Consider the following 144,179-nt stretch of genomic DNA (forward strand, 5'->3'; position numbering starts at 1 on the left):
TTGATCTGCTCAGGTAATCTGCCAAAATATTTTGAGGACCTGGTAGATATACTGCCTTTAATCCCTGAAGATGATTCTGTGCCAGAGACATAAGAGGAGTTAGTTCCCTCAACAGAAGCTTGCTCCGAGTACCACCTTGGTGGTTCACGTATGACGCCACTGCCCTGTTGTCTGTCTGTATCATAATCCAAGCATCTTGTATTAAGGGAAGGAACCCTTGAAGGGCCTTGAGAATAGCTCTCAACTCTTTTAAGTTTGAATGCATTTTTCTCTCCGTGTTGGACCACCTTCCCTGTTTCCAAAGAGACCCCAGATGAGCTCCCCATCCTTGTAAGCTTGCGTTCGTAGTAACTATTAACCAGTTCGGTTTCTCCAACGGAAACCCCTGACTCAGATTCTTCTTGTTCTTCCACCACTTCAGCTGATTCTTTGCATACTTCATAAGAACAATTTTTTGATCCCAGTTTGGATTGTGCTTGTTGAACTGCCGTAGAAACCCCATCTGGATAGGTCGAATTTCCCAATGGGCCCATCTTACCAGCCCTATCGTGGATGTCAGGGACCCCAAGAGGCTCATATAGCTTCTGGCAGAAAGGGACTGACGGTCTTGAATATCCGTAATCTTCTCGCAAATCTTTGTCATTCTTTCTGGCAAAAGAGAGAGTGTTGCTACAGCAGTATCTATTTTTGCCCCCAGGAAAATAATCTTTTGGGATGGTATCAGAGAGCTCTTCCCTAAATTCAGCATCCATCCGTGAGCCTGTAGACAGTGAATAGTAGTTTGAGTGTGAAGTAACACTTCCTGGGCTGAGGAACCCACAATAAGAATATTGTCGAGGTAATGGAATATCTCTATCCTCTGCAACCTTAGAAAGGCAATCAGTGTAATGAGAACTTTCGAGAACGTCCTTGGAGCTAGACTGAGCCCAAAGGGAAGTCGCCTGAATTGGTAATGCTTCCACCATATGTAAAAGCGCAGAAACTTTACATGCAATGGGTGAATGGGAATGTGATAATATGCGTCCTTGAGGTCTATAGACGTCATCCAACTTCCCTCCTTTATGTTGCCGACAATACTGGAAATGGACTCCATCCTGAATGACTTAGTCTGTAGGTAGGAGTTTAAGACCTTTAGGTCCAGAATCAGTCTCCATTTGCCTAAAAGGCTTTGGAGCCAGAAACACGGTTAAATAGTGGCCTTTGAACTTTTCTGCCTTGGGAAACTCCACAATAACCTCTTGTAGGGCTAGTTCCTTGATACAAGCTATCATAGCTACTTCCTTTATCCCTCTTGCCACGCGAGATTGCTTGAAGGTAGGTGGTGGAATACTTGAAAATTCTGAGGTATCCTTCTTTTATAATTGACAGTACCCATGAATCAGAGACGTTTTTGATCCAGACGGGGAAGAACTTTAGGAGACGACCTCCTATCCCTGGCTGGACCTGCGCACCTTCAGAATCCCTTATTAGCAGGTCTGGAACCTCTACCTCTGGGGAACCTTGAGGAAGAAGAAGATGGCTGATTTGTTCTCCAATTTGAGTATCTAGTGTACTCTCTGCCTGGACGATATGTCTTGGAGTCACGAAAGGAACGATCCTTAAATTTTTTATTCTTCCACATACTGGATAAGGGATGCCTTTTGTCCTGAGGAAGAAAGGCTCTTCTACCATCAGCTGCCTTATGGATGGCCTCCTCCAGAACTTTGCCGAAAAGTAGATCCCCTTGAAAGGGAAGAGCACATAAAGATGCTTTTGATGCATAGTCCGCACCCCAAGCGTGTAGCCACAACGCCCTTCTGGATGCTACCGTCAGAGCCATGCTCTTAGCCACCATCTTGGTAATATCAAGAGAGGCCTCTGAGCAAAATTCTGATGCCAAGTGGAAATCTTTCAGACTTTCAATCAGATGCTCTCTGCGAACCCCCGCTGCTATATCTTCCTCCAAATTCTGTAGCCAAACCTTTAAGGCTCTAGAAAGTGTCGTCAATGCCACTGCTGGAAGTAAAGCAGACCCCAGAGCCAGGTATGCCTTAATTAAATCCGCATCCAACCGTTTTTCCATGGGTTCGCGTAAATAAGCCATTGAGTCTACTGGAAGAGTAGTCTTTTTGGCCATATGGATAACAGCCGCATCAATCTTAGGAATGGACATCCAAGTTTTAGAATCCACCTGAGACTATGGATATACCCTAGAAGCTTTACTCTTCAGAGTAGCTTTCTTCTCTGGCCTACTCCATTCTGAGAGATGACTTCTTTGATAGCTGCATGAACCGGAAAGGTAGGTCTATTTGACTTAAAGCGGCACTGTCATGCCGAATTCCGTTTTTTTTTAACCCCCCTCCCGCCTCAACTACATCCAATCGACCCCCTGGTCACCCCAAATGCCTCTATGCCCCCCACATTACCTATTTTTTATTCTTTATTTTCTGCCCCGATCTATATTGAGGGCGCCGCCATCTTTGTGTGGGTAGGTGAAGTCCCTGAGGGACACGTCATCTACCCACACTAGATAGCCCTGAGATTCCCGCACATGCCCAGTGAAACATCTGGACATGCGAACGGGAATTTCACCTATTCATTCATTCATCAGACAGACGAATGAATGAATAGAAAAAATCAGACGAACAAACTAACACTGTGTATCAGTGTTCGTTTGTTTGTTCGGTTTATTACACGGAGGGAGCTACCGGCGTGCAGCTCCCTCCTTGCAATATGTAAAGACAGAAGCGGCAGGGAGCAGTGCTCCCCACCACTTCATAAGCCCCCCAGGTCCCCTCCTCACTCTATGGGGGTCAATATGACCCCCATAATAGCACAAGGGAGATTAAAATCTCCCCAATGCCCCTACTCGCTATACCGCGAGTAGGGGCATGTCCACTAAACAGTGAGCAGCCTGTGGCTGCTAACTGTAAAAAAAAAAAAAAAAGGGTAATAAGGGGGGGACGGGGGACCTACTGTCCTCCCCCGCCGGCCCCCACCCCTGGACGGCGGGAGGGGGCCATAATGGGAATGAGGGGGGACCTACTGTCCTCCCCTCAGGCCCCCACCCCTGGGCGGCGGGTGGGGGCCATAATAGTAATAAGGGGGGGGGGACCTACTGTCCTCCACCCCCTGGCCCCCACCCCTGGGCGGCGGGTGGGGGCCATAATAGTAATAAGGGGGGGGACCTACTGTCCTCCAGCCCCCGGCCCCCACCCCTGGGCGGCGGGTGGGGGCCATAATAGTAATAGGGGGGACCTACTGTCCTCCCCCCCGGCCCCCACCCCTGGGCGGCGGGTGGGGGCCATAATAGTAATAGGGGGGACCTACTGTCCTCCCCCCCGGCCCCCACCCCTGGGCGGCGGGTGGGGGCCATAATAGTAATAAGGGGGGGGGACCTACTGTCCTCCAGCCCCCGGCCCCCACCCCTGGGCGGCGGGTGGGGGCCCTAATGGTAAAAGGGGGGGGGACCTACTGTCCTCCCCCCCGGCCCCCACCCCTGGGCGGCGGGTGGGGGCCATAACGATAATGGGGGGGGGACCTACTGTCCTCCCCCCGCCCCCACCCCTGGGCGGCGGGTGGGGGCACTAAGTAAATCCCCCCCCCATCAAGGTAACTAGGGGTGCCCAAGCCCCTAGTCACCCACCCCCCACCCAAATAAAAAATGCCCCTACCTACCCCCCTCACCCTAAAAAATAGTAAGGGGGGAATAAAATTGCTAACCTGTAAAGTAAAATTAAACTTACCATTCGACGTCTTCTTTTTTCTAAAATCTTCATTTTCAGCCCCAAAAAAGGCCAAATAAAAAACCATCATAGCTGTCGAACTAAAAATAAAATAAAAAACCCGAGCGCAAAAAAAAAAACCAGACGAAAAAGAAAAAACCCGAGCGCACAAAAAAATAATCCATCTTCACCCATGGAGGGCTCTGCGCAGACTGAGCTCCGCAGGGCGGGGCAAGGCTTATAAAGCCTTGCCCCGCCCTGCAATTAGCCTAAGAACACTCTGATTGGTGGGTTTAAGCCAATCAGAGTGCTCTTTGTCATTTTACAAGCGTGGGAAAGTTCTTTGGAATTTTCCCACGCTTGTAAAATGACACAGAGCACTGTGATTGGATGGCTTGAAATCCATCCAATCACAGTGCTCTGTGTCATTTTACAAGCGTGGGAAAGTTCTTTGGAATTTTCCCACGCTTGTAAAATGACACAGAGCACTGTGATTGGATGGATTTCAAGCCAACCAATCACAGTGCTCTGTGTCATTTTACAAGCGTGGGAAAATTCCAAAGAACTTTCCCACGCTTGTAAAATGACACAGAGCACTGTGATTGGATGGCTTGAAATCCATCCAATCACAGTGCTCTGTGTCATTTTACAAGCGTGGGAAAGTTCTAGGAATAATTCCTTCTTTTTTTTTTGTATAAATAATTTTTATTATTTCCTTATGGAATAATTCCTTCTTGACCTTTGCCCCATCTCAAGTTTCCAAGCCAGATATACTTCCTAGTTAATTCTTGGTCGACTTCATTTAGATGTTGAGTAAGCTACAAGAGGGATTTTGACGATAAGGGCAATGCTTGTACTTGTTTGTTGAAAAGGCACACATCAAGAAACTCCATTTCAAATCATACTGTTTTATGTGTTTGGGACTTTGGGCTAGGACTAGAAATAGATGTTTGGTGGCAATAATCTAAATTCATTGAGTGATATTGTAGGTCACTGTTTGCACTCCTCTGGCGTTTCTCTGTTGCTGGTCGGTGGTGTATACATGAACTATATGCTAAAGGTAATTAATTAATTTTAGGTGGTGGCTTTGGGCTAGAGAAACCCTTGCCACCTGAGTCAGGGCGGACCATGCCACTGATTGGAAGGGTGGGCATGTCCTCCTGTCTTGTATAATTACTTAGAGCACTCACCTGCCATCCATGGATGGGGTCTTGGAGAGGGTAAACTAAGTCCTCCCCTTGAGCATTATTAATAGAGCGCCCAACCACCACCAACGATTGGGAGCTAGGCTAGGGACATTAGGTTTTTTGCAGAATATTATAATAACCCCCACCTGCTGACCACTGGTGGGGGCAAGGTAGACATTTAAATGTACCCTCCATGCATTTTGTCTTCTTTAATACTTTACACCTGCTGTGCCTTCTGGGCAGGGGGTAGACAGTGATCTGTCTACCTACCATTATTTCATGTAAAGTTCTCCACCAGATGCCCACTGGTGGGGGCATGTGGGGGACTATTTTACAGGACCATTTGGAACTTGAATTGCAAAATAAGCTTGCAGTCCTAATGCCCCTGTATATAGCCAGATGGTTTTGCCCTGTTTTGTATGGGGCCATTCAGACCCTGTGTGTGTGCACTGTACAGTGAGACAAAGTCCACATCATCACACACTCACTGATCCATCCAAACACAGAAAGCGGAAGATTAAGACTAACAGAGAAGAGAACTACATATGGAACAGATGCAAGACCTTTCGGTGATCTCACCAACCAGTGGACTACAACAAACCAATCTTGCTGGTGGTGTGTAATAAAGTTTATATATCTATTGTTGGTGTATATTGCTGTGCTGGGAGTGAAGCATGGAAAACCATAGATACTAACTGTTGGATTCAAACAATGTCTGTCCAAAGGTGCAATGTATATGACAGAAGGATCCTGTCATATATTAAAGGTAGGGATACATTTTTCAAATTTTATTTACGTATCCTCCTGGGATCCGAGGAAGAAATTGTCTTCCAATATGCCATCCATTTTTTATGAAAAGGTAGAGGAAGTTCCCAGCACCATAGCCTATCACATGACATATCACTGGAAAGCCCAGGATGTCCTCTTTATAATACAGCAGGGATTGATAGAGTACTTCAAAAGAATAAAAGGAGATGCATGTGAACGAAATGTCCAGTACAAAGGACACAAGTCAGTGGGCTGGGTCTCAGGAGGTTTTATACTTCATCAAAAACATCTATTTCCTTTCAACACTTGATGGGTGGATTATTATATTGAAAATATTTTTCAAAGTAAGTGAGCTTATTATTTTCAGATTTTTTTTATATATATAAATTAAGAGGTTTAACAGGTGGACACTTTATGCAACAATGCACAATTAGATCAAACTTCAAAAATATACACTGCTCAAAAAAATAAAGGGAACACAAAAATAACACATCCTAGATCTGAATGAATTAAATATTCTTCTGAAATACTTTGTTCTTTACATCATTGAATGTGCGGACAACAAAATCACACAAAAATTAAAAAATGGAAATCAAATTTTTCAACCCATGGAGATCTGGATTTGGAGTCACACTCAAAATTAAAGTGGAAAAACACACTACAGGCTGATCCAACTTTGATGTAATGTTCTTAAAACAAGTCAAAATGAGGCTCAGTAGTATGTGTGGCCTCCACGTGCCTGTATGACCTCCCTACAATGCCTGAGCATGCTCTTGATGAGGAGGCGGATGGTCTCCTGAGAGATCTCATCCCAGACCTGGACTAAAGCATCTGCCAACTCCTGGACAGTCTGTGGTGCAACGTGACGTTGGTGGATGGAGCGAGACATGATGTCCCAGATGTGCTCAATTGGATTCAGGTCTGGGGAACTGGCGGGCCAGTTCATAGCATCAATGCCTTCGTCTTGGAGGAACTGCTGACACACTCCAGCTACATGAGGTCTAGCATTGTCTTGCATTAGGAGGAACCCAGGGCCAACCGCACCAGCATATGGTCTCAAAAGGGTTCTGAGGATCTCATCTCGGTACCTAATGGCAGTCAGGCTACCTTTGGCGAGCACATGGAGGGCTGTGCAGCCCCACAAAGAAATGCCACCCCACACCATTACTGACCCACTGCCAAACCGGTCATGCTGGAGGATGTTGCAGGCAGCAGTTCTCCACGGCGTCTCCAGACTCTGTCACGTCTGTCACATGTGCTCAGTGTGAACCTGCTTTCATCTGTGAAGAGCACAGGGCACCAGTGGCGAAATTACCAATCTTGGTGTTCTCTGGCAAATGCCAAACGTCCTGCACGGTGTTGGGCTGTAAGCACAACCCCCACCTGTGGATGTCGGGCCCTCATACCACCCTCATGGAATCTGTTTCTTACCATTTGAGCAGACACATGCACATTTGTTGCCTGCTGGAGGTCATTTTGCAGGGCTCTGGCAGTGCTCCTCCTGTTCCTCCTTGCACAAAGACAGAGGTAGGGGTCCTGTTGATGGGTTGTTGCCCTCCTACGGCCTCCTCCACGTCTCCTAATGTACTGGCCTGTCTCCTGGTAGCGCCTCCATGCTCTGGACACTATGCTGACAAACACAGCAAACCTTCTTGCCACAGCTCGCATTGATGTGCCATCCTGGATGAGCTGCACTACCTTGGAGACTCCGTCTCATGCTACCACTAGAGTGAAAGCACCGCCAGCATTCAAAAGTGACCAAAACATCAGCCAGGAAGCATAGGAACTGAGAAGTGGTCTGTGGTCACCACCTGCAGAACCACTCCTTTATTGGGGGTGTCTTGCGAATTGCCTATAATTTCCACCTGTTGTCTATCCCATTTGCACAACAGCATGTGAAATTGATTGTCACTCAGTGTTGCTTCCTAAGTGGACAGTTTGATTTCACAGAAGTGTGATTGACTTGGAGTTACATTGTGTTGTTTAAGTGTTCCCTTTATTTTGTCATGTCTAATGCTGCGCTTGCTCCATGCTTTCTAAGAAGTGTCCCCTAGCACTTACATGTCAACTTGTCTCCTTACCGTCTTACTAGCAGGCAGAAGCTCCTGGTATACAGTTTGAGAAAGAGAAAAGGTAGATGTAGTGAGTGTAGAAGAAAGGCAACATGCCACAGTGTTAGAGAGACCAAAGTCAGCATTAACTTAATTAATTTCATTTCAGCTAGTCCACACAAGTTTTGTTTCCATATATCCCTCTTACTTTTCCATACTTAAGCAAGAGTATGTGAAGAGTAGTTAGGGTTGCCACCTTTCTTGGAAAAGAAACTAATACATAACTAATTATGTATGCGTGACATCCCATGAAGTAAATCACAAGGAGTGACATAAGAGAAATTCTGTGAAATCACCAAAAAACTACTTACAGTTTGATACTGCTGTATTGATGGATTGCTTCCAGTGTCTCCCTGTTTCCCAGTGTCCCCATGTCTCCCGGTGTCCCCATGTCACCCGGTGTCCCTGTGTCGCCCAGTGTCCCCTAGTGTCTGTGTCTGCATGTCTCACTAGTGGACACTGTGAGACATGGGGACACTGAGACACTTGGGTACACTGGGAGACTTGGGGACACTGGGGGGGGGCACTGAGACTATGTATCACAGTGTCTCCTAGTGTCTGTATCCCCATGTCTCCCAGTGTCCCCATGTCACTAGGGGACACTGAGAGACATGGGGACACTGAGAGACATGGAGACACTGGGAGACATGTGGACACTGAAAGACATGGACACACAGACACTAGGGACACTGGGAGACATGGGGACATTGAGAAACTAGGATACATGGACACACAGACACTAGGGACACTGGGAAACATGGGAACAATGAGACACTAGGGACACTGAGACACAGGGAGACATGGGGACACTGAGACACCAGGGACACTGGCTGGGAGACATGGGGACACTGAGACACTTGGGGACATTGTGTCCCTAGTGTCTCAGTGTCCCCATGTCTCCCAGTGTCCCCAAGCGTCTCAGTGTCCCCATGTCTCAGTGTCTCCATGTGTGTCTTTTTCTCATGTCCCAGTGTCATCATGTTTGCCTGTGTCCCCAAATGTCTGTGTCCTCATGTCTCCCAGCATCCCCTAGTGTCTCAGTGTTCCCAAGTCTCAGTGTCCCCTAGTGTCTCAGTTTCTCTATGTCTCAGTGTCCCCGAGTGTCCTCATGTGTGTCTGTAACCCCATGTCTCAGTGTCCCCATGTGTGTCTGTGTCCCTGTGTCTCCAAGTGTCTCAGCATCCCCAGAGGTCTCCCTGTGTCCCCATGTCTCACAGTGTCCCCATGTCTCCCTGCAGCGTTTACCACATCCCTCACTTCCCTGAGCTGTGTCCTGTCTCTGCAGGCTGGGAACTGCTGTATGGACTCTCTGTGCTGTGTATTTGCTCCCCCGCGGATCAGTGAGTAGAGAGATGCAGGTAAATGCTGTAACTTCCTATCTCTGCCTCTCTCCACACACACAGCAACCCTTACTTGCCGGTGATAGTATTGCAGAGTAATCTCTGTTTATACTGAGAAAAATACTAGCATTTGTATTGCCGGTATTACTGCAATATCGGCACCGGCCAGGCAGCCTCAAATAAATATCGGCCAGGTGGCAACCCTAAGAGTAGTGTGTTTTTGTTTTTGTAATCAATGGGCCTATTCCATGGGCCTGGGCCTGGAGCTGCCTCTCCATCAGCCCCTATGTTAATCCGGCTCTGGGTAAGTGGTGTTTCAAAGTAACACCCACATGAATGCCAGGACCCAAAGTCAGCAGAACATTGTATAGAGCATAACATTGTCTCCACCGGCCTGCCTTCATTTCTGCTATCTCTTTCCCATGTAAACAACGCACATGCACCCAGCCATCCACCTGATCTAAAATAAAAGGTACTTTTGGCAGTGCACAGGGGTCATCGTAGCCACTGTGATCGTTTTGTGGCTACACAGCCCCATACTCAGCAAATTGTGATGCATTGTGTGTTCTGACACCTTCTTTATCATGGTCAGTATTCAATTTTTCAGCAATCTGACCTTCGATATGCTCCCCACATACATCAATGAGCCTTGGTTAACCATGACCCTGACGCCGGTTCACCAGCTGTCCTTGCCTCACTTTTGGTAGGTACTATCCACTTCATATTGGGAACACCTCACAAGACTTTCCATTTTAGAGATGCTCTGAATCAGTTGTCTAGCCAGTGGCAGAACTACCGGTGCCACTCGCAGGGAACCTCAAGGCTGCACCAGACCTCATAAGAAGATCCCACCACCACAGTTGCACAGGGAGAGGGAGACCAGGATGCACAAAAGGAGACTATTTGGAGACTGAGATTCAGAGATGTCACTTCATCGCAGCCCACATGGGGCTCCTCAAGATGAAGCCATGAGTCTCCAGAATCAGGAAGAGCTGAAGCCCATCTGGAAAAGCAGTGCAGTGTTTGGAGCTGTATAGGGGACTAGTTCACTGGCTGTCACCACTGGTGAGTGGGTATTATTCATTAGTGAAGTGGGGTTGGAGGGAGTGAATTAACTCTAGGTTAAAAGTCAGTGAGAGACAAGTGCCTTTGCATTTAATTGCAAACACTACAGACAAATACACCCCTGCATTCAAACACACAGAAACTGCTCACAAACACAACCCTGCAAGGATGTGCAAATGGCCCCCAGCTAGCAAGTTATTGTGGGAGTTGAGGATCTATCTTCTGGCCAACCATGCGTTTGGAGAGCTAAAAAATACTTGCACCAGGACCCTCTCTAAATTCGTTTCACCATCCCAATTTGGCCCTTGCCAAAGTCACTCAGATCTATTCACTTCCAACACATGAAATTCAAGAACTGACTGTTCACTTGCTGTGTAATAAATCCCACACCTTGACAGGTGTTACTGTAATGATATAATCAATGTTATTCACTTCACCTGTCAGTGGTTTTAATGTTGTGGCCGATCAGTGGAGGTTTGGAAAATACATTCCACTGTGCTGTTTTGGACAAAAAAGCTTTATTCGCAGCTTAATCTAGTTTTAGACAAAGAAACATTTTGTTCTGTCTTGTCTAAAGTGTCTTTTTCTAAAACTCCTTAGATGTACATGATAATCCAATTTTGTTTTTAAACCAATGAAACTAACTCAATTTCAAATAATAGGTTTAGTCTTTAAATGTATAAATTGTGACCATCACATGTAGAATATAATTAAATGCAAAACTGAGAACAAATGTTTTTTTTTTGTTTCCATTTTTATTAATAATTTATTCATATTTATTTTGTGTTATGTATGCAAGTATGGTATCAAAAGAAAACCCCATTTCTCCTAGATATATATTTGTATGGGTGCACTTACACAGTAGGAGTTAAATTGTGGTAGAATGACAAAATTGCCAAAAAGACAAATGTGCTTCATCTAAACAGTGCCTTGTTACGTAAGGGATATGTTTTTGTCACCTTTTATCTTGTACTTGTAACAAAGTATTTTTGTCTTTTATTGCACCCCGACATTGAAAATGCCACAGTGGGGCTAAGTCTTCTTACAAAGATGAGTGCTTTTGGTGGGATAGGTGGGTCCTTGGTCTTTTGGCAACCACCTCTTCCTGAACACCTTCAGAACTATTTTTTGATCAGCTGGGGCAATAGCAAAAGGCACCAGCTGGGTATCCGAGCCACTTACCTACTCTTGCCTGTTAAAAGAGAGGAGGAATTATGTGAGCCTTGAATGTTTAAAATGTGGAGATCCTGAAGACTATTTAGCTGTTTATTTGGACTAATGGACTATGGAGAGCAGCAGAGGTAAGTTTGACATGGGGCACCTTGCACACTTACCTCTGCTGCCCTCCTCGCTCCACTACGCATTTTAATAGTGTTTACTGGAATGGTGGTTTAAAGATCTGTACCTACAAGAGAACGAACAGAGTGGCTTGAAGCACCCCAACACTGCTCTTGAGATGGGGATTTTCTTTGGTTACTCTGGAGATTTCTAGTGGGGAAAAAAATGGAAACCTTTGAAAAAATGACAGCAGGACATTCCTATTTTTCTTTATTTATTAGCTCTGTTTCATTAAAGAGTAAATAATTTACTCCTGAAGAGTTACGTTCTGAGAGACATGGAAATACATTTGCTGTCATGTGAGACAAAAGTATAAATTTTTGGCATTAATGTATCGGGAACACGTTCAACATTGCATAAACCCTGGTGTATACGATTTTATATGTGCAGCATGTTGGAAGCAGTGTTTATTATGCTATGGGGATGTTGTCTCTGACATGCATTGAGTGTTTGTCAAGGCAGGGTGGAGAATAAAGAGTGAGAAACTTACACAGTCCCATGGCAAAAATCTGTCAGAAAGGCTTAAAATATGAGAAATAAATTCAGATTTCACCAGTATAGCTACCAAAGACACACTGGAATGACTGGATATAAACTAATTAGTTCAACCCCAGAAAAGATTAGTATTTTTTTTCTGAATTTCCTGGGAGATGACCAGGGAAACAGGGACAATACAACAAGAGAACGCAGAGCTGCCCACCTTATAGTGGGAATGACTACTCTCAATGAAAAATACTTTTTTAAAATAGTTTTTTTTAATTTTTATTTTTTTAGAGAAATACATCATAGTGCAATACAATTCAACATAATACAATACTGACATTGTGCCATTTTCATATTTTGTATTTCACACAACTTACTACCATGCAATAAAACATCTGTAATGTCCCAGTCTGCATTCACCCAACAGCTGCCAGATATTCGAATACTTTGTAACAAGAGTAACAATATCTTCATTCTAATAGGACAGTAATGATATAAGAAACAGTAATAGTAGCTCTCCATTGTAAAATTAAAGCGTCATATACCTTAACCCCTTAAGGACCAAACTTCTGGAATAAAAGGGAATCATGACATATCACAAATGTGATGTGTCCTTAAGGGGTTAAAGGAACACTATAGTCACCTAAATTACTTTAGCTAAATAAAGCAGCTTTAGTGTATAGATCATTCCCCTGCAATTTCACTGCTCAATTCATTGTCATTTAGGAGTTAAATCACTTTGTTTCTGTTTATGCAGCCCTAGCCACACCTCCCCTGGCTATGATTGACAGAGCCTGCATGAAAAAAAAACTGGTTTCACTTTCAAACAGATGTAATTTACCTTAAATAATTGTATCTCAATCTCTAAATTGAACTTTAATCACATACAGGAGGCTCTTGCAGGGTCTAGCAAGCTAGTAACATAGCAGGGGATAAGAAAATCTTAATTAAACAGAACTTGCAATAAAGAAATCCTAAATAGGGCTCTCTTTACAGGAAGTGTTTATGGAAGGCTGTGCAAGTCACATGCAGGGAGGTGTGACTAGGGTTCATAAACAAAGGGATTTAACTCCTAAATGGCAGATGATTGAGCAGTGAGGCTGTAGGGGCATGTGCTATACACCAAAACTGCTTCATTAAGCTAAAGTTGTTCAGGTGACTATAGTGTCCCTTTAAAGGGCATTGAAATAAAAAAGTATTCTTTATTTTAACAGTTATATGAAAATACATGTGCTGTTAATTTGTGAACTGCATGACCCTCATGAACATTATTTGTAGATATGCTCATTGCAGTGGTTATGGTGCCAGGAGTCCCTGGTTATCTGAGCTTTTCAACCAATGAATAATATCCAAGTCCAAAGCTGCACAAAATTAATACCATAATATAGACTTTTGCTTTTGCATATGTAGACGGGAAGGACCTGGTCTAACCGATCTTAAACAATGTTTCTTGTGGGACTCCTGGCAATATGATCATTAACGACCTCTCTGATTATTAGATACCCATTTAACTTCTTGCACTACAATAAACTTGTTTCAGTTTATCCTTGTGCTAAAAATAATATTGTAGTAAATGATTGATATCTCAGAAATGTTTATTGTCAACATTTTGATATGACGATAAAACATAACAAATTGTTTATTGACCTAATTGTCTCTTTTAATAGTTTAAGAATTAACGTGTCTAGCGGCCTATCAAAAATCCAGCAACAATAATAATAAGCATGAAAAAAAAACATAGAAAATGGGAAAATAGCTTATAATGCTATTTATAAGCAATGCTTATGGATTACCTCTACAGTCAATGCATTAGGATTTTGAACACATTGCCCCAGTTGTATTTTTCACAAGATATAAAGTTCCGTCTTCTTAAATTTTATAACATGACAGGAGGCTTCGTATTTGCATAAGTCTCTCTTTACTAGAACTCCACAGCAGCACAGAAAAACAACCAATCAGAAAAAAGTTAGGTACTATAAAACTCCCCTCCCCATGCATCATTTCCTCTTTCTTTGCTGCTCCGCATCAGTACAGGTCAGAGTACCACTGCCTCCTGCTTATAGTGGGTGGCTTTGGGATTTATTTTGATTTATTAGGATTTATACTTGGTATCTTAATAGATTTACTTATTTTGTTATACTGTTCCTAGTTAATATTTAGTATCATATGTTTTCTTCTTCTGTATATTTATCTGTTATATATTTTTTGTGTTTAGTTATATTTCTGATATATATTTACTTCTTCCTGCTTATGTAGGTTAGGTGTATTGTATGTAGAGGTTTTGATTATTTTTGAAACCCTTTCCTTCGATTTGTTGCTTCCCCTGTCTCTTTGGGGAGACCTTTTCCTTTTCTGTAGTGGGTTTGGGGAGTTTCTTGGGGATTCCTTCCAGTATGCCTTCCGCCCCCTCCCCTCACTAACCCACTCTCCTTGTCCCGCCTTTCTTCCGCGGGCTACATGCCTTGTATTGGGGTTTCAGGAGACTAACCTCTGGCTGTCTCCTGATTTCCCCGAACCCCATTGTAATCTACCGGCAGCCGAGGTACTCGCGGTCGGACGCGAGGACCCGGCGACCGCTCCGCTCCCCCACGTGGCCACCCCGCGCGCCACGTGGCCACCGCCGCACTCGGCTCCCTCTCAGAGCCGCGGGCAGCCGACCGGGTGTAGGAGAGTGCGCCTGCTCGCGGCCCCTCCTCCGTTCCACGGTGGTCGGTTCTCTGTTTTTTTTTGTCGCCCTGCTGGCCAGCGGACTGCTCTCAGGTTTGCCTTCGATATGCCTATTAGTTTTTATTTCAGTGTATATAGCTATCAAGTTGGCACCGTCAGCATACAGATTGCACTGACAAATTCTATTCCTATACAACATCTACCACGTGTCTATGCTGATTTGAGCACAGATCAGCTTGAATACTCTCCCCCTATCTGACAGAGTCTACAAACCACACAAGGCATACTATAGTAATGATGGGAAACGTTTTCTGTGACTGTCATTCCACATTATAACTTGTATTTCTATCTTTTATGTTTGGTAACCCACATATTTTATATGCATTGTGTGATCATAAATATATAGATCATCCTTTTATCTATTAGATGGCAGAATACATCTAGACTGCTGTGAGTTTTATTGGCTTTATATTCCTAAAATTGCTGTGAATCTTGCTGACAAGGGTGTATCACAGATTACTGTGGGTTTTTTGCTGACAGTGTCTTTCACAGATTGCTGTTGTTTTACTGACAGTGTATATCACAGGTTTAGTTTCACAGTTTTGCTGTGGGCTTTACTGACAGTGTATGTCACAGATTTAGTTTTACTGCCAGTGTACTTCGAGATTTAATTTTCCTGACAGTGTATATCACAGACTGCTGTGAGATTTACTGACATGTGAGTTTTGCTCTACTGTGCGTTCCCTGTCAGGGTATATCACAGATTTCTGTGAGTTACGGGTTTATGTGGACCTAGTTATACAGGCTCTGTACAGGGTGTATACAGTACCATTTAACTCCAGGATTCATATTCTTCTCAGTATATATTTTTTCTGGTCCTGCTATGAGGCCTCAGATGGGACTACTTTGGTATGAATTCTCTGTCCATGGCGTATATATAAGCTAACAGACCTGGCTCTGACTCAAACTGGTATGGGAGACCAGTCTACGCTGATACTATGCAATTTTATCAGGTTATTGGGGGAATTCATTGAGTTTGCTATGGTTTAACCCTGCTCCTGGAAGAGTCCATGGTTGCGATACCCTTCAGGTGGTATGATGATGGTATCTATATAATGCTAGGAAATTTCAAACAGATCTGTGTGAACATGTGCATACCTATCCACAGTTCAAGGACAGTATCGCTCAGTCTATCTTACATTCATGGACGTGATAGTCACTGGAACGACTTCCGCTTATATCCATTACAGATGGGATACCACTATTTGCCTGCTGGGCATTTAGGGACTGCCAGTCCCGGTTCAAGCTACTCACACAGCATTACGCTGTTAAAAAAGGGTTGATTGGGGGGCGGGGCCGGACCGCCGGCGGGATCAGACGCGTCTGTCTGAGCTCCCGCTTTGGGGCCGGGAAAACGGCGCAAACTGGAGGCAACATCTCCCTAACCACCCGCAACAACATCCACCTTGATCCCCAGAACCAGAGGTACAAGGGGATACCCTTCAAGCTGCCTTCAGTAACCCGACTAAGGCCCGAGGCGTGAGGAGCTTGAGCCGGGACTTGACGGCCGCTCTCCCGGGTCTTCGGCCGGGGTCCGGCATCCCCCCCCCCTCTGGACCGGGGGGGTCATCCCGGTCTGCACACACACGCAGAGACTCATGTCAAGTCACGACAAGCGGCACGACAAGCGGGGCAGAAAACTACTACCCTGCCACAGAAAAATCTCCGTCGGAATTCCCCAAAATGGCCGCCGCACGCCAGCCACATGGGCGCCCTACCGCAGGAGCAACTACCCAGTGCATCGGATACACTCGTGTGGGCAACATCAACCCCCCTCGACATGATAGAGCCAGACAAGACCCGCAGAATGCAACAGAGAACAAGAGATACCTGTCTAGAGAGGCTGGGGGTAACTTTCAGGCGATTCTGGATGCAGCTCCGAAAGCACACGGAGCCCTCTCCACTTACATTCAGAGAGGGTGCACAGAGCGGCAGGATACAAAGGCGCGGGAAAACTGGCGATCTGCCCGGTGGCCTGGAACACGAGGCACTAAGGAGCATAAAACAAAGCAGCGACCCCACCTGAGAAAGCGCGCTTACCAAAAGCAGCACCCAAAGCCACAGAGTCTCCCAAACGGTGGAATATCATGGTCACCGTGAGTGTCAGAGCCAAGGGAATAAAGTGGTCAGTCTGTAAGATCACACTTCATAAAAGCCGTCCTGCAATCATACTGCCAGACAGTCATATAGGAACTCTCCATATGCCGCTCAAGGGAGTCGGATGAATCCTGTGGCAAGGCAAACAAGCGCAGCACCATCTCCTTAACCAAGAACGGACGCATACCTGCCTTTTTTCTTAATATTACTGGTTTGTTATTTTGTGTTCCTTTTCCTCTTGTAATGTACCCGTTTAAAGTATGGTGGCGTTACCCTAAATTCTAAGTTTAGCCCTAGAGGTTTCACGCTATTACCCATCTCGATGGCATGTTATGGAGAAATCCTGTTTTTACCTACCACAAGCCTATACCATGCTGCCAATTGCCAATAGTTTGCCCTCACCCATCTAGTAATGCATTTCCAGTACGTTTATCTACTCCTACGAATTTTCCCCACACAACTGTAAACTTTCATGCTTAGCTGTGACATGTATACTTTGCTTGATCCTTATTACCTTAAAAAATGTTGATAATCCTAAAATAAGCCTGCTTATAATGCCTACACAAATCGTAAACTAGCTTGGTAGCCTAAAAATGTGAACAACTATTCTATTTTTACAACAGAGTGTGAATACATAGCGGAATTTGCATGTTTTAATTACCTACTTCACAATGTTAGTTCTGCCGCTACTTATCTTAGCATGCCTAGCCTGAGATTTCTCTTGAAATTATCGTATTCTATAATTTCAAACGTGCATTTCTTATATCTTACCTAGACTTATATGGCCTGCTCTCTCCCTGTATTCCTTAGCAGCCACGGGGAGACCCAGCATGTGGGTATAAGCAAGGGCTCTAGTATGTTTATTTCCTCAAAAAGCTACGCATATATCACTACTTTACTGCTATCTTGTACATTACATTTACAGTACTATTTTCCTTAATCACTCATGCTATATGTTGTACGTTAGGTTGAGCTTAAAGCTGGTGTCAGTATGCACACTGCGGCGACCTGATTACCTTTACCGAGAATTTAACTACGACCTTTATATGCACAGATCTTTATGATCCAACCCACTGTTATTATGCGGACCTTGTGAAATAAGCTTATGTTTTTAGCCTGTTTCCTTAACATGTTATCCTGTTTCAAAAAAAAATGTGCAACTGTATATTACCACGACTTTGTAAGCATCACTTCACCTGTGCCTGCTGTCGTGGCACCACAGGAATGTCTGTTAATCTTATTTGCACCAAAAATAAAGAATTAAAAAAAAAAAAAAAAGGGTTGATTGTCTAAGGGTACTAGGTCACAAGATGCCCTGTGGATCTACAATTTTTAGGGACCTCTACCCGAACCCAGAGGTCCTCGTTACTCATTAGATACCCACTGTAAAGCGCTACGGAATTGGAAGGCGCTATATAAATACATGTTATTACTAATATTATGGTAATACACAACCCATTGATTGGCCTGCTATGTCTGTGCCCATAAGATTGGCCTGCTATGTCTGTGCCCATAAGATTGGCCTGCTATGTCTGTGCCCATAAGAACGGCCTGCTATGTCTGTGCCCGTAAGAACAGCCCGCTAGGTCTGTGCCCATAAGAACAGCCTACTTGTCTGTGCCCATTATAACGGCCTGCTATGTGTGTGCCCCATATATTGGCCTGCTATGTCTATGCCCCATGGAATAGCCTGCTATGTCGGTGCCTACTTGAATGGCCTGCTAGGTCTGTGACTATTTGCTTGGCTAACCTTTCTGTGTCCATTCGTTTGGCCTGCTGGGCCTGTGCCCTATTGGCAGACCGGCACTATTGGTACCGAACCCCCTTTGGCCTGGGGTAATATCACTGAGGTAAACCCAGTGCCCACCAGTGATATGGAGATAGGCAGGTGTCCAGACAAACACCTTTGCCGTAGTGTTCAAGAGGACACCAGTATCTGGCCATCTGAATATGGTGGGAAGGGTGAAGGCCCTAAACCTCATGCCTGAAGGGCAATGTTTCTTATGTAGACCCGGACACATCCACGGTTTACTCAGCCTTATGCTGACATTACTATTGGTGCGCCCTACAGTTTGGTCACCCTGAATCTCTAGGGACTCTAATTTGCACCACGGGAGGGTGCGGCCCTCCGTCACCTATATCCGAGTATATTTATTTTCATGAACAGAGGGCGAACCCTCTCATACAGTACCGGATACTGATTTGTTATTGGAGGACGCAGCCCCTCACTCGTCCTCAACCAGATACTGGGCTGGATACAGAGGACAGGTTGGGAGGACCCATTCTCATAGAGAGAACCGGTCACGGAGGTAGACTCTGCTGTTGGTTACTGACGGGTACGCTCAGGCTAGCAGCCGGACGCTCTCATGGTATGCGATCACAGTAGTAGAGAGCGCGGCTCTCTCATACACTCAACGCTCTACAGTGCCGGCTGTTTGTTCATCACACAGGCTTGTACCTGTGCAAGACATTGATGGCTACATAGAGGGGCGTCCCTCCTGCATTCAGTTAGAGCTGACATCCACGCTACTGACTTCGTTCTAGAGGACTGCCTGGTCATGCTAGAATTACATGTTTAGACTAGATCCCTCTATTCTATCTCCTGTAATGGATCTAATGGATCCGGACCGCAGTAAAACACGCATGAACTACTCAGAGGTATAACGGGGGGCGTCTACCTTTTATTTACACACACTCCTGGAGGTGGTACGGCTAACGGACTGCCGTCCGGTATTATGAGAGTGCAGTTTTTTTGGCATATTCTGCAACATATAATACGGAGATTGCTTTCTGTTTTAAATATCCAGACCATTACGATCAAACTGAGCAGACAGTTTTTTCCCAGGTCGAGATGTCTGGAGATACGGAGACCTCCGTGGAGCATACGGGCACTGCCTTGCTCGGGTAACAAGATTATGGAAGGCCTTTTACCCGGTCTGAAGGTGAAACCGTACGTATGGATCACGTGGTAAGACTGGAAACCCCGGTTGTCTTGACTTCCCCGGTCATTATGATCTTGGGATAAGATGGCAGGACTGCCCCGTCTCCTCGGAGCGCGTACCTGGTGAACATGGTTTGGAGACATACCCTCCGTCTATGCTCTATTTATCCTTCAAGAGAGCCGTTTTGTTGGATTCGCGCTAACCTATTTTTCAACTACCATCCAGGAGACCTACGAGACTTTAGGGAGGTACCTGGTGTGCCCCGACTCCTACACAGACATCTTTCACTCTTGGACGAGGGCATTTCTGGATGGAAATCTGCGTTCCGGTTTGCTTTCCCGTTCCTTTGAAGATTTCTGGGATTCACTATTCCCAGAGTAGTCGACCACCGTTTCCTCCACACAAGTTCAGTTCGGAACCCTGAATGGACGTCCTTTGGAGTCTTTTCTCTACTGCGTCCGAGGATTACACTGTCCTTTGGAATATTGGTATCACTTAGAATACGGCTGGTTTAGCCACACTCTTGCCTGCATTATGAATTTATCCTTGGATGAGACATCTCACCGGGTGGACAGGGAGGAATGGAAGATCCTGCTCGTTTTTTTCTATTGCGATTTTGGTGGTGGACTTAGGCGCATTCCTTGAGATTGGAGATCTACCTGCAAGGCCGCATCGCCGAATGACCCTGGCACGATCGGAGGAGTCGCCTTGCGGATCATGAGTTGAGACATGGTGACAGTTTCTTCTTGCCACCCTAAGTCCGAGATTGACCTTCGATATTATACGATCACAAGAATATGGCTAATACGTCAGCTTGCCAGCTCATGGACCGACTGCTAGGAAACAGGTCGCAACACCACGTACAATGGATTTACCAGCGGATGGTGCTTTTTTCCGTATTGGAGATGCTTCGTCAGCTGGCATCTTCCTTGATCCGTCTGCTGTCATTTATCATACTTGGAATGTCCAATTAGGATTCCTCTGATATTTCCTGGAAGGAATACCAGCGACACAAACAGCGTTGGATTGGTGAACTGAGCGTTGAAACAGCAAATACGAAGCCTCCTGTCATGTTATAAAATTGTAGATTATGCTAGCTTTAGTGTACCTATAATCTTAATTTTATTAATGACAGGAGGCGAGTATTTCCCACCCATTCTTGTCCCTCCCTTGTTTAATGTTATAGTTTAGATTATCAGGTACGTATGCAACTCTGTTTGTTGTCTCTGCTACCTGTCGCTTGTTCCTTATGCAAGGTTAATTTTGGTTAATTCAAGGTTAATTCAAGGTTAATTTTGGTTGCTACATTGGGTACCTGCATGTTTATTCAGAGTACATTTCATTGGATAATCAACCTGTACGATTCAGTTTTTCTCTCATTTCAGTTTACAGTCCATCAACACTATCTAGTTTGACGGTTACTCTCGGATGGTGGACATCGTTATATTCATCGTATCTAGGACTTCGTTTCTTCCCCATGATGTTCTCTGCCTTTTTATTCTGTTTTTGTCGCAGCTTGAAAGAGGAAATGATGCATGGGGAGGGGAGTTTTATAGTACCTAACTTTTTTCTGATTGGTTGTTTTTCTGTGCTGCTGTGGAGTTCTAGTAAAGAGAGACTTATGCAAATACTCGCCTCCTGTCATTAATAAAATTAAAATTATAGGTACACTAAAGCTAGCATAATCTACAATTTATTACAAACACGTTCAGACTAGTAAGTTTTACAACTGTTAAAATGTTAACATGTAATATTAACAAGAAAATCAATAAGTGAAAAAACACCTTTTATTACATTTTTCCAAATTGATATCCAATCTTTAGAAATACTCAACAAAAACAGTAATGTTTTACTGCTAGTATGGGGAAAATGAAAAAATGAAGTCCCTCAGTATAAACATAATTTTATGGGGGAAAAGAAAATTAAGTGCAATATTTGGGAGGAAGAGTAAATTATTAGAGATGATATGTTATACCTGATCTTGAAATTCCTCAGATCAGAAAATTTAGCATGGACAGGTAAGAAGAAGCTTTAAAATAGATAGTAGGAAGGAGTCTAATACGTAAATTAAAACGTTAAAATATTCTGCTCTTGATTACGTCTAACTCTTCTGAAGTTTGCTGGAAATGCACAATCTCGAAATGCAACCAGAATGTAAAAATAATTCCTACGTTTGGACATAATGCCTTCACACAGCAAACAGTTGCCTGGCTAAAACCTGGCATCTATATTTCACTGGGCAAGGCACACGGATATCGAAGAATGTACAAGCAGTATTCCCTGCAATAACTTTTTCCAATATAGCTATTTTGGCATAACATTTGTAAAACGTCTAAAAAAGTTTTTCACAACCCTCAGCTTACTGAATAAATCCTGTCATTTCTTTTTCAAGTAAGTGAAAGAAGATGGCAACACATTGGTCTTACAGCACAACAAAGCATACACAGGGAAACTGTCACTTCTTAGGATTTTAATATTATGTTTACTTATCGTCTGTATTTACTAAATATTTATTTGTAAGGCATAGGAATAAAATTAAAGGTAGAACTCAACACCTATTTACCCTGCAATGGGGCGTCTCTATACTGTCTCAGTGTCAATCATTGTTATAGGCTCTGTCATTAAGCAATATTTCTATGTCTCCTAATTTACATCATGTGCTCTGGCTGTGCCTGGAAAGAACTGGATTGTAATGTAAATTGTTAAATCTTTAATACAATCATATGAATACAGAGGTTATGGGTGATTTTCAATGTTTTATTCAAAGGTTTAATTTCCATAAAGGTGTTCGGGGTCCTATGTAACCAACAAGCATAAATACATTACTGTGTAAGGTTAATGAATCTGTAGGGTAATTAATATTACAGAAATCTTGGAGTATTATTTTCATATATTACTCAGTATCACTGGAAAGGAAGCTTAATTTATTATTATTTCCAGAGTGTATAGTTCAATTTAGAAAGGTTTTTCACAGATATCAAGTATGTAATACTATTTTTTAAATAGTCAAATTAAATATTGTTTAAAACTAACCATTGGGAGTTGGTGTACAAAAACATGACATTTTATGTAATGATTTCAGCAGAAACAAATTTGCAAAACAGTATAAACCCAACAATCAATTCACAACGATCATCTAGCTATCTATACATGTCGGCCCTTCAAGCTCATATGGGGAGCACAGAAAGTTCCATTTTAAAAGAAACACTTTTGTGTTAGGGATACAGAGATGTATTCCTAACACTAATGTATTCTTCAGCCCTGCACCCCACCTCAATGTTGTAAAGGGTTAAATAACCCTTTATTCGCTCACCCGATACCAGCGCCAAGGTCCCTCGGAACTGAGCTGCGCTCTGCCTCCTCCGATATCATCCGATAAGTGACCTGATGCACATGCGTGGCAAATGTTGCGCACGGATGAGGCCTTTCAACTTGAAACAACTTGAAACTCCAGGAAGTACCTCTAGAGGCAGTCTTAGTACTGCAATGCAAACATTGCAGTTTCTCTAAAACTGCAATGTGTTACATTGCAGGACTAAGGGGGACAAGGATACTGCACCCAGATAACTTCAATGAGGTGAAGAGGTCTGGGTGCCTATAATATCTCTTTAAGTTAGAAATGTAAATTATGACAGATGCCACTAAATGGCCAAATTCAAAATTGTATGTAAAAAGTGGTTGATATTCTTGAAATCAAACCAGCCCAGGAGGAAAATTGGTAGTATACCTCCACTATTTATAAAGCAAAAAACTAAACAAAACAAAAAAAACTCATTAAGAACTGATGACATTCTATGCTGTCGTAACAATTATGTTTTTAAAGACTCTTCTTATATCCGATAGGCTGGATATAGCAGTTGTTGGTAAAGAAACAATGCATTGGATTACAGCATATGGTCTTCGCTGGCCTATTGTCATGATGGCATGGATTGGCAGTGGTTCTTAATCATAATGAAGCTGAACTTGAGAATAAAATGTTACCTTCAATATCTAACAACTTTAGCATATTTTACTGGATTAAAGCAAAAATAAAAATGATTTAATTATATGGATATCTATATATTTCTATATACTGCTTGTTTTGTCTGTATTCTTATAGCTTATAGCATATTTATACATCTTTTCCACATTCAGGACACAGAATGTCATCCCTCTCTGTAAGAAAGCCACGGCCCACCAAGGAAATCGCACACTTCTTACAATTAAAACAGTCGCTGTGCCACTGACGTTCCTCAAATGAGATATACTTGGTTCCACCAAGACCTGGAGATAAAACAGGAATAATTCTTATCAAGATTAAAACATTACATGAATTGTCACATAACAATCTAGAGTTCTTTAATTCATCCCTGAGTTAACTTAAAGATATCTACAGAGTTCTATTTAAATCAATGTGGACTTTGTGTATTAACAAACAACATGGCTTTGAGCAACTCAGTCAATAGTGACATTAAAGATACAGATTGCTATAATTATTATTGTAACGGATCCCCTATACTCCGGCTGAGTATATCCGTTAGCAGTCTCCCGAATCCCAAATGCTGCAGTGATTATAGCTCTCCTGTTTCCAGCAGAGTAGTGATTAGAGCTCTCCAATCCCCCAAACATGAGCCTAGACTTCATGAAGGGGTAAAACGAATGTGTTTAATGAGAGCCCCAAAACACATGAAAACCCCATCTGATGATAGCCCCGATCTGGATGATCAACATATCCAAAAATCACCTAGATCGGTTTAGGGGTTCAGGAATTTCATGTAAGTCACATTTTTGACTGACCGTGCACATGGTCCTATGCCCAAAACAGTTCCATGAAATCAGGGTTAATGGTCGGTCTAGTTCGGTAGGTTTAATATCGAATGGGAGGCAAGTAAAATACAAAGTGTATAAGAGGTTCCTGGACTGGGGATGAGCACAGCACAAGGAAGAAAAATAGGGGTTTTGCCACAATTATATATTAATATTCACATTTATATAATGCCAGCATAATACGCAGCGCAATAATATACAATTACAAAATGTTACCGGAAGAACAGGTTGCTGAGGACCCTGCTCAAACAAGCTTACAATTTAGCTATAGTAGGGACTGATGGTATTGTATTTTGTACTGCACGTTGGATGTGAACCTCCTGTGCTGAACTGCAATTTTGTACAAACACTATTGTTGTTTCTGCAATAAAGCATTTATTCCAATTTTTGGGCCAAGTTATCAATCATTCCAAAAGTAGTTCTAAGACACCCGAACCTCTGGGCTTTCATCAGGACTGAATTGCTTTACGGATCCCCTAGTCTTAAGTTTGAGTTTGGCTAGTAACATGCAATTAGCTCAATAAACCAACTGTTCAGTCTGTCCTATGCTCTCATGTGCATCATAATCTTTCTCTCTGTTGATGGTTTTATCTCCATTTGCACATAATACTCTTCTTTTCTGTTTCTTTAGTAAAGATGAACCAGATCAGAGAGTACATACCACTTATGGGACTGCTGCAGCCGGCGCATTTCTTGGCATAGAGGTTGCAGAAACAGTTCAAGCAATAGGCAAACTCATCCCGAGAAGTGAAGCGTTGACCAGATAAAGGCTTTTTGCAGCCTGTACATATAAAGCACTCCTTGTGCCAGGGCTGATCTCGGTAGGTGACACCACCAGTAGTAATCGCCTGTAAGACAATACAGTAGAGATTGGCAAATGTACAACTAGCTGCTGTAACTCCATTAATCCTGAAATTGTTACCAATTCTGTAGCTAGCACGAACAGGCAACATTGTTAACTCCAACAGCTTCAGAAGTAAAATAGCTATCGTTTTCAGCTGGTCTTTAGGATTTGCAGCCATTAACACCAAGAATGGATTGTCTCTTCCTATTAACTATGTTCCACAAGTGTTTGTATTATTAATTTAACTATCCTTGGTACCCACCTTCTTGCACTGAACGCAGTGCATTGCAAATTGCTTCTCATAACACGGCACACAGAAATTCTGATTATCTTTGGGGATGAAGCTTTTCGTTCCTATTGGCTGTTGGCAGCGGAAGCAGCTGAAGCAAGTCTCATGCCAGCTGTTTCCTTTATACTCCATCTTGCGCGTCCCTGCATTAGAATTAAAACGTAATAATTAGAATTAAAACACAATAATTAGAATTAAAACACAATAATTAGAGGCTTTTAAAGAGACTGTCCCGCCTAGTATTAAATCCAATTACAAAATGATGTATAATGCACGGTAATTAAATGTTTCAAATTCCCCAAATTTTTAGACTCCATAATTTTTAGACCATCATAAAGTACTACAGAATCAATTGGAACAATATAAATGAGTGTGATTAGTAAGAGCTGACACAAAAAAAAATGGCAATTTCCATTAGACTGATGATTTCATTTTTTCCCCTCGCAATCTCCTAAAAAAAACCCTCTTTTTTGCAACTGGGTTATATTCAGAAAATGTTCTTTCTGGATCAGCCAAACACTTGAATAATTGTTGGTCTTTAAACATTTTTTTTTTTTTTAAATCCCTAATTAATCTAGTCAACCTCTCCCTAACTATTTCTTCTCTCCCCCTTGTGTTTATTGCTATACTGGTTAATAAAACCCTGTATTGAAAAAAGGACACTACCACCAGAACATCAATGCAAAAATGTATTATTTATAAAATATAAATAAATCTTGGGCCAAAATTATGTTCTTCTAGGCTAAATCAAAGAAAAAGATTTCAAATCAGGCACAGTGCTAAGAAGAAAGGGATCAAAGAATAAAAGAACAGTCATTGACTGTAGATGCACATGTCGGCAGCTCAGCTCACATTGATCTCTCATTGGCTGAGCTGTACTGCATACCATCCAATCAGGAAAACATTTTATGAAAAATTGCTGGTAAGAGAGAGGGGGTGGAGGCAGCAAAACCTTTCTTTCTTTTGTAAACAAAACAAAAGAAATTTGAATTTTGAGACAATCACAGCATGAATATAAGGCCACAAGTTTGTTGTGTTGGTACCACTAATCTTGCACTTTTATTAAAGAAGCAAAAGATAGGAAAGCAATGAAAAATATATAATTTTAATAATCAGTGTTATTCTTTAAGCCTCTTATACCGGGATACACTAAACACCAGAAAGAAACATTGGAAACTACACATTTTGCAAATTCCTGACGCACACAATAGCTTTTCTTTTTCACCATACAGAGAAGTCAAACCTGTCAGGAATATAAATAAGACACACACAATGTAAATGCACAAACCCAATGCAATCTGAGAATGTGGGAAGAGGATTCTTTGGGAACTGCTTGACACTTACAGACATTCCACAGGGAGAATTGTGTATTTTAGCTGATGTCTCTGTCCATACAGAGCATGGGCCTTACAATTTGAAAGTTATTTCATGATGCAAGTATAGATATTGAAATTTGTTTCACTTTTACTAGAGCCACAATACAAAATACTTCCGTCTGTAAAGATGTTTTGTCAAGAACATGTCACGTCTAACTGCTAATTCCATAATAATGTCCATAGTTTATACAGTTGTTCTCAAAAGTTTGCATACCCTGGTAGAAATTTTGAAAATATGACTGATCATGCAAAAAAAAATCTTTTATTGAAGGATAGTAAATCATATGAAGCCATTTATTATCACAGTTGTTTGGCTCCTTTTTATATCATAATTATAACAGAAATCACCCAAGGGGCCCTGATCAAGAGTTTACATACCCATGAATGTTTGCCCTTGTTACAGACACATAAGGTGAAACACACAGGTTAAAATGGCAAATAAAGGTTAATTTCCCAAAGCTGTGGCTTTTTAAATTGCAATTAGTGTCTGTGTATAAATAGTCAATGAGTTTGTTAGTTCTCATGTGGATGCACTGAGCAGGCTAGATACTGAGCCATGGGGAGCAGAAAAGAACTGGCAAAAGACCTGCGTAACAAGGTAATGGAACTTTATAAAGATGGAAACGATATAAAAACATGTCCAAAGCCTTGAAAATTGCAGTCAGTACTGTTAAATCACTTATTAAGAAGTTGAAAATTCAGGGATCTCTTGATATGAATTCAAGTTCAGGTAGACCAAGAAAGATTTCAACCAAAACTGCCAGAAGAATTGTTCGGGATACAAAGAAAAAGCCACAGGAAACCTCAGGAGAAATACAGGCTGCTCTGGAAAGAGACAGTCTGGTTGTTTCAAGCACAATACGACGATGCTTGCACAAAAATGAACTGCATGGTCGAGTTGCCAGAAAAAAGCCCAGTTACAATATGCCCGACAACAGCTTGATACCTTACAGCTTCTGGCACACTGTAATTTGAAGTGATGAGACCAAAATAGAGCTTTATGGTCACAACCATAACCACTATGTTTGGAGAGGGGTCCCAATACCATTCCCACTGTGAAGCATGGTGGTGGCTCACTGATAATCTGGTGTTGTGTGAGCTCAAGGAATCTTGTGAAAATTGATGAATGCAGCATCTTATCAGAAAATACCGGCAGACAATTTGCATTCTTCTGTACGAAGACTGCACATGGGACGCTCTTGGACTTTCCAGCATGACAATGACCCTAAGCACAAGGCTCCAGTGGTTACAGCAGAAAAAGGTGAAGGTTCTGGAGTGGCCATCACAGTTTCCTAACCTTAATATCATGGAGCCACTCTGGGGAGATCGCAAACGTGCAGTTCATGCAACACGACCAAAGACTTTGCATGACCTGGAGGCATTTTGCCAAGATGAATGGGCAGCTTTACCACCAGGAAGAATAAGGGGCCTCATAGACTATTACAAAAGACTGCACACTGTCATTGATGCTAAAGGGGGCGATACACAGTATTAAGAACTAAGGATATGCAGGCTTTTGAACAGTGGTCATTTCATTTTTTTCTGTTGCCATGTTTTGTTTTATGATTGTGATATTCTGTTATAACCTACAATTGTAATATGAATCCCATAAGAAATAAAAGAAATGTGTTTGCCTTTTTACTCATGTTTTTTTTTTTTTTTTTTAAATGGTATTATTATTTTATTATTTATATAGCGCCATCAGATTCCGTAGCGCTGTACAATGGGTGGACTTACAGACATGTAATTGAAACCAGACAACTGGACGTACAGGAACAGAGAGGTGGAGGGCCCTGCTACATATATAACCAATTCTCCAAGGGTATGCAAACTTTTGAGCACAACTGTAACTATCACATGTTCTGGTCTCTGCAGCCAGATTAAACACCCTATGTACTATTGGGTTCCAACTAGAACAAAAAAAAAAAAAAAAAGGCTTTGTGGACATATTAGAATGAGAAATAAAAAATTAAAATGTTTGATAAAACCTATTTGGAATGTAAAATAAATAGGGTATGGGCAAAAATAAGTCAGTCATGAGTAGACCTGGATAAAAGTTACTGAATGATCTGTACAACATGCAGTCTTTATTAAATGCTCGTGAGAACAATGGGATGTGAAGAATTCTTGTCAGGATTTGAAGACCAATATAACATCAAAAATGGTCAATACCATGCACCATAAACTAGTTCTGAACAATGGATTGATGAGTACACTTCAAAGGTCTAGAATAGATTATAGTAAAGTTTTGTTGTACTGGGAGCCCATATTTTTACATCTTATTTTAATGGTTATGGTGCAAGAAGTCAAGCAATGGCAACAGCTGGGGGATTGATACTTCTATGTAGCGGTAGCTCCGCCCGGTGTCTAGCAGTGTCTCCGACTCAGGAGTAGGAAGAATACTGAGACAAACTAGTCTCTACTTAATATATCTTTTGACTGCATCAGAATTTCAATTAAATACTTACATGGTCAATAGGAGTATTTCATAAATATTTTATCTTTATGGAATGCTCATTTTGCGGGGTGGGGGTGACAATGCTCTGCCCATTGTCCAGTTTTGTTAACTTGACAGATACATAAGGAAACGCTTCACCACAATTCTTAATGCATTTCCTAAAAACTAGAGCACTTGTAAAAACATTAAGAGAGATTCAGGCCTCAATATAAAAGCAGATTAGGTATACAAGGTTATTCACTAAAGTAAGAATTCAAGGTGAATTCAAAGTGAATTTCAAATATAATTTCAAAATTACAAATCTGGAAAAATTCTCAAGTCAGCAATGCTTGATAAGTTTGATTTATTTCATTTATTAAATGCAGATACTTGAGTGGCTACACAGGGATGGGGTGGCTCCCAAACTGGATGTAAGAGGGTAGGTGATGGAATTTAGGCACCTGAAATTTCATTGACAGCTGAGGAATTAAAGTGGCTCTAACACCGAAAAGAAACTATCAGGGTTATTCAATAAAGTGAAAATGCTAAGTGAGTTTCAAATTTAAGGCCGAAATTGCCGAAACTGGAAGCACAGCTGTTTTGAAGACTTTTTCCAGTTTGGCAATTTTGACCTTATATTTGAAAACATTGTTAATTACATCTAACTTACTTCTCAATATTGGAAGGTAAGCAGGCGAGATGGGAGGTGATGCCCATAATGAGCAGGTCCACCTGGAAAATGGGTTTCAGCCCATTGATGTGGCATGACAGCCTGTTTGGCCGGCCTCTTACTGACGGAACCATTCAGTAAGGACTGCTAAAGCTCCTTCCTAATGGTCTTAGTGCCTGCTGTGCTCACGCTGTGCTACCCAGGAACAGTTCTAACTATAGCAGAATGGTGGGACAGTGGGAAAAGGACTCCAAAATCAGGATTGTCCCACTGAAAGCGGGGTATTTGGGAGGCATGCATCAAATATAACATGCACAGCATATCAATCTATCTAGTGTATGTAATGAAATACTTTATATATGAAACATGGTACATTATTTTATATCTCATTCATTTATTATCTTCATACCTAATACAATAGCTTAAATATATTACAAAAGCTTTATTCAATTCTATGTTGGCCTAAAATGTGAAATTCACGTTAAACTCATGTTTAAATCAAGACAATTCCCCATAGTTATTTTTAGAGTAATTTTGCTGATAAATGTAAAAAAACATTAGACCACAAAAAATGTGTACTTCGCACCACATGGCATCTGCTTACCTGGCATAATGGTTTTCTTGCACTCGGTGCACTTGGATGAATACTCATTGGAATAGCACTCAGTACAGATTAGGTGTTCATCTTTAGCAGCAAAGGGCTTGTCCACCAGAGAGCGATTGCACTGGAAACAGTGGAAGCAGGACTCATGCCAGTGCCGATCCTTATAGGAAAGATCCTAAAACAAGAATTGCCCACTATTAGCCAGAAACTATATTCTGCTAAAAACTACAGTATCTCATTTCCAAATGTAAAGAAATAAGTTTTTCGTATATGTTTCTGATAGAATGAGGGAACACAAGATGTGTATTATTTAATTTAGAAGCAGGTGGATGGCATCATCAGAGGAAACATTTGCATAATATAGTAAAGTAATGTGTTGACTTCGAGATCATTTAAATCAAATGCTCATTTTTTTAAATGGACCTTATTTTTGTACTTACACCTAAGAAAAAAAGGGACCACTTTTTATGGGAAGAGTGTTCTTTGGGATTTGTTGGCAATAAAGTTCCATTTTAGTTGCTTCCCTAATTTACCCATAGTCCATCAGTCAAAAGAATTCCAAAGAGGGATAAACTGCAGATATGGACAGAGGAGGACAAAATGGAGGCACCCAGGTACTGAGAATCGGGGAAGGAAAGTATTCTTAATAGATATGATATTTGGTGACTTTTTAGTTTTTTTTGTTCATTATTAATAATTGGAGGGTACATTTTGGTTTTCCTTAGATACCAATGTTATCTTACATAACTTATGGTTCATGAATAACGGGACACACCACTGCCCATATACACAATAAAAAAAAATTAAATCATTATTTTGTAGCTGTTTTTAAAAGCTGCAGGTCTCTTGTCTACAGCCTTTGCAATCCCTCCGCTTTTTCTCCAGTCTAGATTTGCTGTGACTGTCCCAATGCAACTCAATACTAAGTCTTAGCAAGGCAGGTGTTTTTGAGCAATTGCCTAACTCTTGAGTTTAGCTCTGAGCTAAAGAACCAAGAAATAACATGATCTTTTGTATTGACAGCCAAAGGAGTGTAACCATGTTATTTTATAAAAGTGCCAATTTCTATTGAAATCTGCACTTTTTTTTGTAAAATGAAAAACAAGTATTTTAGGGGTCTGGAGTGTCACTTTAAGTTTCACTTGGGAGATAAAATGCAACAGACAACATGTTTCAATATTTTTGTTGATTTTAACTGATGCTGAAAGAAAGAATGGATTTTTAAACTGGCAGTAGAGCTTGGGATGACTCTAGTGTCAGCTAATCTTTTTTTTTGCTTTATTCTGGATGCATTTCCAGCATCAGGGCTAGCACCCAGACTGGTATAAATACAGCAGCCAAGGGTAACTCGATCAGGGATCAATCCTGATGTCTCACTGAGCGTTTCTGTAGCTCTGTAGAACAATACTAAGGCCTTAAACTTTGGGTCATCTCACCAAAAATTACATTATTAAATATCCATCACTTTAACAACATTCCCCAAAACTATAACGGTTGATTTTCTATTTTATTTATTTTTTCTGCTGACTGTGCTAACTCAATCCCAGCAATGTTTATCTTGAAAAATATCTTGTGATTATATTACAGGAAGTTGAATAGCAAGCTACTGATTTAGAGCAACAATATAATGTGGATTAAACAAACAGAGAGAGAGGACATTCGACCATATTAATAAATATGCAAAGAGTTTTATTGTATGTTTGTTACGCAGATGAAACTTATATTAAATAGTTTTCATGTTGTTTATTTAACTGGTATCTGTTTGTAAACTATGTCTACTCACAGCCTTTGTAATTGGAGTATGTTTTCCTTGCATGATTCGACCAAGAATGCAAGTTCAGATGATTTCGATAAATCTGTCACATTATCTAAGGCAGTGTGCAGAATACTTGGCAGCATCTTTAAAGCAGTGTGCCAGCAGGCAGATTGTATGTCTGTCTGTCCAGAGGGGAATATGAACAATCTGGTCTAATATATATATTTACCATCACTGTAACTCACAACATTATTAAAGGTATTCAAGATGAAATAACAAGTCGAACTGACTTACATAATAAAACATGAATCCCATAGGATCATATTAAAGTGACACTCTAGGATCTAAACCCACTAGATCTGGTTAAGCAGTCATGTTACTATCTAGGCAGGGTCTTTGCATGATTTGCAAAGACCCTCGACGATGACTGACCAACTGGCAATGCGGTGGCTGAGGGGTGCAGGGAAACGTGAGTTATACCTATCTGGATCTGTTCCTCAAGTCTACCGCCATCTTCATAATGGTTGTCAGATTCCATTCCATTAGAGGTACTGACTCCCTAAGATCTTTGAAGGTTTTCACATTCGCTAATGCTTCTCAGAGAAATTTCTGGAGTCTGGTGATTGCCATTCAAGTAGGTCTATAAAGCTTCTCTATGAGTAGCACTGGATTAGACCAGAGCTCATCAATCCCCGTGATCTCATTATGAGAAGAGTGGCTGCACAGAGGAAACTGTACTGTCACTGGATTACAAATAAGTTTAAGGAGATTTTAAAAAAAAAATAAAAAAAATTAACAAGTGGGGAGAACCTGAATCTATAATGAAAAAGCAACATTCTTACATAAATATATATATTTAATATATATATTTAACTTTAACATTATAATACTTAATGAGATTCTTTACCCTTTAAATGAATGTAATATCATTTAGGAGCTGGAGTCCATGGGTGCTATCTTAGCTTAAGGATTTAAACCGTTTTGAAATGGCTTAACACCCAAGATGCCTCCCAGTGTCATCTACATTATTTTTTTCCATTCTCTACTGAGCAGAAAAGGGGAGGATGGTGTAGCGGTGATTGGATGAGAGCATCAGATGATGGTTCCAGCCTATCACTGGTCAAACATTGTGAGTATAAATACGTACAGTACTCATAATTGACGTCCAGTGACAGGCTGTTGTTCTGTAACAATCAACGTCACCCAGTGCTGATCAATGCTTACGTTCTCTGCTCTGTTTGGTGACTATTTTCAAACAGTCTAACACCTTAAGGTAAGACAGCATTTTATAATAACTTTATTGAGATGAATTTGTTTTGAGGGAAGACAGACCCTTTAAATATAAAAATTCATATCACTGTAGCTAACTATATCCTGGAACTGAGCACACCCATCTTGGCTCCATGTTAATCATTGTTATAAAAAGCACACTCGGTGGTCGATCTAATGAACAGATAAGTTACTGATTCCTGCAGTATTAAAAAAAATATGGATTTTAGAAAGCATTGTAAGTTTAGAGCTTGAACTATATATTTTCCATTAAAGGATCACTATAGTGTCAGGAAAACAAACCAGTTTTCCTGACACTATATAATCCTTAGGACCCCTCGTACCCTAAGGGTCCCCCTCCCGTGGCGCTGAAGGGGTTAAAACCCCTTCAGCAGCTTACCTTTATCCAGCGCCGGGCTCCCTTACCTTTATCCAGCGCCGACATCAGCTCCCGAATGGAGTGGAATGCGTATGTGCGACAAGTGCCGCGCGCGCATTCAAACTGTCTATAGGAAAGCATTTCTCAATGCTTTCATATGGATGCTCTGCACGCTGGATGCGAATTTCGCATCCAGCGGCGCAGATGCACCTCTAGCGGCTGTCAGGAAGACAGCCACTAGAGGTTGGATTAACCCAAAATGTAAACATAGCAATTTCTTGGAAACTGCTATGTTTACATGTGAAGGGTTAAAACCTGAGGGACATTGCACCCAGACCCCTTCATTGAGCTGAAGTAGTCTGGGTGACTATAGTGTCCCTTTAAGATTTAAAATCCAGCCCCATCATTCAATTACCGAGTTCAGTTCTATTATGAATTAGGAAATGCTGGAATATTAATATTCATGAAAAGTAATTACATTTGTTTTAATGTATGTCAGGACAGAGCCACACTTACATCTTCCTAAATCTGCTATCTCTCGTATATTTCACCTACCAACAGAGTACCATTCTGTACTCGTGGGTTAGCTTATTCTAGTTGTGTGCATTTATATATAACTAGCTTTCCGTTACATATGACCTAAGTGAATTAACTCATTATTTACCGTAATGCTAGTAAGAATTCAATGAATTACATTTTTGTATGCTTCTAAAATGAATAGGTTTAAATGATCTGATCATCGTGTCTTTGAGTAACTCTTACTGTATTTATTATTAGTGCATATTCATTTAAAGGGACACTATAGTCACCTGAACAACTTTAGCTTAATGAAACAGTTTTGGTGTATAGAACATGCCCCTGCAGCCTCACTGCTCAATCCTCTGCCATTTAGGAGTTAAATCTCTTTGTTAATGAACCCTAGTCACACCTCCCTGCATGTGACTTGCACAGCCTTCCATAAACACTTCCTGTAAAGAGAGCCCTATTTAGGCTTTCTTTATTGCAAGTTCTGTTTAATTAAGATTTTCTTATCCCCTGCTATGTTAATAGCTTGCTAGAGCCTACAAGAGCCTCCTGTATGTGATGAAAGTTCAATTTAGAGATTGAGATACAATTATTTAAGGTAAATTACATCTGTTTGAAAGTGAAACCAGTTTTTTTTTCATGCAGGCTCTGTCAATCATAGCCAGGGGAGGTGTGGCTAGGGCTGCATAAACAGAAACAAGGTGATTTAACTCCTAAATGACAGTGAATTGAGCAGTGAAATTGCAGGGGAATGATCTATACACTAAAACTGCTTTATTTAGCTAAAGTAATTTAGGTGACTATAGTGTTCCTTTAAAGTGTGGCTATGAATAAGGGTGGTACAGGCTGAATAGGTATAGTAAAGATGAAATTTTTGGGACAGCCTTGTGCATGGGTTAATCTATGCTCATTTTATAAGGGGTTAATACAAAAAAAATGATAAATATTGTCCCATTAGATCCTCAAAAAGAAAGTAAAAGATACATAAGATACATAAAAGATAGAAAACAAAGTAAAACATGCACGTTTTAGCCACTGTTCCCTGACCAGTGGGTGAGAATAATATTTAGTCTTCAACTCAAACAAATAAAGTGAAATTCTTGAATACTTTTACTTAATGCTTGAAAACGTATTCTGAAATGCAAGTTTATATAGTGTGTGCTTTCACCAAATCTTAATAAATATTATCTAAACCCATGGTTTATAAAGCTGACATCTGCAACTATGTGTGCTATCTTAATGCCAAAAAATGTCACGAAATGAAAAAGTGTTTATATTTTATGGAGTGGATATATCTCTCTGTGTATGCGTTAATCCATACATTCTGATGTGGACTGCACACAAATTCCAGGAGCAAGACCATTGTAGAAGGTTGTCATGGGAATCTATTTGAAACTTAATTTAGTTAAGAACATCTAATTATTCTCACATTATAAAGCAAGCATGAGTAAAATAAATGTTAGATGTTGCCATTGGACTAAGATACCAATAAACACCTAATATATCAACAAAAATAATTCTTTCTTGAAAGGAATGGAAGATTCTTACTCCCAAATGGACACAGGATAATGGAGGATTAATTACAAAGTATGCAAAAATTAATTTACTTCTTTTTTTTATTCTTTATTTTTGCAACGGTATTGAGTAGACAATGTGAAAGGTTTGGCTCGTGCAAGAGCCCATTGGCTTTCCAGATGATGAAGTTAATATACAAATATGCCAAAATACATGTTTTAGATTCGTTTAATAAGGACATCATTGCTACTTTCATCTGTTGTCATTTTTGCAAACAAATAGTAAAAATGTGAACAACAATTTAGTACAGAAGAAAGGAAAGAAAGAAAAAGAAGAAAAACATAAAAAAAAAAAAAATAACTGGACTGCGGGCCAGGATACCAGTCGTCTCAGCCCAAGGGTGGTGGTTGGGGTGGTTGGGGTGGGAAGTGGGGGGGGGTTAAGGAGGGGTAGGGGTAAGGGGGTCATACTTCAGTCATTTGTTTGTATTTGCGTCTCCTGTCGGCTACCTTGCCCTTATCGGTCACTGTAGGTTTCCCAGAGTTCCCAAGTCTTGGTGAAAGCCTTGGTGGAGCCTCGTACTTGGGCCGTGAGTTTGTCCATGAGATGGCATTCTTTGATCTTATTGATCACTATTGATACTGGGGGGGTGTCTGGTTGTAGCCAGGTTTGGGCTACTGTTCTTCTGGCCGCTAGAGTTATTTTATTAAGCAGTTGTTGGTTTGGTTTGGGCCAATCTGCTTGGGGTCTGGCTAGCAGGAATGTCCATGGGTTTAGTGGGAGTAAAGGAGGGATATCATGCCTAGGCATGTTTTTTCAAAGAATGTCAGTTTAGTTTTGGCAGCTATTTTAACAGACTCTTGGTTGGCATAGTTTCTTAGCTGGAGGTACCTGAAAAAATCTGCGGGGGTCAGGGTTGTTCTAGTTTGTAATTCCGTGAAAGGAATTATTTCGTCGCCTGTGTAGAGTTGGTGGACTCGTTGGAGGTCGGCCCTTTCTAGGCCTTTGAAATCTCTAGGTCTCATGCCTGGGGTAAATGCCCTGTTTCAGTATATGGGAGTAAGGGGGGAGGTCGCTGCTGTTAGTTCGTATTTTATGGCGTATTTGTCCCATATATGGATCGAGTTTGTGATGGCTGGGCAAGTGGTCCTCAGGAGTGCTCTATGATAAAATTACTTCTTAAAGGAACCCACATGTATTCTTGACCTTATAGTGTTAAAAAACACATGTAGGGTCCCTGGCCCTCCTTTGCCCCTAAATAAGTAACTGTTTTTTCTCTGCTGTTCTGCCTGAGCTGGCCCCTCCCCAGTCCGCCTCATTGGCTAGACATCATCAGCAGATCACAATGCTTTCTCACAGGAAAGCATTGGATTGTCTAAGATTGTCAATTCTGATTATCTCATCCAATGAGGCAGGGCAGAGGCGACGCCAAACACTGCCCTTACCAATCAGCATCTGTCACGGCAAGGGTGTATAATTTATTATTACACTATTGAATATCATCCTTTAATGTATGTGTGTAGTAAATGGCACAAATTACAGAGATGCTATTGCTGAGGTCAACAGGGGTTACATCTTTTGAAGCTGGCCCCCCCACAGAGGTCAGATGACAGAAGGGGTAGTATGAATAGCATAGGAATGTGAAAAGGATTTTACTATATGGATGTGAAGTAATCAAGGCTCTGCAAGGTGTGAGGTTCTACACTTGGAAAAAGTCTGAATGTCTCTTCATCCATTTGGCATGTACCTTGTAAAGGATAGTTCAATCCTTTGATATGGTAACAGGATTAGTTTCATGAAGATCCTTGTGTTCCAGTATCTTATCCAAGTGAAACATTAATACTTACCCACAGGTTAATAATTAAGCCTCATTTTTTATTATATTTGGAGTGGGACAAGCCCAAGCTCTTAATTAAGCCTAAACATGAGTTGCACAACTTAAACCGTGTGGCAGGAGTTGTGATGTCTGTCCTAATGGATCGTGGGCGGGGAGTGCAACATGTCTATCAAATGGAAAAACAAAAACAAATTCATAAAGGCAATTATTATTTCTGTGGCAAGTACAGTAGAGGAGATAAAACCAAAAGTTTATATTTGGCTTGTTGTTTTCTGGAACAAAGGAGGTGGTCACTTAGTATCTCTATAGGTACGCCTTGGCTCCACCCCTGGGTGAGGCGTGGTAATTCACAGGGTATATCTCCTGTGACCCTGAAGGGTGCTAGTGTACTTGCTTGGGGCCAAGATCTAATTTTGAGTGAGTCACCATCTTTCCTTGCCAGAGACCCCCTGGACAGAAGTTGTACTTTGAAAAACCTAAGTGACTTCTGTATTTTATCCTTTTTGTTGGTGGTGTAAATAATTTGTTTATCATATATTTTTATATGCACTGTGACCATTTTTTGCTCCTATGAAACATTATTTTTTTAAGTTCATCCTTTGTCTGGTTAAGAATCACGTTACCTGAAGAGACTAGTTAGTATTTTTGTAATTCCTTAAATATTGTAGTAAGTAATTTTTGGTGGGTTTTATTGTTGATTTACCTGGGGGACCAAGACACCCCAATTATAAATTGTCTTGATGGTGGCAGCATTAAAATAGTAATAGTTATATTATTATGTTTAAGTGTGGGTGGTGTTAAAAAGGGGGATTTTGTCATTCCGGTCTAGTGCAGACAAATAGTGTACTTTAACCCTTTCACCACCACAACTACGTCACGCACACTCTTGGAGTAGGGTGCGTTCGTGACAGCATCTCCTAATTCAATTAATCTCTATGGGGAAAGTTCAGCATCACCATACACTGCGTGGAGACGCTAAACGTCAGTGTTGCACACTGTGCAGCACTGCCCCAGGAAGCATATTTAGTGACTGTCAGAGAAGTGGCCTCTAGAGGTATTCCTAGGGTGTAATGTAAACTCTTTTCTCTGAACATTAAGCTGTAGTTGTTCTGGTGACTATAATGTCCCTTTAAATATAATGTTTAAAATAAAAATAATAAAAAGAAGAAGCAAAAACAATGTCATTAACAAATAAGCAACTTGTAGGTGTGAAACATATCTAGCATTGTAAATGTGTTTTCCCCATAACATATTTGTGTTCCAAAGTCTGTTTGTCATACACAGTGGCGTACATAGCGTGGTCGCAGGGGTCGCAGCTGCGACTGGGCCTGTCACCCCAGGGGTCCCAGCCGTCCTGCGGACCCCTGCGACCGGGTACCCGCCGCCATGTTCTGCAGCCCCGGCCCATGCGGCAAACCGCCGGGGCCGCCGTCCAAGTGGTCCATCAGGTGGCCCATGCTGTTAGGGCCACCCGATGGAGATGGATTGTCAGGTGGCCAGGTCAGTGCTGGGCGCTTTAACAGTGCGACCGGGCCCCCTGTGATTACATCACATGCTGGGAGGAAGTGACTGCACGTCACTCCTCCCAGCTAACTCACACAGAGCCTGCGTTTACGGTCTCAAAGGCAACATAACCAATTTGGCAAATTTCAATGAAAAAAATTAAATGGGCAAGCCTTATATTTGACCCTGTAACTTTCAAAAACACTATAAATCCAGTACATGGGTGGTACTGTTATACTTGGGGGACTTCGCTGAACACAAATATGAGTGTTTCAAAGTAGAACGTATTACATCAATGATATTGTCAGTGAAAGTGCAGTTTTTGTTTAAAAAAACTGCAAAAAACAAATAAAAACGCTAACTTTGGCCAGCGTTCGTGACTAAGTGGGTACTACAAAAGACTGGACATACTCCATTTTGAATACACTGGGTTGTCTACATTTGTAAATGGTAAGCCATGATGGGGTTAATTCTTATTCCTGGGCTATAATGCGGTCTCAAAGGCGTCATAACCAATTTGGCAAATTTCAATGAAAAAAGTGAAATTGGCAATCCTTATTTTTGACCCTGTAACTTTCAAAAACACTATAAAACTAGTATAGGGGGGGGGGAAGGGGGGGGTTTGACCATCATGGCGGAGAGTCGTGTTTTCCACGAGCTCCCACAAAATCCTGACAAAACAAGCAAAACTCGGCTCACCCAAGCGACACACACAGCATTTCCGGCCGACGCCGGAAGACTCCACGAACATGCGATTCCTCCACAAGAAAGAAGATCAAAGGAGTCAGGGCACTGGCTACTGGGGCGACCTGGGCTGGAAGTGGCATGCGTGCAGGGAAAAAGGGACTTGCATCACAAGCCAAGCAAAGCACCGAGAAGCGCCGGGGACGTTCCCTGCCTCGCTACAACCTCCTTAAGGTACAGGGGACTGCTCTGGGGCACGATTATATCCACACACTGCCACCCATACTGAGATCCCGCAAGCAGACTCTTTGGGCTGCCTGAAAGCAGTCCCCACCAGCACCACCTGGCTCAAGAGCGAAGTCGGCCTCACGAAGAGGAATTGGCTGAGTACATCATTCCGTATGGGGCCCCTCACCCTGGCAGCTGTACCTGGAAATACCACGTTAAACATAGCGCACTGATGTCCCTACCACTGATTAATTGCCTGAGCTAAATCCTAGTTTAGACACATTTAATGTTTATCTCTGCCTATCATCTGGTTTATATTAAGTTTTGTGATAAAACCCGTTGTTACTTAAGAGACAAAATTTTTTAAAATGTCACAGAGACTTCCCTAGCTGCAAATCAGCCCTGTCACTTCAGGGAGTTGGCTGACTCTGGCCTCTTGCCTTTGGTCCCACCTACCTGCCATCAGCAGATATCACATACTAGCTCTCTCTGCAGAGTATACAGTGGCTATCACCTATACCAATGCTTAAATATTATTTTGTTTTATTTTGTTTTTCTTTACTCTTTCCGCTTTATATGTGCAACTAGTGTAGTACAGTGATCTGGCAGGGTTGCCGGGCCCAGTGGCTTTATCAGCTACGAGTCATCACTTTTTATCTTCCTGGGATTTATTGGTCCTATCCCAAGCAGATTACTCTAGCATGTTAACATAATTTATAATTCGTAAGTTGTTAGTTTTAGTACTTAAAGCTTAGCCTGATACAGTCAGATATGAGACAGAATCAGCTGTTAGACCATCTACTGTTAATTACCTAAACTATCTCTAAATATAAAAATTGTGCTTTATTTTGCATGTACCTATATGTTTCAAATGTCGTTTATGCGTTGGAGGAATGCCTTTGGGGTACCTCGCAACATCCTGTTGTCAGCTTATGCACTACAAAAATAAATAATGAAAAAAACCAAACTAGTATATGGGGGAAGTGGCGGACTGGGGGGGGGGGGGGGTGGAGGGGGTAGTCCGCCCCGGGTGCCACCTGGTAGGGGGGTGCCTTGACCCTGGTCTTGGGACTGGAGGGGGTTGTGTGAGCTCTGCCCCATGGCAGCTGGGGTGTCACATAGCTCACACGCTGAAGTGGCCGCACGGAGGGAAGAAGGGGCGGAGCTATGAATATTTAGGGACAGAGCATATCCCTGAGTGGGGGCGGGGCTTAACACGGCCCTTACAAGCTGCTGTAACTGCTGCACATGGATGTGCAGCAAGAAGAAATCCCTGAATCTCCACCTAACAGGCTCCAGGGAAGGACTTCAGGGAATCCACTCCTCCAGCCCACACTGTCTGTAAGTATAAGAGTGTGTGTGTAACTGCCTGTAACTGTGTGTGTGTGTGTGTAACTGTCTGCCTGTAACTGTGTGTGTGTGTGTGTAACTGTCTGCCTGTAACTGTGTGTGTGTGTGTGTGTAACTGCCTGTAATTGTGTGCGTGTGTGTAACTGCCTGTAACTGTGTGTGTGTGTGTGTGTGTGTGTGTGTGTGTGTGTGTGTGTAACTGTCTGCCTGTAACTGTGTGTGTGTGACTGTCTGCCTTTAACTGTGTGTGTATGTGTGTGTGTGACTGTCTGCCTGTAACTGTGTGTGCGTGTGTGTGTGTGTGTGTGTGTGTGACTGTCTGCCTGTAACTGTGTGTGTGTGTGTGTGACTGTCTGTCTTGTGTGTGTGTCTGTAACTGTGTGTGTGTGTATAACTGTCTGCCTGTAAATATGTGTGTGTAACTGTCTGCCTGTAACTGTGTGTGTGTGCGTGTGTGTGTAACTGTCTGCCTGTAACTGTCTACTGGTAACTTTGTGTGTGTGTGTGTAACGGTCTGCCTGTAATTGTATGTGCGTAACGGTCTACCTGTAACTGTGTGTGTGTGTGTGACTGCATGCCTGCAACTGTGTGTGTGTGACTGCCTGTGACTGTGTGTGACAGTCTGCCTGTGACTGTGTGATGCTGCCTGTTACTGTCTGCCAATGACTGTGTGTGTGTGTGTGTGCAGACTGTCTGCGTGTAACTTTGTGCGTGACTGCCTGTAACTGTCTGTGTGTGTAACTGCCTGTAACTGTGTGTGTGGCTGTAACTATGTGTATGACTGTCTACCTGTGACCGTGTGTGTGACTGTATATGTGACTGTCTGCCTGTAACAGTGTGCGTGACTGTGTGTAACTGCTTGTAACTGACTGTGTGTGTGTGTAACTCTCTACCTGTAACTGTGTGTATGACTGCCTGTGACTATATGTGTGACTGTCTGCATGTGACTGTGTGCGTGTGACTATCTGTTTGTAACTGTGTGTGACTGTCTGCCTGTAACTGTGTGTGAGGGGGGGCAGGGGTTTTAAAAAGTTTACAAATTTGTTCAATACATTTTTAAAATTTAGTAGTTTTTTTTTTTTTTTGGAGAGGGGTGGGGGGCGGGGGAGGGGTGCCCCTGTATGGGGGTACTGTTATACTCGGGAGACTTCACTGAACACAAATATGAGTGTTTCAAAACAGTAAAACGTATCACAATAATGATATTGTCTGTGAAATTGCTGTTTGCGTGTGAAAAATTCCCAAAACTTCACTTTTACAGACAATATCATCAATGTGATATGTTTTATGGTTCTGAAACACTAATATTTGTCTTCAGCTAAGTCTCCCGAGTAAAACAATACCGACCATGTACAGGTATTAGGGTGTTTTGGAAGGTTAAAGGTTCAATATAGGGCTTGCCCATTTCAGTTTACCAGATTGGTTTGCTGGGTCTATGTTCCATTTTGAGACCATATGGTAGCCTAGCAATGTGATTTCATCCCCATCATGGCATACTATTTGCAAATGTAGACAACCCAGGGTATTCAAAATGGGGTATGTCCAGTCTTTTGTAGTAGCCAATTAGTCACAAACGCTGGCCAACGTGATCATGGTGATCACATGGCTCTGGAGGGATGGAGAGGACGGAGCTGCAGGGCGACTGCTGGGATCTTGGGCAGTCCCCCTGGATCGGGATCGCCGAAGATCGCCAGTCCAGGTGAGTACCCGGGTCATTTTAGCCGTTTAGTCCAGGGTATGTCCGTGGTCATTAACTGCCGTTTTTTGTACCCTTCAAGTCCGAGGTCGGGAAGAGGTTAAAGCATTTAAATCAGACTAATCAGAGGCATCCTATGTAAGATATAAGGAAGCCAATAATGCTTGCAAAAAGGCAATTAAAGTGACTAAACTAGAAAATGAGAAATTGATAGCCATAAAATGCAAAACCAACCCCAAATTTTGATGGGTCTGTTAGTTAATGAAGCCCAAGAAAAGGCAGACATTTTAAATAACTATTTTTCTTCAGTAAATATTAATGAGGATCCTACGGCAAGAGATATGCAAATGATTGCTGCAAAAAAACTTGCAGATAACTTGTGATTGGATGACTCGAGACAATGTGCTACAGTAGTTAAAGAAAATCAATGTAAATAAAGCTCCGGGGCCTGACGGTATTCACCCATGTGTTCTTAAGGAGCTAAGTGGGGAAATAAGTGAACCTCTGTATTTAATCTTTCAAGATTCTTTTGATTCAGGTATTGTACCAGAGGATTGGAGGAAGGCAGATGTTTTTCCTATATTTAAAAAGGGTTCAAAATCCTTTCCTGGAAATTAAAGACCTGTAAACTTAACTTCTGTGACTGGGAAACTATTTGAAGGGCTATTAAGGGATAATATTGAGGAATTCATTGGGAAGAACTTTGCTATTAGCAATAATCAGCATATAGATCAGGGTATGGCAGTGGATGTGATCTACTTGGATCTTGAAATAGGCATTGAAAGTCATGTTTTAGTGTTTGCAGATGACACAAAACTTTGTAAAGTAATAAAAAGTGAGCAAGCTATTGCTTTGCTGTAGAGGGATTGAGGGACTCGGTTATGCACTTCGGGGTCAAGAATGCACAAGCAACTTACACCCTAAATGATAGCGAATTTTAGGGTTAAGCACACATGAGAAGGATTTGGGAATTCTTATAGACAACAAATTAGGAAGCAATATGCAATGTCAATCTGCAGTTGCTAAGGCCAGTAAGGTTTTGTCATGTATAAATAGAGGCATAAATTCTCGGAATGAAAATATAATTTTGCCTCTTTATAAATCGGTGGTAAGACTACACCTTGAATATGCTTTACAATTTTGGGAATCTGTTCTAAAGAAGGACATCATGGCACTAGAAAAAGTGCAAAGACGAGCTACAAAATTGATAAAAGCAATAGAGCATTTTAGTTACGAAGAAAGGTTAAAAAATGTAAATTGCTTTAGTTTGGAAAAACGGCGCCTCAGAGGGGATATGATAACATTATACAAATATATTCGAGGCCAGTACAAACCATTATCTGCAAATCTATTCTTAAACAGGGCTATACATAGTACACAAGGTCACGCATTTAGGCTGGAAGAAAGGATATTTAAAGGCAAAGAAAAGGTTTTTTTTAATGTAAGAACTATAAGGATATGGAATGCTCTGCCTGAAGAGGTGATTTTATAAGAGTCCATATAGATGTTTAAACAGCAATTGGATAAATACTTTCAAAAACATAATATACAGAGATATAACTTCTAATTAGTGGAGTAATATCTGCTTGATCAAAGGAGATATCTGACTGCCATTTTGGGGCCAAGAAGGAATTTTTTCCTTGTTTGTTGCAAAATTTGAAGCACTTCAGACTGGGTTTTTTGCCTAATTTTGGATCAACAGCAAAAACATATGTGAGGAAGGCTGAACTTGATGTACACAAGTCTCTTTTCAGCCTGTGTAACTATGTAAGTACATGACTGCTTCAATGGCAACAGTACATACATATACACCCCTTATTGCACACACACACTCTATACCAGTGGTTCCCAAACTGGTCTTCATGACACACCAACAGTCCAGGTTTTGGCAGTATCTCCATTGGAAGAAAAAGGGAAATACATGAAGCCTGGACTGTTGGTGGACCATAAGGACTGGTTCGTGAGCCATTGCTCTATACAAAAACATGCTTTTATTGAAACACACAAACACTGCTTACAAATACAACCCTGAAAGGATGGAAAAATGGTAGATCCCCAACTGGCATTGCATTGTAGGAGTTGTATGACAGATGGAAATCTATCTTTTCATGACTCTTGCGCTATAGGGTGGGTACAAAAAATGTCCTGCACCAGTGACCACTCTACATTAGTTCCACCAATGTGCTAAACATAGTAATATAAAGGATGTTCCAATTCAACCCACTATTTAGCTAGTGTTTCCAACCAGGTGTGTCCTTTTAAAATCTCTATAAAGAGACAAAAGAGACAGAATAAAGGCTTGTTGCCAGTTATGCATTAGAACATTTCTTATCTACATTGTACTAGTTGCACTCAAATACATATACACATGTAGCAAAGAAACAATGCTATTAATCTGAATTAGCAGCAATTTAAACCTGTATTTGGCTATCATTTGTGTGTGGGGGTATTCTGTTGTGAGGTCAGTGTTTTGTTGTTTTAGTCTCCAACTCAGTTATTTTCAAATTTGCTATCTTGTTTTCAAATCCCTTTACTTCCTTTTTATGATGGTGGTGTAAACCATAAATTATAGTCTGTGAAGAATGTGAAGAAGAATTTTTACAGGAAAAACACACTTTGTCTTTCTTTGTCTTTGAAGAACTGCATTTAACAAGGCATTTGAATATTTTATGCCCTGGTACTCACAGTCTGGAATAATCTACGGAATTCTTAACACGTTAATAAATATGTGCATTTCTGAGATACTCCAAGAGATCTTTCAGAAAACAGGGGAGACAACTCCATTAGGAGAGAAAGAGGGAGTGTGTGTGTGTGTGTGTGTGTCGGGGGGGAGGGGTAGGTGAGATGTTTGTGGATTACAGGTTTCTTTAAGCACAATTTCTTAGCAAATGCCATTTTTAACCTTGGGGATGTAAAATTGCATAATAAGTCTGAAAGAATATACAAAAAACATGGACTTCTACATTAACTACATTTTTTACTAATTTGTGCCAGATCTTTTAGCCACAAAGCATGCAAGCTTTGTAAACTGCTCACTTCTTTTGCAAACAAAAACTACAGATGATTATATATAACATAGTGGTGTTGTGCCAAATGTATGATTAATACCACATGTAGCTACAATTCACTGGTTTGATTCAGCAAAGAAATGGTTTCTTTGGCCAACAGCCCACTGTGAATTCTTTGACTCATACGCTAACACAGTCCTTGATAAACAGGATCTGCTTCACTTGGACTTTTCCACATTTTATTGAATTACAATTTTAAATCAAAATCCAATGAGAATACTGTCTCTGATCCACACAAAAAATGTATTGTGTAAGCAAATCTATATTACATAACAAATTACATTACAAAAAAATACCCTAAGAGTCTTATTTGCACAAGTGTGCTACCACTTTGCTGTAACTACATAATGCAAACTCTGGTGTACCCACCTGCCTTTAAAAGTCATAAAATGTATATAATATCGTTCACCTGTGTGCAGTTAGTATCACAGGACCTCAATTCTCTCTAGAAGGCCCAAGCATTGGGGATGTATCCTGGCTACCTAGACTTTTAGACTGGATGAGCATCTCGGAACATATACAGGGTTACTTACTAAACACTGGATTTTGGCTGAATTCCAAGTGTAATGGAAATTCTTATATTTACTAAAACCAGTTTCAGTTGGGATACGATCAGGCCAAGTGAATATGCATCAATCAACCAGAAAAAAAAGAGTGCAGCACTAAAAATATACTTATCCTAAACGTCTAAAACTGGAAAAAATGTAGGACAGCAGAAATTGTACATTGCTGCAAAATTTGGCGCTTTATAAATAATAATATTAATAATAAAAAAAATTACAATAGTATAGATCAAAATAGAACTAAATGGACTAAAAGTCACAGACAAGAGGAGAATCACAAGTAAGAGAGCCAATATAGACACTCGGCTCTAATGTGAAGCATAGTTGGACTCTTACTGGGTGTCCTCCCCGCAGTGGCGTACATACAATCCATTAGGCCCCGGTGCAAAACTAATCCATAGGCCCCCACCACCGCCACCCCATACAGGCACATACAGAGATACACACAAACACACATACATACTTACAGACACACATACATACAGACAGACACACACACATACATACAGACACACACACATACATACAGACAGACAGGCACATACATAGACAGACACACATAAATACAGACACACACAGACACATACATACAGACACACACACACAGATACAGACACATACATAGACACTCACACAGACAGACACACATACATACAGACACATATACACAGACTTACAGACACATACAGGCACACACACACACAGAAAGATACATACAGACACATACATAGACACACACACAGACACAAATGCATACAGACACACATACACACACACAGACACACAGAAACATACATACAGACACACACATACATACACACAGATGTATACATAGACACACACAGAGACAGACACACATACATATAGACACACACAGACACAAACACGCATACACTAACACTAACACACACACACATAAACTAACACACACATGCAAAATATTTTAGTCATCCTCCTATTACCTACCTTTTAGGTGCAGGAGGGTGACTTCCCTGGGGTCCAGTGGCTCATGTTGATGGGAGTCAGAGTTCCCACTCTGACTCCCTCTCCTTCCACCCTCTGTCCCTCGCCGCCCGCGGTCTCCCCTGCCCCTACCTGTCAGCGAGCGGCATCCTCTCTGCTCCAGGCGCCGCTCGCGTCCTCCTCCTCGCCTCCCAGCGGCAGCATGTATAACGCTGCACGCTGGGAGCCTGCGCATTTATGCAAACGCCAGGGTCGGTCACGCGACCCGCCGTTAAAGTCACAGTACCATAATCACAGTGGGAGGTGTAAATATCTCCCACGTGTGATTGTTAATTCTGATTGGAAGTTATCCAATCAGAATTAACCATAGGATTTATATACTTACCTTTCCTGTCTCTCAGTGCCCTGTTGTGGTCTTGTGATACCTGTATTGCAGTCTGTTCGTGCGTCTCTCTCTGGTAACCGATTATTTGGCTTGTTATTTTGATTTTCCCGTATTCTCCATTCCTTTGACCTCGACTTGTTTCTCGTTCTCCTGTTTTCTGGCTCCCTTTACTTGGCTTGTCTCCTGACTATTCTTACCCGGCCATTGTAAGGACCGGTATTGCACCCTTTACTTTCTGTGACCTGTTAGCGTGTTGGGTTCCCGAATCGTGACAATTACTGACAGACACACAAACAAACTCACACACTCACTGACACACAGACTCACACAATTTTACTTTTTAAAGGTCCATCCGCGCTGTTTAGTATGCCTGGGCCTGAATTATGTCATATTCTGGCTCCCAACATCACAGAGGGCGGGCTAGGGAGGAGTAAGAGGCTGCAAGAACAGCCTCCGTCGCCGCAAGCCTTCTCCATCCCCCTGTCCTCAGGTCACTGGCATTTGTTGGCAGAGCAGGCACCTGCCATCAAGGTAAGCAGGTGCCTGCTCTGCCTTACCTAGCACTGCTTCGAGGGCACCCTCTTGGCCCCTCTGTGACAGAGCTCCTCTAGGCATCCCCACCTTCGGGTGCCTTGAGGATTGGCCCGGGGTTGGGAACGGCTCGAGAGACGCTCTCCCAGTGCTGCGGCCCCAGACAGGGGCAGGCAGCCCACCAGGAAAAATCCCGTTTGTGCCCAACCATGCCCCAAAGCTTTTTTTTTACTTTATTAATGTGGAGGCTGGCTTGCAGGCACTGACCAGCATTGTTTAGAGATTCGCACTCACCTCAACCCACTAGCCCAAACACCATACCCATTATGGCCAAGAAAAAGGACTTTAAGCCCAGAGGCAAACTCAGTGACAAAAAAAGAGAGGGATTAGAAAGACAATAAACCCCCTCCAATGACAAACCCGGTGGCATTTTTAACCTATCTAATACAATTTTATCTGCCACCCAAGTATCGGGTCTTAACAAAGACCTGAAATTTGCTCCTACTAATTCTTTTAAACCTTTTGAAGCCTTTTTAGATATTAACAAGTTTGTTCGCAAAGCCACTTTAAAGAGATTTTTTTAATAATAATAAAAAAAGAATCAGAACTTTTACCTTCCCCCATCATACAAGATGAACAGCAGACCATCAATACTACTCTTAAAAAGAAATCAAATAAAAAAAATACCGTATTTATCGGCGTATAACACGCACTTTTTCTCCCTGAAAATAGGGGGAAAATCATGGGTGCGTGTTATACGCCGAAATCCCATATTTACTTACCTGTCTTGAAGCGTGGGCCGGCTTCACAGCGCGTACCGCGGTACTGGAACTTAAATTTCAGGTTCCACACTATTGTGTGCACACTTCCTTTCAGTCCCGCCGGAAACCAGAACCTGAAATTTAAGTTCCAGTACCACGGTGCGCGCTGTGAAGCCGGCCCACGCTTCAAGACAGGTAAGTAATTATGGGACAAGAGGGAAAGCTCACTAGGGGACACTATGGGAGGGGGTGGGGGACACTATGGGAGGGGGGGGACACACTATAGGGGGTGGAGAATACTATGGAAAGGGGGGGGACACTATGGGAGGGGGTGGAGAATACTATGGGAGGGGGTGGAGAATACTATGGGAGGGGGGAAGAATACTATGGAAGGGGGGGAACACTATGGGATGAGGGGGGAACACTATGGGGGGGGAGAATACTATGGGAGGGGGGAGAATACTATGGGAGGGGGGGGAGAATACTATGGAAAGGCGGGGGAACACTATGGGATGGGGGGGGAATACTATGGGAGGGGTGGAAATTTCCTGGAATTTCCTTCTGAAAATGAGGTGCGTGTTATACGCCGGGGCGTGTTATACGCCGATAAATACGGTAATAAAAAAATTCTGCACTTTTTATTTTTTTCTCAAAAAAAATAAATGGTGTTTGTTATTTCATACTTTGTATATGTCAGGGTTTACATTATTAAATACCAAATCATAATTTGTTTTATTTTTATCTCTTTTTCTTTTTTGTATATATATCTTCCTATCTCCCAATTTTAATTATCCTGTGTTGCTGCAGTTTTATTTAACAACCAAATATACATACAGACTAACCTACACAGACATTTGTTTTGTTCGCAGTGCGCCCAAAAAAAAAAAAATTTCATGAGGGTCTCGAAGCGGGGGGTAATCTCCTATTTGAAAAGGAATTGTTTGACTAAAAGTGAATACGATAAAAATTTTTACAAATTCACAGTCCAGGGTCTAATTTTTTTATCCATCTATCCCAATAGCTATAATGGTGGCCCTTCTTTGGAGCAAAGTTAGTAATAGCCCATTGCATTTTGCACTGAAAAATACTTTGTGTAACGAGAATGAATATACCCCAACACGCAGGATCCAGCTAAACAGAAGACAACACAGAGGGGAGATACGTCTACCGGTCCTTAGAGTGGCCGGACTCGACGTATATAGGAGAAGTACAGAGTCAGGAACGATCCGAGGTCAAGGGCACGAAGAGACAGCGTAAACTAGGACTAGCCGGGGTCTGGTACACAGTAAACAGCAAGCCGGCAAACAGAACAGATAAGGATAAAGAGTAAACGAAGTCAGAATACAAAGCCAAGGTCAAATACGGAGGAACACAACTGAACACAACAAGCGCTAAAGGGAACTGAAACAGAAACCACGATAGGGCAAGGAACTAAGGGAAAGAGGTAAGTATATATAATTAAACATCTATTTTGATTGGTCCCTGTCATATCCACACCCCCAAAAGGTAATTGTATGGGGAGTGTGGCATGACAGGGACCAATGGGAGGCCTTTTCTAATTTAGGCTTCCACTGTCCCTTTAACCCCTTAAGGACCAAACTTCTGGAATAAAATGGAATAATGACGTGTCACACACGTCATGTGTCCTTAAGGGGTTAAGAGCGCGCCCGAGACTCGCGGCGTGCTCTTAGAGTCAGGTGGGACACGTGACCGCTTCTCGCAGTCACTGCCCGCCTTCCAGTTCCAGCCGTCAGATGAGCCGCGCGCGGCTCGTGTAGCAGCAGAGCCGCGCGCGGCTTGAACAGAGGACCCCGGCCAGCACCTGGAAAGGGTAAGTACCGCTACACTTTGAGAGTGAATCTTGGACCAGCTATCCACCCTGGAAGACTTCCAGTTTCTGGCTACTGACGTTTTAACGGCCATTAAGATGTGAAAAATAATTGGTCTAGATTCTCTATTAATCAACCCCATGTCCATATGTAATAAAGCCATATTTGTAGTCAGTTTCAACTTTGTTTCCAATAAGGTTGGTATATTTAAGCAGTGGCAAGCTTTATATAATGTGTTGAGGGAGTTGTTCCATTCTTTCATAGTTGTATCTATTTTCAAATCATAATTCCATTTAGTAATTGCCAAGGGAATTGATTTAATCTGAACCTTGTAAAGAAGCTTAACTGGTGGTTCCAGAGGATTAAATCTCAAGAATGTTTTTTAAAAAGATATTATATAATTAAACCATTCGGTAGATGGTATACCGTATTCAGTTTGAAGTTGTTCAAAAGATGTTAATGTATTTCCTGTCAGGAGGTAAGATATCTTTTTCATACCCTTAAGGTTCCATATTTCCAGATTTATGTCTGTCATTAAGTTTGATAGTATATTTAAATTTATACCAGGAATTATCTTCATTTTTAGACCTATTTTTTTTTTTTTTATTGAGACCAGGTGGGGAAGATTTGTTGAACTATCAGCGATTTAGAGATTTTCATATATTGATTTGTTTCTTTATCTATGGACCATATGAGGGTTTTATAATCCCTATCTCCCGAAGTCAGGTTCTGTTCTCTTTTATATCAATTCTCATTTATTGAAACGTCCTTATTTGCTGTTAAATTTTATCCCTCCCATTTTAAATCTGCCCCCTTGATTATGTTTGAAAAACTTGTTTTAAATGATTTTGAAAAGATCAATAAAAGTAAATATGACCCACATAATCTTACTCACGCTGAACGCAATGCCCTTAAACAGTTGCAAGAAGACAAAGATATAGTGATAAAACCCGCCGATAAAGGAGGGGGTATTGTAATCTTATCAAGTACTATGTATATAGCAGAAGCTCATAGGCAACTCAAAGATATTAAACATATGTAGAATTACCTGCTGACCCAACCTCAGCAACACAAAGTAATCTATTTTCATTTTTTTAAAAAAAGGTCTAGATGCCGGTATTCTAAACAAGCAAGAATTTAACAATCTTAATGTGAAACACCCCAAAATTCCTATTATATACTTCCTGTCAAAAGTACACAAAAATGAGAATAATCCTGCAGGCTGACCAATTATGTCAGGTATTGGCTCCCTCCTATCTAATCTATCTGAATATATTGATATACACCTCCAACCCTCTGTGAAACTAATGAAATCCTACCTTAAAGATTCTATGACATTATTAAACAATTTTAACTGGCAACCCAATTTTATTTTAGTTACATGTGATGTACAGTCCCTTTAAACTATCATTCCCCATCACATAGGATGTCAGGCAGTAAAAAAAATATTTTAACTAAAGAAAATAGAATCCCAAAAACCCAAATCGATTTTATACTAGAAGGTATCAACATTATTTTAAATAACAACTACTTTTTGTTTCTCAACTCTTTTTATCTCCAAAAGAAAGGGACAACGATGGGGACCAGGTTGGCCCCAAGTTATGCCAACCTATTTATGGATGATTGGGAGTCTGGTGCCATATGGGGTGGGCATGCTTGGCAGGCGAACCTGGTGACCTATGGGAGGGCACAGAAGATACACTTATTTATTTTAAATGACAATATTAGGGGCATTATTTTATCTCACGAATTTAGCAAAACATTAATTTTTTAGACCTAAAGATTTTTATTCAGGACAACCAAATTCATACAAAAAACTTTTTTTTAAAAAGTATGTGTTAACACTGCAATAGAAAAATCTAGCTGTCACTACAAACCGAGGTTAGAAAGCGCTCTGAAGAGTCAATTTCTGCGTTTACATAGAAATTGCTCTCAGTTACAAGATTTTGACAAACAAGCTGAATTCTTAAAAGAAAAATTTATTGAAAAAAATTACCCATCTATCGACCTCCAGTATGTAGGCATGACAACAAGAAGCCTTAAGACCAGATTGAGTGAACACTGTAGAAATATAGGAAAGGGATACTTAAATCACTCAGTCTCAAAACACTTTTGTATACATAATAATGATACAAGATTACTCAAATTATCCCCCTGGAGAGGTGGCAACATCAAAAATATTTTAGGTAAAACAGAGATGGAATGGGTATTTAAAGGACCACTATAGTGCCAGGAAACATAGCCAGGAAACATAGCCAGGAAACAGAGCCAGGAAACTGCTATGTTTACAGCAGAAAGGGTTAATCCTAGGTGGACCTGGCACCCAGACCACTTCATTAAGCTGAAGTGGTCTGGGTGCCTATAGTGGTCCTTTAACCTAAAAACATAAATGTAAACTTCGACTTGTTCAATTTTATATAATTGTATGCATTTTTTTTTTTTTTTATTATTATTATTTATTATTTATTTATACCTGTACTTCTATTCTTGTAATTACTATGTGTTACCACTAGGCTGTTCATTTCATTATTGATATTTTTTACTATGTTCTATTGGATGTATTCATACATCTAAAAATGTGTTTAATATGTATTTTATTATGAGTACCTATATACTTATTTGTAACCTGCCCAATGTCCAACCCAATCCCCCTCTCCTCTTTCCCACTACTCCTATTGTTGCAGGTTGCGGCTACCGTATATACTCGAGTATAAGACAAGTTTTTCAGCACATTTTTTGTGCTGAAAAAACCCAACTCGTCTTATACTCGAGTCAATGTCTGTATTATGGCAATTTACATTGCCATAATACAAACAGGGGGCTGTGTAGGAGGGGGGCTGGCAGGAAGCTGTTACTTACCTCTCCTGCAGCTCCTGTCAGCTCCCTTCTCCTCCACGCCGGTCCGGTCAGCTCCCCTGTCAGCTCACAGTGTAAGTCTCGCGAGAGCCGCGGGGTCATAGTGTGGCTCTCGCGAGACTTGCACTGTGAGCTGACAGGGGAGCTGACCGGACCGGCGCAAAGGAGAAGGGAGCTGCCAGGAGCTGAAGGAGAGGTAAGCGCTCTCTGCCAGCCCCCCTCCACTGAACTGCCAATGCCACTGAACAACCAGGGAGTGAGAGCCCCCCTCCCTGCCATGTATCAAGCAGGGAGGGGGGACGGAAAAAAAAATATATAAATAATAATAAAATAATATTTAAAAAAATAATAATAAAATAAAAATTTATAATAATAAAAAAATATTAATAAAACAAAAAATAATAATTTAACAACAAAAAAATTATTAAAATAATAAAAATAATGCCCACCCCCCACCAAGGCTCTGCAACACACACACAAACACACACTGCATCACACACAAACACACTGTATCACACACACACTGCACTCATACACACACTGCACTCATATACACACACACTGCACTCATATACACACACACTGCACTCATATGCGCACACACACTGCACTCATACACACACACACTACACTCATACACACACTGCATTCATACACACACACTGCATTCATTATATACACACACTGTAAATAAATATTCAATTAATATAATTTTTTTAGGATCTAATTTTATTTAGAAATTTACCAGTAGCTGCTGCATTTCCCACCCTAGTCTTATACTCGAGTCAATACGTTTTCCCAGTTTTTTGGGGGTAAAATTAGGGGCCTCGGCTTATATTTGGGTCGGCTTATACTTGAGTATATACGGTATATGCCGCCAACCACAATATGTCAGTATTCCAGAATGTGTTTGCGGCTATAAGCCGCCAATCACTACATGGCGTTTTGACATTCATCCCCCTGAGCCGGCCGCACATGCTCAGTATGCGGCCGGCAAACATTGTGAACTACACGCAATCAGCTGTACCAGAACTGATCGCGTTTTCACCTTTCCCTTTCAGACAACCGCATAGATTCTCTGTGCGGCCGGCTTGTTAGAATTATGGGTGGACGTTAACCTGTCACGTTACACTACATCACCCATAATTCCTAGGGACTAGTGTGACTCATAGATCACACGTTTTAATCTTATTATACTCTTATATAAACAATGTTTGCCAGGTTGTTTTTACTCCATTTGAAGAAGACACATATGGTGAAACACGTTATGGTTTTTAATTGTGTATTTTAGCAATAAAAGACTTTTGGTTACCTAAGCTGTACCAATTTTCTTTTTATTGTGTTTTATATGCACTTTTTTTTACTCTGCCAATTTTATTTGTTCCTGTACTCAAAGAAATCCTGAAGTGGGGATCATTCCACCAACGCTTTATTAATAGAGCAGTATTTCCTGCTCTACACTTGTAAATATAATTTAATTTATTTTATATCTAATTTTTATCATATTGAGAGCACTATTGTTGTCTTTTCACCATTATTTGGACCCTCGGATACCGAGACTGTATTGACGAACACACCTCTCCTGCATATCCTTTAAGCGTGGATCATACCGCTGGACGCCCTCCACTCCAGAGCTGGTTATAGCTTTTGTAAATGTGAGTGTACTACCTACTTTTGTTATACACTTTATCCCTGGATCTTGGTGTATTGCCTTATTGGTTGTTTTTTATCGCCCTTTTGTCTCTCCACATATACGGATATTTTAACCATCCGGACGGATCAACTCCTGAGGATTGCACCCCTATTTTATCCTGCTTTATTAGTGAGACTCTATTTTATTGGCGCAGCCTTACCTGTTTTTGTACGACATAATTAACCCTTACATTCCCAAGGGTTATTTAAATATTAGCCCCTGGCTGGGGCCTGAATTTCAAAATCCATACAGTGTTAAATAATGTGACCAATGTCCAGATTTTGCAATCCAAATGACCTCTTATAAAGCCAGGTGGTTTTCTGAATAACCATGGCACTTCTGTAATACCTGCGGTGCCAGCACTACCCTAGAGAAAACACCTAATAAAACAGATTAACCCCTTCAAAGTTTTCAAATAAACAAAATGAGATATATCTACATATATTATATCTGTATATAATTTGTATATATATATATATATATATATATGTGTATATATATATATATATATATATATGTGTATATATATATATATATATATTATAAAACTTCATACTAATTGTATTGTTTATTAATATTTACATACATTAATATAAAAATACACTTAGAGTAAAATTACACATATATATATATATATATATATATATATATATATATATAATATATGTAGAAAAAAGGATGCACTCTTGGGTCTTTGAAATAGTAGAAAACTTATTTAATCCATCATAAGGTATACAATTAGATGATCAACGTTTCGACCCATTCGGGTCTCGAATGGGTCGAAACGTCGGTCATCTAATTGTATACCTTATGATGGATTAAATACGTTTTCTACTATTTCAAAGACCCAAGAGTGCATCCTTTTTTCTACATATATCATATATAATCAGCGTGGGAGTGCACCAGGGCATATAATCTAATATTGTGTCATCAGTAAGGGTGAGTGTCATTTCACTTGTATTATATATATAAAACTATATATATTGTATATATGTATATTATAATAAAGAATAAATAATAGGGCTTCCGGTTCCGCCGCTATCTTTGCTGGCCGCGTTTCATCGCACCTCCGCTCAAGAAAAACGGCATCCATCTCCCTCTAGCACTCTTTTACTTTGTGGAGCTGCCTTGGACACAGGATCCGCTCTCCTGCAGTGTTGCCGACCGACCGGAATCCATCTGGGGACCGGAATGGAGGTCTGCTCACCTCCCCTTTACCAAAGAGTGAAGACCTGAAGTCAAGGCCTGTGAGATGGGCCGCCGCCACCTAGCTGCAGCTGCTGGATATCCCTGCTTCCCTGCACGGAGCAGAAACTAACTGAGGGCTCCTGACACCAGCGGTGGAAAGATACCCGCGGTGTATACCGTGTCAGGTACAAAACCCCACAACTAAAGCCGTGCCCCAAACCTACATAGGACATCAGGCTAGCAATATCCCCATACACGGCAGGCTATTTTTTTCTTTCCCTCCTTTTTCTGTTGTTTTTTTTCCTCTACTCCTTCTCACTCCTTCTAGCTGCAATATAAATATAGACCTGCCCACTGGCCCTACTGGAAACCTGTGCTGCAATAAGGAACTACCCTCTCATCAAAAATCAGTGCCTATCAAACTCTACCCTGTCACCACTATCTCTCACCTCATTGCCAAATGACCACAGCTACATAGAGCTGAGATTTGACAGATACTCCTCTCATAAATAGTGATGTCTCCATACCTACAGGCACTCAGACTGTATATACCGTGGTTGACTTTTCTTATCCATTTCTCCAATTGGAAGAGAAGGAGAGGGACGATTTTTTTGTTCTAGATTTTTTTTTTCCTCTCCCCCCACCTGATAGGGGGTGTACACCTGTGGCTGAAAATTATCCCTTGCTGTAGTTAACCAGCAGAACCCCCCCTACCCTGAGTCAGGGCAAGCCCCCAGACACCTCAACGGGTTCTACCTTGCTGTATCTCACCTGTAATCCTCTACTACACCCTGAAACACTGCAAAACCTCAGATACCTTCACCGTGTCCAGTTCCCTTCCAAACTACTAAAATATCTACGTGCTGGGGTCCTCGCATAGCTTCCCCATAGCCACGTCTGGACACAGAGGAGGGGGAAGAGAAAAATCCTATACTGACAGCGCACCAGAAAAGGGGTCCAGCTCACAAGAAGCATCCTTCTCTTTTTCTCTTATTTTATTTTAATTTTTTTAATTTTTAATTTTTTTATTGTTGCTTTTAATCTGCTCTTTGCCACTTACCATAACCTCCCTCCCTCTCCACGTCATGGATACATTTGTTGACAAATCCTCCTCTAAACGACAAAACAGCAAACTGCAAAGACCTGCCAAGAAACATCCAAAGGAAACAACACCCTCACCTACGCCAGCCCTCTCCCCTGCTGGCTCTGACCCAGTTGGGATCCCCCTCCATAGCATCTACTCTCATCTCACAGCAAGATTCAGAAACGGCCCGTGAAGTGTCAAATCTCCTCAAACCAATCTTTGACTCCCAATTCAGGGACATTAAAGAATCTATTGATAATGCAATCCATTTACTCCAATCCCACTCCACCCAAATCACTCTACTAGAAACCAGACAAAGCGCAACTGAAGATGAACTACACCAATTACAATCGACCATACGAAGACAGCACAATACTTTAACAACTCTACAGGACAAATTAGACGATCTCGAAAATCGGAGTAGGAGAAACAATCTAAGGTTTGTGGGCTTCCCTGAATCGCTAACCTCGGCTGACATTATCCCCACTCTTCAAGGCTGGCTAAAGGACACCCTACAGCTCAATACCCCCGCATCCACACCCATCGTTATTGAACGAGCACACAGATAAGAGCCCGATAGGCCCACTGACGCCACTAAATCACGACCAATAATAGCAAAATTTCTCAACTTCAATGATACAGTTCGTATCCTTACAGCCTATAAACAACTGCCCTGACTCACCTATCAAGACAAAAGAATTCTAATCTTCAAAGATTACTCTGTACAAGTCACACAGCGGAGACATGCCTTTACTCCTATCTGCTCAGCATTACACAAGAAAGGCATAAGATTTGCCCTGCTGTACCCTGCCACTCTACGCTTACGTATCACAAATCATACTTTATCTACATCTTCAGTATCAGGGGCCACCACCTTTCTTCAGAATGTTCTCCCGAATTGGGGAGCGCCTTCACCAACTTCCTCGGCCGGATCCTCACCACGAAGGGAGGAGTGATGAACCTTCATCTCTAAGTGTTATTTGGTTTACTTATCTGTATATAGTTTGGGCCACTTGGCCTACTACACACCGGATCCACTGGACTCCTTGCCTAGCTCTGACTCTTGGATTTTCCGTTCGCTTGGGCTGGGATGGACAGAGTCCCCTTTTATACTACCAATCACAGCTATATCAACTTCCCCGCCGAGGTATCGGCTAGGACATCAATGTCTTCTCACCCAAGAACTTTCTCTACTTCTACTATCAAATTCCTCTCCTGGAATGTAAAAGGGGCAAACACACCTATAAAGAGAAAGAAGTTTTTGACACATTTAACTAAACAGCAACCGCACGTTACCCTTCTACAGGAGACTCACTGGTCACAATTGTCTGACACGCAGCTTAAAGCACCTTGGATCCAGTCCTGTATTACAGCTAAATATAAATCCAAAACACGGGGGGTGGCAATCTTACTGCACTCAAGCCTTCAACACACAATACACAGATGCTTGGTTGACCCGGAGGGTCGATACGTAATATTATGTCTTACTGTCAACTCAATCTGTTACTGCATTGTGAATGTTTATGCCCCTAACTCTTCACCGGGCCCTTTCTTCACAAAACTTCTGACCCTGCTTGCTCAAATAGATGTAGATCAAGTAATAGTCAGGGGGGATTTCAATGCGGTAATGGAGCCAGGCAGGGACAGATCCTCAAGAGGTGTGACTCCTCCCACAGACAGTGACCGCAGTCTCTCCCACCTCGTGTCCACCTATAATTTACACGACCCTTGGAGGATACTCCATGGCAATGAAAGGGACTACACCTTTCACTCCCTGGTGCACAATTCCTTCTCTAGAATAGATATGTTTCTAGTGACCCCAGCACTCCTGCAACATATATCAAAAACAACCATTGAATCGATCGTGATATCTGACCACGCACCCATCACAATGACAATATCCACCCCTCCAACTCCTCCACACACTAGACACTGGCGCTTCCCTGCATATCTCGCGACCCAGCAATTGTTTCAGACTCACTTACAGACCCATTGGGCAAACTTCCTAGATGACAATCTGGAACACGTGGAAGAGTCAAAACTACTCTGGGAGACTTCCAAGGCAGTCATGAGGGGACAGATAATTTCCTACACTTCATCCACTAAGAAAAAATGGCAGAAGGACTACGCAGTCCTAGAGGCAGATCTCAAACAAGCTCATACGAGTATTTAGCTAATCCATCTGACATAAACAAACAAACCTACCTTGACGCTAAATCCACCCTAAACACTTACATCACTAACTATGCCCAATCAAAACCAGACTTCCAGACACAACACTTCTTCAGATGGGGGGAAGGTCCAGGGGGTTGTTGACCCGCATGGCCAACCCTAAAACCAGATTCAAACCAATAACGGCAATCAATTCACCGGAGGGAGTCCGGTCCACCGCTCACGCATTAATTAATAAAGCCTTTCATGACTACTTCAAAAAAATATCAACAGCCCCGACTGATCAACATGCTCAGTGTATGGCTTTCTTAAAAATCTGAACCTACCCCACATAGACGATGACTCCCGGGAACTACTTAGCGCCCCCATCACTGAAAAAGAAATTCATACAGCTATTGCTTCTCTTAAATCGGGTAAAGCCCCAGGCCCGGATGGCTAAACCGCTGAATATTACAAAACTCTAAAACACCAGATCAGCCCCACCCTTAAAGCCCTTTTTGACCAAATCTATCTGAGAGGACTCTCAATAGACTCCCTTAACCAAGCATGTACCGTGCTAATACCGAAACCAGGTAGGGACACGGAGGATTTGGCGTCTTATCGCCCTATATCGTTGCTCAATTTGGACCTCAAAATTCTCACTAAGATCATAGCCTCAAGAGTTCAATCATTTTTACCCAGGGCCCTCACGGGTCACCAACTAGGGTTCGTGGTGGGAAGACAAATGGTCACGGGTGTCCGGAGGGCGTTGGCGGCTGTCACGGGTGTTACGGGGGGGAAGGTGGGCTTCTCCTCGCCTTCCCTCATCAGCCTCAACATTGAGAAGGCATTCAATAGCATCACTTGGCAACATTTGATAAGCGTCCTCAAACTGCGCTACTTCGGGCACGGCTTTGTGACCTTTGTTAAAAACCTGCAACACAACCCAGCCACATGCATCACAACAAATGGACTGGATTCCCCATATTTCACGCTGGGACGGGGGGTACAACAGGGATGCCCCCTATCACCACTACTATTTAACCTAGCCATAGACCCCCTGTTGCAAGCCATTGAATCAATGCCGGACTTCAATGGCATCCCCCTGGGAGATGTCAATATGAAGGTCTCGGCCTTTGCCGACGACATACTCCTATATACCTCGGAGCCAACCTCCTCCATATCACCTATCCTTGACCTACTTGACAAATTCCATGCCCTGGCAGGACTTAAAGTTAACTGGTCAAAACCCAGTGCGCTACATCTGGGGGGGGGGGGGGGGATTGCCTCCTAGGCTGCTGAGGGGGTCCCACTGAAATGGCAAACCTCTGCCCTACAATATCTAGGGATCAAGATCCCAAGAAACATAGGCCAACTGTACAAACTAAACATTCCTCCTGTTCTCTCCTCCACATTTAGTGAATTGGAACACTGGCACAAGTTGCCACTCTCCTACATACGACGGGCCAATCTCTATAAACTAGTTAGTTTCCCAAAGCTACTATACCCGCTTCAAGTACTCCCAGTCTTACTCTCCAAAAAAGACGAATGTCTTCTAAATAAAAAACTGAGGCACTTTCTCTGGCAGGGATCAAGGGCCAGGCTGAGCCTAACTAAACTTCATCTAACCAAATGCAACGGAGGACTTAATCTCCCAAACGCCAGTGAATACAGTATGGTGGCCCAACTCCGGAATGCGCTCGATTGGATCCAGTCGCAGTCACAGCAGACACAGCCTACTTTCGGATGATATTCTCTCAAACCCTCTCTTGGCCGTCACGATTGAGGCCTGAAAGATGGCTCGGACCAGCATTGGGGCAAACCTGTTATGTTCCATACATCTACCCCTGCTCCGGAACCCCGGGTTCCAGGACGGATCCAACACATATCCATTCACGATGTGGTCAGGGTAGGGCCTCGGGTCTCTGAGTTCCTTTGTAGACTTTGACACAAACAGATTTCTCACCATGGGGTGCCTGAGGGAGCGCTTCCCGGACCTTCCCATACCCTGGTTCGCATACTTTCAAGTACAACATTATTTTTACAACATAAGTCAACGCCTCACGCCCTCCGACTGGAGTAACTCTCTGGATCGTCTTTTTTTTTTTTTAATTCTTTATTTTTGTAGTGCAGGTGATTACATACAGCTTGTCATGCCACAATAGCTTTTAACAAGAAAGTCAGGATACATAGCTTACATGGCATATGGCATTAAGTTAGTCTTGCACTAATTTTTATAATGGTATAATAACAGGTGCTTAAACAATGTTGTTATATATGAGAATAAACAAGCTTAGAACATACGTTTGGTGGTGAGTCACCAGGGTGACACACAGCCCCATCAGCATGCATAACATGGTGTATTAACTACGATGTAACTTAGAGTGGTGTGTAAGTAGTATTCACGTTGTAACATGGAGTCATCAGTAGATGATAGTGAGTAGAAAACATGCAGCTTGGATAACCCCCTATTGTTAGGACATTTAGATATTCTGGACATGCGTGTAAGTTAGCAGTGTAGCATGGTCTGGCCTAGCAGCCGCTTCTAAACGTCAGGTACACACATAATGAAAATGCATTGGGCATTCCTGATATGGAAACTCTTATATAAGGAGTAAGCAGGGCATCAGCTAAAGAATGCGCTATGTTCCCCCTGAGCCTGGCACCCCCCTGCCCCACATAAATCATAAAATTAGCCAAAACGTAACCAACTAATAGACACATTTGTAAAGGAGTAAACAGGCATAAAACAGGTTACGTCATAGGCGATACTTAAAACGATATACTCTAATTGAGTTGGCTGACAATAATGACCGTAATTTTGGTGTATTATGCAGGCTAGTACATCACTTGGTATGCTAGAGTGGCATATACGCTTATGACCATTAAGGCTGCGGTAAGCAAGGGGTTAAAGTTGGGCCCTCAGTGTACTGAGCGCATAGTGTCCCTGTCTGGCAGCTCTGAGGTCTAGTTTTAAGTCCAGCATCAGGATCAGCCAATCCCCGTCAGCGGTGGTGGTGGTGCCTGGTTAGGTAAGGTCTGAGCCGCTGTCTTCGTTCTCCGTGGACCGGATATGTTGAGGTGAGGATGGGTATGCGTTCCATTCGGCTGGTGGTATGCCGACCCATATGTGTGACTCTGCGGTCGGTGCGTTTGCCGTTTGTTACGTAGCGGGTATGGGTGATCTGCCGCAGCTGTTAGTGAAGGACCCGTGGTGCGCCGCTTTCTAATTTTTGCTCTGTTGGTTACGCCGGTCTCGGGTCTATGCTGGAGCACCATTTGTAGGCGAGGCGGTTTAAGGCACCTTGCTGTGGGTGACACTTTAGCTTTACTTGCTTTGTGTAGGCAGCGCCCGTTCGCATGGTTGTGCCAGGCCCCATCCGTCGAAGCGGGTATTTTTATGTGTCTGCTCGGCCTCGGGTAGGCGTGCCTTGGGTTTGCTGCACCTGGCTCTGGGTCTTCCCGTGGTTTGCACTGTGGTGTATTTCCTTGAGGGGGTTCTTGCTCTGTGGGCCAAGTGAGGGCCTCTATCTTTTCCCAGAAGGAGTTAAATATGAGGTTGAGTCGGAGCTCTGTGAACTCCCATGCTGTGGCCGGAGATGCAGTGTGAGTGCTATCCGCCATTTTGTTTTCTGCCATGCTTCTCTCTGAGCCCGGTAGGCTAATTGCTTGTCTGTCTTTTATAGTGGGGATCGTGTGGGGGTGGCCCGGGATAACCCCCACCGGACCAGAGGGGGGGGAACGTGGCTTGTGGGGCGAGGTGTCATCCATGCCTGGCGGCAGGAGAGCGGCCACCTCTCCCGCTCCCGCCATGCTGGCAGGCCCCTCCCGGGTGATTGGTACGCACCGGAGCAATTGTCGCTTGGTGGGCATCGATGTGTGCGCCCCGGTTCCCCCTTTCACCAGGATGCCAATTGGCACTATTTCACCGCTTGTTAGAGTATTTTCTTTGCTTTTAGCGCCCCGATGTGCCGGAGCCGTCGTGGCGAGCGTCCTCTCGGCTCAGCGGTCAGGCCACGCCCCCAACTCTCTGGATCGTCTTTTATGTACCACAAACCCAGCATTTTACTCCATCTCTACCCTCTATGCCCTTCTACGATACACACCCGATTGGACCACATTACAGACAGGTCTGGGGAAATGGAAGACTCATTTCCATGACATCACACCTAAGAACATCCTAAACTCAAATTACACTCAAAGTCAACTGCTCCCCATGGTTTCATATCGAGATATGTTCCTGAAAAACACACACTATGCATATGTCACGCCACATAGACTACACCTCATGGCAAGGAAGGACTCCTCTACCTGCTTTAAATGCACTCACACCAAAGCAGATATGTATCACTGTCTGTGGGAGTGTTCCATGATCCAGACTTTCTGGAGAGAGGTTACTCAATACTTAACGAACAACAACATGACGCCCATACCATTAAATCCCAGTTTTCTATTGTTGGGACCTGTAAGCGGTGACCCCATGCCTAATAGACGCTTCTCTATGATTATAGCAGCGGTGGGCCGCAAAACCATTCTTCAAGTTTGGAACCAGCCGGGCAGTCCGTCACTCACTTTATTCTTAAGCAAACTAAAGTTCCTTTTTAAAATGGATTGGCTTCATACCCTAACCAACAAGGAACTTCTGGTAAAAAAAAATAGAATTAGAGCAACTTTGGAGTATTAAAAGTTTTTTTAAAAACACCTAATCTAGGCAAAAAAAATAATGGGGATTTAGTTACATTATATGATCATACATTGCATAAGCCTGCCACAACGTCAATGTACCCCATCTTTGGCAGGCTTATGCAATGTATGATCATATAATGTAACTAAATCCCCATTATTTTTTTTGCCTAGATTAGGTGTTTTTAAAAAAACTTTTGAAAACTAATAAAATCTGTCAACATTGAAGTTGCTGTTTAGTAGATAGGAGAGTGCGCTGGATCTTGTGTATTGTTTATTGTATAATATGGCCCCCAGCAGCACCCCATTTAAGCATGTTCAGGTGAGTGCAACCATCCCCCATGTTTCATATATATATATATATCTATGTATATATAAATAAATAAAAATAATACGAAATATGCATATGTCCATATACATAATTACATATATAATTTCATAAATATATACATAGACTTCAAATATATAAATATGTATATATATTTAAATTCTACGTGCATGTTTATGTAATATTTTTACATAATTAAGTAACTTTATTGATTGCAATTTGGGGGGCCTGCCTGACAACCCAGGCCAAAAGTCCAGAGAATTTAATTTGCTAGCACTATATTTAACCCTGTAACTTTCCAAGACATCCTAAAACCTGTACATGGGGGGTACTATTCTACTTGGTAGACTTCACTTAACACAAATATTAGTGTTTCAAAACAGCAAAACACTTTCACTGATGATATCATTGTTGTTATACGTTTTACTGTTTTGAAACCCTAATGTATGTTTTCAGCAAAGTCTCCCGAGTATAACAGTACCCCCAGTGTACAGGTTTTTGAGTGTATTTGAAAGTTACAGGGTCAAATATAATGCTTGATTTTCATTTTTTTTACATTGGAATTTGTCAGATTGGTTATGTTGCCTTTGAGAGCATATGGTAGCCCAGGAATGAGAATTACCCCATGATGGCATACCATTTGCCAAAGAAGACAACTCAAGGTATTGCAAATAGGGTATGTTCAGTCTTTTTTAGTAGCCACTTAGTAACAAACACTGGCCAAAACATTCATAATTGTTTTTTTGCATTTTTCACACACAAACACATTTAAATGCTTAATTTGGCCAGTATTTGTGACTAAGTGGCTACTAAAAACACTAGACATACCCCATATTGAATACCTTGGGATGTCTACTTTAAAAAAAATATATGGTTTTCTGGGGGTAAATTACATTGTCCAGCTTTAAAAATGTCCCAAATAGGACATGGGTGCATGATGACCAGCTGTAAAAATTCCAAGTTGGAAAACTGGAATGCGTACCCTCCAAATAAGGTCTTCTACCCCCCAGAGTGCCCAACACACCTATACATGGGTGGTATCACTGTACTCAGGAGATGTTGCTGAACACATATTGTTGTGTTGTGTTCTTTGGCAGTAACCCTTAAAGTTATCAGTACATGTATTCTTAAATTGCTATGTGTGTCAAAAAAATCACCAATTATTATTATTTCTTTTTTAATTTGGCATAGATTGGTGGTAAAATGGTTGCATGAAAAGAGTCAAAATACCCCAAGTTTAATACCTTAGGTTGTCTTCTTTTAGAAAATATATACATGTAAAGGGTTATTCAGGGATTTCTGACAGATATCAGTGTTAGAATGTAATTTTCGTTAATTTGTTAGCAACGTGCTAATTGTACTTATTGCCCTATAACTTGCAAAAAAAGCTAAGAACATGTTAACATTGGGCATTTCTAAACTCAAGGAAAAATTTAGAAACTATTTAGCATGGGTGTTTTTTGGCGGTTGTAGATGCGTAACAGATTTTGGGGGTCAAAGTTAGAAAAAGTGTGTTTTTTAAAAAATAATTTCATCATATTTTATAATTTTTTATAGTAAATTATATGATATGATGAAAATAATGGTATCGTTAGAAAGACCATTTAATTGGCCAGGGCTGTGTTTGACTTGTGCTGGCTCTGCCTCTGGTCAGCCTCCTTGACAGTCACAGCCAATCCAATGCTTTCCTAGGACAAAACATTGTGTTTGGCTTTGAATAACACTTCTGATTATGTTAGCCAAGCAGGCAGATCAGGGCCAGAGCTTGAAGCAGCAGACTGTAATAAAAGTAGGATTTTTACTATATTTAGAGAGGCCAGGCTGGCTAGATGGTGGTTTGAATACATGTTTGTGTTCCTGACCCTATAGTGTTCCTTTAAATTATTTGTAAAATCAAGCTAACTCAGATTTACCCAGGAGATTAGTCTGAGATTAGTTGTGGATGATAGCTTTTCAATACTGGAAACAACTATATACCAAAATGTTTACATTAATGGCTGTGGCCAAGTTATAGTATGAGTTAGGGTTTATATTGTGTAAACTTTGTTCCAAATATCATATAGTATTTCAAGGAAGTTTATTTTAGTGATCCATAGTTCAACCTCTAAGGATTAATCCTGCAATACAGTTTCACATTGTTATAACTTTGGATTACATGTACAGATTCAGCAGTAGAGATAAGGACTATGTGTTTAGAGCAGAGGTTCCAAAACTTTTTAGGTTCAAGGCGCCCTTAATATTTCAGTATTTTTCCAAGGCACTCCAAGTCAAAATTTCTAGGTTGCATATTTGTACAGCACTGCGGCATTTACTGGCACTATAGCGTAATGTACAGTGTTGGTGTTTGAAGGGGTGCTTGTATATAGTTATAGTGTTTTAATTTTAATACAGGGGTGTGTTTGTATGTAATGTTTGTGTTTGATTGCAGGGGTGTGTCTGAATGTCATGTTCACTTTTAAATGCGAATGTACATATGTGTGAAGTATTTGTTTGAGTGAAGGGGTGTGTTTAATTTTTTATGGGGTGTGTATATTTTTTTTGTTTGAATGCAGGGGTGTGTGTATGTAATATTTGAGTTAGATTGCAGGAGTGTGCTTGTATGCTGTGCTGGTGTTTGACTGCTTGGATGCATGCACATACACTACCACATACATACATACATACATACACAGATATTCATGCACATTAACACACGGATGCATATAAATACACTGACACACACACAAATTCATGTAGACACCAACACATACCCATATATAGATACAAACAGACACATACATACATATATACAAACAGACACATACACACATAGATACACACCGATATATACACATGCATCCTAAGACACACAAACATTGATAAATACTTTTCAGTTATTACCTTATGCCCACTATAGATGTCATAAAGGATTTTTAATTCTATATTTATTTTTATTGATTTATACTATTATCTCAACATGGGATATTGTTTTTAAATTATATGAGAAATAAAGTTTCTACTATTATCATTGTGGGCTGTCGATTCCTGCATATAGGAGTGTAGTCCTTCACTACACAACGTGCTGTGACAGAGCCGAAAATAGTGGCTCCATGTTCGTGAGTATATTGCTTATTAAAGTATATAAGACTATTGGAGATCTAAAATACTGCACCATATATCCGTTTTATTTAAGTCCTAGAGGATACTGCACAAGACCACCCAATTAGAAGAAGGGGAAGGTCGCCTCTACGGACCTACAAGCGCTTATCCCTGAGCTTGGTGTTAAGCTCAGGAGAATGTGAGTGTATTAACTGACATTTGTATAAGAGTATGTAATGGTATACGGTATCACACTATTGGAAGTTTTCATTTATCTTATAGGTGTATTCTGAAAAACATATTCACTGAGAAATTGTTATTGGAACGAGTATTCTCTGGTCTGGCTCAGCAGAACTTAATATATGTATGTAGCGCTACACCTTTCTTTGTTTTTGTATTATATGTGAGTTGGTGTAAATAAGAAAGATTACATCTAGGTGTTACAGCAGCTATTTTTACAAAGTGATTTATATTGGGTATTTTCTAAATATATATTTTTAGCGCCAGTATACAGTTTCTATTTTAAACATTGATAAATGCCTACACCATGACTCAGATACACAAACTGACATACACTTCCTGACACACATACGCACATACACAGATGTGTGCACACTGACATATATATGCACACAAACACACACACAGATGCACACCCTGACACACACATACACAAACACACATGCTCACTCACATACACACACTCATACACATACACACACACACACTCATACTCTCATACACACACTCATACTCACACACACACACAAACATACATACAAGTGATTGTTTTGTTTTTTATATCTACACCCTCCTGTCAGCTTACCTTATGTGCCAGGAGTCCTGCTGCTGGTGGGAGTGAGGCGTCTGGAGCTCTTCATGCTCCTCTCCCCTTAGCTGCAGCTGCCTCCTCTCCCTCCCGCGATGTCCCTCTGCAGGATGCTGGGAGGAAGTGACAGGCTGTAACTTCCTCCCAGTCAGCCGACATTACAGGGGTCCAGTCACTGTCTTAAAGGACCGTGACACCTGACCGCGCCCCTGTTCAGCAGTAAGGTTTTCCCGATGCTATAATCATAGCACTGGGGAAACATTCCGCGGCACCCCTGTGTGCAAGTCGCGGCGTCCCAGGGCGCCACAGCACACAGTTTGGGAACCGCTGGTTTAGAGCATTGGCACATGCATCAAAGATATAGAGAATGTGTAAAGTTGCCTGAATTCTGTCAAAGAATCATGGGTCATGAATATAGTGCAATGCAATTAATAACCAACTGGGTAAATTACAGTCTACTGTATGATAATTATCAAAATGTAAATGGGTGCCAGTGATCAGGGCTTGATTTAAATTTCAGGTGCCTGTAGGCACAGAATTTCCAGGTGCCCCTTCTGCCTCACTCAAACCCCTCCCAAAAAAATCCAGTGCCCGCTGCCCAGCTGTTGAAATGTAGAAGCGAATTTTACTAATGATTCCTAATTACTCAGTTAAAGCAAAGAAAGTACAAATAAGAACTGTTACAACTAAATAATTTAGCTAAACTAGAAAAGGTACAATTTCTGGGGAAATTGTGTGAAGTGTTCTTGCCTCTACCAGTAGTCTACAAATGGAGTGGGCGGAGTAACTTTTTATATAGCACATTTAATTGCAATGTTGTTGCACAGTTACATTAAACCATACATTTATAAAAACATTAGGAGATGTGCAAAAGGCCCTGTCTATGACATCACTTGCTGCTGCAGCCTTGCACAGGTCAGAGAATTTTGGCGGTTGCCATCTTCAAATGGTATTTTAAAAACTATAAATCCTACAGTGAAGAGCTTTATATTGTGAGAATCACAAGACCCAGACCTACATTTTGATGTATGGTATGTCTCTGAGATATTAACAATGAAGGCACAGTCGCAGTTTAGAAATTGCCCTTCAAATGTGAGCTTTGCAGAGTGGAGTTTCAATGAAGGTCAATGGACGGCGTGAGTTGCAAACAAATGGTCATATTGTGAAAACTATAAGGACTATGGCTTAGCTGTGGACATTTTTAGTGGCAGCAGGGATAGCTGAACGTGTTGATATAAGATTTGTGTAGGTGGGCCTGAAAATGAGGGAGTGGTGGCAGTTTAGAAATCATGTCCTGATTTTTCAGCTTTTGCCAGCTCCCACTCTAGCTTTGCCATTCATTCCTATGGGACAAATTTTGCCACAAGAATGAAGATATTCTGAGAACCATTCGGCGAAACGTTCCACAAAGTAATAGCAATCCGATCGGGAACAATCTGCACGTTTTGGTATATTTTTGTCTATGTAGTGTAAAAACTGTGGGAGGAGTTAGGGTGGCAAATTTGGCTATAATAATAATAATAATATATATATATGTGAGATAACAGTAAGTGGTCTTGCTATGCAAGAACACTTAATTAGCTGTTATAAGCTGAGTGTCTGACACTCTGAGTCAATCACAGCCCCACATTGCTGCTCAGGCTACTTCTCCCTCATTAGCCCAAGCAGCACAGAGGTAATGGGCTGCTGGAGACTCTATTTTAGCATTTAAAAAATGGTTTAATGCTGAATAAAAGAATTGCACCAGGGAACTCCAAGAATATGAATTATTGTTTTTGGATTAAATACTGGCTTAAAGACAGAGTGCAGAAAATAGTTGTAGATCATTTTAGCTGGACAAAAGCTGCAAGTGGAGTCAGTCAGGGTTCTGTGCTGGATTCACTTATCTTTAATCTGATAATTAATAATGTTGCAGAGGGCATCAAAAGTCATATAATAGTGTTTGCACGTGACACAAAATTAGGTCATGTGATAAATTGTAGACTTGTGCAATTCATTTCGGAGCTAATTGAATTTCATCCTAAATTCGACAATTCAAAAGCATCCAAATTTCAGAATCGCCACAATACAAAAATGAAGAGGGAACGAATGGATCTAGGCCCAACTGGGGGATTTAGTGAGGATACGATACAGAGCATAATCGACATCAGATAAGGGAACTGAGGAACTACTTAACAAAATAAATATCAAAGAGCTCTAAGGGCTTTGGGCCAGAGCACAGCAAAGCTGTGGATAGGAGCGGAGCACAGGGTAGAAGCTCATAATGAGGCCGTGGACTACTCTATGGCACTTCACATATGCTTACAAGAGCTAGAACTGTAATGGAAGATTAAGCAAACAGATCGTGCAGGAACAACCCGTTTTTCAGAGGCCTACCAGAGAAAGCAGGAGAGGGGGTTGTGCACGATATTGTGCGTGAAATCTTGAGACCTTTACCACCTGAGGTATTGGTGGGATTGTCCTCGGATACGCAAGTAGTAGGAAATTATCAGAACAATATTGTATTAGATCTTTCATAGGTCTTTTGACTTAGACCTTTAGGGTTCCTCTTGTCCAAACCTATTGACAATTTATCTAAGCATTCTCAAAAATTGGTGAATAAGATCACATTGGCAGCCAGAAGAGTTCTGGTGTCAGGTTGGATGAATACAAAAGGTCCAGAATATGAAAGAGGTTAAAAGTAGGATAGGCAATATCTTTCTAATGGGCAAATTAATGGCTATGGTTCACAATTCAAAGAAATCCATCACAAAAACATGTGCAATGTGAGAGGAACACAAAAACTCATGGTGGGATAGCCTGGAATGTGTCCGGGAGGAATGTCTCTCCTGTTGTTTTAAATGTATTCTAAGTGCAAGCAAGAACAGGGGTAAATACAAATACACAAAAATAACTCCTGCACTCAAACTGCCACTACTCCTGGGCAGCAGCAATGACCATAATACACAGCATCCCCAATACCTACAATAAAACCAAAAAAAGAACAGGGGTAAGACTTGAATTGCACAAGATATTGTTGTTGTTTGTGTGTCCTAGACTTGGCAAGTTAGTTGGGTATAATACGCATTGTTTCCCACTACTGCTGCATGGCTAATTGCTTAACCAATTGAAAACTAAAGAATTGAAAAAGTATATAATTTTGTAAATCATGCTGAATATGTTAATAATAAAACTGATAAATTTGAGTTTAAAAGCTTTGTTTGAAAAAAAAAATACTAAATGTTTTCCTGAGATGTGCTGAATTCTTTCCAGTTTCTCGAGGATCTCCATGTCCCCAGCTGAAGAATGTGACACAGCTAAAGATTGTAATTTAGTGCTTGCTTTCACCAAGGGCAATGAAATGTTCCTTCTCCGTTACAAACAGCTATGATAAAAATTCCTCTGTCTGTATTCTTTAAAATGATGCTGTTTTTTTCTCCCGAGAAAAGCATCCAAGCTGTGAAATTGATGTAAAACAGAACGCAATTCTAAAATATTTCATTGCTGACTTTGATTCATGATAATTTACTTCCACTTGTTATTGTATCCGTGTGCTTCCTTGTTTTCATAGGAGACTGCATTGTATATATTTGTCAGTTTTTTGGTCTTAATAAATAAGGCAAAAAAATGTCCTTCATTATTTGTCCTACTACTCAATAGTATTTGTTCATACTGATCCAAGGACTAGAGAGTTTTACATAAAAGATGATCTTGTCACTTTTATAAAATTAATGTTGATCTTAATCCAAACCACATTTCCAACTTTATCAGTTTGTTGAAATTCTGGAAAAGGTTCCAGAGAGGCTGGAGGTTTGCCTTTAGCTTATGTTATTATGAAATCCAATAAACAACTCCAACCCAAAATAAACAGCATATATGACACTTGGAGAGGGGGCTCTATTTTCTGTAAAGATCCAACCAGGTGACAGGTCTTATAACTGATGACAGCTATTGGAAGAAAGCCGATGGATATATACTAAGCACTTAAACTGTTTCCATCTGCTGTGCCATCTTCTCTCCTCAAGATGTGTCACAATTAACCCCTTAAGGACTGAGGCAGTTGTACAAGTTGTGATCAAAACAAAACGTAAAACAAAACTTGAATTTGCGCTATATGTCTGTTTCATATTAAGTGCACCCACACTTATTATATATCATTATGTTCAGGAGAAACAGGGCTTTCATGATACATCAAATATTTAACTGTGAATGTCAGAATACTGTTAGCTGTTACTGCAATAAAGTACACATATTTTTATTCAGCGATGTCTCACGAGTAAAACAGTACCCCCAATGTACAGGTTTTATGGTGTTTTGGGAAGTTACAGGGTCAAATATAGCATGTTACATTTTTCAGTTTATACACATTGAAATTTGCCAGACTGGTTATGTTGCCTTTGAGAGCAATAAAACCTGTACATGGGGGGTACTGTTATACTCGGGATACTTAGCTGAACACAAATATTAGTGTTTAAAAGTAGTAAAACTTATTACAACAATTATATTGCCAGTGAAAGTACAGTTGGTGTGTGAAAAATGCAAAACAATGCATTTTTACTGATGAGATCATTGTTGTGATATGTTTTACTGTTTTTAAACACTAATATTTGTGTTCAACAAAGTCTCCCGAGTAAAACAGTGCCCCCCATGTACAGGTTTTATGGTGTCCTGGAAAGTTACAGGGTTAAATATAGGGCTTGCCAGCCAAATTCTCTGGACTTTCTGCCTGGGTTGTCCCTCACGTCCCCCAGATTGTAATTAATAAAATGACTTCATTATTAATATATATATATATATATATATATATATATATCAATTTTTTATTTATATATATAAATATAGATTATATACAGTTGCAAGAAAAAGTATGTGAACCCTTTGGAAATATATGGATTTCTGCACAAATTGGTCATAAAATGTGATCTGATCATCATCTAAGTCACAACAATAGACAATCACAGTCTGCTTAAACTAATAACACACAAAGAATGAAATGTTGCCATGTTTTATTGAACACACCATGTAAACATTCACAGTGCAGGTGGAAAAAGTATGTGAGCCCTTGGATTTAATAACTGGTTGAACCTCCTTTGGCAGCAATAACTTCAACCAAACGTTTCCTGTAGTTGCAGATCAGACGTGCACAACGGTCAGGAGTAATTCTTGACCATTCCTCTTTACAGAACTGTTTCAGTTCAGCAATATTCTTGGGATGTCTGGTGTGAATCGCTTTTTTGAGGTCATGCCACAGCATCTCAATCGGGTTGAGGTCAAGACTCTGACTGGGCCACTTCAGATGGCGTATTTTCTTTTGTTTAAGCCATTCTGTTGTTGATTTACTTCTATGCTTTGGGTCATTGTCCTGTTGCAACATCCATCTTCCGTTGAGCTTCAGCTGGTAGACAGATGGCCTTAAGTTCTCCTGCAAAATGTCTTGGTAAACTTGGGAATTAATTTTTCCTTCGATGATAGCAATCCGTCCAGGCCCTGTCAGCCCCAACCCATGATGCCCCCACCACCATACTTCACAGTTGGGATGAGGTTTTGATGTTGGTGTGCTGTGCCTCTTTTTCACCACACATAGTGTTGTGTGTTTCTTCCAAACAACTCAACTTTGGTTTCATCTGTCCACAGAATATTTTGCCAGTACTGCTGTGGAACATCCAGGTACTCTTGTGCAAACTGTAAACGTGCAGCAATGTTTTGTTTGGACAGCAGTGGCTTCCTCTGTCGTATCCTCCCATGAAATCCATTCTTGTTTAGTGTTTTACGTATTGTAGATTCGCTAACAGGGATGTTAGCATTTGCCAGTGACTTTTGTAAGTCTTTAGCTGACACTCTAGGATTCTTCTTCACCTCATTGAGCAGTCTGCGCTGTGCTCTTGCAGTCATCTTTACAGGACGGCCACTCTTAGGGAGAGTAGCAGCAGTGCTGAACTTTCTCCATTTATAGACAATTTGTCTTACTGTGGACTGATGAACAGCAAGGCTTTTGGAGATACTTTTACAACCCTTTCCAGCTTTATGCAAGTCAACAATTCTTAATCGTAGGTCTTCTGAGAGCTCTTTTGTGCGAGACATCATTCACATCAGGCAATGCTTCTTGTGAAAAGCAAACCCAGAACTGGTGTGTGTTTTTTTTATAGGGCAGGGCAGCTGTAACCAACACCATCAATCTCATCTCATTGATTGGACTCCAGTTGGCTGACATCTCACTCCAATTAGCTCTTGGAGATGTCATTAGTCTAGGGGTTCACATATTTTTTCCACCTGCACTGTGAATGTTTACATGATGTGTTCAATAAAAACATGGCAACATTTCATTCTTTGTGTGTTATTAGTTTAAGCAGACTGTGATTGTCTATTGGTGTGACTTAGATGATGATCAGATCACAATTTATGACCAATTTGTGCAGAAATCCATATCATTCCAATGGGTTCACATACTTTTTCTTGCAACTGTATATAGATAGATTTTATAAATAGATACATATATGTATTTATAACGTCATTCTAAATGTATTTTGAATTTAATATATATGTATATTAATATCAAAATACAGTTAGAACAAATTAAAACTGGTATATAATTTTTTTAACATTCTTTTATTATTTTTATTTTATTTTGTAATTTTTTTCAATGTATTTATTGATTCTTTTTTATTTTATATATATATATATATATAAATATATATAAAATTAACATCATATTTATATATTCATATTAAAATACACTTTTATTAATAATGTATGTATGTGTATGTGTATATAAAAGTACTTAAATCACATATATATATATGATCTAAGTACCTTTTATTTAATTTAAAAACTGTTTAATACTTTTAATAACTTCTATAAACTTTTATAAACTTTTTTACAGGCATGAGGGGGACTGCCTGAGAGCTAAGGCAGGCCCCCTGCAGGCACTGCATAAGCCGGCTATTCCAGCCATGTGATCGTGAGGACTCCACGATCATATGGCGGGGGCGGATCGGCAGAGGGGTCTGTCTGAGCTCCGCCGGCGAAGGAACGACGGGGACCCGGTAAGTAGTAAGGACGGCGAGGACATTCTATGCATCCTTACAGGGTTAATTTCTCATGAATGTGTTCAGAATGTAACTAGTGGTCTCAATTAAAGGGGCACTATAATCACCAGAACAACTACAGCTTATTGTAATTGTTTTGGTGAGTATAGCCTGTCCCTGCAGCCTTTTTGACGTAAACTCAAACTTCTCAGAGAAAAGGTAGTGTTTACATTGCAGCCTAGAAACACCTCTAGTGACTATTCCTCAGATGGCCACTGGAGGTGCTTCCTGGGGCAGTGCTGCACATGCTCTGCATGGAGATGCTGAAACTTCCACAGATTCAATGCATCTCTATGAATGACAAAGCATCATGGAAGTTGTAGTTTTAAAACATATGGGGATCTACCTTTTGGGCACACCTGCTCTAGAGCATTGGTTGTTGGTATTAGCAACAGACAGGGCTTCCATGTACTGAGTTTTCCTGGTATGACTTCATATATCTTTTATATGATTAGTGGTGCCCCACAGACAGCAGAATTCATTGACTGCAGGAAGGAAATATTTAGTCAATGAGGAATCCCAAAGAGACTTCCTTCATTTATTCTCTGATTGCCCCCTTGCAGCACATTACTTTATGCATAACTGTGAACTGTGCCCAGGGAAAACATGACAGATCTGATGAAACTATCACTAACGAGCAAGAGCAGACAGGAACTAGGCATACCTTGCCATCACAGCCGATTGGCTTCTTGCATTCCTCGCAGCTATTTGAGTAGAGACTCTCATAGCACTTGACACAGTATGGATTCTCCTCTCTCAGCAGGTATTTCTTGCCAAAGAGAGATTCCTTGCAGTAATGGCAGTCGAAGCGCTCAGTCATTTTCAATGCAGAATTCTTCTAACCTGCAATCACAAAATCAACTAGACTTTACATTTTGGTTCTATGAAAACATTTGCTTAACAACCAATTATGGAGAACTGTGAACAGAATTGCAACATCGGAGGTAAAATAGTCAAACTAAGACTATAGGGGAAATTATTTTTCAAAAGTGCACTTTTTCCCTAATTTTTGCTATTCAATTTTCAATTCTCCAATACTAGATTAGCAAGATGGCAAAAACAAACAAATATGAGATTGACAAATTGGCAAAACAGAACATTAGAACAGAAAAAAAAACCTCCACAAAGTTTGTCATGTTAACAAAAGGCACACAGATTTAATAAGCTAGCAGGCCCAGATACAGAAGAATGGAGTTAACGACCCACAGAATTGAAATGACAAATAGTTTACAAAACTACACACTAAAAAGTTACACCACACTGCCTTCACTGTAAAAATCAGCTTCCAATGCTGAAGATAAGTCTATTTCCTTTATTTTCCATCTTCCTCTGCAACCAATTGTGTAATTGTTGTTTTTTTCTTTGTTATTTTATATATTAACTATAAGAATCCTCATTATACTAAATTATTTTTATAATTTAATGAAAACTTCATTATTAAACTTTTATTTCTGAATATCTTTTACAGCACAAATATTGAAACACGGCAAGAAACTTTCCACTGTCTCCTTTTTATATTTCTCCTCTGCTGAATCTCATCTCCTTCCACTGCCTCTCCAGTACATTTCCTGTCCAACCTATCACTGCTCCACAAATGATATATTGAATATAGTCACTTCAAGTCAGACCCTCTCCCAAATTCATCTTGCCTTAGTCTTATTCACCTAAAGCATGCAGGGTTATTCACTAAGCACCGGATTTTGTGTGGATGGACAAAATCCACTAATAATGGGCAAATTAAAAGATATGAGTGACTCTGACACGGGCCAAATAGTGATGGCTAGACGACTGGGTCAGAGCATCACCAAAATGGCAAGTCTTGTGGGGTGTTCCCAGTAGTTAATATCTAACAAAAGTGGTGCAAGGAAGGACAACTGGTGACTCAGCGTCAGGGTCATGGGTACCCAAATCTCATTGATGCATGCGAGGAGCAAAGACTAGCTCTTCTGGTCAGAAGAACCATGGAAGAAGGTTGCCTGATGTGATGAATCATGTTTTCTTTTCGATCAGGTGGATGGCTGGGTGCATGTGCATCATTACTTGAGGAACAGATGCATCAACTTGGGGAAGAGATGCAGCAGGATGCACTATGGGAAGAAGGCAGACCGGCTCAGGCAGTGTTATGCTCTGGGCAATGTTCTACTGGGAAAACTTAAGTATTGGCACTCACGTGGATGTTACTTGGACACGAACCACCTACCTAGAAATTGTTGCAGACTATGTATACCTCTTCCTAACAATGGTGTTCCTTGATGGCAGTGGCCTCTTTTAGTAGGATAATGCACCCTGATAATTCACCCTGGCTTAGTGCCCTGGACGAAGGCGCATTAACAGCACCGGAAAATTGCAATTTTTTGCTTTACTTTATTTTATTTCTTCATATGCACTAGTTATGCACGGTTGATTTAGCTGTGGGATTTCAGTTATAAAGAGGGGCTAAGACTTGGTAGGGTTGTTATATGGCTATAGTTAAGGAGGGACACCAGATTAGATGTGTTGAGGGACTCCTAAGGTTTAGCTTGAATGTAGAAATCCTCAAGCAGTAGTGCAACCAATGCTATTTGGTTCAATTGCAGAGTGGCTACTAAGTCTTTTATTCAACCAGGACATATGTTCTCCGTTTAGTAGCAGTTGCTTTTACCTTAGGATAACATTGTTGCCTTTTTGGCTGCAAACATTGACAACAGTGTCACAACCTAAGATTTGAAATCTCTAAGTAGGTTAGCAATTCAGGATCTTTCATAATATAGTGGTTACATTAGGCTTACTATAATTTGGATGAGTTTTTTCCAGACTGTAGCTGCCTGTCCAGCTACATATAGGTAACATCGGGTTAGATCATTGACCAAATATTTTTCCTGTCGCACCTGAAAGACTTAAACCTGCTTTATGGTAGAACCCTTCACACCTCTCTTATTTGGATCGGCTCCATTTAGTTTGTCCCTCCTTGCCCACTCAAACCTCCCTGCCCCCTAATAACTATTGAGCCAGTCGGGCTCTTTTAATAGGTTTTTCCTTTTGAAATTGTCCTTTTGTTTATACTAATAAAATTGTTCTTTTTTATTATACTTTTTCTATTACACTAGACCTCTTTGTGTCATTGGACCTTAGTGTCCACTAGACATTTATGTGTTTGTTCATACATGATAACTAGGATTACCCCCTTTTAGGTTCCCTTACCACATCATTAAGTCCCCTTCAGGGACTGAGCACAGAATCAGGGCTTTCTATGTTTATGAGATAGATAAGTAGAGAGAGAGAGAGATAGACAGACAGACACAGACAGACAGACAGACTCATGTTATACCTTTACAGATGTTTAACTTAATAAACACACTCCAAAATGCGTTACTTTCCCATCTAGCACCTAAGGCAAGATTCTTGACCATTTTACCTTAGAATTTACTAAATTAGTTCCAAATGATGCTATGCAGGATTGCTGCTATTATGAGTTTCAACAAATAAATCACCAACATCTTGTACTTGTATATTTTCTTGTGTGTGCTTGTATATTTTGCAACCTAATTCCTTTCAGCATAACACTGAACCAATTGTTCCACACGGTTACTCTGAGCTTTTTAAGATTGTCAAAGATTTCAAATATTTTACATTTTTCCAGAGTAGGGATGAAAGTGCGAACCAAAAAAAAAAATATCCTAAGCATGCTGTTACAGGAAGACAGTATAGCGATCCTTCACTGCTGAGCAGATATGCAATAGGCAGCATGCAATTGCCTGAAATATCTGATCACTCTAAATGTGAGACTAGTTTTATTTTGATATGTCTACATGTTTTTCTGAGGCATAATCACTGTGTCTCAAGCGAACACTTCCAGAAGTATTGGGTATCTCATGTTACAGTTCAACTTGCTTCTAATTCTTGGAAATTTTTGTTTTATCCACCTCACCCACTTCTATGACACTTCCGTTCAAATCCACCCCCTTGCCATTCTCTCTTTTCTTCCTGTTGCCTCTCAGTATGTGCTCAGCATATTCACTCTCTGACTTCATGTTTTTTTCATTAGCTCTAGAACCATCCTTAAACTTCTCAAAATTCCTTTCTCCTCTTCCCTTCTTGGCACACTGTCTTTTCTGTCCACTCTCACGCAACTCTCCCTTTTTTGTGGTCCCAGTTCCAGTACACTGTTCCTTCACTGATTATATGCTTTATCTATCGTCTTTCTGGCTATATTATCCTTGTTTTCCACCCAATCCTTACTCTCTCTGTATAACAATCTCTTTTGTTTTTCAAAGCCCCATGTTGTTACATGTATTTTTACCTTCTCCTAGTCTACGATTTCCATGAATTTACCACAGGTTTGTTAGTAGTCATAAAAAGGCTTAGACACCAAAAGTACCGCTCAAACCTTAATAACAAGACATGGTAACAAACAGGATAATATGGGAAAACGTGGAGCTATAGGTACTGTTAACATGCAATATGTGAACTATGAGAGCAAGTAAGGGACAAGTAAGGGACATAACTGATATAAAAAAAAACTGAGAGATTTCTACTTAAATGATATCTATTTAACTAACTTGGAAGTCATTACAACAAATATTCAGGACAGCGATAACAAATGTTTTGGGGCTCTAATCTTCTGTAGGAATCAAGTATTAGATTGTAAAGTGTCTAGATTCTATTTTTGTTGACAATGAGATGAAGTGTAATATAATGTATACACAGTGGTTATGGTCAATGTGCTCTATAACACTTCCATGTGGTGTCCCTTTAACCCACACCAAAATACTTCAACAAACACTAAAAAGTGGAGTGGAGCATAACAAGCAATATACATACATACATTAATCAATAGGTATTCAAATAGAGCTTGATAGCTGCTTCTCAGCATTTTTTTATGTTTAATGAGATGAAGTGGTGTAGGTGCATATAGTGTCCCATTACTGTGTTAATAAATTCCACATCAAGCCACAAATCCATGATCAACGTATTCTCAAATCAGGTTCTACTGATCTGCTTGCTACCTGCTCATTTGATTCTAAAGTGTGTAAGAACAGAGAGACAGAGAAAGTACCAGGTTAGAATGAAGTGTATGAAGTCATTGTACATCCAGAACTTTGGTACGCAAAATTTTATTTGGACTCCAGAACTCATTGCTACATGGTAGGCCCATGGTAACGGCCATGTCAGAGGCCTCTGACAGTCTGTGATGGCAACAATGTCATAAATAAATTTAGGGTGTGCATATTATAAATGTTGGACTACTTTATCTGACACTTTAATTTGAAATTAATTTAACTCCCATAGCATTCAGAAGATTGTCCTTGGCTTGTTTCTTGACATACATTATCCTTTTATTTTACACGTTAAGCCCGGCTACTCTAAGGTCCGGTAATACCTACCTCTTATCTACTGTTCTTCTTGTCCTATGTGTATGAATACTGCTTATAGGGTTATACCTATCCTGCCAGGATTATAATAACACTTTAAAAACTACTTTATAACATACGTAACCATGGTATAAACAAGTGCCAGTAACTGATGATAACATGCCATAGCCTTATAATATTTAAGCTATGTGGTCTTGTTTCTCACCCACTTTAATACCAAAGATACTTATGATAGATCTTCTAAGTAACATTACAAGTCTTCCAGCGGGCAAATTGCTCACAGCAAGCACCTCGACATAGGCATTCTGAAAGATGGAATATCACTTCTCTGTATTCACATAATTCAAGCTTTAATCGACAAAATAGTGAACCTTCTGCTTTATTCACTGGAGATATGGATTCTTCTGACCAGTACAAAATAAGATTTTTTATTGATATATTTAACTTGCATCAACCTATTTATGGATTTAAGTGTATACTTTGATTGTTTTTTTTCTAATGTTTGTGTCTATTTAACATCTTTTAAAAACAAACAAACATATCAGCCTTTGTGCAAAAAGAATCAGAATGATGATCTCTTGCAGCTTTGGTGTCTGGCCTGTTCTTCTAATTATTAAATTACTTAGAGATGTGATACTCTTAACTCACTGCTTATACTTAGTAAACAGATGTGTATGTGACATTTGAGATAATACTTTTCCTCGCCCTGCCCTTTTTAAAGAAGAGACACGTTGTGTTGTTGTAAAATCTGCAAGTTCTTCACACTCTTGTGTATTATTTTATAGCTCATTATATAAACTCATTACCAGCATATTCCTTATGGATTTAAAGAGTAAGTCATTTTCCACTCTTAGCCATCTGTAATATAAACAGCCATATGTAAGGAAAATCGTATGCTCCTTGTAAATATTTATATCGGGTACATACAAATGGAGACTAACTTTGTCGTTGCTGTATTAACTTATCCTGGAATAACAAAGTCATCCATCTTGATACCTTAACACTCAAACTTAAATTTTAACCCTGCAATAAGAGCCAGATTTATATATCAAGCTCCTATATATATATATATATATATATATATATATATACATACATTGTTCAGCAATCGTATCCTATAGACAGAAAACCTAAACTTGGGGGATGGAGATATAATTCTTTAATTATCTCCAGCACAGAGTACAAAATATATGACATAAGCAGCATATGAAGATGTAGCATGAGATACTTTGATGAACATAGTTTTATATTTAACAACATGAAACACAATGGAAAAACTAGACATAAAAATGGGTGTTTCATAGAGACCATCTCATTAGTGCAGCACAGCATTTTGGCGTGCATGCGCACTAACCTCTCAATGCTTTCCTATGGTCTGGATGATGTCAGCCATAGAGGTGGAGCTATATGCCAGAGAATAGCGCTTCGAGGGAGAACAGATAAGCAAAACTTCCTTTTTTTTATGAATAAGCAGGGTTATTCAAAAAAGTTAGAATTCAAAGTTCCTTTAGCATGATAAATAATATGTTTATGACACAGTGTTCCTATATTTAAACATTCAATATTATTTCTAAAAAACATATATTCATATATATATCATTAATTACTTTCCTTGCGATTTCACACTTAAGACACACAGTTACATAGTTACATAGCTGAAAAGAGACTTGCGTCCATCAAGTTCAGCCTTCCTCACATTTGTAATTTTTCCTGTTGATCCAAAAGAAGGCAAAAAAAAACAACGCTGAAGCGCAAAAAGCAAAAAATTCCTTCTTGACCCCAAAATGGCAGTCAGATATCTCCTTGGATTAAGCAGCTATTGCCCCACTAATTAGAAATTATATCCCTGTATGTTATGTTTTTGTAAGTATTTATCCAATTGCTGTTTAAACATCCGTATGGACTCTGATAAAACCACCCATTCAGGAAGAGAATTCCATATCCTTATAGTTCTTACTGTAAAAAAAGTTTTCTTTGCCTTAGAATAAATCTCCTTTCTTCCAGCCTAAATGCATGACCTTGTGTCCTATGTATAGCCCTCTTTAAGAATAGATTTCCAGATAATAGTTTGTACTAGCCCCGAATATATTTGTATAATGTTATAATGTCCCCTCTGAGCCACCGTTTTTCCAAACTAAAGAGATTTACATTTTTAACCTTTCTTCGTAATTAAAATGCTCCATTCCTTTTATCAATTTTGTAGCTCGTCTTTGCACTTTTTCTAGTGCCATGATATCCTTCTTTAGAACAGGTGCCCAAAATTGCACATCATATTCAAGTTGTGGTCTTACCAGCGATTTATAAATAGGCAAAATTATATTTTCATCCCAAGAATGTATGCCCCTATTTATACATGATAAAATCTTACTGGCCTTAGCAACTGCAGATTGCCATTGCATATTGCTGCCTAATTTGTTGTCTATCATAAATCCAAAATCCTTCTCATGGGTGGTTACCCCTAATTCACTACCATTTAGGGTGTAAGTTGCTTGTACATTCTTGACCTAGAAGTGCATAACTTTGCATTTCTCTACATTAAATTTCATCTGCCATTTTAGTGCCCAGTCCCCCAATCTGTCCCAAAATCCCTCTGCAGCAAAGCAATATCCTGCTCACATTTTATTACTTTACAAAGTTTTGTGTCATCTGCAAACACTTAAACATGACTTTCAATGCCTATTTCAAGATCATTTATAAATATGTTAAATAGAAGCGGTCCCAAAACAGAACCCTGAGGGACACCACTTACCACTTTTGTCCAGCTTGAAAATTTACCATTAATGACAACTCTTTGTACTCTATCCTTAAGCCAATGTTCTACTCAAGAACAAGAATATTCATCTAGACCATTTTTTTTTTAGTTTGAAGACTAACCTATTGTGAGGAACCGTATCAAATGCCTTGGCAAAACCCAAGTAGATCACATCTACTGCAACACCATGATCTATACTTCTGCTTACTTCTTCATAGAATGCAATTAGGTTAGTTTGGTATGGCCTATGTTTCATAAAACCATGCTTATTATTGCTAATAACAAAGTTCTTCCCAATGAATTCCTGAATTTTATCCCTTAATAGCCCTTCAAATATTTTCCCAGTCACAGAAGTTAAGCTCACAGGTCTATAATTTCCAGGCAAGGATTTTGAACCCTTTTTAAATATAGGAACGACATCTGCCTTCCTCCAATTCTCTGGTACAATACCTGAAACAAAAGAATCTTGAAAGATTAAATACAGAAGTTTACTTATTTTCCCACTTAGCTCCTTAAGTACTCGTGGGTGAATACCGTCAGGCCCCAGAGTTTTATTTACATTAATTTTCTTTAACTGCTCTAGCACCTTATCCCGAGTCATCCAATCATAAAGTTTTCTGCAAGTTTTTTGCAGCAATCATTTGCATATCTCTTGCCATAGGATCCTCATTAATATATACTGAAGAAAAATAGTTTTTTAAAATTTCTGCCTTTTCCTGTTCCTTCATTTTTTTTTTGTTTTTTTAGAATTGATGTATTTGAAAAAAAAATTGGGGTTAGTTTTGCATTCTTTGGCTATCAATTTCTAATTTTATAGTTTAGCCACTTTAATTGCGTTTTTGCAAGCATTATTGGCTTCCTTATATCTTATATAGGATGCCTCTGATAAGTCCGATTTAAATGCTTTAAATGCCCTTTTCTTATTTTTAATCTTTTGTTTTATTTCTCTACTAAGCCACATTGGTTTCAATTTGTTTATTTTATATTTATTACCCAATGGTACATACTGAGACATGCACCTTTCTAATATTCGTTTGAAGAGTTTCCATTTATCCTCAGTGTTTTTTTCACTAAGGAGTTTATGCTAGTCGATATGTTGTAGAGCTGCCCTAATCTTATTCAAATTGGCTTTCTTTAAATTATACGTTTTCTTCCGATAATGAATGCACATGTCTATTGTTTACCAAAAACATAAAAAACAAAAGGTTGAACTATATACCCAGGTGCTGCCACAACCAACACTCCAAAATTAGCCGAATAATAATACTTATACCACAAAAAGTGGGCGCAAGGTATTGTTTACTTTAAAGAAGGGAAACAAGTAACAACGCGCAGAAGGACAAACTAATGTACAGAAACTGCTTCTGAAATGATCAGACAGAAGAAATCCAGTCTGTATACAGGGCTCGCAGACTGAGGCCTTAGCATCAGATGTCTTCACTCAAGAGAGTACACAAGCAGTAGGGATGGGGGAAGTTAATGAGTTTGCTGAACCAGATATTGCTGATCAAGCTGATTACATTTTAGAACCAACTCCTAGATGCTCATCCAGAAAGAACAAGGGAGTTCCAGTGTCAGGTGCTCTCTTTCTCCCTTTACAGAAATGCCCCGCTGGAGCACGACCCCCAATGCAGCGTAGCCAGCCCGACCATCACCGCCGGCCGCCTATGTTCGCTCAAGCCATTTACTGAATGTGGCAGATCAGAAGTATGAGCCTTGGGGGAGATCCTATGGCGCGCATGCGGCGAAGCAAGGTCTTTTAAAGGGACAGTGGACAGAAGTCTGTGAAGGGGGTGTAAGGGAAGGTGGGGCTACTGTAAGTGGACATGACTCCTATCCCTATTTAAACTCCATGGACCCTTGACTCTTTGCTCAGATATACTGTGCTCCTGTCGTTAACTACCTTTAGTGCCTGTCCTGTTTTGCTTCCTGTTTTTACGTCTCTTGCTTGCCTTCGACTACGATCCTGTGTCGTCTGTGCTGACCCCTGGCTTTCCTGACCACTCTCTGCTTGACCCTTTTGTACTTCGTTCCTGTTTACTCCAGGCCTTTTCTGCACCTTGGGCTCTGTCTCCTAAACAGTGTCCTAACATCCAGCTACTCGCCAAACCTGCCTTGCAAATCTGTATCAACATATGAACATTCACCTTGGGCTGATACAGCGGCATACTAAGAGGGGTCGGAGGGGGGGAGGGTGGGTGGTCTGTCCCGGGTGCCACAAGGTAGGGGGGTGCCACCAGGGCTGGCCAGGTTTGGGGATCTGTGAGCTGTGTGGCTGCACAGGGCGTCATGGCAGAAGGGGCGCCGGGCAGCCAACACAGCTCAAACACGCAGGGGCCGGGAGCAGGAGAACTGCACGCAGAGTTGGGGGTGGAGCCAAATTGGCAGCGGGGGCGGAGCTAAATGCGGCCTCCACCCGCTGCAGCTACTGCTGTACACAGAGAGGAAGCAGGAAGGAGTCCCTGCTTCCCCAACTACTTCACACCAGGGTCTGCCTGTGACTATCTGACTGTGACTGTGTGTGCAACTGTCTAACTGTGACTGTGTGTGACTGTGTGTGTGATTGTCTGCCTGTGACTGTGCGTGTAATTGTCTGCCTGTGACTGTGTGTTTGACTGTCTGCCTTTGACTGTGTGTGAATGTCTGGCTGTGTGTGTGTGTGAGACTGCATGTATGACTGCCTGCCTGTGCCTGCGTGTGTGACTGTCTGCATGTCACTGAGTGTGTGTGACTGTCTGCCTATGACTGTGTGATGCTGCCTGTAACCGTGTTACAGTCTGCTTGTAATTGTGCATGCTACTGCCTGTAACTGTGTTACAGTGTGCCTGTAATTGTGCGTGCTACTGCCTGTAACTGTGTGTTTGTGTGACTGTCTGCCTGTAGCTGTGTGTGTGTAACTGTGTGTGACTGTCTGCCTGTAACTGTGTGCGAGTGACTATGTGCCTGGGACCTGGGATTATGTGTGTGACTGTGTGTGCATCTCTGTGGTTAAGTGTGTGTGTTGTGATTATGTGTTTATGTATGTGATTGTGTGTGTCGGTCTGGGATTGTATGTGTGGGTCTGTACTTGTGTATGTCTGTGGTTATGTGGGTGTATGTCTCTGATTGTAAATATATATATATATATATATATACATATATATATATATATACACAACTATATATATATATATATATATATATACACACACACACACACACACACAACCACAGATGTACACACACAGACATACATCTATTGTGTGTGTATATAAATGTGTATGTGTTTAGTAGAAAGGCTCCCTTATTTGGTATACTTAAATATTGCAGTCTCACATAAGGCTAACAAATAAGTGAGTTAGCTACTAAACAATTGAAATATTAAAATTAAGAAAATTGTCTTTTTTTAAATTATGATCTTTTAGCTGTTTAGTAGATAGTTCCCTAAATTGGTGCCCTTATGTGAGATTTCCATATTTAAAGATACTAAATTAGGGTGCTTTATAGCTGTTAGGTGCAGATAGCTCCCTTATTTGGTGTCCTTAAATATGGCAATCCCACATAAGGATAGCAAATAGGGGAGTTATATGATAGGGTAGTTAAGAGGTGTCAACCAGCCCACAACAAGAAATCTGGGTGGCAAATGTGAATACGCTGGCACTTTTTTCCATATACATTTTAACCAAAATAAATTTGGGATATTCTTTGTGTGCTTAGCTGCTATTGTATGAGACTGTAATTTCAACCATTGATTGAGAATATTGTTATTGAATGTGTGTTTGCACTCTCTTGATTTTAAAATACTTATGTGAATTCTATGCAAATTTATGATCCCATCCCCATGTGAAAAGTTTTAGTGCCAACCCAGTTTTGACAGTGGTATCTTATGTGCCCCTTCCCATATATTGTTCCTAGAGTCACCTCTGTGTCTGCATGTGTGGCAGTGTGTGTATGTGTATCTATGAATCTGCATGAGTGTATATGTATCTGCATGTGTGTCAGTGTGTGTATGTGCATACATTTCAAAATCTCACCAACACTACACACAAATACACCCCTGCATTTCAACGTGAACACTACATACAAACTCCACCATTATATATAACCACACCACTACTTTCAACAACCACACTACACACAAATGCATGCTTGCATTCAAACGCCAACACTACATACAAACACACCCTACATTCACTTATACATGCGCCATACAAAAACATGCTAACATTCAAGCACACATACACTGCTCAGTGCTAAATAAAAAAAAATAAAAAAATTGTGAGGCATTGATAATTTCATCCTTAAAAAACTCAAAACATGGATTTGTACCCGTTACTTAAAGGTAAAAAGGCCATAGATTGAAAGTAGGTATTCAAGCAAAAACTGGATTCAGATGGAACTGTAGTCCAAAGCTAGACTAGTAGCAGAAGGATTTATGGGGAAGATCTTTGCACCTGTAGTCGGGTTCAGCACAATCAGAACATTACTGACTATTGCAGCATCTATACAGTTTCATGTAGAGCAGATAGATGTAAAGTCAGCTTTCTTGAATGTTAAAATAGATGAGGGCATTTACAAGATGGAGCCTGAATGATTTGAAACAAATAAAGGTTCAGTATGCAAGTTACAGGAAGGACTAAATGGACTCTAGCAAGCTGCCAGGACATGGAATGACAAACTATGTTACATGCTCATCAAGCAAAACTTAATTCAAAGCAAAGCAGATCCATGTCTATTACCAGGCACAGAAATGGAAAATTGACTTATCCACTACTTTATGTAGATGACACTATCTAGTGCAGTGAAGGACAACAGGACTGTACAGAGATTGTTATGCAATTGACGTGAAGACTTAGAAGTCAAAAGAATGGGAAACCTAGCAAATATGAATAGCGCAGGACCATACATTGTTGGAGACCTTTCCACACCCGACCTAGACCACATGGTAAATAACTAGTGCCTTGTTTCCACTGAGCGGATCGGTTCGGGTCGGTACAGTTTGGAAGGTTTAGAATGGACCAGCCCATTCTGGTGAGAGTTTCCACTGCAAGTCAGACCTTTCAGGGCCATGCGAGGTTTAGAAAAAATGCTCTTCCTGTCCACCAATCAATGGATTGTATAGTAGCTCCACCCTAACCGAACCGTTCCATTTCCTATGGCCCTACATCTGAAGCAGGACCCTGAATGGATCGGTACGGTTCGGTTGTATGGGCCACTTTCATAATGGAAACACCCAACATAGCGAACCGTACCGAACCGATCTGAACCGATCCGCTCAGTGGAAACAAGGCATAGGTCACAAGGTGTGTACAGTACCCATTGCATCCCTAAACTGGAATAAAGCAGTGGATGGTTAGTATACTTGAAATAGATGGTCCAATTTATTGAGAATCCTATAAACGTGAATGGTGTCAAAAAGTAATGGGCAAAAAATACCAAAGGAAAATATGTGGAACTTAAAGGGACACTGTAGGCACCCAGACCACTTCTGCCCATTGGAGTGGTCTGGGTGCCAACTCCCACTACCCTTAACCCTGCAAGTGTAATTATTGCAGTTTTTTATAAACTGCAATAATTTCCTTGCAGGGTTAACTCCTCCTAGTCTAGTAGACAGCCACTAGAGGGCACTTTCTGCTCCATAGCACAGGTTTGCTAGAGCGCTAGAGCGTTCGCTGGACATCCTCACGCTGTGTGGTATGAAAAGCCTAACTGCCTAAGCCTAAGCCGGATACCGCCTGGAAGGGAGTGGAGATCGCAGCTGGAGGCAACTATGGGGTTAAACCTTTAAAAATCCATTTAATCACTTGCAGTAAGAGTGCCTTAGGGGGCCTCCTGGCACAATAACAACTTAATTTATATGAAGTTGTGTTGGTGCCTGGCGTGCCCCTTTAGTCAATAGCAGTGTTGTGTACGGCTCAGTTTTGCAATTAATTTTTATTTGAGATGTTATTTTTTTTCCCCATATATTTATTTTAATATATCAGTGCTGGTCATTAGTGACAGCTAAATTGCAAGATATCAGTTTGATTTACCCAAAACATAAATGGCAAAGCTGAGGCTCAATTTAAACTTTGGGCATTAAAACCCATGATAACACCCTTTCCCTTTGAAAGGTATTCCCCAGTGGCATTGAATAACAATACCCATAGGCTGATCCTTGGTCAAGGTCAGTCAAACTCCACAGCATTAGACATGAATAAAGCTATCAAGTAAATTAAGAGAAACTTGTAGCTCCAATACAACTTTAGCGTAATGAGGTAACTTTGGTGTATAGAACATGTTCATATATCTCCTTGCTAAATTCTCTGCCATTTAAGACTTATACCTCTTTGTTTAGGCAGCCCTAGCCACACCTGGCTGAGACTCACACTGCCTCCTTAAACACTTTCTGACAAGACTTAAACAAGTCTAAATGTATTAGTGTTCCTTATTGCTGCTCAGTCTGTTTAATTTAGAATATCCTATCTTCTGTTCTGTTAATAGCCTGCTAGAGCTTGCAACAGCCTTGCTTGCGATTAAAGTTAAATTAACTGAGCAGGAGATACAAAAACTTCTGAACACATGATGCTGTAAGATCTGATTGATGAAGCTATTTGTTTTCCATGTAGACTGTGTGAGTCACAGCTAGTGGAGGTTTGGCTTGGGCTGCATAAACAGAAACAGAATTATTTAACTCTAACATGGCAGAAATTGAGCAGTTAGATTGGTGGGGCATGATTTATACACCAAAACTGCTTCATTAAGCTAAAGCTATCTGTCCCTTTAAGTTTTTTCTTTTAATCTATAATTTCACTAACACAACTCTTATTAAAGGAAAACTGTCAGCTCCCTCATCAAATTTCTCCCTGAACACTGCTGCTTAAGTGATCTTTGGTCTGGAGAAGTTCTTACACAACTACGTAAATATCACTCTAATTTCAACAGCAGCAAATTCATGCAAATTCATGTTCACTTAACAAAGTTGAGTGATTTTTAGTCAGTTAAGGGACTAACGATCACTTAGATGGCAGCAAAATAATGTTGTGGGAGGTGACAGCTTAAAGGAACACTATAGTATCAGTAATACAAACATTATTTATTATTATTATTATGCTGGTGTGTGTCCAATCACCCCGAAAAGGTAAATAATTATTTTTTTTTACCACGCCGCAATGGCCTCGCCGCAGCTGGCCTCTTCTCCATGGCTGAGATCATCAATCATAATGATCTTAGGCAATCCAATGATTTTCCATAGATAAACATTGGGAGGCTTTTGCGCAAAAACACTGCGCTGTTTCTGGAAACTGAGAAACACAAAAATTAGGGAAATCACTGACACAGACCTCCTGATGCAACCACTCCCCATGCTCATACACCATACCGACATCCCACTAGCAGCATACAAAAAGTCTCTTACTAAACACCTGCTCACAGCAGCTAAATCCCTAATCCCACTCCTCTGGAAGAAAACGTGCGCCCACACTCCAGCAATGGGTGGCTTAGGTGGAGGAAACCCATGGGTGGAGGAAACCCATGTCTCTGACAGCTGCCCTCAAAGACAGGTCCGACAAACACACAGCCACATGGTCTGCTGGGCTCGTCTACATTGCAGGCCCATGCGCACCATCTTGATGCCTCATTCAGGCTTAGTCCTCCACACAGATCATCGCACATACCACAGCTCGGTACCATTCCCCACAAGGGTCAGGAATTTGGAATGAACCGACACAGTCCACCGTCACTCCTTCTGTCCCCACCCGAACCCTTTGGGAATGTCTCCACACCCACACCTCCCCCCCCCCCAACCCCCAACCCCTTTATTTATTTTATTTGTTTTCTCTTTTTCCTTTATTCTCCCTCTTTATTCTCTCACCCTTCCTCTGTCTTTCTTGTGCCCTGCACCTCTCCCCTTCTTCTCTGCCTCAGGGCACCCCCTCCACTCACGACTACGCCCCACCCCTCGGCATTTCCCCCACGCTCTAAATTCAAGATACAGTCACATGGACACACAGACACATAACTCAGATATGCTCACTCACTAAACGAGGTGACATGGGCTGGCCTCTGCATTGCGAGTATGGGCCCCAGGCCGTTACATTTTACAAGCAAACTCAACTTTTACCCAGTTTTGTGGGACCAGAGGGGGAAACGAATACACATGACTTAATTTTGCTGGAGGGTGAGGGAGGGGGGAAATGACGGGGAGAATGCAGATTGAATTCAGGGTTTAAGTTTACTTTTACACTTTTTTCACTATGGTAGCACTAGGTCAGGGGTAGGCAACCTTCGGCTCTACAGATGTTTTGGACTACATCTCCCATAATGCTTTTACAGCCATATTGCTGGCAAAGCATCAAGGGAGATGTAGTCCACAACATCTGTAGAGCCGAAGGTTGCCTTCCCCTGCACTAGGTGTTTGATTTACTTTTAATTTTCCAGCACTGAATTATTTTTATTGAAGGGAGATAGCCAGAGGCAGTCTTATCTCCTCTTTCCTCCTGACTAGGGATAGTATAGAACACCCTTGAAGGTGTTTTCCTTAAGAGCTGCAGGGATATTATCTCTATCCACTATTCTTCCTTTATATGCTGCTCAGCTAAGCTCTCTCTTCTGGGGTTTTTTTTCCTCCCTATATAGCATTAGGGGCAGCATAGAACACCCCTGAAGGTGTTCCATTTAGGAGCTATAGGGTGGATTTTTTGAAGGTGTTCCGTTAGGAGTTATGGGGCAGAGGTTTTTGTATATATATATATATATATATATATATATATATATATATATATATATATATATATATATATATATATATATATATATATATATATATATATATATATATATACACTTTCTCTCTATTACCCCTCTGAGTACCTGCCTTCTGGCTATTTATATTTATTTTAATACTTAGCTTTGGGGATTCAGCCATTACTACATACCCCTTAGCTTTAGTCCATCCCTTCATAGATGTTTTGATATATTGTATCTCCTTTTTTTCTTTTTCCTTTATATTCCATTCAAAGTGCCCTTTCTTTTTTCAGTTTAACAATAAAGCTATTTTATTTGTATTGAGGCACCTCTTGGAATTTATACTACATTATATATACTATATATCAATGGACAACTTTCATGTTTATAAGTGTTCAGTGCTGATGGTCTAGTCATAATATACATAATTTTCCTATTTATTGTATTTAAAACCAGCTCTGAGTCTCTCTCTTTGGATTGAGTCTCTATTATTTCTACTTTTTCAATACTTTATTTCGGGTACAAGCCCTTTTCTGGTGGATCTGGAACCACCATCCTGACCTTTGTGTGTTCCACATTCTCACATTTGTGTGAGTTGTGGACACACTTTCACTATTCTACTTCAAACTCAACTTTTACCCAGTTTTGTGGGACCAGAGGGGGAAACGAATACGCATGACTTAATTTTGCTGGAGGGTGAGAGAGGGGGGAAATGACGGGGAGAATGCAGATTGAATTCAGGCCAGTGACGAGGGGCAGGGTGGGATGCACGTTACACTAAGGTGCTTTAAGTTATGCTCTGATTGCTACACTATAGAACACTAAAGGGCGACTTATCGTCACATGACTTATAGAAAAGTATGAGTCCACAAGTGTACTCTCCGCAACTATATTTTAGTCTACCCATATGCCAAATGTTCTTCCCTAACCATCTTTGTAAAAACAAAACAATGTATAAAAACAAAAATAAAGATTGTAAAAAAATAAAAACACCACGCCAATCAGCATTTCCTCATATAGATGCATTAAATATGGGCAACGTTCAGCACTGTGCAGCACTGGACTATAAAGAGCCTCTAGTGGCTGTCTGAGTGACTGCCATTAGAGGTGTTCCTACAGTGAGGGAAAAATGTATTTGATCCCCTGCTGATTTTGAACGTTTGCCCACTGATAAAGAAATGATCAGTCTATAATTTTAATGGTAGGTGTATTTTAACAGTGAGAGACAGAATAAAAAAATAAAAAAATCAGAAAAACGCATGTCAAAAAATTATAAATTGATTTGCATGTCAATGAGTGAAATAAGTATTTGATCCCCTATCATTCAGCAAGATTTCTGGCTCCCAGGTGTCCTTTATACAGGTAACAAGCTGAGATTAGGTGCACTCTCTTAAAGGGAGTGCTCCTAATCTCAGCTCGTTACCTGTATAAAAGACAACTGTCCACAGAAACAAATAATCAATCAGATTCCAAACTCTCCACCATGGTCAAAACCCAAGAGTTGTCCAAGGATGTCAGGGACAAGATTGTAGACCTACACAAGGCTGGAATGGGCTACAAGACCATCGCCAAGCAGCTTGGTGAGAAGGTGGCAACAGTTGGGGCAATTATTCGCAAATGGAAGAAACACAAAAAAACTGTCAGTCTCACTCGGTCTGGTGCTCCATGCAAGATCTCACTTCATGGAGTTTCAACGATCATAAGCAATCAGCCCAGAACTACACAGGATGATCTTGTTAATGATCTCAAGGCAGCTGGAACCATAGTCACCAAGAAAACAATTGGTAACACACTACGCAGTTAAGGACTAAAATCCTGCAGCACCAGTAAGGTCCACCTGCACAAGAAAGCACATGTACAGGCCCATCTGAAGTTTGCCAATTAACATCTGAATGATTCAGAGGGGAACTGGGTAAAAGTGTTGTGGTCAGATGAGACTAAATCAAACTCTTTGGCATCCACTCAACTCGCTGTGTTTGGAGGAGGAGGAATGCTGTCTATGACCCCAAGAACACCACCCCCACCGTCAAACATAGAGGTAGAAACATTGTGCTTTGGGGGTGTTTTTCTGCTAAGAGGACAGGACAACTGCACCGCACCAAAGGGACGGTGGACAGGGCTATGTACCGTCAAATCTTTGGTGAGAACCTCCTTCCCTAAGCCAGTGCATTGAAAATGGGTCGTGGATGAGTATTCCAGCATTACAATGACCAAAAACACACAGCCAGGGCAACAAAGGAGTGGCTCAAGCAGAATTACATTAAGGTCCTGGAGTGGCCTAGCCTGTCTCCAGACCTTAATCCCATAGAAATCTGTGGAGGGAGCTGAAGGTTCAAGTTGCCAAACGTTGGCCTTGAAACCTACAAAGAGGAGTGGGACAAAATCCCTCCTGAGATGCGTGCAAACCTAGTGGCCAACTACAAGAAACATCTGACCTCTGTGATTGAAGATTTTAATTGAAGGTTTTAATTGAGTAATGAAGGTTTGATGCAAAATTATAGAAAGTTAGATGCAGATTACTACCTTTCAAAGCATTAACTCATCAACAAATGAGATGCAAAATTTGAAAAGAAAAAAAAATTAATCTGATTAAAATTGCAAGCTGTCCCCTCTAATAACATATTCAAATGCTGTAAGAAAACACCTGAGATAATCTTATAGCCAAAAGACTGCATACCGCAAAACAATGAAAAGAGAAAGTCCAACAAAGTAAAACTAAAGCTACTACATATACAATTTGTTCTTGGATGGTGAGGGTACCACAATGGAGCATGAAGCAGCATAGATATATTCCAGGGGTACTTATATTGGTGTGGGAGTTTTAAACTATAGGGCGTGCAAACACTTGCTCAGATCTCGAGATATGCTTTGAGCCAGGATATGACATTACTCTGGAAATTACAAAAACAATTTGCACTGCAAAAACATAAATGCATTAACAATACTGAATACCAAGATTGAGGCCGTATAACAACCTTCTAGCTTAGGAAATATGTATTTATAATGGGGAATAAAAGGCTATGCGGCAAAAAAAAATTTCAACCATAAATAGAAATGCAGTTGGAGACAGAGAGCACCTATATGTAAGATAGGTATTTTACTTGCTTAGTGATCTACATGTATTGTTAGGCAATGCAACATCATTCATTGTAAATATTAATGAATACATTTGTCAGTCTGGACAGTACTATGAACTGTAGCATATTGTCAAAGTTGCAATGAAGTATAATCTATCCCTTAATCTCTGTGTGTCACTCTGATTAACTAAACCTTGGGTTCTATGTGACAGTTATATTGTTCTTGCTCTGTTGTTTCATTATAACCAATAAAGTTTAATTATACATACTCATGTGGAATCCTGTTTAAGTTCTTTCAGTAGAGCATAACTAAAAGATACTAGACCTTCCAAACAAATGTCCCAAAAAGGCAAACTACTGTCCATGGCTTGGCAATCTTTCATTCACATCATAACCTGTGTCTCTCTATAAACTCTGCTAAAATAGGAGGCTTCTGATAAAGGAACCTACAACAACATGAGCAGGAGATCTAAAAGACTGACTGTGTTGGAAGTGCCTTTTGTACCAAGAAAATCTTTAAGGAGGTAGCTTCTGTTAGAGTGGCAATGCTGTTTGCGTTTATCTCAGTGTGGAAACACGATGCAGAGCTGTATTGTGTAGGCATTTCATTCTCACTAGCATTGTGAAAAAAAAAACCAGATTGTACATATAATTCAATAAATGTTAAAAAGCAAAATGTATAAATTACCCATCATCGAAAGTTCAGCCAATGAACCAGACAAGCTATCACAGAAAAACAGATGATCTCCATTCTAAGCCAAATAGGAAATTATTGTTATGAAGGGCATTTAATAATTTAGAGGCATTCAAAAATTATACAATTAGAATCTCTTTGCTTCCTAAATGAAAATAGATTGGCAGTGAATAAAATTAGGATTTGCTTTAATTTCCCTCTTAAAGTTAAAATAAAGATGTCCTCTCCTTTATCCGCTGACTTCTGAAATCTATGGATCTTCCCTCAGCCTTTTGACTAAAGTAAAGTAAATAATATGCCTTGTGTTAACCTGTGAATATACTGAAAATCTCTAATATATAGTGAGTGATCGGCTGATGCAATTTGATATCTAGTAAAAAGACATTTATAGATGACCACGGGGTTTGATTAATAAGCTTGGAATTGCCAAACATACTAAAGGCAAGTTTTTGTGTGAAATATGACTGCTGTCTATAAATTTGCACAAGAGAATGGCTCTGAAACTCCATGCTCACATTCTTCATAACATCTGAAGACTACTCCGTATTCCTGAAGAAACTGAAGGCTACTGTTCAGTGTTCAACGTATTCATGTTGATCCAATGAGATGTCGGACTACAAGAATGCTCATTTCCCTTTTTGCGTGGCAGAATTGCAAAATCTTTTAAAGTTGGATTTGTTTTATTTTGTAGTTTTTTCCCTTTTATTATGGATTATCAGTAGCAGCAGGGATGAGCGAAGAGTTAATACACTAAGTTTAACCTATATTGCTATGTCACCAGACAGTTTTACTTTCTCCACAATCTATCTGTCAGTATAAATAAAGTAACAAACCAGAAACCACTTTAAACATAGCAATGTTACAACGGGGAACTTTTAGCTGACAAATATTCAGGATAGTTCAGAAGTTGAAAATCACAAAATCAAGATACATTTTAGCACCTTTATATGTGAATACAAATCCGTATGTGTATAATTTAGAATATATATTCATTTACGGTTTTGCTAGTTATTTTTCTTGAAGAAAAAATGTACATTAAACCATCATTTGATCTAATATGCATTAATGCTTCGATGCCTGGCTGTGTATTGAACAGGTTTCCTAACACAGAGCCATGAAAGGTTTACAATGTTTAAAGGTTTTAGCTGTAACGTTAGTGCTGCAGAGTCTCAGAAACACTTCCACTAACAACCACATTTCTGAATTCTCCATCCATCAATATTTTATATTGCTATACCTACAAAGAACCTCACAGTTGTTTTCAGCAGAAGAAGCAATCTAGAGACTTTGCATTTTCAATGATAATCATAATAATTTAGTTTTCCTTGAGTATTTACTTTAGTTCAAAGTTCTGCACATATTCTATAGGTTTTACTATATTTCAGAGTTCTATGCAGCATTTACAGGAGGTTTTACTATAGTTCAGAGTTCTATGCAGCATTTCCAAAAAGTTTTACTATATTTCAGAGTTCTATGCAGCATTTCCAGGAGGTTTTACTATATTTCAGAGTTGTATGCAGCATTTCCGGGATGTTTTACTATATTTCAGAGTTCTATGCAGCATTTCCAATAAGTTTTACTATATTTTAGACTTTTATGCAGCATTTCAAGGAAGTTTTACTATATTTCAGAGTTCTATGCAGCATTTCCGGGATGTTTTACTATATTTTAGAGTTTTATGCAGCATTTCCAGGATGTTTTACTATATTTCAACGTTCTATGCAGCCTCTCCAATAAGTTTTACTATATTTCAGAGTTCTTTGCAGCATTTCCAGGAAGTTTTACTATATTTCAGAGTTCTATGCAGCATTTCCAGGAGGTTTTACTATAGTTCAGAGTTCTATGCAGCATTTCCAGGAAGTTTTACTATATTTCAGAGTTCTATGCAGCATTTCCAGGAAGTTTTACTATATTTCAGAGTTCTATGCAGCATTTCCAGGAGGTTTTACTATAGTTCAGAGTTCTATGCAGCATTTCCAGGAAGTTTTACTGTATTTTAGACTTCTATGCAGCATTTCCAGGAGGTTTTACTATATTTCAGAGTTCTATGCAGCATTTCCAGGAGGTTTTACTATAGTTCAGAGTTCTATGCAGCATTTCCAGGAAGTGTTACTATATTTCAAAGTTCTATGCAGCATTTTCCAGGAGGTTTTACTATATTTCAGAGTTCTATGCAGCATTTCCATGAGGTTTTACTGTAGTTCAGAAATATATGCAGCATTTCCAATAGGTTTTACTATATTTCAGAGTTACATGCAGCATTTCCAGGAGGTTTTACTATAGTTCAGAGTTCTATGCAGCATTTCCAGGAAGTTTTACTATATTTCAGAGTTCTATGCAGCCTTTCCAAGAAATCTTACTATATTTCAGAGTTCTATGCAGCATTTCCAGGAAGTTTTACTATATTTCAGAGTTCTATGCAGCATTTCCAAGAAGTTTTGCTATATTTCAGAGTTCTATGCAGCATTTCCAGGAGGTTTTACTATATTTCAGAGTTGTATGCAACATTTCCAATAAGTTTTACTATATTTTAGACTTTTATGCAGCATTTCCAGGATGTTTTACTATATTTCAAAGTTCTATGCAGCCTCTCCAATAAGTTTTACTATATTCCAGAGTTCTTTGCAGCATTTCCTGGAAGTTTTACTATATTTCAGAGTTCTATGCAGCATTTCCAAGAAGTTTTGCTATATTTCAGAGTTCTATGCAGCATTTCCATGAGGTTTTACTATATTTCAGAGTTGTATGCAGCATTTCCGGGATGTTTTACTATATTTCAGAGTTCTATGCAGCATTTCCAGGAGGTTTTACTATATTTCAGAGTTCTATGCAGCATTTCCATGAGGTTTTACTGTAGTTCAGAAATATATGCAGCATTTCCAAGAGGTTTTACTATATTTCAGAGTTATATGCAGCATTTCATGGAGGTTTTACTATAGTTCAGAGTTCTATACAGCATTTCCAGGAAGTTTTACTATATTTCAGAGTTCTATGCAGCCTTTCCAAGAAGTCTTACTATATTTCAGAGTTCTATGCAGCATTTCCAGCATGTTTTACTATATTTCAGAGTTCTATGCAGCATTTCCAGGAGGTTTTACTGTAGTTCAGAGTTCTATGCAGCATTTCCAGGAAGTGTTACTATTTTGCAGAGTTCTATGCAGCATTTCCAGGAAGTTTTACTATATTTCAGAGTTCTATGCAGCATTTCCAGGAAGTTTTACTATATTTCAGAGTTCTATGCAGCATTTCCAGGAGGTTTTACTATAGTTCAGAGTTCTATGCAGCATTTCCAGGAAGTTTTACTATATTTCAGAGTTCTATGCAGCATTTCCAGGAAGTTTTACTATATTTCAGAGTTCTATGCAGCATTTCCAGGAGGTTTTACTATAGTTCAGAGTTCTATGCAGCATTTCCAGGAAGTTTTACTATATTTTAGACTTCTATGCAGCATTTCCAGGAGGTTTTACTATATTTCAGAGTTCTATGCAGCATTTCCAGGAGGTTTTACTATAGTTCAGAGTTCTATGCAGCATTTCCAGGAAGTGTTACTATATTTCAAAGTTCTATGCAGCATTTCCAGGAGGTTTTACTATATTTCAGAGTTCTATGCAGCATTTCCATGAGGTTTTACTGTAGTTCAGAAATATATGCAGCATTTCCAAGAGGTTTTACTATATTTCAGAGTTCTATGCAGCATTTCCAGGAGGTTTTACTATAGTTCAGAGTTCTATGCAGCATTTCCAGGAAGTTTTACTATATTTCAGAGTTCTATGCAGCCTTTCCAAGAAGTCTTACTATATTTCAGAGTTCTATGCAGCATTTCCAGGAAGTTTTACTATATTTCAGAGTTCTATGCAGCATTTCCAAGAAGTTTTGCTATATTTCAGAGTTCTATGCAGCATTTCCAGGAAGTTTTACTATATTTCAGAGTTCTATGCAGCATTTCCAGCATGTTTTACTATATTTCAGAGTTCTATGCAGCATTTCCAGGAGGTTTTACTGTAGTTCAGAGTTCTATGCAGCATTTCCAGGAAGTGTTACTATTTTGCAGAGTTCTATGCAGCATTTCCAGGAAGTTTTACTATATTTCAGAGTTCTATGCAGCATTTCCAGGAAGTTTTACTATATTTCGGAGTTCTATGCAGCATTTCCAGGAGGTTTTGCTATAGTTCAGAGTTCTATGCAGCATTTCCAGGAAGTTTTACTATATTTCAGAGTTCTATGCAGCATTTCCAGGAAGTTTTACTATATTTCAGAGTTCTATGCAGCATTTCCAGGAGGTTTTACTATAGTTCAGAGTTCTATGCAGCATTTCCAGGAAGTTTTACTATATTTCAGAGTCCTATGCAGCATTTCCAAGAAGTTTTACTATATTTCAGAGTTCTATGCAGCATTTCCAGGAAGTTTTACTATATTTCAGAGTTCTGTGCAACCTTTCCAATAAGTTTTACTATATTTCAGAGTTCTATGCAGCATTTTATTTTCGATGACAGTTTATTATAGTTCTATGCAGCGTTTCCATTGGTCTTTTTATTTTGCACAGTTCTGCACAGTAATTCCAGGAGAATGAAATGGTAGTAAATGTACATCTGCCGTGTGACTAATAGTTACAAATTTTAGCAGGTCCTATTGTGACTTTTAATTAATAAAAGACACGTTACAAAAACATTACATTTTTCTCGGATGGTGCACAGAGGGTAACTATGGTAGGCTTACCATCTTTACGGTGTGTGGTCACATGACCACCCTGCATTCCACAGGCTAAGGTATGGCTGCACAATGCATGCTTTGTAATTTCTTTGGGTAGAAAAAACACAGGATGTTAATGTCTGCATTGCATTAGCTCATGTCTTATATGACATGACAGCTATCGTGAAAGTAGTTTTACCATTTTTTTCATCTGCTATAATTACTGGTTCTATTTATAAAAGACCACAGCAGTGTACAACATAAGGAATTACAAGCAAACTGGCAAAAATGAATGGTATAAGGTATACCATTGTACACAGTACAGTGGACGATAAATGGTACAGTGCATGGTGCACGTTACAGTGGATGGCATATGATACAGGATTCAAAGTTCTTCACATTTGGTGTCATCATGTGCAGCATGACGATGCTAAACACAGCTAATTCTTCTCATAGAATGCGTTGGATTCTGTTATTTTCTATTACACGCACTGAACAGATAGAATGTGGCGATAGCCATGCATCCACCATGTGTCCTCAGTGCTTCACTATGAGAAGCATTTGATTGGACAGAGATTATGACTGATTTCATACTAGAATGCTGAAATTAGATTGTCCCAGTGCTGAATTACAAGTTCCATTGCTTTTTTGAAAACAATCTTTTTTTTTTTTTTTAATTAAGAGGGTGACCTAAACCTAAAGTAAGAAAAGGAACACTGTGCAATTAAAACAAAATATTTTAATTTCTATATTATTTATTTTTTTAATATTAGAGTTTTTCTTTAAATGTAGAACAGACAGATGGAGCATTTTATTAGTTTCTGAAGTGATTGATGATAGTGGAAGTTAGCCTACATGACAGCAGTGGTTATTTGTGGTTATAATAATTAATCCATCCCCCTCCATTTAGCTGTATGCTTGGAGTGGAGAGAGATGAGAGAAATAATGGCCCCTAAGTGGTTTACAGATTTTAATATACAGTTTGATGAATTCAAAAATATACTAAAACACATCTGGTAACAAAAAGCAAATAAAATGCCTAACCCATGCATTGGTATTCTATAAATGCATCAAGCTAAATATTAATGGAGTTATGGATAAAAATAAATAAAAGACTCCCCACTTAGTTAAAGAGTTACTCCAAGCATAATGACCAATTCAGTGATTTGAAGTAGTCACGGTGCCTGGAGTCACTCGCGCAGCATTTTGCTGTAATACAGAGTTTAACCCCTTAGCTGCCTTAGCTGTAACTCCAGCCCAAGAATCATCATAAGAACATCATTAGCCAGCCCTGTACAAGAGTTCCAGACTAGATAATGTCAATTCTGTGCACATTTCTTGCACAGTGTGCTGAGTTGGCTGAGAGTAAACAGCTAATGCTCTCAGTCAATGAATGGTAACTGGATTCGCTTCTGGTTTCTGCAGCTCTGCAGAGGCCAGAGGCACATTACAGAGGATCTAGGATCCTCGGAGCCAAGCAAGAACACAGGTAAGAGGGCAAAGTTTTGCTAAACAGTTTGCCCCATTACCTGGGAACTAAGCCAGTGTACACCTGGCATCATAAACACTACAGCGGGCTTTAAGTAAATAATAAAATTCACTACAGTGCCACATCCAGAATCATATCATAGTATTATAAAGGCTACCATTTATGTACCAAGGAGGTGCCCCCACTTTAGGTATTTAGAATTAGCGCCTTCCACTAATATGGGCAATCTTGCTAAATGTGAGAAAGAAGGCAGTGAAAATGTGTATATTGTTAAACTTTTTGATCTTCTCTTTAAAAAATACACAAAATTACTCTGCTTTCTTATATACCAAACACTTGCACAACAAACACAACAAATGTTTATTCAAAATCAAATTGTTAAATTATATGTAGGTACTCTTTTAGTCAATACTTTGTGCTACCTCCATTTGCCAAGATAACAGCTCTGAGTCTTCTTCTATAATGTCTGATGAGGTTGGAGAATACATGGCAAGGATCTGAGACCATTCCTTCATACAGAAGTTCTCCAGATCCCTTAAATTTCAAAGTCAATGCAGGTTGACACTCCTCTTCAGTTCATCCACAGGTTTTCTATGGGGATCAATTCAGGGACCGGAATGGCTATGGGAGAACCTTGATTTTGTGGTCAGTAAACAATTTTTGTGTTGATTTTGGTTATTTGTTGTGCTGGTTTTGGATGTCTGTGCTGCTTGAAGAGCCAACCCTGGCCCATCTTACGTTTTCTGGCAGTGGCAATCAAGTATTCCTTTAATATGTGTTGATATTTGGTAGAGTGCATGATGCCATGCACCCTAACACAATGTCCAGGTCCTCTGACAAAAAAAGAGCCCTCAAACCAAATGTAACTGTTGGCATGAGGTACTTTTCCATATGGCTACCTCTCTGTGTGCGCCAAACCCACCTGTGGTGTTTATTGTCAAAAATCTCTATTTTGGCCAATCCCATTTAGTGTCTGGAAAACTTAAGATGGTTAAGTTTGTTTTGAATGAGAGTAAACGTTTTTTTTTTTTTCTTGAAACTCTTCCAAACAACATGTGGAGATGTAGGTGATGTCAAATTGTAGTTTTGGAGACTTTCTGACCCCAAGACACAACTAACTTCTGCAATTCTCCAGCTGGGATCATTGGATATGTTTTAGGCACTTGAACAACCCTCTTCACACTGTGTTGAGACAATACATACACAAGTCCTCCTCTAAGTTGATTTATAACATTTCCAGTTGACTGGAACTTCTCAATTATTGCCCTGATGGTGGAAATTGGCATTTTCCATGCTTTTGATATTTTCTTATAGACCCTTCCCATTTTGTGAAGATCAACAACCTTTTGCCGCACATCACAACTAAATTACTTGGTCTTACCCATCGTGAGGAATGACTAAGGGAATTTGGCCTATGTATTACCTCATATTTATACCCATATGAACCAGGAAGTCATGGTTGAACAATTTCCTGTACCTAGTCACCCAGGTGTACTAAAAAAAACTAAAATACTAATTGGAATATACTTCAAATATATTGTTCTCATATGAATTCATAGGACTGCCAATATTTGTACCCACATATATTTAACCATTTATTTTGGGGGGGGATAAACCTGTGTTTGTGTTTGATATTCATGAAAGCAGAGTGTTTTTGTGTGTTTTTTTGAACAAAAGATCAACAGGTTAAAAAAGAAAGAAATGTTTTCACAGCCTTCTTTGCTCATATTTACCAAGGGTGCCAATACTAGTGGAGGACACTGTGTATATATGTATATAGTCATAAAATGATCCCAAGTCTTGCTTAATTAGATTCTTTGGAGCATCTGCCTTGTCACTGTTAATAGAATCAATGGAAAGTTACTATATTGTGCAATACTTTTTTTTGTATCTCGATTATGGACTAATAAAGTTATTCATAACTCAAATGTAATGTGTGTGTATTTTGTGTATGTGTGTGTGTATGTATAATAATAATAATAATAATAATAATAATAATAATAATAATATTTAAATGTCTGTTACTATGCATCCTATCCTACACACCCAGCCCAATGTTTCATTGACAGCATGGATAACCTGTTCCAACAATGTAATACAAATTATAAAAAAGGTTGAAACACATATTAGTTGTTAATAATACTATAATATGGGTTCGGGAAAGAAAAGAAACCGTAAATACTATGTTTATTCTCCAAACACTGAATTGTAGTAAAGTGAAAATAAATTGCAAAATGTATGCAAAACTTATTCTAAATTCATAATGCGGCTAGTTGCAAGTTGCTGTAGTCTGGTGTTTTGTGAACAAATCCAATCGTTATTTATGATTTTTCCAGAGCCCCAAAATGGTACGGTTTACATCAATTATGTGATATCATTTCCATCTTTTGTATTGCTTATATTACATTATTGAACTATGCATGGTGTCCATGTAACATATGGCAAGATGGGCATATGGCAGGATGTATCATGTAATATAGCTTATGGATGAGGATGGATGATTGGTGTATTTGGATGGGAGGATAGAGAGACATATCACAGTGCATTAGGTATTATTAATAGATAATAACATATAAATCTGAGTATGTGTGTATATGTGTGTAGTTGTGTGTGTAGATGATGATTGACAGATAGATAGGATAGATCACATCACAATAATGAATAATACAGTATGAGCTGTGAAGCTCCACTATAAATAATCTAAGATTAAAAAAAAAACAAAAAAAACATAAAACCGTGCAGACAAAAATCTGATTAATTTTGCTGGTTATTTAGTGATTTTTGTTTTTTATTCTGATCCATTGAACCATTTAGCACTGAACAGGTTAACATTAAGGTAAACTAATTGCAGAATGACCGCCTTCCTGTTACGGGGTACACACATTCCCTCAGCAATTTACACAGATTCCTCGCAAACCATGTGATAATAAAATATTGCATGTGTGCAGAATAAAACAATAGCTACCAATTCCATCTAAAGGACAAAGAAAACCCACCTCACACACTGCACATGTCAGAAGCACTAAATCACTCATGGCTAAGCTGACCGATGAACTACATTTACCATGATGCTCAGTCAGTTTGCAAGCAAGCTGAGCATCATGGGGAATGTAGTTCACTAGTCCTTTGAGTGCCCAGGTTAGTTAGCCATCAGCGCATGGATGCTGGCTGGCTGCTTGCCTCTCATGCTGTAACAGACCATCTCACACCCCCCTTCTCTTTGTGTAGCTCTTTTACACCAAAGGATGAACCCACAATATATAGCCCACAGCACAGATGGAAAGGTATCAGAGCATAGTATACCTGGAGGGGGTAGTTGTGGATCAGTCAGTGAGTGTGCGGATCTGGCAGAGCAGGGAGTAGTAACACATGCAGTAACAGACGGCACAGCTGGAGCACAGTCACCAGGGAGCCAGCAGCAGTGTGCGCGGTGTCTGATCTCAGTTCTGCATCCCACATTGTGTGCAAACAGTCTGCCTTCGCAGCTCATTGAACCCCCTACATATCATTTTACCATATAAGGACACGAAGGCGCAAACACACTTTTACTGATTTAGGTTCCCTGCAGATGGCATTCAACACTTTCCTTATTTCGGAGTTTGTGACTTTTTATTCCAGATACAATGTCTTTGTTGGGATTTTTTTCTTCCTGTCTCCCTTCCCCTAACCTATTACAACAGGCGCTCCATCATTATGGTGGGGGAAGAATGCCGAATAGAATACAGAATGCTCACTAGCGTCATCCAAATGCACGGACTTAGCGATTTAAGAGTAATGCAAGGCTTCCGAGAATAGGTATCAGCCAAATCATCATTTTGGCATAAGAATTGGTCTACGTGTGTTTATATTTAAAGAAACAGGTCATCTATTTATGTAAAACATATAAAGGGTGACTGTCATTTCGCATACATTTAATATCTTAAAATTCACTCATCCACTTACATTATAAAACACTTGATGTACCATAACCACTACAGTGTGGTTTAGTGGCTATGGTGCCAGGACAGTCCTGGCACCCTCCCAGTGTTAGAATATGCCTGGGCTCTGCTGGGTGCCCCTTGCTATAGCCTTGCTTCTGAATTCTCCTCACCGGAGTGCTTTCAATTAGTATGGTCCTGTAGAGCCCAGGAGAACCGTTTTACATGTCATTCATCTGCTCACCTTTGCAGCAACTACAGCACATATTGTTCATCTAGTACAGGGGTAGGCAACCTTCACACCCATAATGCTTGCAAAAGATCATGGGAGGTGTAGTCCAAAACATCTGGAGTGCTGAAGGTTGCCTATGCCTTTTCTAGTACATACCCCCAACTTTGGATGGTATAAAAGCAGGCCAAGGGGTGACGTAATATATCATTGGCGATGCCCAAAATGGGCAGTCCCACAGGGGACAAGACCACCCACAGAAGGGACATGTCAGCCTCAAGGTAGATTGTGCAAACAGCGCTGCTATAGCACTTTCTGCATGGTCCTCGTTCCCTCATCATAGCAAAAGGACGTCTAATAATGTGCCCACGCTGTGCTTGCTGGGACAGTTCTCTGGTGTCCCCAAATGTGGGTCACCAAGGTACACAATAGTTACCATGAAACACAACCCCAAAATCGGTCTAAGCATTGGGAGCTCTGCTCCTCCATGAAAGCTTGCTATACCCATAAAGCATTGTTTGTGGGATACGTTCAGTAATGCTACAAAAAGTTCAAGGAGTGCCTTACAACACTCATTCAGTTGATGGTTTTGTTTGTCTGAATATAACCCATGAAAAATACTGGAAAAACTATTCTAACTAACCAAAAAGGAAGCAAAAAGCTAGTTCTAAAACAAGTGTGGAAATGCTATTGCTAAATACCTATATCCTGCCTACCTTAGCATGGTACCGTATATATGTTTCTTTCATCTTTCCTATATATTACTTGCTGTTATCTTAACCCCTTAAGGACCAACCTTCTGGAATAAAAGGGAATCATGACATGTCACACATGTCATGTGTCCTTTAAGGGGTTAAAGATGGAGACATAACTAACAAGAAGGATGAGTTCCATCTGCTGTAAGTTAAAGGATCACTATAGGGTAAGGAACACAACCATGTATTCCTGACCCTATAGTGTTTAATACACCATTTAGGTGACTTACACCCACTTAGCCCCCCCTATAAAAGTTTAAAACTCACCTTATTTCCAGGTCTGCCGGCACTGGCCCCACCTCCTGTGTGACATCATCAAAAATGGCCGATTTTTTATAGGGAAACCATTGGATTGTCTAAAATCTGCACGATGCGGGACCAAATGCCCTTTTGGCCGATCAGGACCTCCTCATAGAGATGCATTGAATCAATGCATCTCTTATTATTATTATTGTCGCCATTTACATAGCGCCAACAGATTCAGTAGCGCTTTACAATATTATGAGAGAGGGGATGCAGAGCGTGGGGACGCTGAAAGGCGGGGCTGCCTACTGTGCAGCCCTCAGCCAGGAAGCCCTCCCAGTGGCCATCTAAGGAGTGGCCACTTGGAGGTGTCCCTAGGGGCAATGTAAACACTGCCTTTTCTTTTCAAAAAAGGTAAATCTGTATGATTGTTGGATTTAGCTCACTCCCCTTACCATTAGAATATGGCTGTTCACAAACAAATCCTTATTGACTTTATTCAGTTGTTTCAAATCTCCTAATGCAGACCAGGAGAATTGCACATAAAACTGTTGCACATATCACTCTACTGCTATCCCAAACCCCCTTAACACAGGGATCCATTTGACTCAATTCAGTTAGCCTTGGGTTGTTAGTGAATACAGTGAACCACAAAGGAATTGTAACAACCGAATACAGGAGAATTGAGCTAAATTAAATCAACTGAATTGGAATATAAAATGTGGTGTTTAATGAATAGACTTTTCACCATTCTGGTGTTTTTTTTTCTCTTACGTGATTTATATGTGAGTTTAAAATAACATAATACTCTGAGTAAAGTGTTTATGTGGATTGGGTGACATTCACATATGAGCAATATAGCACTATATGTAAGTGATCGGAACTGTGGCATATTATATATCAGCTGCTGCTCTTTTTTAAATTAAATGTTATTTTTTTTTATTTTGTGTATCTTTTTTTATTAATTTAGAATTCATTGTTTTGCCTATTTTAATACATTTTGCATGTAATATATAAAAAAAATGTAGTGGTCTGCTGCAGCCTAGAGTATCCATTTAAATGTAAAGATAGCTATATTGGCATTTCTGGCAACTGGCAATTGTAAGAAGTAATGATTATGTACAATACATTACGTTATGTACAATATGACATGACATAACAGACATGTAACGTGTTAGTCATTCCTGTATGGTACAAAACACACCCAAACACCTCAGGTTACACGTAAAGCAACCTAAAGCTGGTGCCCAGAGCTGGTGGCAACATTAGAAGCCCAGAAAAGGACCAATAGAAATGATTAATTATCTCACAGAATGTTCAGCTATGGTCCCACTCCTGTATATTTAATAATAATCTGTGACAGACAGGCACTAAATGTTCTGCTCTATTTGTTGACTCTGTAGTGCTCCATTGTGTTGGGGAAATGAGTCTGATATTAGGTGCTACGGTGAGATTTAGTAGCTTAAAGGAACACTACAGCATTAGGAATACAAATGTGCACTGCTATAGTGTCTCTGTCCTTATATATAAAATACATGTTTAACTTACCTTTTGCCAACTCTGAGGTTCCCTTGGCGCTGCTCACCTCTCTCCAGCGACATTATTGAGGAGGCATTGTCTCCTCTTGCCGGAACATTGGGGACATGGCAAGTGCCGCATGCACCCAAGCTTCCTATAGGAAAGCATTTTATTATATGGTCTCCTATGTGCTTCTGCATCATGTAAATGGATTTTCATAATCAATATACATTTTATATCAATCTCAATGGAAACTTGGAGCTTTAGCCACTTTTTATCTGTTAATTAATTCTGCTTATACACTTTATTTCTGTCTCTCGGTATATCATCACAATCCACCTCCAATCCACATTCCAAAAAATATATATCATTACACGTGGAGCCCGGTATCGATATATTTTTTGTATGTTTCATTTTATGTGTTTGGTATGAGGGTCCAACACAAAGGTGTTAAACTGCCTGAACGATTTTATATATTTGTGAGTCTTTTTAGACAGTTATTTGTATAGAGGTGGGTGAAAACTTTTTTTTCATTTTTTTTATTTTCTCCACCGACTTTTTTGCACTTTTATATAACATTATCATTATTATGTTAAAATCATTACAGTTTGCCTCACATCACACTGTAATTCTATTGCCATTATCTTTCAAACCTATTTATTCAGTAAACATAAAATGTGTTAAGTTAAAAACCAAGTTCCCGGGTATAAGTAAAGAGAGCCGACTTGGAAAATCTCATAGCCAGCTTGTTTTCCACTCTGCCTTTTTTGCTGTAAAATTTTGTTAAAAGTTTGTTAAAAAACAAACGACCCAGAAACAGTTCCAAGCCTGGTGAATGCCCATAAGAGTCAAAACTGTTGCCAATTCATCTTGGTATAGTAACTGAATAAGGGCACATACATGCAGTGATAACTACAGCTGGCTGTTTATTCTAAGATTTAGGTCAACCATAACATTTTTACCAGGAGTACCATGTACATTTTATTTTAGAAAATTATATTATATACCTTGTAAGGTAACTTGTCAAACTGAAAGTATATCTGATATAGATAATTTCTCAAATTAAGTTATTTTATCCTTACATTTTAAATTCACTGTTAGTTTACTTTGAATTCTCATTTTAGAAAATAACTCTAATAATGGTGTAGATAGATAACAGCATGAGAGAGTTACTAAGCAGTTTACATAGTGCCGCATTTTCTGGGTTGTCACCTGTCAATGATTAGTCACAGTGACATTTTCTACAAGTGTCCGTGTTGCCTTTTGAGCCACAGATTGATATTTGTTCAATTCTACTTAAAGATTTAAGATAAATAAGCTAAGCAGCACAAATCCTCACTTTACTTCATTCACAACTGTCTATGTTAAAATGTATCTTCCTACATACAACTAACTAATATATAGCAAATTATATATATATACAACAATTTTATATAAAAAATACCCACTATTTTGCCTGGGACTATAATTCCCACTAATCTCAAGCAGCATTGTGACACTACTGTAACACTTATACTACCCCTTACCCAGACCTCCCAATAATCCAGATTTTGGCAGGGCAGTTCCAATTTTTTGGGTCTCGTCCCTCCTTTTTCCGCTTTTGGAGACACCTGGGAACTGTCCCCAGCTATCACAGCACAAACACATCATAAAACACACTCAGGTTAAATCAGGACATAAGTGTCATGGCTTCTGGGGATTATGCCGGCGTGGTTGCACATAAAGTAAGCAACCACACCGACAGAGACAAATTTTACTCACTTTATTCACGGCAGTTCACTGTCCGACCTCCCTCCAGTCTGGTCCCCAGTGGGTGCGACGCTCTTAGGAGCGCTGACCGCTGCAGTTCAAATTTTTATAATAATCTTACCTTCGCCCACACCAAAGATGGCACGAACGTGCGTGCGACGTCACATTATAGACGCGCACACACGTATTGGGGTCAGAGGTCGGAGGCAGTGCCAAAGGAGGGGTATTTAAACCCAAATTACCTTTCTGTCAGTGCCCTGTCGTGGTTTCCCTTAGTTGGTGATCCGAGCTTGTGTTTTCTGTTTTTTGACTTTGGCTTTGTTTTGACTTGCCTGAATTCTGGTATCCTTGACTTTTGGCTTTACCTTATCGTTGTGTCTCCTTCTGTGTCCCTGACCTCGGCAAGTATTCTGACTATTCTCCGGTATGTTAAGTCCGGCCATTCTAAGGCCCGGAAAGACATTACCTTTAGTCTAGGTGTGATATAATTCTGCGTGCTGGATCTACTAGTAATCCTGACAACAAGGACCCAGCAGGGAATACTGAAACAATGCTCCCTGTAGGATAAGCCCTGAGTGGGCCAGCTAAAATGATTGGCATGCAGCCTATTGTGTATTTACAGTGTATTTACAGCAGGTTGACCTGCCATTATTGTGGCAATTAATGTGGTCAGATACACCCCCATTCCAGGGGTGTCCGCCCCTTTCAGTGCAGGTCCTCCTCTATTTGGGCATCTCTGACATGCCCCCATTTACTTCCCTCCCATCGGCATCCTGATTCTGGGGCTTCCCTCCCATCGGCATCCTGATTCTGGAGCTTCCCTCCCATCGGCATCCTGATTCTGGAGCTTCCCTCCCATCGGCATCCTGATTCTGGGGCTTCCCTCCCATCGCCATCCTGATTCTGGGGCTGCCGATGTATGCCTTAACCCCTACACTACCTTAACATTGCTCTACTTATATTCCTTAACTCCCACGCTACCCTAACACTCTAACTCTAGTTCTAACTTCAATTCTGACCTTAGCTCTAAATTCAATCCTAACACAGACACATAGTGGTGAAGCCTGTATTGGGCAAAAATAATACATTATCAGGGTCCAGGAGAGATTTATTAACCACTCTGAAGAACCCTTTAGTGGCACGATCTTCCCACAATACACTTTGTAATGTAATTCTTTCATTAATTTATTAATTCAAATAAACAGATCTAAGAAGTAGTATTTTGTGTATATCTCTATCTGTATATATGTGTTTCCATCTTTTTCCAGCATTAAGCTTGCATAAGATGCAATAATACTTTGCACTAGTTGCACTCACATGTTTACTTATTTTATATATATATAAATGAACTTTCCCGCATCTGTCTGTTGCAAGCTGTACAGCTTTCAGCAAAAGCTGACAGATAAACAACATGTTCCGCAAACTCCTAATTTATATTGGAAAATCCTACTTGAAGACAGAAACTGATGTCAAATGTATTGTTTTCATTGAACATCTATTGTTTGCATTACGTTTTTTTTATTTTTTCCCCCTGTTTTGTTTAATCCTTTACCCTTATAATCTTGCTCTTTCGGAGGAGTTATATTGCATTTGCATATGTCTGTATGTATATACCTAGTGGTGTATTTTCTCTCTCCCTCTCTCTCTCTCTCTCTCTATATATATATATATATATATATATTCTCTCTCTCTCTATATATATATATATATATTTTCTCTCTCTCTCTCTCTCTCTCTATATATATATATATATATATATTCTCTCTCTCTCTCTCTCTCTATATATATATAGATAGAGAGAGAGAGAGAGAGAGAGAGAGAGAGAGAGAGAGAAAATATACCACTAGGTATAGGTGTATATATATACTTCGCAGTATATTATTCCGGCTTTATCCTTTTAATACTTGCTCATGATATGGCTGTGGAACATGAGTTAATTGTCAGGGGTGTACCCTCAAATTTGTAAGGTGTAAGGGATTTTTCAGTATTGCTTTGCTAGTTTCGTACTACTTGATTGTATATATTGTGTGTTTTCTTCTTATTTACAAAAAGTGTAGACTTTATCCTTTACAGATTTCTCAGGCAGGTTTAAGTGTCTGAATACCAAAAATTAAGAATTTAAAAATATATTTTTATGCTTTTAAAACTTAATACTTCTATAATATTGCAGTCCTGTTTTGACCCTATCATCTCTGTCTTCCACAGTCAGAGTTTTAAAAGACCAATCTAGCAAACCTGAACAGTGCTTAGGGTCCCGCCCACCCCTCCCCTCACCACCCCACCCCACCCCACCCCAAGTTCCTTACTACATTTATAGATAGAATCCCACACACAACTTTAGATAATTCCAAATAGCAGCTGCAAACACTACCAGTAATGAGCACAATCTACCTTCTTAACCCCTAACACTCAGTCCTCCTCCTTACTTCTGCTCATTCTCTTTTCCTCTAATTACCTACCCATCAGAGCAATGCTCTATACTCTCCTCCTCTCCTTCTCTCTCATCTCCCTCAGAATCAAAATATCCCATTCCACCCACTTCCCTCAACAACACACTCACATTTACATTAATCCCTCTTTGCTACACTCCCCCCTTCTCTCATCTCAAGCCCTGCACTCATTTCTCTATTCTCTCTCTCCTGCTCTAACCCAATCTCACCCTAGTCGCCGCCCATATAAAACCCATTCACACCTCCTGTCACTATCTCTCCTCCTACTTCTGGCAGCTGGTGACGTCTCTCCCAACCCAGGGCCCCTCACCTCATCTGCTCACACCAAAATAACTAGAAACCATGCAAACCTCCTCCAAATACCCTGCAGTTTATCCTCCTCTACCAAAATTCAGTGTGCACTCTGGACCGCTCGCTCCATTTGTAGTAACATCAAATCTACAGCTATACATGACCTCACCATCTCTAACTCACTCACAATACTGGCACTCACTGAGACCTGGCTGTCCCCATCCGATACCGCTACTCCTGCTTCTTTATGTTTCGGTGGTCTACAGTTCTTCCATACTCCTAGACTCGACTGTTAAGGAGGTGGTGTAGGCATCCTTCTCTCCCCTCAATGCACCTTTCAACCTATCCTCCCTGCCCCTGCCCTATCATTTACTTCCTTTGAAGTTTACACTGTATGCCTTTTTAAGCCCCCCCCCCCCCCCCCCCCGGTCACCCTAAACTATTTATTGAACACTTTTCCTCCTGGTTACCGCACTTTCTTTCCTCTAGCACTCCCTCTCTCATACTTGGGGACTTCAATATCCCTATCAACAAGCTCAACTGCCCTGATGCCTCTCGTCTGCTCTCTGTAACCTCCTCCTTTGGACTCACACAGATTTCTTCCTCAGCAACTCACACTGCAGGAAACACTCTTGACCTCATCTTCACCAATCTCTGTACCACCTCTGATCTCTCCACTGTTCCATTTCCTTTGTCTGACCACCATCTGCTAACATTTAACATCTGCATACCCCATACCAAAATTTCATCACCATCAACTCTCCAACCTCGCAGAAACCTCAACTCCCTCGATCTCCAGCACTTCTCCACCACACTCCAAACACTCCTTTTACCCATCTCAAATCTCAACTGCCCTAACTCTGCAACCTCACTCTACAACTCCACTCTCTCCTCTCAACTTCACATCATGGCACCTCCTACAGTTAAACGCAGCAAGCGCCCCCAACTACAACCCTGGCACACTAAGCTGGCCGTTACCTCCAAAAATGTTCCAGAACTGCTGAACGCTGCTGGAGAAAGTCTCACTTTGCATATGACTTTGTCCATTATAAATTTTTGCTGCGCTCCTACAGCATGGCTCTTTCCTCTGCAAAAGTAAACTACTTCAAAACCCTCATAAGCACATTGTCCTATCAACCCAAACACCTGTTTCACACTTTTGATGCTCTTCTTCGCCCTGTGACTCCCCCTCCTTCCACCACCTTGTCCGCCACAAACTTTGCATCTCATTTCACTGAGAAGATCTCTACAATCAGGAAAGAGATCTCTAATCTCTCTCCTACCCCTATCATTACATCACCCAACCCCACTCCCCCTGCCATCCTATGCACATTTGCACCTGCTACAGCACAAGAGGTTTCTGCTCTGCTCCTGTCCTCCCGCCCCACCACCTGCTCCCTTGATCCTATTCCCTCGCATCTCATCCGCACTTTGTCTCCCTCTCTTGCTCTTCCTCTCGCTAGCATTTTCAATCCCTTTCCTCTGGCACATTTCCCTCACCCTTCAAACATGCAACCGTAACCCCAATTCTGAAAAAGCCCAACCTTGATCCCAACTCCCCATCCAACTACCGCCCTATCGCGCTACTGCCATTTGCTTCCAAGATCCTCGAGAGAGTTGTGACAGACTTTCTCGAATCCAACTCTCTGCTTGACCCCCTTCAGTCTGGATTCCGCGCTGGTCACTCTGTCGAAACTGCTGTGACCAAAGTATCCAACAATTTAATTGCTGCTAAATCTCACGGCCAATACTCTATCCTAATCCTCCTTGATCTTTCTGCCACATTTGACACTGTTGATCATCAACAGCTTCTTCACATTCTTCATAACTTTGGTCTACGGAATACTGCTCTCTCCTGGTGCTCCTCCTACCTCTCCCAGCGCTCTTTCAGTGTTTCTTTCTCTGGTTCTGCCTCTTCTCCCCAACCCCTCTCTGTCGGCGTCCCCCAAGGTTCTGTCCTCGCCCCCCTATTGTTCTCTATCTATACTGCCTCCCTTGGTAAACTCATCAGCTCCTTTGGTTTCCAATATCATTTATATGCAGATGACATGCAAATCTACCTGTCCTCCCCTGATCTCTCTCCGCCCACCTTGACTCGTGTTTCTGACTGCCTCTCTGCTATTTCCAACTGGATGGCTGCTCACTTCCTTAAACTCAACCTGTCCAAAACAGAACTTCTAGTTCTTCCTCCCTCAAGTGCTGCTACTCCTGTTGTCTCCATCCAAGTCAACGGCGCTACTATCACCTCTACCTCGCAGGCTCGCTGCCTAGGAGTTCTTTTCGATTCTGACCTCTCTTTTACTCCCCATGTCCAATCGATAGTCAAATCCTGTCGCTTCCAACTCAAGAACATAGCGCGCATCCGCCCATATCTAACACCAGACGCGGCTAAGATACTGGTTCATGCTGTTGTTCTCTCTCGCCTCGACTACTGCAATCCCCTTCTCACCGATCTTACATGTTCCCAGCTTGCACCGCTGCAATCTATAATTAATGCGGCTGCGAGGCTTATTTTCCTGTCCGGTCGCACCTCCCACGCCTCCACGCTCTGTCAGTCCCTGCATTGGCTTCCAGTTAGATATAGGGCCCAATTCAAAACTCTGGCGCTTACTTACTAATCCCTACATAATGCTGCTCCAACATACCTATCCTCCCTCATACACAAGTATGTCCCGTTGAGACCCCTGTGCTCATAACAAGACCTACGTCTATCCTCTGCCCAGATCCCCACCTCTGACGCTCGCCTTCAAGACTTCTCTAGGGCTGCGCCTATTCTGTGGAACTCCCTTCCCTCCTCAATCAGATTTTCACCCAGCCTCCACTCCTTCAAAAAATCTTTGAAAACTCTCTTCTTCATTACAGCGTATCAATTAAACTGTCAGCAGGCTTCTCATCCCCCACCCCAGGACTTCTTTCCTGCAACTGTCAAAAATGACCTACCAAGCACTCAATAAACCCTTCTCTAACAAACTATTTAATTCCCCTACTTTAACCCTTTGTGTCACTATACCCCACTCCCTCTAGCATGTAAGCTCAATACGTCCAGTGGTCTGATCTCAATTATGTGTCTGTTAGTCCACCCAGCGCTACGGAATTTGTTGGCGCTATATAAATAATAAAATAATAATAATAATAATAGTCATGTCAGAGATCCAGCGAATGGTGACAGAAGTTGTTTATAATGAATTAAAACATGCCTCTTAAACTACACCTTTCTTTTTTTCCTGAGAAAAAAAAATCCCAGCATGCACCTAGCATGATCCTGACGGGTTGCTCACTTCCTGTATTTTAAATTTGGTATAAATTATTGTATAACTATTGCAGACAAGAAATTATATGAGTTGGTTTAGATATGTGGCTAAATTGACTACAACATTTTTTTTTCAGGGCAAATAGATTCAAAACTATTACTAAAAATGTCCAACAACGTTTAACCATGAAATAGTAATGTTTTCTCTGCTCTGTTGAGAATGGTGGCTCTAGTTTAATGATTTTGTGACTCAAAATCACAGTTGTTTATTGCTGAGCAATTTGCACTGTCTGAAATAAATATACAGAAAATAACGCATACTCGCATCCATTTAAATTAAATCCCGCAAATGAGGGCAAAGGTGATAGTGTTTATAGCTGTGTTATATGCATGAGCTATAATTATCCTTCACATGCAGTCCCATTTGACTCAAGCTATGTTTAGTATAATCCTACCCATCTTTTCCAGTAGTAAATCACGTCTTCTTGTGTGGGGATGAAATCCGTATTTGTTTTACATGACTACAAAGCATATTTCTGAAGTAGCACCGTTCTGGGTGTTAATTTTCTGTCACACACTTCATAGTTGAGTTTTATTTATGGATTTCCAAATAATGTGGGCATTTTTAAATCAAAGTTTCTGCTTTAAGAGAGGGTTTAACATGAGGTGCTACATTGTATTTCAGGACATAACAGCCACTCACACCTATATAGATAGAGCAGACTTCATATGAGGCCTGTTCTGCAAGGGGATATGTAGAATGGCAAAGTCTGAGAGAAGTCATTATGACAACACCAGTGAAAAACACATAAATGAATGTATAACCATTGAGACTCAGAATCCACCCTGCCCACACACATACTTATCTAAATTAAAAAGCAATCCAATTTCAATTCACTTTCAAATTTTAGAGAATAACCATGCCTGGATTTATTGTACTCTCTTCTTGGAGCAAGATAGCCAGTAAAAAGGTAAACAGTTCCAAATTAAGATGTGAATCTTAATACAAAGATACAATTGACCACCAGTGGCCCTAAAAACGTTATATTGTCTGCCATACTGAGACAATAATATTAGAGGCCCTGGTCATCTAGAATGTGAATCTGGAATAAAACCCTTTTTTTTTTTCCAGAAAGCACAGCACTAAGGTTTAATAGACATGCATGCTTTCTCTCCACTCCAGAGTTAACGTTCTTGTGTTTTTTTAATCAAATTCTATGAACTCGATTTAAACAAAGTATGCAGTATTCTCTTAACATGACAAGTATGTGGGATTGGAATGTAAATTGAGATATATAGTTTCCATCCCACTTTCACTACTTTGATTAATAATTTTACATTCTACCATTTGATCACTTTCCTTATTCTGGTCAGAGAAATGTTAGCAAAGGAAGCAGGAGATTCATAAATCCTGTTACATTTAGTTATCCTCCATTCTTCAACGTTAAACATTTCCTTCATTTGTGCCAGGATAAACATAAAGCTATCACAGGACGAATCAGAGTAACAGGTTCTATGAAATAATGTCAAATAATTGTATTCTCAGTATTTCAGTATAAACAACAGTCCAACAATAACGTATTTTTTTTTTGAATTACCTTCTATTTTGACATTATTATTTGCATGTAAAAATCATTTGAATGAAGTATATAGACTTTGCTTTTTTTTTTTTTTAAATCTTTTAAAATGTTTTCGACAATTTCACATTTAGAGTGCCAGTATTAAATAAATCCATATTATATTTCATATATAGCATTAAACTTTCCAATAAACAGCTTAATCGACTGACAATCCAAGGTCTCACCTGCAGTCAATGTGTGTAGCCTCTGTTCTCCAAGAAGTGAATGAGGATACGGAGACAACTGCTCTGGAGTTTTGAGTTCCTGGATTACTCAAACAATCCCCCCAGTAATTAGCAAGAAGGCCATTCTTCTGCCAGTTGAGCTATTAATATAATTAATATCTCAATGCAGATAAGAACCATAAAATCTCAATGCCAGCATCCTTTTAAGGCATCACCAGAGACAGAGATGTGCAAGCCTGAAGATGAAAATAAACAAATTCTTAGCTACAACTATAATCAACAGCCATTGTTGATTATGTCTGAACAAAACATTGGCATTGAAATTATTTAAAAAAGAAAAAAAAAAGATAAATGAATTGGTTTCTTGGGAAACATTATGCTGCTTTTCCCACTGATAAAGTTTTTTTATATTTTATTTTGTTTTTGTTTTAGATGGTTTGGTAAATAATGTTCAGTAATCAGTTTATATCCAGAAAAGCTACAAAACAGCACACTTCATTATCTTTGTGCAAAGAATGGTTTGAAACTTTGTGCTGGCTTCCTGAATTGCAGCCCTTGTTACAAGATGAAGGATGTGTGCATAACAGTGCACACCTACAAAGGATCCATCTCTAAGAGCGTTGAACCAACTTCCCTGATGCCTGATTGCATGCAAAATGTTTGCTGAAGTGTGCTTTTTCTCCATCACTTCAGCATGTAGTAGGAGAGATCAAAAGCCCTGCTACACTACAGATTTACTCCCAGCTTGACATACCCTGGCACAGGGAGCTGCCATCAGTGTGCCTTCAAAGAGAGGAAGGCATGCCTGCCACTAGAACCACTCCATAAATCTGTGGTGAAGTACACTCACTGACCTACAGCTTTACTCTATAGTGATGGGACTATCATCCTGCTGAAACGTGAATCATAAGGGAAGTACAATTGTGGAGCAAGGGCCTGCATCATTTGCTTAAAGTGCTCCCCTTCTATCATGGAAGGTGACTTTCTTAGATTTTTAACATGCCTATGGCATGAAATCCAAAAATACGGTTTAAAACTAGGCTGCAAGGGAGTGGAGCTTTCTACTGAACGAGAGGGAATACATTTTCACACAGTTCCTGATAATCTATGGCTTTCCCGTTAAGAATCACCAATTTAGCTATCCATCCCAAGGGGAGACTTACCAATACTGACTCGTGGTATCTCCCTGCACAGGTGGATGCCATTCTTTCAAGCCCCGAGGGCTAAAAAACTTAAGTGCAGGCCTGTGACCCACTTCTCGCCGGCCTAGATTCCAAGTGACCGCATCGGACCTCAGTCGGTCAACTGAATCGGCCCAATCTATACTGCTAGACAGCACCTGATTACTCAGAGTCACTCAGAGGCAACCGGTCGGCAAAACAACTCAAACTAGGGATCTTGGAATACTTCTGCAAAGACCACCACAGCCCAAAATGGTGGCCATGGACGGCCCTGGAGCCTCTACTTTGTGCAGCCCTGTAGAATAACCTGACCCATCCCAGCAGTCCGCGAAAGCGCAAACTACCTCCTTCTTACACCAGGAAGGTGTTGAATTAGCCACCACGCAGGATATATAATGATTCCTCCAAGACATTAAGTCAATCCTTGGGGCTGAGGGCTGAAATGATGGGGGTCCCCGAGGTCTCTGTATGTGACTCAACAGGGAACTATGCACAAGCTCACGTCTGGTGCTGATGCCTGTGATTCCTGCAAGGGCTGGGCATACCTGTGCTGACTGTGGAAAAGACTGTGTCTCATGTATCTAGAGCCTGGGACCCCACTCGTGTGATGCCCTTTGTTCCAAGGGGACCGGTACCAGCCCCCATGGGAACCTGACTGATATGACTCGTGGATCAATGGACAGCTCTATTTACAGTTTTTTCCTTGGTTTGATTGAGTTTTGTTACACTTATCTCAGGCCTCCCTGCCTTACTGCTGAAAACATCTCTATTTACTCTGACTCCGAGTCAGTGACATCTGGCTCATATGAGCTACGTGTAAGTCAGCTCACCTCTTTGACCAAAATGTGCCACCTCCCCCTGCTAGGTTAAGGGGAAGCCAAGCATATTTGTAGGCCTCCAGTATGCTTGATATTGACCCCCGGGAACGACGTTCCAGCAATGGCCCAACGACTACTATTCATGACTCCTTATCTTGTATGCCTGCATAGCCTGTACAGTAGTATTTGTATATTCCACAGAAAAGAAAATGTTACCTGCGCTTTCTCCTTAATCCCTATGTATATTTAGACAAATGGAGGTCATTTAGTTGCTCCAATGGCCATTGGAGGGAATGCCCGCCTGCCAACGTCAAGGCAGACCCCCCTAAGCGGGTCCTAACACTGACCCTTCAGCCTGCTTCCTTGAGCTTCTGGCAAAGATATCTCTAATGAGACAGAAAGGGGTATTTTTTATATACACCCCTATACTTATTAACCCTTAATAGGGAACACATGGGATGGGCAGCAGCATTGTAATCAGGCTGTGTGATACAAAGTAAATTCAAATACAAAAAGAGAAGTCCTGCGCTTAGTCCCATTACTGCTGGGCCAGCAGCAATGACTACAATACACATCAGCCCCAGTATATAGTAAAAACCACAGAAAAGAAAATGTTACTTGCGCTTTCTCCTTAATCCCTATGTATATTTAGACAAATGGAGGTCATTTAGTTGCTCCAATGGCCATTGGAGGGAATGCCCGCCTGCCAACGTCAAGGCAGACCCCCCCTAAGCGGGTCCTAACACTGACCCTTCACCTTGCTTCCTTGAGCTTCTGGCAAAGATATCTCTAATGAGACAGAAAGGGGTATTTTTTATATACACCCCTATACTTATTAACCCTTAATAGGGAACACATGGGATGGGCAGCAGCATTGTAACCAGGCTGTGTGATACAAAGTAAATTCAAATACAAAAAGAGAAGTCCTGCGCTTAGTCCCATTACTGCTGGGCCAGTAATAGTATTTGTATATTGCTTATTTGTTTTCCTATAGTTTCTCTCCTCATACCTGGAGAGCTCCCCATAACCACGGTTTGGCCCTCAGAATCTCTTATAAGGGTTTGCGATTGTATAGTTCAGCTTGGTTATGTTACAGTAAATTAGGCATCTAAATGATTGTGTAAACTAACACAACTTTATTCAGATAAAAATTGGTGTTTGAGTTACAAAATGGGTTATTCTGTTTGATTTTAGGAAACACTGCACAGTGCTCACACACTTGCACACTGATCAGAACAGTCAGAAAAAAAAAATAATGTAGGATTTTCTTTCTCCAGACTATTAACAAAATAAAATAAACTTTTAACAACTGGTATACTGGTTAGCTAGTCTCCCACTAGAATGACAACATGCCTGCCAATCTCCTATCTCCCAACTAAAATTTGTTTCTGTCAGTAGCTGCTAGCTAGATACAGCAGAAGCTTGTTTCACACTAGAATCAATGACCCATGCTATGCAAAGTATATTTTCCTAGCACCATAGTCCCCAAAAGAAGTATCTCTTTCCTTCAAACAATTAACAAAAGCTAACTTTCCCATAGCCTCATTTGACCAGGAGAGGAGCAAGCCCCTAACTCTCAACTGCCCCAGCTAGCACAAGCCAACCTTCCGTGTGTCTGTGCAACTGTATGTGTGCCAGTGTTTGCATCTGTGTGTCTGTGCAACTGTATGTGTATCAGTGTTTGTCTCTGTGTCAGTGTTTTCATCTGTGTGACTTTGTGTGATTTTGTGTGTGTCTGTATCTGTATACAGGGCCGCCACCAGAAATTTTGGGGCCCCTAACTCAGCTCAGGGTCTGGGGCCCACCTCCAAATACCGCCCACTGAGTCCACACACAGACACAAACGCACACACTGATACAAAAGGACACAGATACATACTAACAGACACACATACTGAAACAGACATACACGCATACAGGCATACATACTGACACACACATACTGAGACATACACACAGGCATACATAGTGACAGACAGACACATACTAACATACATACAGACACACATGCAAGAGGACATAAAGACACATACATACATACAGACACCGACATACATACATACATACACACACACACACACATTCATACATACACACATACATTCATAATGGCATACAGACATACACAGACATGCATTCATAATGGCATACAGACATACATACATACATACAGACTGACATACATGCATATATACAGACATACTGACAGACATACATGCATACAGACATCCATACACACATACACACAGACCTACGTTCATAATGATATGCAGACATACATTCATACGGACATACATATATACATACATATACATACATACAGACAGACATACATGCATGCATACAGACATACACAAACATACATAGACAGACATACATGCATGCAGTCAGACAGATATAGACATACACACAGACATACATACAGACATGCATCCAGACATACATACATAGACATACATGCATACAGACATACATACATAGACATACACATAGACATACATACAGACATACACACAGACATGCATGCATACAGACATACACACAGACATGCATGCATACAGACATACATACATAGACATACATACATACATAGACATACGGACAGACATACATGCATGCAGACAGACATACATACACAGACAGACATACATACACATACATGCATCCAGACACACAGACATACAGACAGACAGACATAGACATACAGACAGACATGCATACACATACATAGACATACATGCACACAGACATACATACATAGACATACATGCATACAGACATACACATACATAGACATACATGCAGACATACACAGACAGACAGACATACATGCATGCACACACACAGAGCTCATTTTCCAGCCACCCTCCTGTCTCTTACCTTTTCTTTGCAGGAGGGTGGCTGGGGCTGATGGGAGTAGTCGGCTGGCTCTCCCTCATTGCCGCGCGCGTGCTCCTCCCGCGCGGAGTGAGCTGGGAGGAAGTGACTACTTCCTCCCAGCAGCACTTGCTGCGGCTGCTCTTTTTTTTTTTTTTTTTAAAGGGGCCCGGTCGCGCTATACAACGGCCACAGCGCTGACCGGGCCCCTGAAGGAGGGGGCTCATCGGTGGCCCTAAGTGTGTGGGCCACCCGATGGGCCCCACACGTGGGCCCGGGTGGCCGGGCCCCCCAGGGCCGCCGGGCCCGTGACAACTGTTATGGTTGTCACCCCCTGATGGCGGCCCTGTCTGTATATGTGTCACTGTTTTTATCTTTGTGTCTGCATATCTTCATGTGTGTCAGTGTGTATCTGTGTATCTGCATGTGTCAGTGTGTGTATATGTGTGTCTGTGTATCTGCATGTGTGTCAGTGCATGTGCTTGTGTATATACATGTGTGTCAGTGTGTCTATGCAACTGTATGTGTGTCAGTGTTTGCATATGTGTGTCTGTGTATCTTTATGTGTGTTAGTGTTTGTATCTGTATCTGCGTGTCTGTACATATGTATGTGTGCCATTGTGTGTATTTGTATGTGTCAGTGTGTGTATATGTGTGTCTGTGTACCTGCATGTGTGTCAGTGCATGTGTTTGTGTATATGCATGTGTGTCAGTGTGTCTGTGCAATTGTATGTGTGTCAGTGTTTGCATCTCTGTGTCTGTGTATCTTTATGTGTGGCAGTGTTGGTAACTGTGTGTCTGTATCTGTATGTGTGGCAGTGTTTGCATCTGTGTATCTGTGTGTGGCAGTGTATCTGTGCAACTGTATGTGTGTCAGTGTTTATATTTGTGTGTTTGTGCAACTGCATGTGTGTCAATTTGTGTATCTATATGTTTGTGTCTGTGTGTGTCATTGTTTGTATCTGTGTGTCTGTGTATCTGCGTGTGTGTCAGTGTGTGTGTATATGTGTGTCTGTATAACTACATGTGTGCAAGTGTTTGTGTCTGTGCATCTACGTATGTGGCAGTGTTTCTTTCTGTGTCAGTGTTTGTATCTGTGTCTTGTGTGATTTTGTTTTTGTCTGTATGTATGTCAGTGTGTGTATCTGTGTGTCTGTGCATCCACATGTGTGTCAGAGTTGGTATCTGTGAGTCTGTATCTGTATGTACATCAGTGTTTGTATCTGTGTATCTGCATCTGTGTCAGCGTGTGTATTAATGTGTCTGTGCAACTGTATGTGTGTCAGGAGAAAAACAAATGCATCAAGTGGTGATCCTACCACCAGTGTATGTAGGGATACCTTGTATTATATAAGGGTAAGTGTGTAAAATTTTACCAATACCATATAGCACTCCACCACGTACACTGGTTGAAGGATTAGCATTTAGTGCATTTGTTTTTCTTCGACTTACTCTGTGTGTAGTTGGGGAGGAACTCATATAAGTGTGGTAGAAGCTCTCCTTATGTTTAGAGTTCTTTATTGAATATAAGCGCAATCGTTATACACAGTATCTTTTGTCTTCCTATATATATATATATATATACCTGGGGCAGAGTAGAAGCAGGGGGTGCCTAGAGAAGCAGGGACACACTGGGGAAGAGGAGAAGCAGGAGAACCTGAGAAGAAGGGGAGACGAGGTAAAGAAAAACATATACATTTGCAACTAACAACAACTATATTAATTACAAACATGTCACTAAGATGAGGGATACAATTTATGGAAATGGGCAGCCAAGGGTTACACAAGTTAAACAAGTTTAGGAATCACTGGTTTAACCCCTTAAGGACCAAACTTCTGGAATAAAAGGGAATCATGACATGTCACACATGTCATGTGTCCTTAAGGGGTTAAAGCAAAGTACAATGCCTTTACTGAGAGATCTAATTTTACACGGAGTTCCCTTTTTTAAAGTGCAGTATCAGCCATGACCAGATCTTACAAAGAAAAAGTAGACACATTCCACATCCATATGAGTGTGCAGTTTCACCTCATTGAATGCTCACCAATTTAAACTTTGGGAAATTAAATATTAAAGAGATAACATGTTTTGGATCACCTTAAATTAATCTAGATTCCCAGAGGTGATTAGACCTTGTTATAATGAGATTAGAGACACCTGTACAAAGATATATAGGATTGTATATTTTCAGCTATGTTTAGGACCCTTTTATTACCCCTAATAAACTAGAATTTATACATCTCACTGCCCATCCACGGATGGGGAGGCCTAGCAACTTGAAATGAAGTAAATGTGTATACGATATGTAAAAATACATGGGAACTTTGTAACTCGGTTTAAGAGCCTGTGCAAAGTTGCTTTGGATATCAATTCCTTCACCATAAGATCTCTTGGGACAGAACCTTTTGTTACATTTCTAGGACAGTAAGTAAAATGGTTTTCTTGTGCCTAAGATTAAGTGCCTTGTTGCACAAAACACGTTAAGTTATATTCGTTGGGATATGCTTCTATAGGTTTTGCACTGCTATGTCCGTATATTTTTTTTATTTTTAGATTGTTCTAATATAAGGTATGTGTTATTTAAGCGTGATTTGCATTTACTTTATATATATTTTAAGTGTTAGCCCTTGCATCCTTGGATTTTGTCTAGTTGCTGCATGGGTTGGGATCGACCTCCCCTTTTTTGGATGCAGAGCTCCACTATCTGCTTACTGGTGAGCTAATAATATTTAAAAAAAATGATCTTTGTTGTTTCTGTGATTTACACATATTGGTGCTTTTTGATGAACGTCTGACTGGACTATGGAACAAATTCCAGATTCTTTTTTGTTTTTTCTATTGATCTCCCCATTCTTATTTCATCTGTTTACTTGGTATAATGTGTTTGTTTGTAGTTTCTCCCAATAGTTTGTTTTTGATGTACTGTATTCTGAAAGATTAATATGGGGAGTGGAATTTGTCACAAGAAGAGCTATCTGCCAAGCCATGACAATGGGGAGAGTGTGTCAGTGTACATGAATGTGATTAATAACAATCAAGCCCGTGGCTACCATATCCTATTACTTCTACCTGTGCATAAAGTAGCACCAAACTAACCCTTAAATCCTACCTACCCCATTGTAGATGAATTCTCTGCTGCCACCATCCGAGAACTTTCGATAAGGGTGTCCTGGGAAACCCAAACAATGTTCTAGTTAAACTTAAAGGTAAATGCTGTAAATATATCAATACCTTCAACAATTAACAGTCTGATAATGTGAATTACAATGTTGTCTCTTTGCGTTTTTGATTTCAGATTCTAGAGTTCAAAGACAGAATTAGATTATTATTATTATTATTATTATTATTATAATTTTGAAAACGAAAAAGACAAATAAATGTTACACAGTGCCAACATTGCATGAAATAAATGGACATACAATAACAAAATACAAAAATGCAAAAATCAGTTCTTCTCATAAGACTGGACTTAAACAAAACACAAAAGCTGCACTTTTGCAAAAAATCACTGAGAATCTTACAGTAGACCAGTGAGAACTACTAGTGGTGGTCTTTTTCCTTAATGATCAAATAAAGTCAAAGAGAACCTCAACCACTCGACCAGTTTATGACACCTGGGTTATTTAGATAAGAATCCTTATCTGTTAGGGCCCCAAAAGCTTTATCACAGGGTAATGGCTGCAGACACAGCAAGGCGCTTGTCATATAGAAAAGGGGGTTCTCTTCCTGCCAGAAAAAAACAAGACCAGACCAAAATGAGACAAAAAATACAATAAACCAGGTTCAACCCTGCAATGCTAAGATGGAATAATCCCCACTGTGCATAACACTTTGTTTTTTTTTTATTTTATTTTTATCATTATTGGTATGTAAAGAGAGTCAAACATAATTTAACTTGTGACTTACATCCAATTTCTTTGCTAACTGAAAATGTTTTTCTCATAAAGGGCATAACTGCTACCTTGATGCTCTGTGCAATCATAGCTTATGTTCTCTACCTCACATTGAAACATATATTACAGTAAGCCTGGGAGTGAATGCAAACTTAAAATGAAAATTGAGACTAATCCACAGAATAAGGTTTTATGAGACCCCTCTCTGCATAGCATATAAGGATATTAATAACTCCTGGCACGCCACTGCAATGCTTATTCAGTAAATCTAGGAACCTGGTCTTGTGTAACCGGCATTTTATTTACGTACCTCCTTCAGTTACAAATAGGTGGTCAAGCTAATTATTCCTGTACTCGTGATATATTTTGCAAGGCTTAGACATTTTTTTTTATCAACTTAACAGAAATCATACACATTCCATATCTCATACTGGATAAGAAATGTGTTATCACAATAATATGTTTTGTGTCTTGCCTTTTATTGAATACTGGTTGTTTTCAGGTCAAAGTCATCTCTATCACTAAGTAATACAGTGTTAAGGAGTCTGGACCTGGATAGACTGAACAATATTTCATGTTACCAGGGGACTGATCATACTGTCCCGGACCCACTAGGATGACCACACTGTCCACCCTGAGTCCGGCTGGACCATAGTTATACTGTGGAAGAAAAAGACCCAGTTACAATCTATCCTTGCTTTGAGCATATTATATATTGGATTTATTGTACTGGATAGCGCTGCAGTGTGACATACAGGTGCAGTAATCTTCATTACTATTGCTACTACTACTCAGAAGAATACATCCATTTGGGAAATGTCTTGGCAATGGAGACGTGTTATGAAGAAGGGATAGGCAGAGAAGATAACACCTGGAATAAAGATTGGGAAGATTGCAAGATATCTTCCAGTCCAGTGGATAGGGGGCAAGACCTTACCCAGAACAGTCAGCTGTTATTGTGGTTTCTCGTGGATAAAGGAGAAACAACATGTATGATCTGGAGCAGTCCCCCCTCTTACTGTTACAGACATGGACAACAGAAAGAAGAGCACACACAGACATGAATCTTGCAGCAACCTTGGCAATCAACACAGAATTTCAAAGGGACAGCTCTTAACAATGATACATGTGTAGTATAATTAAATTACACTCACTGCGGCTGGTGACTAAGTCTGCAACTGATGGCTCAGGGCTGTACGCAATATTTCTCTTTTTCAGTCTGTTACTGGAGCATGATTCACACTAAGAATGCACTACTTTTAAGATCTATTTTGCACAATAGCTCTAGCTGCTAGTGACAGAGATAGTTGTAAATATAGCAGCTGAATAATTCACACGTCTACTCTTGGCGATCATTTGTTGGCTATCATGTGTCACACAGAAGGATCTTTAAAAATGACTGTAGGTCATAATGGATTGTATACAAAAACACTTTAGAAGCTCATAAGAAAACGTTGTTAGAAGCACACCTTGCACAAAGACCACAAGCATGTTATCTAGTCACCTAAAATAACTGAAATGTGTGTGCATGTTAGGAAACAGGGTTATGAAGAGTGTTTTAAAACGCTGCATGCTAACAGGAAAATTTTAAAGCCATTTGCAGGCTGGCCATGTTATTGCATGTCAGCACTAGTGATGTCGCGAACATAAAATTTTCGGTTCGCGAACGCGAACTTCCGCAAATGTTCGCTAACCGGTGAACCGGGCGAACCGCCATAGACTTCAATGGGCAGGCGAATTTTAAAACCCACAGGGACTCTTTCTGGCCACAATAGTGATGGAAAAGTTGTTTCAAGGGGACTAACACCTGGACTGTGGCATGCCGCAGGGGGATCCATGGCAAAACTCCCATGGAAAATTGCACAGTTAATGCAGAGTCTGGTTTTAATCCATAAAGGGCATAAATCACCTAACATTTATAAATCACAATGGATATGGATTGACACCTGACATATGACATATTGACACCTTGACATATGGATTGACACCTGTCCTCAGAGACCCTGATACACACTGACACAGAGCAGAATAGGGACTGTTCCCCCTACATAGGGTCACTTGGCAGATATGGATTGACACCTGTCCTCAGGGACCCTGATACACACTGACACAGAGCAGAATAGGGACTGTTTCCCCTACATAGGGTCACTTGGCAGATATGGATTGACACCTGTCCTCAGGGACCCTGATACACACTGACACAGAGCAGAATATGGACTGTTCCCCCTACATAGGGTCACTTGGCAGATATGTATTGGCACCTGTCCTCAGAGACCCTGATACACACTGACACAGAGCAGAATAGGGACTGTTCCCCCTACATAGGGTCACTTGGCAGATATGGATTGACACTTGTCCTCAGGGACCCTGATACACACTGACACAGAGCAGAATAGGGACTGTTGCTCCTACATAGGGTCACTTGGCAGATATGGATTGACACCTGTCCTCAGAGACCCTGATACACACTGACACAGAGCAGAATAGGGAATATTCACTAAATGCCAAACATTGTTATACAGGGGAATTGTAACGGAGCTCCGTGTACTCCGACCGAGTACCCTCCGTTGATGGATGCTCCTAGCGCTTACAGAGGACTCCAAGCACTGCAGACGACACCACAACCACCGCAGGCTCCACAACCGCCGTAGCTTAACTGGAGCCGCGCCGTCTTCCTTCCACCCAGGATCGGCTTCTGTCCTCCAGGACCGTGTGGGGAAGACCTCTCCTCCAGGAGAGCGTATCTGGAACAAGCTCTTAAAAGAGCTAAGTGATTAAGCTCAGGGGAATATGCAGAGCATAGCAATCCCCAGTGTGATACAGCAATTCCCTCCAATAACGAGACAAGGCTACGTTTTGAAGGGTCAAGAAGAACTGAGGACTGGAACACCCAGCCTGCTTTTTATTACAAAAAGGTACACACAGGACACTCCCAGGGGGAGGCTGCAATTAACCAATCACCTACATGGTACCACCCCCACGTCTCCTCCCCTCAGATAAACATATAACATAATTATAGCATACAGTAAAAATACAGTTTTTACACATACACTGTAACTTTACTTTGGAATCAGCATACTTCAAACATAAACACTTCCAAAAATCAGCCAAATCCCCCCAGTGGATCAAAAGTTAGCTGGAGGTCCCTTTATGACCGACCGCAAGCACAATTTCCTGCCCAAAACAGTTCCATAGATTTGGGCTGTGCGGCCGGTCAATTTCATGCCGAAAAAACGACTAAGTCCCATTTCAAACGGGACTTAGTCTCTGGAGCTGAAAAACGAAGTGTAGGAGAAGGTAAGGGTCAGCGGTGTTCGGTAAAATGTGTAGCCGATTTCAGTTCCATGAATTTGGCTACACATACCGCTGACCTCGTTCGAATGAACAAAGATGGCCGCCGCCACGTGTTCGTTTGTCGAATGGCGGCCACTTCGAATACTTCGGCACTTCGGCTGCATCCGAAGTGCCCATTTAAAGCTGCAGCACTGTTCCAAATTATTTAAAGGTACAGTCTTATAAAATCCAATCTGCTAAAAGAGTCTTTAACAGGTAATACCTTCCAGGGGTCATAGTCTTAAAGGGTATTGTTACCCAAAGTCCCAATATGGCCCCAGACAGTTCTTAAAGGGCCAGCAGCAGCCCAATATAGGTTAATAAGTTTTCAGGGGCACAATCTTCCAGGGGCCATAGTCATGAGGCAGGAGGCTGGCAAATAGGCTTCTCCACAATCCAGGGAAGCAGGGCAATTTTCCATTTAAAGGGCCAGTTACAAATAGCGATTTGTAACAGGAATATTCAGTAAATAAGGATAAGGGGGGGGGGCTACTGTCCTCCCCCCCAGCCCCCACCCGTGAGCGGTGGGTGGGGGCCATAAAAATAATGAGGGGGGGGGACCTACTGTATGATGTTGTATCGATCAGGTAGTGTAAGGGTTACGCCCGCTTCACAGTGACAGACCAAACTCCCCGTGTAACGCACCGCAAACAACCGCAAACAGTCCATTTGCACAAGGTTGGATACCAAGCTAGCCGTGTCCCGTTCCTTGTCCTCACTGATGTCATTGGAGGTCTCTTCCTCCACCCAGCCATGTACAACACCAAGGGTCCCCGAAGGATGACAACAATCCCCCTGGGACGCCTGCTGTGTTTGGTCTTCCACCTCCTCAAAGCCACCTTCCTCCTCTGACTCCTCTTCTTCAGACTCCTCTCTCTGTGTTTCCTCTCTCTGCGTTATTATAAGGTGTGTTAAGTAGTACTATTCTTATCAGTTTAATCCCTGTTACGAGTAGAGGACTATTTCCTTGTTTCGCCAAACCCCTTCAAAGATGGAAAAAGCGGTATGAGTGGAAGAAACGAGGAAATGTGGTCAGGTGGTGGTGCCAGCCCCACCGAGGGCTTGTACCCAGGTATGCTAATTAACTGAAAAAAGAAAAAATCTCGCAAGAAGGAGATCTAAAACTGGCATAGGAAAAGGTTAGACAACTATAATAAAGTGATACCGTATATACTCGAGTATAAGCCGAGTTTTTCAGCCCATTTTTTGGGCTGAAAAACCCCAACTCGGCTTATACTCGAGTCAAGGTCTGTATTATGGCAATTTGCATTGCCATAATACAGACTGGGGGGAGAGGGGGGCTGGCAGAGCTGTAACTTACCTTTCCTGCAGCTCCTGTCAGCTCTCTCCTCCTCTGCGCCGTCCGTTCAGCACCTCGGTCAGCTCCCAGTGTAAATCTCGCGAGAGCCGCGGCTCTCGCGAGACTTACAGTGTAAGCTGACAGAAGAGCAGAACGGACGGCGCAGAGGAGGAGAGAGCTGACAGGAGCTGCAGGAAAGGTAAGTTACAGCTCTGCCAGCCCCCCTCTCCCCCCCACTGAACTGCCACTGGACCACCAGGGAAGGAGAGCCCCCCTCCCTGCCATGTATCAAGCAGGGAGGGGGGACGAAAAAAAAAAATATAAATAAAATAAGAAATAATAAAAAAAATAATAAGAATAAAAAAAAAATTAATAATAACAAAAAAAGGGGTATAAGGACCACTATGGGAGGGGGGGGGGGTATAAGGACCACTATGGGAGGGAGGGGGGGTATAAGGACCACTATGGGAGGGTGGGGGTGGGTTAAGGACCACTATGGGAGGGAGGGGGGTATAAGGACCGCTATGGGAGGGAGGGGGGGATAAGGACCACTATGGGAGGGAGGGGGGGATAAGGACCACTATGGGAGGGAGGGGGGGGATAAGGACCACTATGGGAGGGAGGGGGGGATAAGGACCACTATTGGAGGGAGGGGGGTATAAGGACCACTATGGGAGGGAGGGGGGTATAAGGACCACTATGGGAGGGGGTGGGATAAGGACCACTATGGGAGGGAGAGGGGGGAAAAAGGACCACTATGGGAGGGAGGGGGGTATAAGGACCACTATGGGAGGGAGGGGGGATAAGGACCACTATGGGAGGGAGGGGGGGATAAGGACCACTATGGGAGGGAGGGGGGGATAAGGACCACTATGGGAGGGAGGGGGGGGATAAGAACCACTATTGGAGGGAGGGGGGTATAAGGACCACTATGGGAGGGAGGGGGTGGGATAAGGACCACTATGGGAGGGAGGGGGGGTATAAGGACCACTATGGGAGGGAGGGGGGGGATAAGGACCACTATGGGAGGGAGGGGGGGGATAAGGACCACTATGGGAGGGGAGGGGGAAGTAAGGACCACTAGGGGAGGGGAGGGTAAGGACCACTAGGGGAGGGGTGAGTCAGGACCACTGGGGGGGGGGGTGAAGGAACACGGGGGTGGGGAGGTAAGGACCACTGAGGGAGGAGGAGGGGAAGTCAGGACATATGGGGGGGGGAGGGGGCGGCAAAATTTTTTTTGCCTACGGCGGCAAATATCCTTGCACTGGCCCTGCACACACTGCATTCACACACTGCATTCATACACACACACACTGCATTCATGCACACACACACTGCACACATACACACACTGCACTCATACACACACGCTGCACTCATACACACACGCTGCACTCATACACACACACATACGCACACACTGCATTCATTATACACACACTGTAAATAAATATTCAATTAATATATTTTTTTTAGGATCTAATTTTATTTAGAAATTTACCAGTAGCTGCTGCATTTCCCACCCTAGTCTTATACTCGAGTCAATAAGTTTTCCCAGTTTTTTTGGATAAAATTAGGGGCCTCGGCTTATATTCGGGTCGGCTTATACTCGAGTATATACGGTACCTACAAATCCTAGTGAGCATAGGTGAATAATAGAGGGAGAAAGGGAAAGCAGAGTAATGCTTCCTAATACCGTGGTTAGTACCCTTTGTTAAAGTAATGGACAAAAGTCTTTATTGTATAATTTATAAATAACAAAGGGATACTATACTCATTCCCCTATAGTGGCTAATTGTGTAACAATAGTAATACTATTACCCATTATATAATATTGCCAAGGGCAAGGCAATTCTCTCTAAATAGATGGGTCATAAAAAGTGTCAATAAGGTGATATAAAGTTAAATGTATCACAGACACACAGCCACCATTTCTCTTAGCTAGTTTCCAGAAAAGCTGGATAGGTAGAAAGGCTATAAAGACTCAGAGAGGTCTAAGAAGAATCCTCTAAACTAGCCCTAATCTCGTTAAACACCTTCAAGGGTGTTCTAAGCTAAAGCTCAATCTAAACGTTTAGCTGACTGCCTGATTTCCCATCACAGATGCTGACTAGGAATAACACTGTGCAAGACAAAGAGTGGGTCTAAGTGCCCATAGTGCAGTAAAGTGTCCCTAGTGAAGTGAAAAAGAGCCCTATCAGATATTAGGACCCGGGAGAGAAAAAGATGCTTGGTCGGTCCTCCTACTTCAAATTTGGGGCACTGCGCGTGCAATTTAATGTGCCACCAGATAGGAGTGGTGTGTTAAGTAGTACTATTCCTATCAGTTTAATCCCTGTTATGTGCCTTTTTTTTGGTTTGTTTTTTGAAGCCACAGTGCAGCACCGGAGGCCCGAAGAATTAGGCTTGTACACATGCCTGAAAAATTAGGTATTGTTGCAGCCACTGCTGTAGCAGCGGCCAGAAAAATTGATGTTTGTTTCCCAGGCAGAAAGTGCCCTAAAACACTGCGGCTTGAACCCTAGTTGGTGGCGGATAAGTCACGCAAGTCAACCGGCATTCAGAGCTAAAATACAGCAGCGTGTGGACCATTTTTAGCCCAAGGCAGCTCATCTCATCAGGTCTTTTTTAGTCTAATGTATCGCCCACTGTCAGTCCCTTCGGGATCCATCCCTCATTCATCTTAATAAAGGTGAGGTAATCTAGACTTTTTTGACCTAGGCGACTTCTCTTCTCAGTGACAATACCTCCTGCTGCAGGTCCTTTCTGACAGGACACTTGAAGCGGGGCAGGCCAGAAGTTCTATCGCAAATTGGGATAGCTCAGGCCACAGGTCAAGCCTGCACACCCAGTAGTCAAGGGGTTCATCGCTCCTCAGAGTGTCGATATCTGCAGTTAAGGCGAGGTAGTCTGCTACCTGTCGGTCGAGTCGTTTTCTGAGGGTGGATCCCGAAGGGCTGTGGCGATGCGTAGGACTTAAAAAGCTCCGCATGTCCTCCATCAACAACACGTCTTTAAAGCGTAATGTCCTTGCCGGCGTGGTCGTGGGAGGAGGAGGATGACTTTCACCTCTTCCCTTGTTAGATTCCCGTTGTGCTGTGACATCACCTTTATATGCTGTGTAAAGCATACTTGTTAATTTATTTTGCAAATGCTGCATCCTTTCCGACTTGTTGTAATTCGGTAACATTTCCACCACTTTCTGCTTATACCAGGGTTCTAGTAGCGTGGACACCCAGTACAGGTCGTTCTCCTTCAGCCTTTTTATACGAGGGTCCCTCAACAGGCACGACAGCATGAAAGACCCCATTTGCACAAGGTTGGATGCCGAGCTACTCATTTCCCGTTCCTCCTCCTCAGTGATCTCTATGAAGGTATGTTCTTCCCCCCAGCCACGTACAACACCACGGGTACCAGATAGGTGACAACGAGCACCCTGGGATGCCTGTTGTGGTTGGTCTTCCTCCTCCTCCTCAAAGCCACATTCCTCCTCTTCCTCACAATCCTCTTCCAGCGTTGCCGCAGGTCCAGCAAGCGATGCTGATAAGGCTGTTTCTGGTGGTGATGGTGACCACAACTCTTCCTCTTCCTCTTCACGCTCATCTATGGCCTGATCCAGCACTCTTCGCAGGGCACGCTCCAGGAAGAAAACAAATGGTATGATGTCGCTGATGGTGCCTTCGGTGCGACTGACTAGGTTTGTCACCTCCTCAAAAGGACGCATGAGCCTACAGGCATTGCGCATGAGCGTCCAGTAACGTGGCAAAAAAAAATCCCAGCTCCCCAGAGGCTTTCCTAGCACCCCAGTCATACAAATATTCATTAACGGCTTTTTCTTGTTGGAGCAGGCGGTCGAACATTAGCAGTGTTGAATTCCAACCTGTCGGGCTGTCGCAAATCAAGCGCCTCACTGGCATGTTGTTTCGCTGCTGGATATCTGCAAAGTGCGCCATAGCCATGTAGGAACGCCTGAAATGGCCACACACCTTCCTGGCCTGCTTCAGGACATCCTGTAAGCCTGTGTACTTATGCACAAAGCATTGTACGATCAGATTACACACATGTGCCATGCACGGCACATGTGTCAACTTGCCCAACTTCAATGCCGCCAACAAATTTGTTCCATTGTCACAAACCACTTTGCCGATATCCAGTTGCTGCGGAGTCAGCCACTTTTCCACCTGTGCGTTCAGGGCGGACAGGAGTGCTTGTCCGGTGTGACTCTCTGCTTTCAAGCAAGTCAAACCCAAGACGGCGTGACACTGCCGTATCCGGGATGTGGAATAGTACCTGGGGAGCTGGGGGGGACATTGGCTTCTTACGCTCAAACATGTCCTTGACAGACACCTGACTGTGGGCAGATGAGCGGGAACTGCTCAAGGCGAGAGACGGAGTGGCGGATGGTTGAGAGGGGGCAAGGAGGACAGCAGTGGTTGACGTGGCTGAAGATGCTTGACCAGGAGGAGAATGGCGGCTTTGAGTTTGTGTGCTGCTTGTACTCATGTGTTGATCCCATAGGCGTTTGTGATGTGCGATCATGTGCCTACGCAAAGCAGTTGTACCTAGGTGGGTGTTGGACTTCCCACGACTCAGTTTATTTTGGCACAGGTTGCAAATGGCATCGCTGTTGTCAGAGGCAGACACACAAAACAATGCCACACTGCTGAGCTCTGCAATGACGGCATTCTGGTGGTGGACACAGAATGCGTTGATTGGCATGCTGTCGGGCTGACCCCGGGTGCCGATGCATGCTGTCTGACTGTGCCACTAGCTCCTTGAGATGACCTCCCCCTGCTTCCAACTCGTCTCCTCCTCCTCCTCTCTGTCTCTCCATCTGAACTTTCACCCTGTTCTTCTTCTTGCCGAGCGGGCACCCACGTGACATCCATGGACGCATCGTCATCATCAACCGCTTCACTTGTATCTGACAACTCAGCAAAGGAAGCAGCAGCGGGTACAACATCATCATCATCACACCGTACGTCCATGTGTGTAATGCTGCCTGCCTGAGACATATCCCTGTTATCTACATCCTCTGGCAATAATGGTTGCGCATCACTCATTTCTTCAAACGGTTGTGTAAATAACTCCTCTGACATACCAAGTGAAGCGGCTGTGGTGCTAGTGTTGGTGGTGGCGGCAGGCCGGTGAGTGGTATCTTGAGAGGTGCCCAAAGCTAAGCTGGAGGAGGATGGTGCGTCAAGGTTCCGAGCGGAAGCTGTAGAAGATTGGGTGTCCTGTGTTAGCCAGTCAACTATGTCCTCAGAACTTTTCAAGTTCAGGGTACGTGGCCTCTGAAAACTGGGCATTATTCTAGGGCCAAAGGGAATCACAGCACCACGACCACGATGGCCCCTGCGGGGTGGCCTGCCTCTGCCTGTCATTTTTTTTGGATTAGTGGTACTATGTGTGCAAGCTACTGTGAGACCAGATATGAGTGGCAATGTGCACTGGCAGATGTTGGCAGAGTACACGCTGTAGGCCTGACACCCGCTTGAAGACAACTAACTGCTATTCAATCTATAACAGTGAAAAACTTTTTTCTTTTTAAATTCACGCTATAGTGACACCAGATATGAGTGGCACTGTGCACTGGCAGAGGTTGGCAAAGTAGACGCTGTAGGCCTGACACACACGCTTGAAGACAACTAACTACTATTCAATCTATAACAGTGATAAAACATTTTTTGTTTTTAAATGCAAGCTATTGTGACACCAGATATGAGTGGCACTGTGCACTGGCAGAGGTTGGCAGAGTACACGCTGTAGGCCTGACACACAGACGCTTGCAGACAACTAACTGCTATTCAATCTATTACAGTGAGAAAAACATTTTTGTTTTTAAATGCAAGCTATGGACACCAGATATGAGTGGTGGCACTGGGCAAGTGGGCACAGTATCCACTGTGAGCCTGACACAGAAGCTGGCAGGCAGGCAACTGCAATTAGATTACACAGGAAAAAAAGCAGACTGATGTTCTAGCCCTAAAAAAGGGCTTTTTGGGGTGCTGTCCTTACAGCAGAGATCAGATGAGTCCTTCAGGACTGTAGTGGACACTGAATACACTAGCCTAGCTATCCATTTCCCTATCAAATCAGCAGCAGCTACACTTTCCCTCCTCTTACTAAGAATGCAGCTTCAGAATGAATCTAAAATGGATGCTGTACAGGAGGTGGGAGGGTCTGCTGATTGGCTGGAATGTGTCTGCTGACTGTGAGGCACAGGGTCAAAGTTTACTCAATGATGACGAATAGGGGGCGGATGGAACCGCGCATATGTTCGCCCGCCTTGGCGAACGCGAACACGCTATGTTCGCCAGGAACTATTCGCCAGCGAACCGTTCGGTACATCACTAGCCAGCACTAGTGGACAAATATGTTTCCTATTAAAGACAAACCACACATCAGGGGTGGATCCAGAATCTAATCTCGGGAGGGGCACTGATGGGAACAATCCAGGCACAATAACCACTACAGCTCTCTAATCAAATCGTTTAAGAACAGTTTGACACCTTACTGGTTCTGCCAGGATGGGGGTTGTAGTAAGGTAAAGGGACTATAGTAGGGGATAGGAGTAGTAGTGTGTGTGAGACGTGTGGAGTGCAATGTGTGTGTGGGGGGGATGGCAGTGTATGTGTGTGGGGGGGTGCAGTGTGTGTGGGGGTGCAGTATGTGTGAGGAGTGCAGTGTGAGTGTGTGAGGGGTACAGTGTTTGTGTGAGGGGTGCAGTGTGTGTATATGGAGGTGTAGTGTGTGCATATATGGGGGTGCAGTGTGTGTATATGGGGGTGCAATGTGTGTGAGTGTGTGTATGGGGGTGCAATGTGTGAGTATATGGGGGTGCAGTGTATGTATCTATGGGGGTGCAGTTTGTGCGTATGGGGTGCAGTGTGTGCATGGAGGTTCAGTGTGTGCATGGGGTGCATTGTGTGTGCATGGGGGTGCAGTGTGTGAGTATATGGGGTTGCAGTGTAAGTGTGGGGGGGTGCAGTGTGTGTGTGTATGGGGTTGCAGTGTGTATATGGGGCAGTGTGTGTGTATGGGGGTGCAGTGTGTGTGTGTATATGGGGGTGCAGTGTTGTGTTTATGGGGGCAGTGTGTGTGTATAGGGGTGCAGTATGTAAATGTATAGGGAGTTTTTGTGTGTGGGGGGGGTAAGGGGCAGATCAAAACAAATAAATCCATATCAATTTAGTTTTTTTTTATTATAAAAAAATATATACTTTACATCCCCCCCCTTCCTTCTTACCTTTGCTTGGGAGGGTGGATATTACTTCCAGTTCCTGGTGATCCGGTGAAGAATCCATGGTGGTCTCAGTGGGGAGTGAACTCTAGCCTGCCGCTTCTGAGGCTAGAGTTCACTCTCTGGAGATCGGAGCATTGCCATGGTAACCGCTGACCTCGTGAGAGGAGACCCAGAGAAGCTGCAGGCTAGAGCTCCCAGTCTCCTTTCTCCCTCCCCTGCCGGCTGTCAGCAATGTGCCTGCAGACTGGTGAGGGAGATCTCTGATGTCCCCTCCAGTCTGTGGAGGCACACAGCGGGGCCAGCGCTTGGGGGGCCCGTTGCCCACCCCTGGATCAGCCACTGCCACACATGATCTGTACTTCACATATTGAGAGCTATGATATAGTTTATAGTTATGTAACAAGCTTATTGACTGTAAAAAAGGTTCAATGGCCAAAACAAAGAGGAGAGGGGGTAAAGGACACCCCTGCCTCGTTCCATTTTTGATATAAAAGGGATTAGAATATTGCCCATTCACCTTGATACTAGCTGTGGGTCCTGAGTACAATGTCTGTACCCAAAATCTAAACCTCTCGCTACGCCAAATTGCCTTTAAAATGCTGAATAGATAGGACCAATCCACTCTGTCAAAGGCCTTCTCTGCATCTATGGCAAGGAGAACTGTGGGCGTCCTTGAAGTTGTTGCTCCATGTATTACACTAAGTATCTTAGGGGTGTTATCCCTTACTTTCCTGCCTGTCACAAAGCCTGCTTGATCAGGGTGGATTAGTCGCGAACATAAAATGTTCCCCACGTCATTTGTACTGCGCGTTGTGCCTCAATATTTAATACGCTTTTCAGCTCCATACGAAGAGCGACTAGTTGCTTATAAATCTCATCAATGGGTTATGCTTATGGGCCAATTCTGATGCACAATTTAAAATCCTCCCGCACAATTTAAAATCTTCTCTAAGCCTAAAGTCCTTTAAGAGATCCCTCTCTACATACCTCAAAACAGAATGCACGTGTCATGGTTGATTATATATTTCCTACCTGTTATGTTACATTTTGTATATATTGTGTATTAATATTGTTTTTGTATTTTATTGTACCATAATGTAACAATGCAATGATTTGTGGACCCAGGACATACTTGAAAATGAGAGAAATCTCAATGTATCTTTCCTGGTAAAATATTTTATGAATAAATAAATGTATTTGTTGGAAGATGGGGGCCACTTTAACATTCCTTTCTTTTTTAATCCGTGCCCCCCATTTAACTAATACTCCTCTAATAACGCACTTATGTGCATGTCCAAATGTAAATGTTTCTTTAAAATATGCATCCAATGTATTCTTTACTTACTCCTCACCCTTGAATCACTCAATAATGATTTATTTAATTGCCAAGTTGAGTTTGGGCAATTCAGCCCAGGGATTGTTAAATTTAAGAAAACTGGGGAGTGATCTGACCAAGTGATGTTACCAATACTCATTTTTTGTATTAAATTAAGGTATCTCTGCTGGATCATAAACATGTCCAGCCTTCAGTAATTATTGGCAGAGTGAGAATAATAAGAATAATCCCTTTCAGATGGGTTGGCCATACGCCAGCTATCTATTAATTGATGTGAATATAATATTTTTTTTAAAACAAAATTCTTTGTAATTTTAAAGAATCTCTGCCCCTGGAAGTGCTATCCTCTGGTCCAATGCCAAATTCCAATCTCCCCCCACTACCAATATTCCCTCAATAAACTCTTCTAATTTATGTAATATGCGTCGTATAAAGGGTATGTGATGCATATTAGGTGTGTATATATTAGCAAATGTAAATTTAACGTTATTCAATTATCCTTTAATAAACAAAAATCTTCCCTGGGTTCGGTAATACTTTGTGTTAATGAAAAAGTAACTTTTTTTCAAAATATGACTGCTACTCCCCTAGATTTTACTTTATGGTAATTGCTATAATATGCCTGTGACATTAATTTAGATTTTGGATAACCCTCCCCAAATATTTAAGGGGAGCCATCCAGAGGCAATTTAACTACCACCTATTTTGGGAGTGCATTTCTAACTGTGTAGTGTTTACATTTATCTTAACTGTATTACATTATGTTATTATAAAAATTTTTATAGATATAATCAACTGTGTTCCCCTTGTATGTTGAAGCTGTTTTATAAGCTATGCTATGCTGGTATACCCCTTGGGGAAAGCTACGTATAACGGATTTGCAAAAGATAATTGCATTTATTCCACAACTAACACTGAGGGTGAGGTTGCAGGTTTGTTTGTATTGGTAGAACGCATTATAACATTTTATAGTTTTTTTTTTTTTAATTCTTTATTTTTGGTGCAAGTTGCATGAAAGGTATACATTGCTTCGAATCATTTGATACAAGTATTGTACACAGATAAGTACAGCGGTAAACAATGTGTATAGCATCACAAGTTGTGGTGTCTAGTTGGTATGTTGCACGTTTTGTGGTGTTTGGTGGTCTGTCGTGTTGTATCGATTTTAGCACTAGTTGGATTTAAATATGTGTGCCCCCTCTATGTGATATATCTCGGGAGTTAAAGACCAGCGAGGCATGCGGGTTCTGGATCACTTTAATAGTATGAGGAGGGTCGGTTGTTGATTCACCAGTGAGGCCGGCCTTACGTGGTGGTCGCTATTGTGTGGTCCTCGACTATGTGTATTCCTCTGACCTCTATCCAGCCCCTCCCTGGCGTGGCTAGTAGGGGGGGGGGGGGGGGGGGAAGGCGTCTCGAGCTCAGTGTGTGCGCTGTGTGTGCCCTTTGGGTCGCTCGGATGAATTATGTGAACATGTAACTATGTATTGACGTACATTAGAGTAAGTTGAAAGAGCAAACCATTAAATAGTAAACGTTAAACATTGCATAACTTTAGGTTAAGAAAAGTCTCAGAAATGTCTCTGCTGTTTGGGACACTTTGGAACGTCTGCCTGTTCAGGTCTTTGGTCTCCTTGCGCCCCTATTTTCGGAAGAAGACGTGTCAGAGTCAGTGTCTGAGAGGAGCTGTGTGTCCTGTGGGTCTTGAGCTGAGCCCCGTTGTGGTTGTAGGTCCAAGGCCGCCAGGAGCGCGGGAGTATCTGCTGGGTCTGTGGCTTTATAGTACTTTCCCCCTTTGGTAATCCATAGGGTTTGCGGTGTCGCCCATCTGTACGTTAGTCCTGCCTTCCGCAATACTTGTGTGAGGGGTTGCATGGCTTTGCGCCACTGTAATGTGGCTCTGCTGAGATCTTGAAAAAATGATAGTGTACAGTTCTCAAAGTCGTAAGGTGTCTTCCCTTTCATAGCTGCCAGCAGGGTTAATTTGTTGGACATCGATTGACACCTAAGGATGATGTCTCGTGGTGCATTTGCAGGGGCTTTAGGAGATTTGGCAATTCTATATGCCCCATCGAAGGAGAAATATTTAGCCTCTCTGGCTGAGAGTAGTGATGCCACTAACCTCCTTATGAAGTGCGGTAGTTCTTCAAGGGGTACGGTTTCTGCTACCCCCCGCAGTTTTATATTCTTCCTCCTGCATCTGTCGTCCAATATTAGTAACTGCTTATTCGTTTCAGTTTGTTGAGTCTGGATGTGTAGTACCCTGTCGCTCAATTCCTTGAGGCCTTTCTGCAAGTCTGTTACATTATGTTCGGTGGCTTGCGTGCGTCCCTTTACCGCTTGCACCTCCGTTTTGAGAACCGCCAGGTCCGCCTCCCACATCAACCTGAGGTTGTCTTGAAGTCCAGTGAGCATTTCTTGTATCTCCCGTTTGGTCGCCGGTGCTTCTGCTAACATTTGGCTTGGTGCCCCTCTATCCGTCGGCATCGGGCTTTGACTTATGGTCCCGCAGTCTTCCCTTACTGGTGAGGGCTCTCGGGTGGATGCTGTCGCCCTTATCGTCGGAGTTTTCGCCGACGGCGGTTGTTGCAGCATGTGACTTATGTCTTGTTGCGGCTTGGCCGTGGATGCAGTCGGCCTTTGGGTTTT

General features: G+C 41.2%; 1 protein-coding gene across 2 annotated transcripts; it reads right to left on the reverse strand.

Annotated features, from left to right (window-relative positions):
• Positions 1–21,392: 21,392 nt before the first annotated feature.
• FHL2 (four and a half LIM domains 2) lies at positions 21,393–119,630 on the reverse strand. 2 transcript variants are annotated; one of them, XM_063458583.1, is made up of 6 exons: positions 119,546–119,630; positions 77,249–77,427; positions 30,789–30,963; positions 25,675–25,844; positions 25,230–25,416; positions 21,393–24,025 (listed from the first exon to the last, which is right to left on the reverse strand). In XM_063458583.1, exons 2-6 carry the CDS (start codon positions 77,402–77,404, stop codon positions 23,874–23,876), a joined length of 840 nt encoding a protein of 279 aa, XP_063314653.1. In that variant the 5' UTR covers positions 77,405–77,427; positions 119,546–119,630; the 3' UTR covers positions 21,393–23,873. The 2 variants fall into 2 exon arrangements, with proteins under 2 accessions (XP_063314653.1, XP_063314646.1); XM_063458576.1 differs by lacking the exon at positions 119,546–119,630 and adding an exon at positions 106,643–106,827.
• Between the last annotated feature and the right edge of the window lie 24,549 nt (positions 119,631–144,179).

This window comes from Pelobates fuscus, chromosome 1 (assembly GCF_036172605.1).
Source record: "Pelobates fuscus isolate aPelFus1 chromosome 1, aPelFus1.pri, whole genome shotgun sequence".
NCBI classification, from domain to species: domain Eukaryota; kingdom Metazoa; phylum Chordata; class Amphibia; order Anura; family Pelobatidae; genus Pelobates; species Pelobates fuscus.

Coding starts and splice junctions, on each gene's coding strand:
- FHL2 (XM_063458583.1), bottom strand. CDS start 77,404: ATGACTGAGCGCTTCGACTGCCATTACTGCAAGGAATCTCTCTTTGGC. Junction 25,845..30,788: donor CAAGAAAACCATTATGCCAG/GTAAGCAGATGC, acceptor ATTCTAATGCAG/GGACGCGCAAGATGGAGTAT. Junction 24,026..25,229: donor CTGCAGCAGTCCCATAAGTG/GTATGTACTCTC, acceptor TTTTATCTCCAG/GTCTTGGTGGAACCAAGTAT.